Source organism: Dunckerocampus dactyliophorus, chromosome 17 (assembly GCF_027744805.1).
Source record: "Dunckerocampus dactyliophorus isolate RoL2022-P2 chromosome 17, RoL_Ddac_1.1, whole genome shotgun sequence".
Lineage (NCBI taxonomy): Eukaryota > Metazoa > Chordata > Actinopteri > Syngnathiformes > Syngnathidae > Dunckerocampus > Dunckerocampus dactyliophorus.
Window position 1 is genome coordinate 5,907,587 of NC_072835.1, and position 110,435 is coordinate 6,018,021.

Below are 110,435 nucleotides of genomic sequence, written 5' to 3' on the forward strand. Positions count from 1 at the left end.
CCCGCTCCCCCTACCTGCAGCACTGCAGGGAAGCGTTACTACAGCTATTACCGCTGCAGGCGTGTGCTTTTCTGGCATTGACATGGGTGATGTTCTTGACCAAAGTTCAGGTTGTAGTGTGTCCCCCATCACAAGCGTTTGCACCGCGTAGGCTGTCACAGTGTGGTAAGCCGTTGCAACCCTCTGTTCAGTTTAAGGATTATGTGTGGAGGGATGACTGTTGTATATGTGTACAGTCGTCCCTCATTTATCGCAGTTAGCGCAGGTACGACTCATCCAAGAGGTCACAAAAGACCCTACAACAACATCCAAAGAACTGCAGGCATCACTTTCCTCAGTTAAGGTCAGTGTTCTCTAAAAAAATAAAACTTAAAACTAAAAATAAAATAGTACTCCTTTATTATCACCCGTTCCCAAGTCATAAGTAAATGTGCAGGCAATGGCTAGTTTCAGTTTTGATTTCGGTTATGTTGACAACCGCCTGTGTCGACGTGAGTCAGCTGGTCCGAGGGCAGTCTACGTAAACGGGTTACACCGTACTTTTTGCTGATCCAAGTTGGGATTGCTCAGCCTCGGCAGATGTCTGCTTGACCATTTTGTGATACTATCAGTTATATTTTTATCATACAGTGTGTCTGGACATATAGTTATACACATATAATAATTCTATAATTAACATTTAATCATTAAAACAATGTTAAACATTTAAAGAATACAAATACACATATATATATTGAAATTAGTTAATTGAATCAAAAGACAATGAATCTCTGTGTGAAGTTTGCATGTTCTCCCCGTGCGTGCGTGGGTTTTCTCTGGGTACTCCGGTTTCCTCCCACATTCCAAAAACAAGCATGTTAGGTTAATCAGAGACTCTAAATTGTCCATAGGTATGAATGTGAGAGTGAATGGTTGATGGTCTATATGTGCCCTGCCATTGGCTGGCGACCAGTCCAGAGTCCATGTACCCTGCCTCTCGCCCAAAGTCAGCTGAGGTACTGTAGGCTCCAGGATAACTGCCACCCACGTGAGGACAAGCGGCATAGAAGATGGATGGATGGACAATTATAATTTTCATACTTATATGTATACTGTATGCATTTTTTCCTTCATGTCCAGACTTTAGGGACAGCCTGTACCTGCACCTCAGTGTGTCACAGCACTGAATTCATGTCTGGGTGAACAATGCCTCATTTGACAAAAACAGGCTATGGCACCACACCAACTGAACTCAAACCTTACTTGTTACTCTTAAAAGTGAACAAAAACAAGCACACTGCTTCTATGAAAAATGTCCCATAACTGCGCCTCATCTGTAAAGTAAATGTATCTTACAAATGCATCTTGAACCTGTCAATTATTGTGTCATTATTTGTCTTTTGGACTTGAAAACATTGACTTTTACTTGATAGACACTGTGCAGTTTCCAATATAATCAATCTAATTCTAATTAACAGTATTAATTCATTTCCGGTACAGCTATTATACAGGCTGTCCCTGAAGTCTGGATATATAATATACATTTATAGTACCCAGAAATTATACAAAAAAGTGTAATTTAATTAATATTTTTTTAACCAAAAAAGAATTAATTAATTCATTAAACTACTTAAAATTACAAAAAAATAGTAAAAGTATATCCATCCATCCATCCATTTTCTATACCGCTTCATCCTCATTAGGGTCGCGGGGGCATGCTGGAGCCTATCCCAGCTGACTTCGGGCGACAGGCGGGGTACACCCTGGACTGGTCGCCAGCCAATCGCAGGGCACATATAGACAAACAACCATTCACACTCACATTCATACCTATGGACAATTTAGAGTCGCCGATTAACCTCACCTGCATGTTTTTGGGAATGTGGGAGGAAGCCGGAGTGCCCGGAGAAAACCCACGCGCACACGGGGAGAACATGCAAACTCCACACAGAAATGCCCAGGGGAGAATCGAACCCAGGTCTTCCCGATCTCCAGGCTGTTCCTGTATTGGCCAACGTGCTAACCACCGTGCGGCCGTAAAAGTATATATACAAATATATTACAAATGTATACATTAAAATTAAAAGAGAAGACATACGGTTTTATATCATTTATTGATATGATATATATTACATTTTAAATATAATTGGATATTACAGTATATGCATTTTCGCCTGTGTGTCCAGACTTTAGGGACAGCCTGTTCAGTTGGCCAGTGGCTTACCACAGCACCCCCTACTGGTGGCCAGCATCGAGTCACTACGATGGACATCGGTGTCCCAAAACTAAAAGAGGGACTATGTTGATGGTAACCACTAATGATGGTATTCTGTATGTTTTTTATCTACTAAACCAGGAAATTATTTTAAAATAATTTTATATAATCGTTGCAATAATTTTGTCTTGTGTTTTTTTTTCTACGTATCAAACGTTGCCTGTGTGTATAAATGTTGGACAAAATTTGAAAAAGCAGGTTATTAACTCACGTGACTCAGGACCACGAAGAGACGAAAGATAAAATCGTACAAGTCCACAAAATGCTGAAAACTTTTCAGTCCAGCTTCGCTATGACAGTTGACGAGCAGCTCAGTTTTGAGCCAGTCACTTTCACTTTCTCTTGGTCAATTTACCAGCACGTTTCTGGCAGAGCGTGCTCGAGATATTAAATACGTCATTGTTATTCGGCCCCGCCTCCTTCAGAAAAAGGGGCGTGGCTCTAGCTTCAATTCTGTCACGTAGCAGCCACGCTAGATGCCCATATAAGGATTTTATAATATAATATACCTGTATATGTTCAAATAAAATAAAATAAAATAAAATAAAATAAAATAAAATAAAATAAAATAAAATCCAATGCTATCAAATATAATAAAATAAAATAAAATACAACGCAATACAATCAAATTAAATACAATAAAATTAAATGAAATAAATACAAGTATTTAATACTTTTGATAAGACAAAATGTCATCTTATGTCTATAAATAATAAATAAAAGTATATAATATTTTTAAATAAGAAAAAAAAATGTCACCTTACGTCTAGTGAAGAAAAAGCACCAAATCATTTACTTTGATAAAAGAAGAAGGATTTCACCTTTTACTAACTTATATTGGTGGGAACCAGCAATGTAATGTAAATAAAACACTCCCTGAGATGTAGTTTAAGTGTACGTTGCACCACTACACGTACATTCTAACCGTAATCCAGGGGTGAGAAAACGTTTTGACTCGCTTGAATGATTTGTCTTATTATGGCTGTGAAAGTGTCATACAACCTGCTGTATTTGCTTGGCCTGCTTTTTTCAGAAGCACTTTAAACATCTGGATGTTGCATTAGTGCATGCTAAAAAATGGCTGTGACAATCCAACTCATAAAACAGAATTCAATTTTGTAGTTTTTACTGAATAAGACACATTATTTTGGTTACATGAACAAAGCATGTGGTATTTACAATATGAATGATGCACTGTAAAGCATTGAATATACTGAGTATGTGAACTTCCCTCCTTGCTTTACCTCCTCCACATATTTTGCAATCAAGCAAAAACACAGCGAAACAAAAAAACAGTAAAAAAATACCCTTATGTTTAATAAAATAAAATTTGTCTTCAATTTTTTCCTCTTTGCCACACAATCGCTTGAGTTAATAATGCTGTAAAGGTGCATTTTGTCATTTAGTTTATGTTTTACACTACAACAAGTGGTGTAAATATACATGTTTTAATCTACAACAGGGTGTCCAAACTGCGGCCCGGGAATCCGGGTCACAAGGGCAGCAGTCTCGGTAGGGAAGCCCAGACTTCCCGGTCCCCGGCCACCTCTTCCATTTCCAACAGGAAGACACCGAGGCGTTCCCTGGTCAGCTCTGTAACATAATCCCTCCAGTGTGTCCTCGGGCTGCCCTGACCACCACCCTGGTCTGCCAATCCAGAGGTAGTGTTCCCGACTTCCATGTATTGTTGAAGAGACGTGTCATCCAAGACAGTCCCTCGACATCCAGAGCTTTGGGAAATTCAGGGTGAAACTCGTCCACCCCCGGAGCTTTGCAGCTGGGGAGCGTTTTGACTAACCCAGATATCTCAGCCGTGGTGATGGAACTGTCCGCGTTCGTGTCCTCTGACTCTGCTTCCTCTATGGAAAATACTAAAATATTAATAATATTATTAAAAAGGTAAAATAAAACTAATGTATATAGACAAGTAACTTTTATAGATAGAAATATTTACAATATTTAAGAAATGTAATACATAAAATATAAAAAATGTTTAAAAAAAGTATGCAATGAAAAAATTTTAAGAAATAAAAAATATATTGTTTGATTAATGTTATTAAAATATATAACATTATTTTGAAAAGCAATATACAAATAGTGTATGAAGTAATTGTTATAAATAAAATTATGTGTTATTTTAAATAATATTTAAAATATTCAACTACTATTTAAATGTCTATTAAATATGATTTTTTTAAAGTACAAAACAATAAAAAAAATAATGTATAGAATGAAATAATTTTCATCAATAAAAATGGAGTGTAATGTTATTAAATATATAATTTATCATAATATACATGAACTATGTGTCATGAGCCAGGGTGCTGCTCTGCTGCTACCTAACTGTCTGTCATTGCAGCACACCTACCGACCTGTGGGAGGAGCGCTGACACGCCTGTTTTCAAGCTGCCTTGGACTACTTATACCCTGCATTACCACTCACCTGTTGCCAGATTGTCTCTCCACGTTACCTGCCTTCGTCTTGTTGCTCTTGCATTTGCTTAGCATTCTAGCTTTTTGGTCATTCTGCCCTTACAGTGAAAACTTGTTATTTTCCGCTTGCCGTTCTTAGCAGCAGTGAATTTTTTTTGTATGGTCATTCTCTGCTAATTTTTCCAGCAGCTGTTTTTTGCTATACTCACGTTTCTCCTGTCAGACCTTTTGTCTTAGGACTTTGTTTTCATTCCTGCCCTTTTTCCTTGTGTGCAGCGCTTTTAGTTTGTACTTGTTTTGTACCTTTTCCCCTGCGGCTCGGCCCTGAGTTTTTGTTACCCTTTTTGTTGTTCCACCTTGTGTGGTCTTGTTAATAAATTTTGTTACACGGAAACTTCGAGTCTCTGCATTCTGGGATCGGCGCACTGCCACCCTGTGACACTATGACCTGGCACCCATTTGACCAGGGGTGTCCAAAGTGCAGCCATTTCTGGCCTGAGGCTTGTTTTGTGGGATATCCATCCATCTTCTGTGCCGCATGCATGTTTGTTTTTTTTTTTTGGAATGTGGGAGGAACCCGGAGTACCCGCAGAAAACCCGTACACGCATGGGGAGAACATGCAAACTCCATACAGAGATCCCCAACGGAGATTCGAATCCAGATCTTCCCGATCACCTGGCTGTGTGGCCAACATGCTAACCACGAGAGCACCGTGCGGCCCTTGTGGAATATTGTAAAATTAAACACAAACAAAAAACCCCAACAAAAATGGGAAACGATCCTTTATTGCATTGTCCTGTAAGTACTGTATGTAGTTATTCTTTAATACGTTTAACCTTTTGGCATATCTTGAATTGAACATTGAACCCAGTGTCCTAGTTTACATCAGTAGAGGGGGACCTCTAGTGGACAAACTGCAGAGTGCGCAACACAGGACCACGCAGGGTGGATAACTCGGGTGACTAATAAATCACTTTCTGTTTCTATTATTACCATGAATATTTGGCTCAATTCAAAGTGTCAAGTTGAGTTACTTTCGAATAAGCTAAATAAATAATACGCCTTTTCACCTGTATGACAAAGCTGAGATGCATTTTTTTTCTAGAAATGTATATAACATGAAATATATATACCATAGCTATTATGTGTTGCTTTACAAAATATCAAAGTGGCCCTTGCATCCTTTCATTTGTTAAGGAGCCCCGCCCTCGCTGGAGAAAGTTTGGACACCCCCGTTATAAAAAAAAAAAAGTATTTCAAAATTTCAAATAAGAGGTCTGCCTGCGTACACACGCACTGATCAACAGGGGGCAGCACACTACTCTAAAGTGCAGTAGAAGACAGAACGAAGAAGTTGAATATCTGCCTGTGTTGACAGTAACGCTTTTCGTGTTTAAAGAGTAATTTGATTTAAACGGATCACATTGTGGTTTTTCGTGTGCTTTTTGTGAATTAGGCGAGTAATGTTGAAGAAATTTTCGCTCGATATCCAGACTTTGTCCACTGCGTCTTCCAAACGATCGAGTTAGAAGTGTTTTAACCAACAGAGGAATCTGTACTTTTTTTTTATCAAGAAACCAGAAATCCAGCCAGAATGTGAGTTTGACAACTAACATTTTATAATTATTGTTCTATTGTAGACGTCTCGTCATAGCTTGTGGTAATATTAGCGAACTAACAATGTCATGCCGACGTATAAACAACATCTGCATCTCGATAGAGCTAAATACGTACAACTTAACATGTTTTGTGTAAAAAGATGAAAAGACATAATATTGCCGACACATGTCACTAATAAGGATGACTAAGTTATTTATTTGACCTAGCCGGAAGCCTGCCTTTGGCTACGTACATGACCCCGCCCACCCGGAAATACAAAACACTTAAGAATCTCTGGATAAATGAAACACATGTAATTTATACGTTCATCACGTTGCAGTGTATTTATTGCCACAAATTAATCGAGTATTATTGAGATATATATGGTTAGTTAATGTATTTTAACCTATGTAACCACAAATAAAGTATATAGTATGGTCATGTATACAGTGGCATAGACACGCCCTTCTTTTATCATGTTAGACCATTGGAAACACTATTAAGTGACACAAGAAATACTTTACAATACAAAAAAAGGGAAGGACGATGATGTAATGATAATAATTTTCTCTCAGGTTAATTATTTTGAGGTACTCTGTTATTTGTTTGTTATATTGTCTAATTACAACTTTTTTGCCATAGAGGGACCCGCAAGGGTGGGAAATTTGGAATCTGACCTTGCAAAAAAAAAAACCCAAAAAAACCAAACCACTGAAATGAGTTTTACTACTAATCTTATGTATAGTTAAGCCTGATCTTTGACATAGAGCCCCAGCCACCTAGCATGTATTTTATGCAAAATAACAAATTTTGTTTGTATTTTTCTAAGCACAAGCAGTGATATCATTGAATCAAATGGGCATCATATTTACATGTTTGGTATTTTTTTATTAGAACTCAAGTTGACTGAGAGATCTAAGCAAAAAAAGGAGAACAAATATTGATCTGAATGTTTTTATAGCAGTTTTTGCGAGTAGACTTTTTTTTGCTGTAGAGACCCAAAAGTGTGGGAAATTTAAGGGACCCCAGACGGTTAATTATTTGGAGCTACTCTGGTCAGGGTTTCTCATAGGATTTTTTTGAAGCTGTGGTGGTGGGCTGCACGGGAAGCGGACTGCCCTTGCTGTGTCGTGTCGCTGTGGCAGGATTAAAAAATATATATTTAAATTTACATTAGCCTCCTCCCCCTCCAAACACTCTGGCGTAGTTTGACATGCACCTGTCAAAAATTGTAGCGACACAGACCTGAGCTGTGATTAGTGTTTGTTTTTTTTCAAGTACATCATTTCCGTTTTTCCCTTCCCGCGAAATTGCCAAAAAGTCAGCCAAAACAAAGAAACGATGCAAATTGAGCAGCGTCTCAGCAAAGAAATATGAAATATGCAAATGGTCATTTACTGTACATGAATATGATATAAATATGATTGGTTTTGGATCAACATGTACAACTGGAATTTCAGTAGAAATTACGTGTAAATACTGAAGCTTGAAGTGAAATGCACAATAAATGTTGAACTATTGTAGAAATTCAGTCATGGAAAAAATGATTAGACCACCCTTGTTTCTTCACTTTCTTGTTCATTTTAATGCCTGATACAACTAAAGGTACATTTGTTTGGACAAATATAACAATGACAACAAAAATAGCTCATAAGAGTTACATTTTTTGGCAGTACAATGCTATAGATATTCATGGAAGAACTTAAGTGATTTTGGTTATTATCAAGAAAACCGTAGAAGTTGCTAGATATCAGCTCTTAAATTCGACTCTTATGAGCTATATTTGTTAGCATCGTTATATTTGTCCAAACAAATGTACCTTTAGTTGTATTAGGCATTACAATGGATCAATAAACTGAAGAAACAGGGGTGGTCTAATCAGTTTTTTCATGACTGTAATTTGAAATCTATTCACCGACTGAGGACTGAACCAGCAACCATCAGGTTGGGAGACGACCACCGTGAACAGAATTAGCATAGTGTTACATGTGATGTTAAATGTAAAATGAATATCCACCAATAGGGGGCGACATTGAAATTATTGAATTATAATTCAACAATCAATCCCCATGTGTACAGGTCAACATTTCTAATTGTGCCGCTTTGTCTGCTAACCACTCCCACGCTTCTCAAATGCTTCAAACCATTTCGACTTTAAAATGTTTGTCTCATTCAAACATGTAGGCTATCTATCAGGACTTCTCTAAAAATGTCCCCATTTTCCATGATTCAATAATTTTTGTGACATGTTTCCCATTGAAAATAAATGGACAATTTTGGTGGATATTCATTTTACATTTACTATTCACAACACTTGTAAGATTCGGCTTTTCATGTGCACAGCGGCATGGCTTAGGTCGTGGAGTGGTCGTCTGCCAACCTGATGGATGCTGGTTCGATCCTCAGTGGGTAAATAGATTTCAACACGTTTCTAGGATATTTCTACATTTCAATTCAGCTTCAGCATTTCAGCATTCGCCTGCAATTTCTGCTGAAATTGCTTCATCTGGGTATGTTTCAAAAAAATTAGAAACAAAATATATACATGCATATAATATTAATAAATATGCACTTTTTCTTTTTTAATTTATTTTGTATTCATCCCATTGAATAATTGTATATTGTACAGTGGAACCTCGGTTAGAGTCCGCCCTGGTTAGCGTGTTTCACATGTTTCAATCACGTCTTCAATGAAGGTAAAAGCAGCCTTAAATGTTAATTTATCCCTTTTATTCATCATTATTTACATGCATTTAGAATTTAGCTTGATGCATATACATTCTTTCTTGAAATTGTTTGGTTTAGAGTACATTTTGGTTAGAGTCAGACCTTCTGGACGCTAACCAAGGTTCCACTGTATGTGCATACTGTATGATACAGGACATGTCTCGTGTGTTTTCCAGCTTGTCCATTGGCATTTCAAGTGGCTCTTGTTGAGGCGGACTGACTGAAGTGAAACCCAGTAGGCCCAGCTGAGAGCAATCCAGGCAGGACACAAGATGCCTCTGTTCTTCAGAAAGAAGAAACCTAGTGATGACTCCCAGAAGAGACTTGAATATCAGCTGTGTCGGGTATGACGCGTTGTAATTAGTGTGTGTTAGCATGTTGGTTTGTCTACAATCAATGCCTCTAACCTGTTTGGCAAGGAGACACTGTGCAGAAATGTACGCTTTGCTCCACATGGATGTGGCTATACACTTAGCACACGCATGCTTGTTTTATTTCAAATTCATGGTGGTGGCTGTTTCCACACCGAAGTGACACCGTAATCCCTCGCCACTTGCACTTTGCACTTTCGCGGCTTCACTTTTCTCACTGTTTTCAAAAATATATTAATTACCGTAATAAATCATGTTTTTTCATGGTTAAACACACAACCTATTATTAGTGATATGCATATTAAATAGGCATACTGTATTTAAGCAGTTTTTACATAGTTTTTGCCTAAATTAACTATTTTTTTACGCAACTTAATTTTCCAAAAATTACAACTTGTTTTTTTTGTTTTTGTTTCTCATAATATTACAACTTTTAATACTGAGCTTTTTTTAATATATTAACACTGTGCTACTAAAATGACATTATTTTTCCCCATAATATTAGTAAAGGGCCGCATGGTGACCTAGTGGTTAGCATGTTGGCCACACAGTCAGGAGATCGGGGTTTGAATCTCCGTTGGGCATCTGTGTGTGGAGTTTGTGAATGGTTGTTTGTCTATATGCGCCCTGCGATTGGCTGGCGACCAGTCCAGGGTGTACCCCGCCTCTCGCCCGAAGTCAGCTGGCATAGGCTCCAGCATACCCACGACCCTAATGAGGATAAGTGGCATAGAAAATCGATGGATGGAATATTGGTAATACTTTATAATAGTTCATTTTTTATATATATAATAGTTTTAGTTTAGAGCCATTTATGCTTTGTTTTGCTATAGTTATTTGGCTTATTTTGGTGCTGGTCTTGTCACAAGTGGGAGTCGCCACTTGTAAAAGGGGCGGAACCCAACGCAAGGAAGCAGACCAAAAATAGATACAAAAGGTATTTAATAACGTAAAGTGTCCTGAGCGGGAAAAGTACAACACAAGGGAAAGTCACAAACCAAAAGTAGAAAACACAAAACGCTGCCAGCAGAAGGCTGACAGGAATAACTAGAATGCAACTGAGAAATACTACAGGCAAACCTGAGCTGGAACAATAACTAGTGTAACAGGAAATAGTACTGAGCAGAGGGAACAAGGGTGAGCCAGAAAGCGGGGAACAGGTAAGGAGCCGGACGAAGCGGAACAGGTAGCAAGGAGTACAATCTGGCACTGGTCCTGAGTTGTTGCTGAGTATAAGAAGGGTGCCTGATGAGATTGCCTGCAGGTGTGTGCTGGGGACTCCACCCACACCGGCTGAAGCTGCACACAGAGCACACACAAGCAGGCGACAGCAGAGCGACAAACACCATCGTAACAGGTCTTATAGTTTTATTGGAGGAATTATATTTTGTTGGGGTATGGAGGCACACTATTTAAGTGCGGAAGTGACAGGGCACGGGTTGGGGTGACAGGAGGTCGCTATTATATACCGCTCGTACCAAACAGACTCACCTGGACAATCAGCTCCACTCATGCTCGCTGAACCAGACCTCCATATTGGTCATACATACAACCTGATGACATGCCGTACACCATCACTCTATAAGCAACTCATTCATTCATTCATTCATCATTGTGCAATAAACGGGACTATACCTCATCATCTCTCCGGACTTTGTTTATGACATGTTATGACCTGGATCCCCCGCACCGAGAAGCGACTAAAATGGTAGGACTAGATGGTCTACAATAGGACTACAATATCTTAGTCTTGGAAAATTGTAAATTGGCGCCTTTTTTTCTCATTAGAATATGACTTTGTCCTCTTAATATTTTTACTTTATTTTTGTGAAATTACAGCTGTTTTTCCATTTCTATCCGTCCATCCATTTTCTATACCGCTTCATCCTCATTAGGGTCGCGGGGGCATGCTGGAGCCTATCCCAGCTGACTTCGGGTGACAGGCGGGGTACACCCTGGAATGGTCGCCAGCCAATGGCAGGGCACATATAGACAAACAACCATTCACACTCACATTCATACCTATGGACAATTTAGAGTCACCAATTAACCTAACCTGCATGTTTTGGGAATGTGGGAGGAAGCCGGAGTACCCGGAGAAAACTCACGCGCACACGGGGAGAACATGCAAACTCCACACAGAAATGCCGAACCCAGGTCTTCCCTATCTCCAGGCTGTTCCTGTGTTGGCCAACATGCTAACCACTAGACCACCGTGCGGCCATTTTTCCATTTCTGCTATTTAAGAAAAAAATAAATTCCTACTATTTAAACTTTCTTCTTGTACATTTGCTTCTTACTTTATTCCCATAATATTCTAACTTTTTATGCAATGTAATTTTCAGAAAATTACAACTTTATTTTGTTTTGTTTCTCATAATGTTATGACTTTTTAAATAACATCCATTTGCTTTAACATTTCAACTTTATGCTACGAAAATGTTATTTTTTCTCCCAATATTTTGACTTTATTTTTGCAAAGTTAATGCAGATTTTTTTTATTTTATTTTTGCTGTTGTATTTTTTAAGGTAAATTATACAGTCAAACCTGTCTACTGTATAACGACCACTAAAGGGAAACGGCAAAAGTGGCCGCTATAGGCCGTTATAGACAGGTTGGCGGCCATTTTGAATTTGTGCGTGCACATATTAACATGTCTGATGACATGATTAGAAGCTTGTTGTGTTTGCAGATACATATAATTATACTGTTGACCAGTAGAGGGTACTGTGGGACTGCGGATAAAAGTTGTAACGAACAACTAGGCTTGTTATTCTACACCACCTACCGAACAAAGCTGTGCTACTATATATACAGCAGAGTGTCATTACAGCTTTAGTTCATCGGGAAGTGACGGTGGGCGTCACGAGCAGGAGAGCTAGGCTCAGTGCTAGCTGTGAGTTTCGAGAGAGTTGGGAAGTGTGTTTATGTTGGCGTGGATGTAAAGTCCTGCAGTGTTCTCCGCTGTTAATAAAGCCATTAAAGTGCATCGGCGACGTGAGTCTCTCCTTCCCCACAACAAGCGGCATTACAGTATTGACCAGTGCACATTGTCTCACACCAGGAAATAAACGGTGTCACTGTCTGCAACAAGCTCCAAAGAAGACGGCTTTTTTTTATGTGGAACAACTGACAGTTTGTGTGGATCTTGTGAATGATTGTCACTGAGCTAGGACTCAGTAATTGAAGTCTACACACGACGGCTTCATTGATTAAAAAAACGAAACTTTTTTGTTCATGAAGCTTCTGCTTGAGTCGGTATTTTGGCCGCTATATGCGGTCAGATATTGACCAAGGGATACAAAATGGGTGGCCGCTGACTGCGTTAGACAGGTGACCGCTATACACAGGGTCTGTAACACGTAAATTTTCTGCGGGGGATTTTTCAGTGGCCGCTATAGGCAGGTGGCCGTTATATACAGGTGGCCGCTAAGACAGGTTTGACTGTATTCATAGGATGTGCCGCAGGTCAATAAAAAAACAGTCGTGGGCCGCAAATGGCCCCTGGGGCTGCACTTTGGACACCCCTGCTGTACACCCATCCATTTTCAAACACTTATGTCACGTCTTGTCTTTGGCATAGTGGCGATGACCCCAGTATGCAGAAAGCAGGCACGAATTGCAGGAAAAACTTATCTTTTAATGGTGGCTGCAGCGCAGCGGCAGGAACTCAAAAAGAACAAAGCTTTGCAGTAGCGTGTCAAGCTTACATGACACAGACACCGACACAAACGAACGAAATGCAACAACCCAGAAAGATGCACGCACCTGAACTAAATAGGACAACTCAAATTAGCAACAGGTGCAAGACATAAAGAGGAAAGCAAAGCAGGCGGACACAAACCAGGCAAAACAGGAAGTACTACCAAAATAAGAGCATAGAACAGGAACTAAGGCATAAAAGTGTAAACACACTAAACTGTCACGCAGGCTAACACATAGATCGTGACAGTACCCCCTCCTCAAGGACGGATCCTAGACGTCCGAAAAGTCCAAAGTCACAACAAAAGAAAAAAGGAGGGATGGGTGGTGGGAGGACCGGTGGTGGGTCAGCGGCACGACCCCTCCGGCAGACGGCCAGGATGGTGAGCCTGGCAGAGGAGTTGGGACCCATCCGGTGGTCGGCTAGAACGGCAGGTCCGGCGGAGTGAGTGGCGGAACCTCTCCGGAGGACGGCCAGGATGGTGAGCCTGGCAAAGGAGTTGGGACCCCTCCGGCGGTCGGCTAGAATGGCAGGTCCGGCGGAGTGAGTGGCGGAACCTCTCCGGAGGGCGGCCAGGATGGTGAGCCTGGCGGAGCTGGCAGGAGAGCTGAGCAGTGGCAGGGACTTCAGCAGAGGACAACTGGCACGTGGGAGATGCCAGAATAGGAACGAGAGTTGGGGCACGGTGGCGTGTTGGAGACGCCAGGACAGGAACTCCAGGCGAAGCCGGCTGACGTGTGGGAAACGCCAGGACAGGAACTGAAGGCGGAACATATGCAGGAGTCTCGTCCTCTGGACTCGAAGGAGGAGGAATAGGCGAAGCGGGCTGCTGTTCCTGGCTTGCTGCCACGAGCCCTGCAGCTTGACTTCCAGGTAGAGGACTAAGCTGTGCGTCTTGGCTAGCAGGAGGAACAAGCTGTGAGTCTTTTCATGATGCAGTGAGCTCCGCATCTTGACTACCAGGTGGAAGAATCTTTGCGTTCAAGCTTGCATGCGGGGAAGTGGGCCCTGCGTTTAGTCTTGCAGGAGCAGGAGCGAGCAGTGTGTCTTGGCTAGCAGCAGCAGGAGAGAGTTGTGCGTCTTGGCTAGCAGACGGAGTGGGCTGTGAGTCTCTTATCAACGCAGTGAGCCCCGCCTCTTGACTTACAGGTGGAGGACTGAGATTTGCGTTCATGCTTGAATGTGGACAAGTGGGCCCTGCGTCCAGTGTTGCAGGAACAGAAGTGAGCAGTGTGTCTTGGCTAGCAGACGGAGGAGCTAGCTGTGCGTGCTGGCTAGCAGACGGAGGAGCTAGCTGTGCGTCCTGGCTTGCAGACGGAGGAGCTAGCTGTGCGTCCTGGCTTGCAGACGGAGGAGCTAGCTGTGCATCTAACTCACAGCTGCTAGTACTAGCCCCCCCTTCCGAAGGCGGATCCCAGACGCCGTTCACTGCCATCGGCGGAACCAGGGAAGGGAGGAGGGGGGCTTGGAGGTGGGTCAGGAGTTCCACCTGCTCTGACCTCCCGAACGGAACTGCAGGTGGCCTCAGGCGTGGTCTTGGAACGGGCTTGAAATGCCGCGGGGTGGGCACGGGGGGGTTATGAGTTTCGAGGCAGCCAGGTGTGGCCTCTGGGGTAGTCTGTGACTTCAAGCAGCACGGCACGGACACCGGGAGGGACTGAAGCTTGAAGCTGTGTGGTGTGGGCTCCAGCGGCGTCTGTGACTTCACACCGCGTGGAGTGGGCACAGGGTGAGTCTGACACTCTTTGAGCCGAGGTGCAGGGGTGGGAGGAGAACTGACCTCTTGACGTTGCCTGGGAAGCAACTTGGAAACAACGGAGGGCAGTTGGAGCTCGGAGCTTCGGGACGCGGGAATCTGAGGGAGACTGACCTCCTCTTGGCGTTGCGTGGGAAGCGGAGAAACGGAGGAGGGGGGCAGCCAGAGCTCGTCGTGCTGACGCTGAGCGGGGACCGTAATGGGCTGAGCCATCAGCCGGCACTCAGCAACATTACAAAGAGGGAGTTGCACCTCTGCTTGGCGTGGCGAGGAGGAGTTGCGTGGCTTCACCCTTTTACGCCGTGAACCTCTCGCTGGAGCCGGTCCAAACATGCCTTGGCGTCGCGGATGGTCAGATGTGCCTTTGGTGGGTCCCGGGTAAACCCACGCCATAGGAATAAGCGTGCCGTCCGGTCCCCACACCATGTCCTCCAGCTCCTCTGGAGAGAACATTGTGCACTCCTCTTCCATAGCCTTTAGGATCTGCCAGGTCCAGAAATCGCTCTCTGCGAGGTCATCTTCTTCTGGTTGTTGCATTCTGTCACGTCTTGTCTTTGGCATAGTGGCGATGACCCCAGTATGCAGAAAGCAGGCACGAATTGCAGGAAAAACTTATCTTTTAATGGTGGCTGCAGCGCAGCGGCAGGAACTCAAAAAGAACAAAGCTTTGCAGTAGCGTGTCAAGCTTACATGACACAGACACCGACACAAACGAACGAAATGCAACAACCCAGAAAGATGCACGCACCTGAACTAAATAGGACAACTCAAATTAGCAACAGGTGCAAGACATAAAGAGGAAAGCAAAGCAGGCGGACACAAACCAGGCAAAACAGGAAGTACTACCAAAATAAGAGCATAGAACAGGAACTAAGGCATAAAAGTGTAAACACACTAAACTGTCACGCAGGCTAACACATAGATCGTGACAACTTATCCAGGTCTCCTGTGAAGGTTAATTTTTTTCTTACGAACGCTTTTTTAGACACTGACTTTATGTATCTGAAGTTTTTACGTTTTAATTTTATGACGTGAATTTATGTTCTTTTATGTGAAATTATGCTGAAATTGTAATTTAATAAATACGTGTAAACAAAATGCATCTTTTAAAATTCAGAGTGTTAACATTTGATGTTTCAGTTGGTAAAAAAAAAAAAAAAAGTCAATGCAACTCAATTAGATGTTTCAAACCTCAGAAATACACCAGTAAATTAAGACTGAAGCAATTGTGATCGATCATGTGTCAGAGCCAACAAATCAGGTGTAAAGCACACAGTCACGTGACACGAGTCCGACAAAAACCATAAGTGTGTCTGTGATATTTTTTTACACGGAATTATTATAAACTGTATCTTAAAACACCATACTTTAAGTAAATGATTTTTTAAAACATTTTAATACATAATATAATTTTTAAAGTCTGCCGTAGTGTTCTTTGTGTTGGCAATGCTTCTGTTGCATGAAATTGAAAAATGTAGTAATTCATGTGAAAGCTCATAACTGTCATTCTTCAGTCGAAGGAGGCGGGTGCTGATGACATCCTGGATATCTCAGCTTGTGAACTCTCAGAGGTGAGAATATTTATTATTATTGTTATTATATTATGGTATATATTATTTATTATGTTTAATATATGAAAGTGTGCTGATGTAGATTGACGTACTACTGTAATCCTTTGCCACTTCGCACTCACCGTTTTTCATATATTTATTAATAAATGATGCTGTTTCGTGGTTGAATATGGCCTATTATTAGTCAAAACATACACATGTTTAAGCAAATGTTACTTTTTTTTTTGCCTAAATTAAGCATTTTCAAGCACAAAAATTGGTTAAATAAAGTAAAATACAAATATAAGGCATTCAGAAGATGCAGGCAGACGTGATGATACGTAGTATTTTACACTGGTCAATAGGTGTCAGTAATGTTACATTGATGAGACAATAGCCAGAAAGTACTGTACAGAACAGAACAGGAAGTTAAAAAAAGAACAACTAGGAACTGGCCCAATGATAATGTGTGAGTTTGTATTGTCTTATTTTCTCTTATTATGTCTACTATATTGGTTTATGCGGGTGTAACGGTGACTATTGGGTGTTATTTCATGCCAAGAGGGCTCTAATAATGTTGAAATCCGTATTTAGATGGTTGTAAACAGGTTTTGTACGAAAATATTCAATTTGTAAAGAAGGAATCCTACCTTGCGGAAATGCACATATGGTGCATGACTGCGGCCGCACGGTGGTCAAATGGTTAGCATGTTGGCCACACAGTCAGGGGACCTGTGTTTGAATCTCTGCTTGGGCATTTCTGTGTAGAGTTTGCTTGTTCTCCCAGTGCGTGCGTGGGTTTTCTCCGGGTGCTTCGGTTTCCTCCCACATTCCAAAAACATGCATGTTAGATTAATTGGCGACTCTAAATTGTCCATAGGTATGAATGTGAGGGTGAAGATTGTCTTTATGTGCCCTGCGACTGGCTGGCGACCAGTCCACCTCTAGCCTGAAGTCAGCTGGGATGGGCTCCAGCATACCCCCGCGACCCTAATTAAGAAAAGCGGCATAGAAAATGGATGGATGAAGGGTGCATAAGTCCATGGTCTGGTCTAGAACCAGTTAACCACGATAAACAATGGATTACTTGTACCGTATCATAATCATCCACACATGCAGACGTGCGGTGCAGTGTGAGCCAGTATGGATGTTAATACCTTCTCCGGTGTGTATTCTGCTCTTACACAGGTTCCTTTAAGTGCCTTTTCCATTTGCAAGGTTGTACAGAAGAAGGTAAGAATAACACAGCTGAAGAGATTATACACAATGTATTTCCTATGGCAGGTTTGTTACACTTGAATACCTTTTGTATGTACTATGATGTATAAGATGGAGCAGTCAGAAATTGTGTTGCTCACCTTCCAGGTCCTCATCATACACAACAACAAGCTGAGATCACTGCTTCCCAAAGGAGGTGACATCGGCTCTCTCATCACACTAAAGGTAAAGTTAGCTGGACACACAAAACTATCTGTTCATGTTTTTAACATGGAGATGAAAGATGAATGAATGCATAAATACAGAAGTAAAAAGCTAACATAAACATTGTGTAATGGATAAATAAATGCAGGCTATACTGTAGACCAGGGGTCACCAACGTGGTGCCCGCGGGCACCAGGTAGCCCCCCCACGACCACATGAGGTGCCGCAAGCCTGCTTTTCATTCAGGTTTTCAGTTAATAATGAAAGAAGAGTAGAAAGAAATGCAATCTAAAATAGAAAATGTGAGTTGTGGACACCAGCATTTTGTTAATGTTCTTGTAAAACAAGCATATTCGCTTTGTTTGGGTTTAAAATAAGCTCTGAAAATAAATGTTACAAAAATGAGTAGCTCTAGCCATTTTCATTTTGTAAAAGTAGCTCACACAAGGAAAAATGTTGGTGACCACTGGTGTAGACTAAACCCGGAGCACTAGACTCGGGTTGTTCAAACATTTTCCAACAAGAGGCACATGCAGAAACATTGCAGGAAGGTGTGTGTCCCATTACATCTGGCGTAAAAGCAACGCCGCTTCATAGAACATCATACCAACAGTGAAATATGGTGGTGGTAGTGTGATGGTTTGGGGCTGTTTTGCTGCTTCAGGACCTGGAAGACATGAATTCTGCTGTGGAGGGCCACTTTGGCATTCTTCACATTTAACAAATACAATATTATAGTATTTAGGTTAATTGGCGACTCTAAATTGTCCATAGGTATGAATGTGAGTGTGAATGGTTGTTTGTCTACAGTATATGTGCCCTACGATTGGCTGGCGACCAGTCCACAGTGTACCTTGCCTCTCGCCCAAAGTCAGCTGTGATAGGCTCCAGCATCCGTGACCGCTACGCTAGTGAGGACAAGCGGCATAAAAAATGGATTGATGGAATATTATAGTATGTCACAAAAGTCAGTACACCCCTTATATTTCTGCAAATATTTGATGAAATCTTTTCAAGGGACAACGCTAAAGAAACAACACTTTTATACAATGTAGAGTAGTCAGTGTACAGCTTGGATAACAGTGAAAGTTTACTATTCCCTCGAAATAAGTCAATGCACAACCATTAATCTCTAAACAGATATTTTGTAAAGCAACACATGTAGATATGATAAAAAGTTATATATATTACAACAAGCTTTCTTCTTAAGTAGTCTTTGTACATTTATTTTTGTAATACTTTGACTTTATTCTAGGGATGCTCCGATCGATTGGCCACCAATCAGTATCGCCTGATTTTTGTGAAAAATCATATGATCGGCATATGCCGATAAATGCCTTTCAACGCCGATCACCTGTGTCTAGCACTATTTCGGCCCGCAGCGATCCTTTCATGCAGTTTAGTGTCTTGCCCTAACTACGTAGGTGTCGTCCTCCCACTCCCATTCAAAACAAAAACAATCTTGTTTGTCGTGTGGAACTTAACTGCTAACACAAGCTATGAAAACTATCTTGCGGGGTAGCACGTTAAAAAGCTTTAATACGGAATTTGAAGAAAAAACACTTCACATAGTATGATGAGTTTTGGAAATTCATGAATTGATCATCAGTCAAACAGCAGCTAACGCAGTCATGTGGACAACACTCGCCCGTATGTGTGTGTCAGAATAAAGGCTAAGCTAATAACCCAAAAAATAATTGAATTTATCGGACAAAATGGCCAGCCTTTCTCAGCGGTGGAAGGCATCGGGTTCGCCGAGTGCTCCCTCACTTACCTGGAAGTCCGGCTAGCGCTCCACCATTGCAATCTCACATCCACAGTCTCGCTCCCTCTGTAAGATTTACAAGTGATATATGTTCTCTTAAAAAAGTAAGGTGAAGTATGGATCCTTTTTTCATATCATACGAACAGTAGCCCCCCCATTACTAATTAATTACTAATTTTATTAGTAATTACCTATTCTTCGGGCCACCTGGCAGTTAAGGGACCTTGGAATTGTCCTTACTTTTCCCCTTTCTACGGCACCCCTGGTCAATAGCACTGATCATAAATAAATTGAAAACTCTATAATTAATTCATGTGATCGGTATCGGCCGATTTCAGTCCTGGATGATCGGAATCGGCAGCATAAAACCCTGAATCGAGCGTCCCTACTTTATTCCAAAATATTTTGACTTTATCCTATAACATAAGTTTTCCCCAACCTGATTCTCTAAAAACTACAACTTTATTTTGTTTTGTTTGTTTCTCATACTATTACGTCTTTTGAAAAACAAACATATTTTTCATTTAATATTTCAGCTTCATGCTACTAAAATAACATTATTTTTCCTCATAATAGTAAAACTGTGACTTTTTTCTCTTAATAAATTGACTTTATTCAATTCTGCTTGTTTTTTTATTTTTAGAATGTGCCGTGAGCCAATAAAAAACAGCTGTGGGCCGCACTTCAGACACCTCTGTGTTAAGTTGGACTACATTACTGTAGTGTTACAAGGTCTCAGGAGTGAATGAGGAGTGGGTGTGGTAAATCTAGGGTTATTGCTCTCACACGCTCTCATGCTGGAAGTTCAACATGGCACATCATGGCAAAGAACTCTCAGGCTGACTCTCAGGCAGACTGAATCACAGTGGAGCGTCCCCACACAGTCACACAGAGCCTGATGCTCCTTTGTAACTTAATTCTGACCTGAACACATCAACAGCAGTACAATTCCAGCACCATATACTGTATACACCTCCAACTCACACACATCTCTCTCCATTCATCCTGGGAACAACACTTCTTCATTCTCATTACAAGAACGCGAGATGCATTCAGGGACACTCCGAACATCGCTAAAACAGCTTTATAATACGTATGTGTGTGTGTGTGTTAAAAAACCCCCAACAGAAATGGAAAAACAGCTGTAATTTTATGACAATAAAGTCAAAATATGAAGAGAAAAAGTCATATTGTAATGAGAAAAAGTTGCGACAATAAACTCGTAATATTATGAGGACTAATCATGTCATTTTAGTAGCACAGACTTGAAATATTAAAGAAAAAAATGTTATTTTTTTAAAAGTCATAATATTATGAGAAACAAACATAACAAAATGAAGTTGACATTTTTGGAAAATTAGACTGAGGTAAAAGTTATGTTATGAGAATAAAGTAAAGTAAAGGGGGGGGACAGCAAAGAGTGAAGCAGTCCACCACAAATAGATTGCAGTCCCATGGGGAACACTGTTCTGTGTTGATGTTTTTGGCTTTTATATGCAATAAGTCTTTCCAATAGCATGCAAACAGGTTCCTTCTCTTGCTTCCTCTCAAGGTTTTGGATTTGCATGAAAATCGGCTTAGTTCACTCCCAGAAGACATCGGGAAGCTGGCCTCACTGCAGGTAGAAAGTCAGCAGCAACTGCGGAATTTGACGTGTGTTTGTGTTTCCTCGTTGTTTTTTCTATGTTGCCAATTTCTGTCTTTTCAGGTTTTAAATGTGGAGAAGAATCGTTTGAAATTCCTTCCAGACTCCATTGGGGACCTGAGGCACCTACAGACACTCAATGTGAAAGGTCCAGTGCTTACTGGGTGATTGAATGAATATGTTTGTGTGTGTGCTTTGACTTCTTTGGTTTTCCCCTCATTCTGTAGGCAACTGTCTCAGTGAGCTGCCGTCGTCAGTGAGTTCTCTGTGCAGCTTGCGTACCCTGGACGTGAGCGACAACCTCATCATCCAGCTTCCCAAAACCTTTGCTTATATACGCACGCTGGAGGTACTTTATGTGTTTGCCTTCAAAATTAAAATAACACTACTCCTTAAAAACAATTGCCTGACTCATCTCTGGATGTACTGTATGTGTGACAGAGCTTCACACTAGATGCAGCCACAATGACCTATCCTCCTGCATCTATGTGCATGGAAGGCACAGAGAGCATCCAGAACTTCTTGTGTGCTGGTGAGGATTTACTTCAACGCCATAAAATATCTTTAATTTCTTATCATTTTCTTAAGCTGATTGCAGCTATGAAGTTCACATGCCAAGAACGCAGTTTCTCTTAAATGTCATACTGTGGGCAGTCAGGATGGTGAAAATCTGCGAGCAACTGATACAGCCATAAAAATGTATTGACAACCTATTTTTGACAACCGGTTCGCTCCTCCCCCACCGAACTCTCCTGCTAGCTGAATGTTGACATTCTTCTCTAATGTGGATCAACATTTGCAATAAAAGTGACAGATTAGATTCAGCTCCAGAACTCTCACCTTCTTTCTTCAATTGCCTTTGGTCACTGGCGAGGGAAGCTAACAAGCTAAATCAAAGGTGTCCAAAGTGCGACTGTTTTTTTAATTGGCCCGCGGCACATTCTGAAAATATGATTTAACCTGAAAACTAAAAAAAAAACAAAAACAAGCAAAAATGGAAAAATCAGATGTAATTTTACAGGAATTAAATTGAAATATTAAGAGAAAAAATCTGGAATCTAACAAGAAAATGTCATAATTTTACAAGAATAACATAATATTATTAGGGAAAATTTTAGTACCATAAAGTGGAAAAGAAAAAAAAAAAAATCTTCAAAGTTGTAATTATAGAAGAAGCACACAAAACAACAAATAACGTCTTTTGGAAAAGTAGGTTGTGGAAAAAGTTAGAATGTTATGACAATAAAGTCAAAATATTAGCGGAATAAAGCCATAATTACGAGAAAAAATAGTTAGGAAATAATAGGGGTTTTTTTCAACAGCAATTTATATGAAGAGAAAAAAAAGTTGTATTTTAACGAGAAAAAAGATCGCAATTTTACGAGGATAAACTCATAATTTTAGTTGCATAGAGTTTAAATATTAAACAAAAACTATGTTATTAAAAAGTTGTAATATTATGAGAAACAGACAAAACAAAATAAAGTTGTCATTTAAAAAAAAAAGTTAAAATATTATTGGAATAAAGTCATAATTTTACGAAAATTGAATTGTAATTATTTAAGAATAAAGTTGAAATATTTGGAAAAGAAAAAAACAGCAGCAAAAATGGGGAAAAATAGGTGTTCATACTAGTTGATACTAATAATAGGCTTTTTCACCTGTATCACAAAGCTCAGATGAAGTTTTTTCTTGAAATACAGTATATATAACTGTACTGTATATATAACAGTACAGTATATATAACAGTATGTATACATAATATATAATAGCATATCTACACATGTTGCTTTACAAAATGTCAAAGTGGCCCTTGTATCCTTTCATTTTTCACTATGTGGCCCTCACTGGAGAAAAATTGCATTAAACGAATCACCGAAGCAACACAATAGAAGTCAAAATTTTTTTCTAATGAAATTAGTCGATGAATCGTTGCGGCTCTAAAAAAAAACATAAAAAGACAATGAAAAAGGCTTGCATGCAATGAGTTGATGTCAAGCTTGACGTGATGCATGACTGCGACCCAAACAGCTTCAATGTGACGGCAGATTTTTCTGGAAATTGTGTGTGGAATTCCACGTTGTATGTCCTCATGTGCATTTGACGTCAGAGGTTTCACTGCATTTAAATTTGTTTTTTTTTCCAGAGCTTGGAGAAGAGTATTGCCCTCCATCCCAGTATCTCCTGCCAGTGCTGGAAAATGACGGCGGGAGACAAAACTCAGACTGTGTGGATGGCTTTGATGAGTCCTGGCAGGTAGATGCACACACACACCACGTCATACTGTAGAAAAAACGAACTTTTCATGACACTGTATTGCAATGTTTTATATGTGCACCTTATTCATTAGAACGTTTCTCACTTTATGTTACAGACTAAATTCAGTGACTATGAAAAGAGAAAGGTATGTCTTCACGCCAGAGATCGTCATGTGTTATTTTAGCTACGTTGGTGGGTGACGTAACCTGTGAACATGTACTTCCATGCATGATGCTGGAGCACAGGGGTGTCCAAACCTTTCCCATACTGAAAAAACAAAGGATGCACAGGGCCATTTTGACGTTTTTACTTTAAGTGTAAAAAAAGCAAGTTACACTACCAATCAAAAGTTTAGACACACCTTCTCATTCAACAGCATAGGCAAGTGTCCCAAAACTTTTGACTGGCAATGTAACGTCAGCGGTTTTGTCATTATGCTTTTGTTTTCTCATTGTTACTTTTCATTTTTTTTGGTTTTGTTGTATTTTTTTAGAATGTGCCGCGGCCCAATAAATAAAAAAAAAAAAAAGAAAGAGGCTGCAACTGGCCCCCGAGCCTCACTTTGGACAACCCTGCTTTAGTACAGTCATTTCTCATTTATTGCGTTAATTATTCCAGACCAGAATGGTGATAAGTGAATTTATGCAAAGTAGGATTCCTTATTTATGAATGTAATATTTTCACTATTTTCCGTTAGAGCATACAAAACCTGTTTACGAACTTCTAAATACAGTTTTGAACATTATTAGAGCCCTCTAGACATGAAATAGCACCCCTATAGTCACCTTTACACTTCTATTACCCAATATAGTAGACATAATAAGACAGGGGTGTCCAGACTTTTTCCAGCGACATATGCTAAGAAGTTACATGTACTTGTATATTTCAAAGACGTAACTGCATCTCAGCCTTTTTTTCATTTCCAAATATTTCAACTTTTTTCTAGTACCATTTTTGTTTATTCCCATAATATTAGAACTTTTTACCCAACCTAGTTCTCCAAAAATTATTATTTTGTTTTGTTTGTTTCTCGTAATATTACAACTTATATTACAGCGACATTATTTTTCCTTATATTATTAGAAGTTTATTCTCATCTTAATATCTTGACTTTATTCATGTAAAATTGATATAGATTTTTCCATTTATGTTTTTTTGTTTTGTTTTTTTCTTGTTAAATTATATTTTTAGAATGTTTATTTAATTGTCCAACTAATTCAACTTTGTTCTTGTAGATTTTCGTCTTGTAATTACGACTTAATTCCCCTAATATTTTGACTTAATTTCCGCAACATTATAACTTTTTCCGCAACGTAATTTTCTAAAAATGACAACCTTTTGATTGTGTTTTATGTTTCTCATCATATTAAAACTTTAAAAAAACGTGTTTTTTCTTTAATATTTCAATTCTATGCTACTAAAATGATGTTATATTTCTTCATAATATTACATTGTTATTCTTTTTCCATTAGATTTTTTTTCTCTTAATATTTTGACTTTATTCTAAAATTTTTAAAATTATGCTGATTGTTCTATTTATGCTCTTGTTGTTTGTTGTTATAGTGTTCTTGTTAAATTATATTTTTAGAACGTGCCGGGGGCCAATAAAAAAAAAACATGCGCGGGCCGCAAAACTTTGGACAGAACTGTGACATAATACGGACTCACACGTTAGCATTGGGAAAGCTCCTTGTTGTTGTTATTTTACTTCCTGTTTCTGTACCAGTACTTCCTGCAGTGGCTATTGTGTCATCAAGGTAACATTACTGACACCTAGTGACCAGTGCAGAATACTACGTGTCATCATCATCTCTTAGAATGCGTCTTCTGAGTGCCTCGTCTTTGTACCGTAAATTGTGGTGTTCAAGCCGCTACTTTTTTCTTAAACTTTTCTTAAACCCTGCGGCTTATACAGCGGTGCGGCTAAATTCTAATCTCGTGACATCTCCTTTACTTCAGAATTACTACTGATTGTTTAAATATTGTGCCGCTCGCGAGCCAGTGAGAAAGCGAAAGCTTTTTCTTTGGCAGGAGCAAATCACGAGCTATCAGTGCACTCAAACAAGCTTGTCAACCCACTGGAAGTCAGTGGAGGTCAGCATACATAGGTATACCCAGTTTAACAACATAACACTCTGACTCATGATGTCATCTTTCACAGACACTTTACTGACAGCACTAAATTCAGCACACGACAACTTCATACTCAAAACGTGTATATACAAATATGGAAACATGTCCCAATGTGACTTTAAAATAAAGAAAAAGCCAACATTTTAAAGGTTTCCCATAATGCATTGCACCTGAGCAACGTATTCATTGGGCCGCTGCAATGACGTCACCTTTCCTCCGTCACCGTTTCCCTGTCTTTGGTTCTCTGGCTTCGTTTCGTGGACGGAAGCAGCATTGCAGCCATTTTCTACAAGTAGCTCTCCTCCAATCAAATGGTTTTCTCACCCGAAATGTATGAGAATTTCTCTTGGCGATCAATAAAGTATCTGTCTATCTATTTTTTTCATATAAAACTATATTTAACTAACGTTCGAGTGTTATTTGCCATGTGATGAGTTTAATGTTGTTTTAAGATGAAACCGTGAGTCAGACTGCTATATTGAGTAATGACCTCCTGTAATTTCCAATGGATTGACAAGCTCTTTGTGAGTTTTTCATAGCTCATGATTGGCTCCTGTCAAATAGAGAGCTGTGGAGTTGTGCACGCCACAATATGCCACTTTATGACGTGGATACGTGCGGCTTATACACCAGACATTACGGTATTTACTTCATTTAGCCATTGTTATGCTTGAAAATGTGAAAATTTGTTTAAAAAGGCCTATTTTTGACTAATAATTGGCCGTGTTCAAACCCAAAACAGCAGTTGTTTATAAATATATTTGGAAAAAACGTGATAGAGTGAAGCGTCGAAATGTGTTGAGGACATGTTTTGTTGTCTTTTCATAGTTTCGTGTTTAGAAACGCTCAGGTTCAGTCCTAATGGTATGGTGTTCCTTCTCCTTCAGTTGCAGAAACAGGAGGAAAAGCTGGCATTGGAGCGTCACAGAGAAGAGAAGCAAAACGAGCACACCCAGCTTCTCCTCATGAACAACTCTCGTAAAGTAAACATCCTCAACTCAGTTCGTCAGGTACGTGCTTCCCTCGTTTTATTGGAGTCTCATCGGCCATCCTTGGAATATAAGAGTTTGCACAGCTATCAGAGTATAAAGTGAAGTAAAAAGGTGCTCACCTCCTCACCGGCGTGTAGGAGCAGGAGCGTCTGGAGCAGGGGGTCAACATGCAACAGCGAGCCCAGGAGACGGAGCGGCTCCTGCTGTTAGAAAAAGTGAGACAAGCAGAAGACAACATCAGCAGTCGCATTGGCAACATGCTGTTGGATGACAACAGGTGGGACGCGAAGGCAACTTCCTGACAGCTCAGATGTTTGGTCCTGCTTTACAAATGTTTTCATCTCTGCAGGCAGAAAAAGAGCGCAGAGTTTCTCCAAGCCATGGAGGAAGATCGGTGAGTGGGGAGATAACATTTGAGATCTGATGTAGAAATGTTTGTAATCCACTCAGATTGTTTCCCCTAGATTTGGTTTGAATTAATTTTATTTGAACATGCATGCAGGTTACAATGGAATACATTTCATGAATCACTTCACAGTTCCACATGTCCAAAAGGAGTAGGAAGAAGCAAAGCTTATTTAATCCTACCGCCCATTCGTTTCACATCAATTGCAATACATTTGTTCACCTCCTGTATTCCAAATGTACTCTTTGCCAGTTTTAAATACTGTACATAGGAAAATGATAAGGCAGTATAGTAATGTGGTAAAAAAGGTTGTAGTCACTGTAAATAAATGAGCAGTTATAATAAATATCTAATAATCATTTGCTGATATTAAACATAACTAATGTGTTTTACCTGTTTTATCCCCCCCCCCCCCCCCCATGCAGTCCCACACCAATGCAGACAGCACCTTTAAATGACCAGCACCTTTTTTCGCATCATGTAATTGTATGTGTATTACATGTGACTTTAGGGACACCCTATAGACACCACATCATTTGTTTTTTTAGCTCTTTGAAAGTGTGATTTTTGGTGCAGGATCCGAATGGAACATTTGACTGCCATCACGCAGGAAGAAGCTAACTCTCTGAGGAAGCGAGAGGTGGCCGGTACGTAGCTCACGTTCCATTGCATCTTGTGACAGAAACAATGGGAAACAGATGATACTGTACCATGTTTACATTGGTACTACATTAAAAGTACAGTAACTTGGTAGCTAGCTTAACGGGTAGACCGCTTGGAATGGTAACGCAGGTGGACTTCTGATTAGGGGGAGCAAACACCAGGACAATGAAGGCTTTTTATTATTTTCATTCCTTGTCCTTTCTTTGTGTATCATTCATAGCGGCCATGCAGAAGATGCTGTCAGACAGCTGTGCTGTGAGTCTCCTCCAAGAGGCTAGTGACTATCGCAGAAAGAACCTGGTCTCTGAGACCTACAGAAGGTTTCAAATGCACTAACTTGATGATCCTTTTTGGTTAAAGTGCTAGGAAAATGTCTGGTGATCGTTTCTTCCTTTTCTGTCACAGTATGGAGAATCTAGAGAAGAAGTTTGATAAGATGCTGTCTCTCCAGGTTCTAGACAAATCTAAAGCCATTTCTCACATTTTACAGGAGGTACTGTATATATTTTCTATATATATATTTATATATACATTAATGGAAACATTTTTTAGAATACCCTTGTTTCTTCAGTTTATTGATCCTGATACAACTAAAAGTGCATTTGTTTGGACCGATATAATGATGCTAACAAACATAGCTCATACGAGTTTAATTCAGAGCTGATATGTAGCAACTTCCATGGTTTGCTTGATGATAACCAAAATCACTTAATTTCTTTGTCCAAACAAAGGTACCTTTAGTTGTATCAGGTATTGAAATGAACAAGAAACTGAAGAAACAATATAATTATATATATAATATGATGGATACATATATTGATTTTGTAAAAGGTATTTAAAAAAGATGTTTCATAATGTATTTAAAGACAGATATTTGTGTAAGCTTTGTATTTACAATATTTAAAACATATTATTATTATCATATACACCTTTTTGCTCTTTTTTTTTCCCATTGTTGCTGGGGTTGCTCAAAATTTTTCCCATACAAAAAGGAAATTTTCATGCCTTTTTTTAAACTTGTATTTTATTAAAATCACTAGCATTTGTTTAAACAAATCGCACTAAGAATTTTGCGGCTTCACTCTATCGCGGTTATTCAAAAATATATTTATTAACAAATCATGCTGTTTTGTGGTTGAATACGGACGATTGTTAGTAAAAAAAAATGCATATTTAAATTGATTTTACGGTTTTTTTTTTTTTTTGCCTAAATGAAGCATTGGCGATGATATGTAGTATTCTACGTTGACATTGTTCCAATGAAAGTGCATTGTCATGTCTTCTGTTTGTGCAACAGGAGGAGATGCAGAAAGCAGCATTCCAGGCACTGCAGTTACAGAAAGATTCCGTGCACGGTTACATACGCAGCCAGGTGTGTATGCATGCAAGGTTGCTGCAAGGGAAGAAAAATAGGACTTTGTGGCCCACAAAAACTCATATGCTGCTAAATTCTCGGCCCCCCTTTTGCATAGTTTGTGTATCAGATTTTGTGTGAACTAGTTTCTCTGCTAGACTGATGTTGCTTGTCCACTCTTCCAGATCAAGCTCATCGAGGGAGAATTAATGCAGCTGACAAAACTGGAAGTTAAAAGACGCAATCTGGATGCTGAGAACCTGCAGGTGGGTAAATGACACCCACCCTCATTGTTTTTTTTTTTTTTACCTTAGTTACAGTGTAACATGGATCGCCACTTTGTGCTTCGAATTTTCAGTTTTCACTCCTTCAGGGTATTTTCACAAATATACAAATTAATAAATCATGTTGTTTCGTGGCTGAATATGGCCTATTATTAGCCTGAAAATATAAGCTAAAGTTATGTGTTTTTTTTTCCCAAATTAAGCATTTTCAAACCTAAAAATGGCTCAAGGAAGTAAAATACAAATTTATGGTATAGAGAAGAAGGAGAAGCGGTATAGAAGATGGATGGATGGATGGTATTGAGAAGACGTATTAGAAGACGTGATGATATGTATTTGACACTGGTCACTAGGTATCAGTAATGTTACTGTAATTTTGGGTGAGACACACAAGCGCTTGATCGCGGGAACAACAGGCTTTTATTGCAGGTTTGAATGGTCTCATTCATAGAGATCACTGGATATGACTTCTGTTTATGTCTTTAATGGCTTATTTTCTCTTATTATTATGTCTAATACTGTATATTGGGTAATAGGAGTGTAAAGGTGACTTTAGGGGTGTTATTTCAGGCCTCAGGGGCTCTAATAATGTTAAAAAATGTATACAGTGTTCCCTCATTTATGGCGGGGGATAGGTTCCCAAAATAGGCCGCAATAAGTGACATCCGCGAAGTAGCCAACTTACAATGATTTTAAGGATGTAAAACCCATTTTATCACATTTCTCTCTTGTTTAAACAAAGAAGTTCAAACCTTTGTTTGAGTTTTAATGATCAACCTACAGTTAGGAAACAAGAAATTATTAAGTCACTCACTCGCATTTTTTCTCTTGTGACTTTTCGTGCTGGCGCCGTTCAACTGCACTGTAGCATTTTTGTATCCTTATTAAAACATTTTGCTGCAGTCCTTCTCCTTCAAACTGAAGATTCATTTAGCTAGCAAACAAGCAAGCTAGCGATGACACAGGAGACATACAGGGTGACACAAAGGAGATTAATTGACAATGGTCTACAGCCAATCAGGACGCAGACAACAATGGGAGGTGCAGACAAATGAGTGAGGGAAGAGAGACACACTCAACTTCCCACAATGCAATTCTTGTTAAAGGGCCAGGCTAGAGCAAACATACTTCAGATTTACGTCACTTCCTGTTGATCGGAAAGGAGGTTGGTGGTAAGAGCTCCGCTTTTGCTACTTTTTGGGAATATTTTTTGGAGTATTCCTGACCACATCTTGTGATCACAAGTCTAGAGCAGTGTGCTGCCATCTCTGCCTTCAGTTCGGACTAGCGAGAGGATTGAACTCACCAAAACAAACAAACCATAAGTGCCGACAGATGTTACAAGGCGTGCTAACTAGCTAGCCGCGGCTTTGAACAGCGGATGTTCACAAAGCCGGAGTTTTAAAATATCTTGTAGTCTTGAAGAGATATCTCTGGCTGGATTCGCTGTAACAACGAATATTATAAGGCACGCTAACAGTATAACCGACACAAGGTGTTGCTTAGCAACAGCAACAATGCCAAAGAGAGATGAGAAGAGAAGAGGATCTGATGTCAGGTCGGGTCGAACTACCCCGGAGTCGATTATAGACATGGAGTCCCCTAAGAAAGAAGGTGCGGCATTTATACCGGCGCCGCCGCAGAGGCAGGCCGTAGGGCACTTTTAACATTCTGAAGCACCAGCTGTCCAAGCACGCAGAATCACTGGAGAAATTGATGACGCAGTCGCCAATGCAGTTAAAGCATATGATGGAAAAGCAAGAAAGAGCCATAGAACTAGTAATATTGAAACTACAGAGGCTGGATGATCTGGAAGAAAACATCGGATCTATGAAACAGGAGGTTCAAAACTTGAGGAATGACGTTCAAAGGATACAGGATAGTAATGCTGCATTGAGTGCTGCTCCCAAACAAGGTAAGGAAGAAAAAAAAATAATTGAATGTTTCCTCAAACTACAGTGTGGGCCGAGGGTCAAACAGGATATGTGCACGTTAATCATGTGTCAAAAAAATAGTGCCAAAAACTTCTGCGTTATACGTTGGAGGAGGAGTGGCAGTGTACGTTGACAAACTGAACTACAGAATGGTAAAGAACATGTCATTTGCTATTGATAACATTTTGGAATGCATAAATATTAAAATCTGTAAAGAAAAAAGCAAAAATATAGTAATAAGTTGTTTGTATAGAACTCAAGCATTGAAATGTTCGAGGAGTGGATTAAAACAACCTTCACAGACATCAGTCAAAAAACAATTTTCATATGTGGAGACCTTAATATTGATCTTCAGAATCCACACAAAAACAAGGTAATAGATGACGTCATAGACACAATATATCGCTTCAGTCTATATCTTAAAATCACCAGAACAAGAAGAAGAACAGACTACTGTGCTACTCTAACTGATAATAAATTCACCAATGACTTAGACAACAACACAACTAGTGGTCTGCTAATCTTCCTGTGTTTACAATTTACAAGGAATACAACAAAAAAGAAAGATGGAGGACAAAAAGACTTTCCAAAGACTACATACAGAGGACGGTGTTGACGCTTTTAAGAAAGATCTGGAAGAACAAAGACGGGAGAGTGTGTACAGTGCAAATGATGTGGATGAAGCAAATGAACACTTTCTGAACATTTACATAAAGCTTTATGATTAGAACTGTCCCTTGAGGGTCCTATATATAGGGTCCTATATTTTGCCGTTGTAATTTTCTTAAATGTAACGTTAAAATATCGCCTTGTCTCGTTCTTGTGATCCCAATATCGTATCGTCTTTTGAGGTGAGTATACCATGACGCTGCTAATTCCCAAACAAGCACTGCACACGTTAACAAAGGTGGTAGATCACATGGTTTTAAGATTGTGTAAAATTGTTATTGCCTTAAAGAGATTATACAGTGGTCATATTTGATCCAAATACTGCAAAAAATCAGTGACTATAATTTTTTTTTTTATGTGATTCCTTTGTTGCATTTTTTTGCTATTATAGTAACACTGACTTTAGCTCAGACTTATAAAGAGCTATGGGAGTGAAAAAGAAACATTTGGTTTGATTTCAGCATTAGTGTATACATATTTTTTTGGGAATGAACCTAGAAATGACTGCATGGTAATGGTCATTGTCAACCCGCTTGTGTGTGTGCACGTGCAGGAGGTGCTGGTGGAACAGCGCACGGCTCTTGGTGATTTGCTGCAGCAGCTACTGAAACAGAAGCACCAGAGAGAGCAAGAACTGCAGCAAGTACTGGTGAGCGAACAGAACTTGTTTGTACAGACCGTCATTGTAGTTCCAGAGGAGAACATGCTGTCTTACCAGCTCATTACAATGTATGCTAACTGACTACCGGAAGAAGATACATATACATACAGTGTAACCTCGGTTAGCGGTTAGAAGTCATGTAAATCCAATTAATCTATTCAAGACAACCAAAAAACTTTATTTATAAAGCCGGTTTTCTTGCATATAAAATACAGTTACAAAACCAAAATATCCTAATGGCCCCCGCATCATCTGATGGGAGTCAGCTTTACCGTTAATCACATGATTCAAGGGACAGTACAGGTTAAAAAGTTACCATGAACAGACAAAAGTGGGGACCAACCCAAGTAACCCATGTAACAAACATCAACCAGTAGCTGTCACATGACGTCTGTCAGCTGACGTGAAGTCCCCTACTGATTTGCTGTGGTGCTCTGTGACAATGATGAAATCCCAGCAAGTGCAGGAAACCAGAGGCTTCTCTTGTCCGAATTCAGGATAAAATAACCCAGCTGTGAGATACATACGTACACCTTGAGTAATAGACACCATTGAATTTACAGCTGCTAGTTCCATGTAAAAATGTGTATGTGTGTGTGTATATATATATATATATATATATATATATATATATATATAAAAGAAGCCAATTATTGACGGCGCCTAGGTTGCCCTGAACTCCATAGGAAAAAATGTTTTTTTTCTATGTACTTGTTTGCTAACTTATTATTTTATGACAAATTATTAAGTGTTCTCATTTGATGAAATTTTGGTTGTTTTGCCTTGATTTCGGCTATATTGTAATCTTGATGATTCATTCAGTTAAGTGTTTATTTGTAATGTTTGCTTGACAATGCTAACCATGCTACGTAGTCTGATTGGAATGCTATAGAATCAGAATTAGATTATATGACGCTTATTTTGGGAATTACTTTTTTTAGGCGTTTTAGTCAAAAAATCCCAACTTGCTTAGGGTTTAATGTGATGATTCATATCAAAAATGAGTGTGAGGCAATGTTTTTATAATTGTCTTTCATTTGGCGTGTCTTATGAGTGTATACAAGTCATCTGTATACAAGTCCTCTTGCCTCGTCCTTATCTCTCGGAGGTCCAGTGGTTTAATGGTATCACTTTGGGACTTCTAGGTGGAGATGGAGCTCAAGTCGGAATCCAACCAGCAGAACTACTGGATGATTCAGTACCAGAGACTGCTGGATGCGAAGCCCTTGTCACTACGCATGCAGGTACGCCGCACCACAGAGCACATCCTGCTTGCCAAGACATCTGGAAGCAAAGTATACGGATGTGTGCCCACTGCAGGAAGCCGGCGTGGAAAAGGAGTTGGTGAATCTGCTGTGTAAACTGTCTGCGCAGCATTATCTGCCCATCATGGCTCACCATTGTGTAACAGCGGAGGCCCTTCGCCACATGAACTCCTCTGACCTCAAGAAGGTGCGTATACACCCAATTTAAATGTTTTCTTTCCACCTGATGTGTGACATACTGGCCTCATCACAGGAAGTTTCAGTACGTCTTTGCTGCTGCTTTATCACCTGAAGTTGCCAGCTTTACAATATCTATCATTTTTATACCCAATCATTCATATTTTAAAGAGACAAACTATTAAATAATGTATATATCATGTATATAAGCTATTTTTTAACCATTGAAATTGCACCATTTACTGTGGTGTAAGCAAATAAACTTCATGTGTAAAGATTCGTTTTGATAACGATCATGATTCGTGGTTGCCGATACGATTCAATCACGATATTGGTTCATTTAGAACGATACGATCCGAAACGATTCAATAACTTTTTAGACAAAAATTCATCCAGTCTGACTATGAAATAAATACCTGGATACTGGATAGTGCAGGTGAAGTGTCCTAGATTCCCCTTGTTTTTTGTCAGGAAATCAGGTATAAATTAATTTTGGATATAAACAAACAAGTAAACAACCATTAATGGCAAAGTCTGTGATTAATTGTATCTGATAAAACATGACTTGAACTTTAATTTGATACCTCACTGCTCTACCCCAAGTATTAAAGAAGTTAGAGCAAATTTCATAGCGGGTAAGAGTGCCTTTGGTTCTCATTGCTTTAACATTGAGTCAAGACAAAGGCTGTGATCGACCCATGGACCTTGGCAAGCACAGCCGTACTACAATATATGCCATAACTTAGGCTGTGAAATTTGTTTTAAAAGTCGACAGAGTAGCCATTTACACTTTTTTGATCATCAAAAAGTCTAGGGAAGAAAATCAAGTGTCATTTCAAGTAGACCTCACTACACACGCCTCACTAAAAAATTGCATGTATACAGTAATTCCGGGGCAAAATTAACATGTTTCGCACCATCAGATTTTAACGATATAGTGAATTAATAACTTCATACCTTTTATCCTGCCCTGAAGCTCCGATCCATGAGTTTGGAAGACTTAAATTTGGATTTAGCTTTCAAAGCACTCGTATGACTCGATGAGGTCTAACGCTATATAAATAGTAAGTATAAGTATATAACTGTAAATCCAGTGTAAAGCATGGCGATGAAATCACAGGCAGACTGAATTGAGTGCAGCGTCCGAGGTGTAGGGCGTCTAGTCATTATTTACAGGATAAAAACTCACAAACTTGTGCTCTTTGGGGAGGACGTGTCGGCTCCGCTTATTCCATGTGCCAAGCACACCTAACCACAATAGTCGCCTTTACATGACGTCATCCGTGCGCCCCACTCAACAGGCATCAACTTACACCAAATCAAACTGTTAGACGAGTAACGTTTAACGTCTTTACCATTAAAAGTACCAAAAAAACCCACACATCCGTATAAAAGCCTGCCGCGCTTAAATCCAATGCTTTATTTCCTCGTATCGATTCAATCGATCAACCTTTTAAACAATGTTAAATCGATATACGGAAACTTGCTGACCACAGATCGATGTAGTAGGATCATAGGAACATAAATTGATGTATTGATGAATTGTTACACCCCTAACAAAATACCTTTATAAAGCAAAGCAGATAAACTAACATTTACATACTTTCTTTTTTTTTTTTTTTTTTTAAATAAGCTCTTAGGAACCCAAAGTGGTCCGACTCATAAAAGTTTTAAAAGCAAGTGCGATATGATTTTTTTTTTAACTTTCAACACTTCTGATCTTTTCAACATCTTCAGATCTATCCATAGATATACTTTTTTTCAATGTTTTTTAGGGCTGTCAAAAATAGCGTGTCAATGGCGGTAACTTATTTACAAGGGATTCATTCTTTCATCCATTTTCTATGCCACTTGTCCTCACTCGGGTCACGGTATGCTGGAGCCTATCCAAGCTGACTTTGGGCGAAACTGAAAGGTGGATTAGGCTACCTGTAGATTTGTCCTAACCAAACATGGCATCACTACTGTAAAAGAAAATATAAAAGTAACAAAAATGGACAACAGTCCTGTTTCTAGATATGGACGTTTATTTTTTTCAAACAAACAAAACTGTAGAGTTTGAAGTCCTTATCCAGCCACTGCGCTATCACACGTCCATAAATCAGTAGTCATCTTCAACGATGGCAAAGGGCTGATCATCCAGTGTGTCTAGCTTTGTGGCCGCTGTGTTGCCCGCCTCTGTGTTGTGTTCTGGTGGGTTATGAAGAAGGGAGTCTTGGTGGTCTTCGATGTCTTTTATTTATGCGTGAAACATACAATACATGAGCTGTGTGCTCCTCCATGCATTTCCTGGTTCTCCTCATCCACATCAGAAACACGTGTGTAGGGAGTACTCAGCAGAATACAGCACATGGCACACACTACAGTACTTCAACTTTGTCAAATAAACAACAAAATGTACAGCTGGTGCAACAATGACATCATACCTCCGTGAAACATACAATACATGAGCTGTGTGCTCATGCTCATGATTAATCTGATTTTTATTTTTATTATTTGACAGCCCTAGATTTTTTGTTTCATATCTTTTGTTGAAGGAATCCCTGTTTTTCATGGAAAAAACACAAAATATTCAATGATTTCCAAAAACGAGCTGCAGAGTTGAATATTTGAGATGAGGTAATTACAGCCTTGAGTATGTCTGTAATTCATAACAAAACAAATTTTAATGTAGTATTATTTTTGGAGTTTTTTAAAGTTAAAAAAATAACACTCAAGCTCGTAGGGTTACAAAATGGTCACACATCTTTTCAACAACTTCAGATTGATCCCGAGATATAACGTTTGTTTTTGTTTTTTAATGTATTTTAATGTTGTATGCTCATTTTGTCAAAGGAAAGTCCAGCTTTTTAAAAAGACACAATATTTTCCAAAAATGAGTTGCAAAGTGGAATAATTACATCTTTGAATACTTCAATAATTCATAACAACACTGATGTTGATCTTTAGACCAAAAAACAAACAAAAAAAATCACACTCTTGCTCTCAGGGACCCAAAATGGCCCCACTCATAATCGTGTTAAAAATAAGAAATATATGATTTAAAAACTTTTTTTTTTTTAACTTTCAATGCTTCATCTCTTTTTAACAACTTCAGATATTTTTTTAATGTTTTTTTTTAATGTTTTATGCTTTGTTTGCATGTAATGTCTGTCTCTCCACGGTCACAATGGTTACAATGTAACATCTGTTCTCTCATGTGCAGAGGAGCGATGGCTTCCATTCACTGACACGTCTTCATTTTCGAGTATTTTATTGCATTTTATTCTGAAAGTTTGTGAAATGAAACTGTGGCGGGGTGATTGCAATACACTCGGCCAAACGCGCATGCACCCCAAATGCAACAGCCGATGCTGTCTGATGCTTTTCATCTTGTCATTTTTTGTAGCTTGGCATTATTGAAATTGGCATCCAGAAAGCTCTTCTGAAATGGGCGAGGGAACACAAGCCTGAAGGTAAACCCTACACACACATACACACACCTGTGTTATACACCTCGATTCAGGACAGTAGATCAGAGCTTAGTAAAGTACTGCAAGGAGATTTATTATGATATATTTCTTTTCATAGTTTAACATTCAAAAGTAAATCTGTACCTGCATTTTTTTTTAATTGTTGACAATCCTAACATACTGTCATTGTTTATAAACTTATGCCAAGTATAATCATTTATTATCTGGTAGAATTAAATACACTCTGCTTCTACCTACTCCTTTTTGGCTGTGTTGAATTGTGCTTGTGTAAATATTTGATGTTCCTAAATGCAACTTGTAAGCAGCAGTCAGTTTCCCAAACATTCATCATGAGTGGCGGCCCACCATGAATAATTTTGGACCCCCACAGATATTTTTGACAGTACCTGTCATTACAACTCGGCATTGTAACTCTGCTAACACACCTCACATGCACCACATAATGCATTCACCACCTGTCATACACATTTTGCCCAAAGAGACGCCTGAAAAAGCGACTTAGTCACACCTGACTTGTTTGCGCATTATACCACATGTGTACAATAATGTGTGCATTGTTTTTGTCTCCATTTTTAAGGAGGATGTGGATGAGAGGCTAAAACGCATAGAAAAATATGGTTTTGAAAAAGATTCATATTCGCGCAGACCTGGCCTCAAAGTACTCATGCGATGTGCGCCACGGTCAATTATGCAAATAAATGATGTAATCTGCCTCCCAACACCCCAGATACATTGTACTCCTGTGGCTTTTTGCCTAAATGACACATTTTCAAGCATAGAAATGGCTAAATGAAGTTAAATACAAATATAAGGCATTCAAAGATGTTGTGATGAAATGTAGTATTGTACACTGGTCACTAGATGTCAGTAATGTTCCTTTTAATGTTGGGTGAGACACACAAGCACCAAACTTGATCGCCGGAACAACAGGCTTTTATTGCAGGTTTGAATGATCTCACAACAGGCACAATAATCTCTAATAAAAATGGTCTAATAAAAACACCAGATGCTGGTTTTCATAGCTAAAAGGGGGTAAAGTTTCACATTAAAATGTATTACAGCACTGCAATGTGTTTTCTGTCTGTTTCGTATCTCCTTCTCTCCAAGGTGCTTGTAAGGTGCTGGAGCAGAGCGAGGAGGCTGAAGTCACTCCCTCAGAGCCGTCCTCGTACCCCTCTCCAATTCCCAGCACCTCTCACGTGCTGACCCCGAGCCCACCACTGACTCCTGGTACCCCCATTACCCCATCGGCCCCCAGCCCTGTGGAGGGACCAGGGAGCTCAGAGTGTGTGGTCTGCATGGAGACTGCGGTAAGAATCAAGGCGACACTTGTTTGAGTAGCTGCTGTTTTGTGCTCAGAAGTACACTCCGAAACAAAATGGTAAGATTGGGAGAAAATCACTGCTGGTAATTACAGCGGATCCTCACATATTTGCGATTTAGCATTCACCCCCCCCTGCAAATGTGCATATTTTTTTTGTAAAAATACCTCTTTCTTCATTTTTCTTTCACTGAAAATTGGCCACATCTGTACATTTGACAAGCATTATCCACTAGGGTTGTCTAATATTATATCAGCCACAGATAATTATTGGCCTGATATTGGCACAAAAATGTGATATCAGCCAACATCGGTATCATTTTTTTCCCCTACATTGTAAGCCGATAAAAAAACTTTTAGCGCCAAATGCTGCAAAATTGCAACATTGCTGAATCATGTAGTTAATACTGTGCCGCTCACAAGCCTGTAACTCTTGATTTAGCAAGCAGAGTAACAACAGAGATCACATTGAACTTGCCAGCTCCATAGAAATTGTGGGGGCAAGGGACGTGGGGCGTGGGGGCTACCATTCCACATACTGGTCTTACTCACGGTGTCTTTAAAGAAAGAGCTAAAAAAACATCACACAGCAACATAATAGGTGGATAACGCCAGACTAGACACTACCAACTGATAATGCTGAATAATCAACAACCCTAAACGAGCCCTAAAGGTGTAACTTAGCAGCCATTTACAACAACAGTACAGTAAAGCACGCTGGGAAATAGCAAGTGCTGTCAAAACCGACGCATCGAGCGCTGAGCCTTACATCAATGTCGGCGCCATATTGGATGTGGCAAGCTTGCGCTGTAAGTGAATACAAATAAATGTACTTACTTTCATAAAGCGCTTGTACTTTCACATATTTTATATTTTTTTTATATATACATATACCGTTATATATATATATATATATAAAATATTAGTGAATATATATCTCTTTTTAATGTAATTTATTTATTATCATATCTAATATGTTTTATTGTGTAATTATTTATAGTATGTATGTGTTTTAGTTACATTTTTACAATTATTTAGTTGCAATTATTTTTAATTAGTCATTATAATGAATTACAGAAATTATATTTAATGCATGTATTATATATAACTATATATTTATGATTAGATTATGATTTAGCATTGCTTATGTTATATATTATTCATTATTGTAATATTATGTTTTGGTTATATTTATTATTTTTTATTATTACATATAATATATTATTCCATTCCATTTTCCTCCGTTTATCCGGGTCCTTGTGAATATATATATTCATTAATAGTTCATTTTATTAATTCATCCTTAATTAAATTAAACAATGTATAATACTTGTATACTGTTTGTGTACTGTACATTATATGTCCAGATTTGCATGCAGCGGCACCGGCTGGGAATCAATCCGGTGCCGACTGGAAAGCAGTTGCATTTACCGTTGCACTGTGGTTGAAATCAAGCAACAAAAAAAGCAAAATGAATGATGAATGTATGGAAACGTCTGACCACAACTTTACAATGCAGGACAAATGAGATATTGTATTTTTTCCTCTCCAGGCCCAGGTCATCTTTCTGCCATGCGGCCATGTCTGCTGCTGTCAGGTCTGTAGCGACGCCGTGCAGAACTGCCCCCTGTGTCGGAGCAACTCATCCCAGCGCATACGCATATACCGTAGCTAGAAACCACACGCGCCACTCTTATTCCTGCATGATTACCATGCTGCTGTGTAGATGTGCTTTGCAAAAATGCTGATCATCTCTCCTGCATTAACCAAAAACCATGTTCTAATATATACAGTGGAACCCGTTTATGTCGACGACACACTTACTCATTAGCGGTTGTCAACATAAGCAAAACTATCCGTTCCTTGCACATTTATTTGTGACATTATCCATAGACGTAAGGAGAATGGAGAGAATAAAGGATTTTAGTTTGTGGGCTTGGTTTTCCTCCATTTGTGCATATTTGGATTTAGATTCATGTGTTTTCATATTATGTGGTTATTATTATTACCCTCTTTTCCAAATAGGGCCACATAGTAAAATGAAAGGATACAAAGGCCATTTTGATAAACGGCATCTCGGTTTTGTGATGCAGGTGAAAAAGCGTAATGAACTTCAGTCTTTTCTCTTTGTTTTTTGTTTTTTGACAGTCTTTGTTTTTCCCCCGTTTTTGCTGTTGCTATTTAAATTTTCCAAATATTCCAACTTTCTTCTTAAACAATATTGCGTAAATTTCCTTTTTGTAATATTTGACTTAATTTCGATAATATTACTTAATATTATGTATTAATATTAGAATTAATTATTTGTAATATTATTTATTATTAATAATGCTATTATTATTAATATTATTCCATAATATTAACTTTTTCTCCAACCTAATTTTCCCAAAATGACGGCTTTATTTTGTTTTGTTTGTTTCTCATATTGCGACTTTAAACAAATAAAATTTTTCTTTAATATTCAACTCTGTTACTGAATTGACATTCATTATTTCTGTCTGATAATATTACAAGTTTATGTTTGTAAAATTGCGACTTTTATCGTTGGAATATGACTTTTTTCTCTTAATATTTTTTTACCTTATTTTTTGTAAAATTGCAGATGTTTTTCCCATTTCTGCTGCTTTTTAAAAATTTTTAAAACTATTTCAACTTACTTCTTGGAAATGTTCTTCTCATGATTTTATGACTTTAGTCTCATAATATAACTTTTTCCCCAACCTAATTTTTCAAAAATGACAACTTTTTGTTTTGTTCATAATATTATGACTCTAAAAATTACATATATATTTTTTCTTTAATATTTCAAAGTTATACTACTAAATGATGCTATTTTTCTTCATGATATTCCAAAGTTATTCTTGTAAAATTACTGCTGGTTTTTACATTTTTGCAGTTTTTTTCATTTAAAAAATTTGAATTGTGTTTTTGCAATGTGCAGCAGGCCAATAAAAAAACAGCCGCCGACCGCAAATGGCCTTCGGGTCGCACTTTGGGCACCCCTGCTCTTATCTAACAGCTGCTATGGTAATTTCACTCTATTTCTTCACAACGACGACAAAGCTTGCGCACATCTTTCTTCCAGTGGCTAACAATATAAAACAATGAAATTTTGCACTGAACAGGAAGTGACTGTGTGCACGTTTTCATGCTGTGTAACTAGACCAGGGGTCGGCAGCCTGCGGCAACCGGAGCTGCATGCGGCTGTTCAGCCTACTTGTTGCGACTCCCTTTGCTGAGCTCAGTGATTTTTTTTTTTAAGCACTGAAGTAGGGTTAATATGCATTTTCGAAAAGAATGTGAAATATTGGACTCACTGCAAGTCTGTGAATGGAGCTAGACTGCGTTCTTGGCTGCTGATTGGATGAGCAAGGGAAGGGGAGGTAGGCTAGTGTATGCAGCGAGTCTCACTGCAGAGGAAAAAAGGTGAGGGAGTTTGAAGTTGAGTCTGAAGTCTGATTCAGAAAATGAAAGAATGCCTCCCATATGGAAAGACAGTCAAGGATAGGATCAATAGAATGGTTATTGATGACAAGACAACTCAGCGCAGGCATAAACGCTATCGAGAAAACACCCACATGCAGAAATGTGAACTCTGATGAGCTTTTATGTTAAAGTGGTTACGATTGAATGATTTCAGAAAAAAAAAAAAAAAAAAAAAAAAAAAAAAAAATGAATGATTTCAGAGTAGGCCTACACATGCACGCTGCACTTTTGTTTGTTGAATTTTCTTGTTGTAACAGGTAACATTTTTTAAAAATATGACAACTTTGATAAGTTTATAAGCTGTGGAATATTTTGCTATTTTTTTAAGAAGAGGCAAAATGGCTCTTCTGATGCTAAAGGTTGCTGACCCCTGAACTAGACGGTAGTCACGCTGCTTAAGGTGGAGTTACATCCTGACGTACGTGCTGGCATCGTGCAAAAATGGGTAAAATCGCAAGAGACACGCACTTGGCCCGCCCCAAAGCCCGTAGGAAGAAAATCGGGATGCAAATAATTTTCTGCTTGCACACAGAAAAACCTTGCATGCTGCCGGGTCGCAAGGGCAAGGCAGCGGAGGAGTGCGTGACCCTTGCGTGTCACAAGTTTAAATATACATTTCCCGGCCACAGCAGCGGCTCCTCCCGCAGCGGGCGATTCCTCCACTCCTCATACTCTGGTTCTCCCGACCTTTGTGGAATGACGCCCACACACGTACGTCAGCCTTCCATGAAGCGCACCTAGCACACACGAGTTGCACGCCGCAACCTAAAAGCTACCAATTTGGCAAGCGGCAAGCACGTGGGTGTCACGACTCACTTGCTTCATAAGCATAGCACACTTGCAACCCCTCTGATACCCTACTTCCTCTACGTGCTTACCTCGGCCAACAAATTTCCCAAAAATTGAGGGGCCAGTGCGCGTGTTAACACGTACGTCGGGATGTAACTCTCGCTTAAGCGATAACCATGAAATTAATAATACTACAACACATTTTTCATAGAAACAACGGTGTTATTTTAGTGTGTTGGTGTCAACTTAAGCAGGTACTGGACCAGGATTTGATGAGTTGGTCCACAGGGACAGTGTGTCGATATAAACGGGTTCACTGCAATTATGCAAATTCATTGAGCAGCACTCTATAGCTCGTTTTGTTTCATTCATGAAAATTTCAGTATTTAAACTAGTTTTGAAATGACATCACTCTATCATGTTTGAAATGGACTTGTTTTTGTATTTTTTACCTTTGTTCACATTCTTAGGGGCATCCATGTACATTTCACTCTTATGCGACAATAAGGGAATGTCATATTTCAAGTTGACTTTCCAGGGTTGTGGAGCTGTGGTCCAGCTCTACACTCTCTGCAGGGTCCTTGAGGTAGCATGGGAGTTTGCCCAACCAGTTTGCATGTTTTTTGTGGAGTTGGTAAAGGCATTGTTCCTGGAGGGGTCCTGTCGGGGTTGCCCTGGGAGTATGGGGTATCGGATGCTCCCTGTATGACCGGTGTCAGAGCTTGGTCCACATTGCTGGCAATAAGGCGGTCTTGTTTTCAGTGAGGATCGGACCCCGTCGTCACCGATTCTGTTCATACCCTTTGTGGACAAAATTTGTAAGTGCAACCAGGCCAGTTGAGGGGATCCGGTTTGGTGGCTGCAGGATTGGGTCTCTCTGTGGTCCAGCAGCCTTCATCGGGCCGTGGTCGGAGTTCATGGGTCTCGCCCGTATAAGGTCGGGGATGAGAACCTGCCCCAAGTGGAGGAGTTTAAGCACCTTGGGGTCTTGTTCACCAGTGAGGGAAGGATGGATCGCAACATTGTGCGGCGTCTGCAGTGATGTGGACTCTGCATTTGTCCGTTGCGGTGAAGAGGGAGCCGAGCCAAAAGTCAAAGCTCTCACTTTACCAGTGGATCTATGTTCCGACCCTCACCGATAGTCATGAGCTTTGGGTAATAACCGAAAGCACAAGATCGCAGGTACAGTCGGCCGAAATGAGTTTCCTTCATTTGGTAGCTGGACTGTCTTAGAGAGAGGGTAAGGAGCTCTGTCATCCGGGTGAAACTCGGAGTACAGCCGCTGCTCCTCCACATTAAGAGGAGCCAGATGAGGTGGCTCGCACATCTGCTCACGATGCCTCCAGGACGCCTCCCTTTGGAGGTCTTCAGGGCACATCCGACTCCTAGGAGGCCTCGGGGAAGACCCAGGACACGCTGGAGAGACTGTGTGTCTCAACTGGCCTGGGAACGCCTCTTGATCCGAGCTGGACGAAGTAGCCGGGGAGAGGGAAGTCTGGGCTTCCCTGCTTAGGTTGATAACCCTGGCAACCCAACCCTCGGTAAGCAGATAAAAATGGGTGCCAGTTGGCTTTTCTAAACGTGCTCAATTTGGGACTTATTTATACACGATTATTAGTGTGTAATGGTGAATCGTATAATTCTATTTGGAAAAGGTAACTTATAGACATGAACTGTGTGTACTTCTGTTGTCTGCTATTGCTGGAAATGAATGTCAGAGTGAATATTTATATTATTAACTAACCATCATACACATTTGGAAATAAAACTGAGACCTTACGATGGCTTTTAAGCTTACGGCTGTTAAGTGCTTAAGCGTGTTACAGTATATTATATATTATATTGTCCTCCTGAAGAAAATTTAAGTCCTTTCACCAACTGTGGTGGAGAATTGCGTGACCCACCAGCCTTCTCCATTTGTTTTCTTTGACCACTATGCTGTATCTGTGTATTTACTGTATACTCTGTTTAACTAACAACACCTGTTTGTGGCCACCACTCATGCATTTCTAAGTGCTCTTACATACACAACACATGATATTTCGGTGTAATACAAAACACACGTCACCTTCTTGTACTCAATGTGTGATCAATGTAAATATTAATGTTGCATGGGAAATGTATACTGAAATATACATTTGGAGAAGTTGACGCTGATGCGTAACATAAATAAAATATGAAGATGGCTTGTGGAGTTTTCTTATAAACAACAAAGGCTGCGTGGTTTGCACTGTAATCATTATACCTAAGTATACATGCAAGTAAACAAATGTAATGTAAAAATGAAATAAACACTGGAAAACCAATTATATAAAATAAATACAGTATATAGTGTGGTACATACAATGTTTACTCTGTTTAACTTGGGGTTTCGGTATATTTGGTATAATTGAAACATATATATTAGCTTTTTTTTTCTTTAAATAATATTGGATTAAAAGATATTTGCACAGACAGAATTAAGAAAATGTATTTTTAGTATTTTATGTTTTATCATCGGGATGACTAATGTGTGACTATTTTCTTGTTTAAAGTAGCCGAGAGCCATAATTAAGTAAAAGTAAAGATACCTTCCAAGAAAATGACCTGAGTAAAGATGCTGCCGTTGTCCGTGTAGCATGTGACCCAGCCGTCACTTCCTGTTTATGCTGTTTTACACAAAGAACCAATCAACACATTCTTTTTCTTCTTCTTTGGATGGACTGGTGCGTGGCGTCATAGTACTCCTAGCAGCCATTGGCAGCCTAAGCGAAGGGAACAGTAATGACTAGCGACGATGCTCGTCGGAAACGTATAGGAGTGAAAGTATATTTTCTTTTGAAAATATAGTAATGTAACACAAATAGCAAAGTACACACATTAGAAAAAATAAAAAAATAGAAATCCCGCAAAGTAGAATACTGTACATATCAAGCTGTTGTAGAAAGTAAAATCTCAAAACGTCTGATTTTTTTCTTGATCTTTGAACGTGCCGTCAGTTCACTGGCCAATCACGGTGCGATTGGCCGTAAAGGATTGCCGTAAAGTGTGACGAACATGTCCCGATGGAAGACGTCTGAGCGTCGCCGACAAGTAGTTTACCTGCGTTTTAAGACATTGTCGTCATTGTTGATGGTGACAGGAACTGTAAGTGGTAATCTTGAATGCTTTATATATTAATGGTAATAATAATAATGAGGGAGAATAAATATGTGAACGTGCACTGTTATTCATGCAGTTGCTAGCCTGCTTAGTCGCTATAGCAAAAGTCATGCCATGGTCAGAAGGGAGAAACGTCTTACATTTCAAGAACATTACTCTTCCTTGTGCCACAACCAATTGTGTTTATACCTAGACGATTAAATGATACATAGTAAGCCTTCTTTTTAGACAGCAGGCTGGAAAGTTGCAACAGTAACAGGAAGGACACTTGCACAATCAAGCATTGTATAATTGCACTGCCTTTACAAATGCTGTAACATTGTTACAGAACATGTATATACGTAGTATATTATTAAATTCAGGAAGTTTGTAATGCCTTATAACACGTGTGGGTGATTTAAAAAAAAAAAAAAAAAAAAACATTCATGATGTGTCCTGGGCTCCATGTAAGTTTAGAGATAATGTCCACATCATTGCACATCTAATATCTCGATTTGCTGCTGGAGTATCCAGCATGCCTTTCGGGCGCTTGGTAAATGATGTAAAATAAAGTTACGTATTTGCTGTGAGTGCTTATTCGTCGGTACCCACATAGAAAAGTAGCTCGTTGTTGTGTGTTCACTTACCTGTTAGTGTTTATTTAGTTTTTGGTTCAAACTGTTGAGTAAGACTGTCGTTCTGTCTGTTGGCAAGCTACCTGTTTGCTATCGCTTGCAAAATGGAAGAGCAAAGTTACGATGCCGTCTACTGGATGGGGTTTTAATGACGAACCATTCAAACTGTCCTATTATAATGTGACTGTCTCAAATATCAAATCCTTCTGTGGAGCTCCATATTATTTGTGTCAGACAGCCACAAATAAATATATGGGAAACCCTGTCGTCAACATATTACTATTTGTCTCTTTCAGGCGCAATGTCAATCCCTGCTTTGCTCATCCTGTATGGGAGCCAGACCGGGACAGCCCAGGACACAGCGCAGAGGATTTTGAGGCAGGCGCTGAGAAGACAACTGCAAGTGCGGGCATTGCCTCTGGATGACTACAATGTGGTGGGTTTTGTTTTACAATTATAGACCAAGTGGGGGTTTCATCCTACTAGCGTTGATGCCATTGTGAATGTATGTCTTCTCATGTGACAGGCCAACTTGATCTCAGAGTCTCTGGTTGTGTTTGTCTGCTCAACCACGGGGCAAGGAGACCCCCCCGACAACATGAAGGTAAAATTCATATGGAATGAGTCTCCATGTGTTCTGTCCTAGCCAGTTCTCCTTCTTGCTGACTCATTGCTGCCCTCTCTGAGAGGTTCAGTACTGCTATGCCTCCGCACCTTCCCACAGGACTGAAATCTATTTGTGGTGGGAGTGCTAGATGACGTTGTTGTCTAACAAGCATAATTGACCATGATGCATGTGCGTTTCATTTTTCAGCTCATTTTGGGTGCGTATTGTCACGCTGTAAGCAAATGCAGTGCAATGCCAGCCAACCAGTGTTAAGAAGCACAGTGATGTGCCTTCTGCTGTACGGACTTGGAAACAAGCTACATTGGCAGACAGTCCTGTTATAAAGTGTTTATGAACAGGTGTCGACTAATCTGTTCGTGCCATTCCAAATGTATTTGTGGCGAAATGAATGTGCAGTCATCCCTCGCCATATCACGGTTCGAATTTCGTGGCTTCACGCTATCGCGTTTTTTCAAACATATTTTCATTAATAATCAGAGTTCAACCCTGCTCATGTTTCTGTTTCCAAAGAATTTCTGGAGGTTTCTCTTTAAGAAAACTTTGCCGGTTGGGTCTCTGTGTCGGCTGGACTGTGCCGTACTGGGCCTGGGGGACTCGTCTTACCCGAAGTAAGTCTCGGCTGCTGTTTTTCACAATGCACTTTCGCACACACACACACACACACACACACACACACACACGCTCTCTCTCTATCAAGTATCCCCTGTCTTTGTGTGGAGGTTCAATTTTGTGGCTAAGAAGCTCCATAAGCGCCTCGTGCAGCTGGGCGCCACGGTGCTGCTGCCTGTCGGCCTCGCTGATGACCAGCATGACCTGGGGTGAGTACAACAGTGAGTGTATTATGGGATGCTTTGTGAACAAGGACAGGAAATAAAGGAAATAGGAAATACAGACAATGTAATGAACAATATGACGAGAGCATGTAATAGGGTGTTGTTGTATTGAAATGTATTTCAATTTAAAGTTGAAACTGTATAATAACAACAGTCATAAAAGTAATACATAATAAAAATAAATCTGTCATCAATAAGATAATATTATAAAAAACAAACAAAACAACAAATAAAGATGTAATAGTTCGAAAAGTCTGTTGCGGAAAATGTATAATGTTAACAGAATAAAGTCAAAATATTATGGCAAGACAGTCATTGCGGTTTGATGATCGGTCCCTCGCTCTATTGTGGTTTTTCACAATATTGTGGTTGACTATGGTGCTATTAGTCAAAACGTATTGAAACACAAAGGTATATGTAGTATTATGGCCACTAGGCATCAGTAAGGTTCCATTATTGTAACGTGACAGACTGCATCTCCTTAACAAAGCATGTAGTCAGCCATGGCATGTTTGACATGACGGAGTGAAATAAAGTTATCCTCCCATTCTGTGTGGAAGTGGTAAGTTTTTGGCTTTTTAGTCATTCTTCCTCACTCTGTTTTAAAGCATTTCTTAAGTTTAAAAAATAAATAAATTGGAGGCTAATTAGTTAGCTTTTTAGCTTACTGATGATTAAAGCCATGGCCATCTATTGTGTCCCTGCAGTGATCCCGTAGCCTGCGCAGTGTGATGTAAGCAAAGATAAAAGGAGTGTAAAAGTGACTATTGGGGTCTTATATTTCAGAACAAACTTGTAATATTATGAGGAAGAATAATGTCATTTTAGTAGCATGGAGTTAAAATATTAAAGATTTTTTTTAATTATTTTTTTTTAAAAGGCATAATATGAAAAACACAAAACAAAGTTGTCATTTTTGGAAGAGTAGGTTTGGGGAAAAAGTTCTAATCTTATGGGAATAAAGCGATAATATCATGAGAATAAAGTCAGAATATTATGAAAAGAAAATGGAGAAGATTATTTAAGAGGAATGTGAAAGTATTTGGAAAATTAAAAAAAAGAACACTAATAATATGCTTTGTCATCTATATCACAAAGATGAGATGCAGTGTTTTTCTTGACATACACTACCCGTCATAAAGAACACCCCAAAAAGAAAAACCCACATTTTTAAGTGTTAAGATGGTCCATCTCTCTTCCATTGTTAATTCCCTTTTTTCTTGCAATTTTTGTAGCAACAAATGACTTTCTCCAGCACAGTGCTGTTCACAAGGGCATAGGACCACAGTGTGTACGGAGCACTGTCTTTATGCAGACAGAGGACGTACCCCAGAACTTGGAAGACCTGTAGGAATGAGTTGCACCAACTGGCAAGGCTTGATCAGCCTCCATTTCTGCAGAACAGCTTTAAATTGTTGACCCGTTTTGTGGTTCCTGAAACAGGCCGTTTTGTATAATCCTCAAATGTACATTATTTGTCAGTTTTGGGTAACCTTACCTTTTCTTTTAACCACTGGCATGTGATCACTAATGTACCTTTCAAGCTATTCATTGGAATTGAACGACTTGAATTTCAATAAATAACTGGAAATATTGGGGTGTCCTAGCATACGCTAACATTAGCAAGGTGCGGAAGCGATGGTTTTTGAGGCGAACGCCACAGCCGACATCCACAATGTGGGAACATTTCGGTTTTAAACAGAATGAACGCGGTGAGCGCATGAACACCGACGACCGACACAGACAGTTTTCTCAACTGGGAAAACAAACCTACCGATGTAGGTGCCTCGGACAGCGGCGCCTTCGTGCCCACAGTAACGCGTTTGGTTGGCAAATATAAACAAAACAGTGCAGAATGGTGCGCTCTCACAAACAGTGTCGCTGGCTACATTGCAAAAACATACATGCAGGCAACGTCTGTGTCAAGCTAATGTCTCACACAGGTGTATTGTACACTATACTTGAGTACCATCTAGTGGTTCAAATGTGAATTACACCTCATGACTGATTGAAAAAATGGTCTCAAAAATTTTTTTCCGATTAAATCGATTATCGCCGAAAATTTGTAGCACAATTTGTTACCGTGACAGGCCTAAACGTTGGTGACCCCTGAATTAAAAGATCACAAATCTCTTCTTCTTTTTACTAAACACAAATGGCTTCTTATAGGCTATGATGACTCTCTGCCTTCTTTGTCTTTATGCCAGTGAGTTACAATAACGATTCTTTTTGTAAATCAGGCCTGATGCTGTGATTGATGTGTGGCTGACATCGTTTTGGCAAAGCTTGGCTGCGCTGCACCCGTGCTTTGCAGACGTGACCCCGTTGAGGGAAGATGAGGCGTGAGTATCCCCTCCATTCAACACATCAAATCCAATTGTCTGTTTTTTTTTAAATTATTTTTTAATTTGCGTCGGACTGATTTCTCACCAGCCTTCCCCCGACGTACACGTTTCATTTTCTGGACGGTGTGGAAGACAAGACGGAGGACTGTCAGAGAATTCCGGCACAACAGCCCGCTCCCTCCCAGTGGTGTCCCTTCCCTGCCAAGCTGCTGTCCAACCGGAGAGTAACTGACCTGCAGCACTTCCAAGATGTGAGGCACATTGACTTTGACATCACTGGATCCAACATACAGTACGTCCTCTTTGTCAGCACATCGCGCCGTAGTTGGGAATTGTCTTCCCTGTTGCTCAATATTCGTCAATTGAATTTCATTCCTTTCATGTTTTTTTGTCATATTTCCACATGTTTAGCAGGAATAAAACCCATAGAAGATTCAAGATTCAAGATTCAAGATTCAAGAGAGTTTTATTGTCATGTGCATGGTAAAACAGCAGTTATACCATGCAATGAAAATCTTATTCTGTTCATTCTCCCAAGGAAAAGAAAGAAAAACACAAGAAAGAATAAGAACATAAGAAACATAAACACATATACATAAATACCAAGAAATTAAGCAACAACAACAGAAGAGACATTAATGCAAGTAAATAATACAAATAAATAAATAAATAAATAAAGTGCTATGAGTGTGTGTTGCGTGTGGCGTGTCTGAGTGCTTCATTGAGAAGCCTGATGGCCTGTGGGTAAAAGCTGTTTGCCAGCCTTGTGGTCCTGGACTTCAAACTCCTGTAGCGTCTGCCTGACGGTAGGAGTGTGAATAATGAGTGTTGTGGATGTGTGCTGTCCTTGATGAGGTTGTGTGTTCTGCGTAGGACTCTAGATGTATAAATGTCTTGCAGTGAGGGGAGGGCTGCCCCAACAATGTTCTGTGAGGTCTTGATCACCCGCTGGAGTGCCTTCCTATCACGTGTTGTACAGTTACCGTACCAAACAGTGATGGAGGCGGTAAGGACACTTTCGATGGTGCATCTGTAGAAGCAACTCAGGATTGTGGTGGACATGCCAAATTTCCTCAGTCTTCTCAGGAAGTACAGTCTCCTTTGGGACTTCTTCAGAATTTGTTGGGTGTTGTGAGACCAGGTGAGGTCCTCGCTGATGTGTGTGCCAAGGAACTTGAAGGTTTCCACCCTCTCCACCTCAGTCTCATCAATAAACAGGGGTCTATGTGGCTCCTTTTCCCTTGTTCTTGGGTCGATGATCATCTCTTTAGTCTTATCTGTATTGAGAAGGAGATTGTTATCACGACACCAAGCTATGAGGTCCGCCACCTCTCTTCTGTATGATGTTTCAACACCACCAGTGATCAGTCCGATGACTGTAGTGTCATCCGCAAATTTAATGATGCTGGTGTTGTTCTGGGAGGCCACGCAATCGTAGGTGAAGAGCGTGTAGAGGAGTGGACTCAGCACACACCCCTGTGGGGTCCCAGTGCTCACAATTCTTGAGCTGGATGTGCGGTTGTGGACTCTGACTGACTGGGGTCTGCCTGTGAGAAAGTTAAACACCCAGTTACAGAGGGAGGGAGACAGGCCAAGTGTGAGGAGCTTATTTGTGAGTTTGTGGGGGCAGACTGTATTAAAAGCAGAGCTATAGTCTATAAATAGCATTCTGACGTATGTGTCCTGGCCCTGTAGGTGAGAAAGGGCTGTGTGGATGGCAGTGTTGACTGCATCATCCGTGGACCGGTTCTGGCGATATGCAAACTGTAGAGGGTCCACAGTTGCCGCCGGGATGCTCTTTTTGATGTGGGTCATGACTATTCTTTCAAAGCACTTCATAACAATAGGAGTGAGTGCTATAGGGCGATAGTCATTCAAGCAGGTCACGTTGCTCTTCTTGGGTACGGGCACTATGGTGGTGGACTTAAAGCAGGTCGGTACAGATGCTTGTGCAAGCGACAGGTTAAATATGTCAGCAAGCACATCAGCTAGCTCTGATGAGCAAACCCGAAGTGCACGTCCTGAGATGTTGTCTGGGCCTGCTGCTTTTCGTGGGTTTGTTTTGTTTAGAACCCTGCGCACATCAGCTGATGTCACCATGAGAGGTGCGTCCTGTGTGCTCCCCAGGTTCAGCCACCCTCTCTGCTCATCAGAAGTTTGGGTGTCAAAGCGGGCATAGAACTCGTTCAGCTCATCTGGAAGTGTGGTTTGGCTGGACGTGGCTACGCTACTCTGCTGTCGATAGTCTGTGATGTGCTGGAGCCCCGCCCACATGCGCCGAGGGTCTGAGGTGGAATAGTAGCCCTCCAGCTTCTGTCTGTACTGTCTTTTGGCCTCCCGTATGGACCTCCTCAGGTCATATCTGGCCTTTTTGTAGTCATCAGCGGTGCCCATGACAAATGCAGTCGAACGAGCACGTAGCTTAGCCCTTACATCACAGTTCATCCACTGTTTTTGGTTAGGGTATTTTCTGTAATACTTGGTGGTGGTAACAGTCTCTATACATGTGCTAATGTAGCCAGTAACAGCAGAAGCATATTCATCCAAATCAACAGTACAATCTTCCCTCCCCGCTGCAGTTTTAAACACATCCCAGTTTGTGCAGCCAAAGCAGTCCTGAAGTACTTGATCAGTTTCTTCATTCCATACTTTAACTGCTGTACTTACAGGGGGAGCTTTTTTGAGAAGTTGTCTGTACGTTGGATAAAGGAATATAGAGATGTGGTCAGCCTTTCCAAAGTGGGGTCTTTAGAATTTAGAAGACTAAAACTTATAATAATTAAAGAAAGCATCCATGTAATTCTTTTCTGGGTCTGAACATGACCTCTTTTGAACCTTTGATCGGATTGTAGATCACACCCACTTATTTATTTATTGGCATGTTGCTCTCTTAATGCTCTTGTTTGCGTTATTCCCAACTAGACAAGGCAATTTGTGTGGAAATCGAGTGTGAGAGCTGAAGAGCAAAACTAAAATTCTGTATGGAAAATGCGGAATTACAGGAAAAGTGGGAATTTTGGGAACGTGGAAATTTGTGAGCCTGAATGTTTTGATGCTGGCGTGGTTGTAATGGGTTGAGAAATGTGCGAAAATAACATTCATTTCAATCTAGTTGTTTGTGACAGAAACGGGTCAGCTTTTTGAAGTGAACCTACCTACAGTATGAAAATGGATAAAAAAAAAATTATGCTAATGTTAAAATGCAAGCTTGCTAACACGTAGCATAATATGTACCAGGAAGGCTAAATGTCCCGAATGAGTTGAGAACTTTGCCTTAGGAACGGTCTAAATCGGTTGAGAAACGTGGAAGTAGCTAGAACTCTTTACCTCAAAGGCATTTTGGATTCCGGAGGAAAAATGTGGGAATTTTTATGCCGTGGCTAATAGCATTAATGTCCTGACTTTGTTGAATGAGTTGATGTTGGAATGAGGTGAATCGGTTGAGAAATGTGGAAGTAGTAGTAGGTAATAACAGTTTTACGGAAAAGTGTGAATTTTGGGAACATTTAGAATTTTTTTTCAATATAAATATAGGCAGCCTGAATGTGTTGAATAGTTTAATGTAGGAATGGATTGAATTGGTTGAGAAATGTGGCAGTAGTAGCAGGTAATAATAAGTAGTTGTAGGGAAAAGGGCAAATTTGGGGAAAATTTTGTATCACCCCCAAAATGTTATCAGTTCAAGGAGGACTACAGCTCACAGTGGTAAGTGAGGCGACCACAACCAGTAACAAAGCGTAGTGCAAAATGATAAACAGTATCCAATGCCCGAAGACATTTTAACGAGGCACGAGACAAGATATTTCCGAGCTCTGAGAGAGAAACAGGATTTCTTCCGATAATACAGTAAAATCCATAGCATGCTTTTTCAAAATGCGTTTATACTGTACCTTCAAGTCAAATGCTTCTTGTAAAGGTCTTCCTTCGAAGCAGTCATCAGTGAAATGTTCGCTGCAAAACAACAGAACTTTTTGGCATGACTACTATTTTGATGAAAAATATACAGAAACAAGCCGTCAGTCTTTGTTCTCTGCGCTTATTCTTCCATTGTTGTCTTAAACCTTCCTCTTCTGGAAAAGAAAACAAACTTACAGTATCACTTGGATATTGTGGACATCCAGCAGCAACACAACCGTTTGGCATGACTACTATTTTATCATGGTTGGCACCAAGGATGCCTAGAGCTGATCTTGAGGATCGGGATCGGCTGCCGAGCCGCTGTATTTGTGACGATCGGATAATATCGGCTTCTGCCATGAGATCGGTCCATTCCAGTTGCCGTATCACGTTCGTAACTCTGAGCCACACTCCAACATGGTAGGTGCAGTAAAGCGTGTAGGGAGCTTGCACAGGAAGTGCCGCTCTGGTTGCTTCTAATAGGGACCGCACAAACACTACTAAACATGTCGAAACAGCGACAAAAAACCTTGTGTGAAATTCCTCCGTTACCGAGCGTGAATGGAAGCTAGCGGGGTTCGCTTAGTTTAGTTAGTGCAGCTGTGTGTGTGCGTGTGTGTGTGTGCGTGTGTGCGCACAAATCAGCCTGAATGAGTATATTTTCACCGTGTTGTGTTTTACTGCGTTAATATAAGGACAATTTCACAATGCCCGCTGATGACGTGCAGGTTCTGAGTGAAAAAAGACGAGAGGCACGTTTGTTGTTGCTCGTATCAACTGTCAATTGCCATTCTCAACACACACAACACATTCTGGCCTTCAAAATAAGAGCATCTTTGTCACATTTGTCTAATTGTGTAAACAAAATAAGGGTGTCATTAAAATATCTTACATTAATAACGTGATTGGAATGACATCTTTGGCGCCATCTTCCTTAACCACAAGCGCGGGCATCACAGTTTGTTGAAGATTTTGCAGCAATGTGTGCTGAGGCTGACATCCCATTGGAAAAGTTAGCTAAGCTACATCCATTTCTCAATTACTGGACAAAATGGGCCAATGATGTGTTGCATCAATGAATGGAAGGATTTTTGCATTATTCACTAACCCAAAGAGCACACACTCTATGGTGGTAAAATAAATGAAAAAGATTTAAAAAAAAACTGAGTTTAAAAAAATTAAAACAGAAAAACAGAATTTGGGGAAAAAAATAAAATGGATTTCATAGTCATTTCACTAATATAAAAAAAGTAATATATTCTAAGTCACACCACAAATTGATCTACAGTACAACCATGTCAAATGATTACTCCTACCCTAAAAGTATTTTGCACCCCCATTTTTTTCAGTTTCATCTTTTATTGGATCTTTTATTGGATTAGGGACCTGACCCACAGAGGTTTGTTACAAAAACCAAACAATACTGTTGGTCATGCTGTGTAATTAAAAAAAAAAAAGTAATACTTTGACTGCATTATTTTGAATGCTTTGAAGAGCTATTTTCATAACCATATTCAGTTCCACAAATTCATTTTTGTAACAAAAGCTTATTAATATTTAAAAAACAAACAACCAAAAAAAAAACGATCAGATCGGAAGCCAAAAAATGTGGATCGGGACATCCCTACTTGGCACCATCAACTATAAATGTCATTTTTGCAAATTTACCAGTCGCTTTCAGGAACGGAACAATGTAGAACAGGGGTCACCAACGTGGTGCCCGCGGGCACCAGGTAGCCCCCCCACGACCACATGAGGTGCCCGCAAGCCTGCTTTTCATTCAGGTTTTCATTCAGGTTTTAATAATGAAAGAAGAGTAGAAAGAAATGCATTCTGAAATACAAAATGTGAGTTGTGGACACCAGCATTTTGTTCATGTTCTGGTAAAACAAGCATATTCGCTTTGTTTGGGTTTAAAATAAGCTCTGAAAATAAATGTTACAAGCTCTTGGCCATTTTCATTTTGTAAAAGTAGCTCTCACAAGGACAAACGTTGGTGACCCCTGCCAGTGTCGAAGATAATTACAAGCAATATGTAACATATTTAAGCAAAGTTGATGAATCATGTCAGGGACTCTTTAAATGTGAAAATTAGATTTATTTGAGAGGGAATTCTTTGGCTGGAAAATGTGGAAAACCAGGATTTTTTGGAGCGTGAACAGGAGTTTGGTGTCGGAATGGTTTGAGTGGGTGGAGAAACGGAAGTAGTAGCAGTGATAGTCAAGATGAATGGCAGTTTGTCTTCTGGAACATGTGGGATTTTGGGGAACGTGGGACCCTGTGATGTCAGCCTCTCAAAAAAATAAAAAAATAAAATTTCCTCATTCATTCATGAAAGCAGACCTATTATTTCTGTGTTTTAGGCAAAACAGATTTTCACACACATCGGCTTTTGACATTTTTGGACATTTTTGCTTCTTTTCTGACATGTTGCAGACCAAACTGCTGACTGCTTACGTTTGGTTCGTCTAGGCAGGGGTGTCCAAACTTTTTCCAGCGAGGGCCACATACTGAAAAATGATGCAAGGGCCACTTTGATATTTTGTAACGCATTGAGATATGCTAAGTATATGTAGCTCAAGAAAAAACTGCATTTCACCTTTGTAATACATCTGTAATATAGGTGAAATGCGACTAAAAATGACGTTTTTTTCTTTCATAATACGAGTTTATTCTTGTAAAATTGGCACTCCTGTTCTTCATTCGAATGTGACTAATATTTTGACTTTATTCCTGTAAAATTACAGCTGTTTTTTTCCATTTCTGCTGATTTTTGAAATGTTACAACTGTTTCATTTCAGCTTTCCTCTTGTAAATTTTCTTCTCGCAATTCTAACTTTATAGCTTTTAAAAAAATTGTGTATTTTTTCTTTATTTCAACATTGTTACTGAAATGATATTTTTAAGTTTATTCTCATATTTTTTCAAATTACAAATCGATTTTTTTCCCTCGTAATATTTTGACTTTACTTTGGTAAAATTTCTGCTGTTGATTTTTTTTTTTTTTTAATATTTCAACTTCTTTTCTCCTGATATTTTGACTTTATTCCCATGTTATAAATTTTCCCCCAACCTAAGTTTCCAAAAATTGCAACTTTATTTATTGTTTTTGACTTTTAAAAAATCATATTTAATATTTCAACGTCATGCTGCTAATATGACATTTTTCCTCATACTATTACTTAAAACACGATAGTTATGAAATTATGATTAAATAATTATGATTATTTTTTCCTTGCTAGATTACAACTCTTCTCTTAATATTTTATTTTATTTATATATATATATATATATATATAATTTTTTTTCTTCCCCATTTTTGTTGCTGCTGTTGTTGTTTTTTTGTTTTTTTTAAGTTTCCTTGTTAAATAACATTTTTAACCTGGCGGCAGGCTGATTAAAATCACAGCCGCGGGCCGCAAATGGCCGCCGGGCCGTACTTCGGACACCCCTGATCTAGGGCCTAACTGGTTACTCAGTTAATCGAAACAACAAGCTTAAGATGAACCGACTAAGAAAATAATCCTTAGTTGCAGCCCTAGTCAGAATTCTTATGATGACTGGGAATTTTGTGTTGTGAAAAATGTGGAATTTGGGGAAAATAAAGATTTTTTGGGGTGTGTCAGTACATAGCCTGTATGTTCTGAATGAGCTGAACATTTGGATGTGGGAATGGTTTGAGTGGGTTTAGCAATGTGGACGTAAAACAACAGAGCAGAATAATCATAATAAATTGGTGCGGAACATAATAACGTATGTGTGACTGCTCTTCAGCTTTTCACTATAATAATAATAAGAAGAAGAAGAGAAGAAGAATTCATGCGTTCCTATGAATGACCTCAATCTCCATGACCATCTAGCCAACCGCAGCTGAAGCAAACACCTCCACTGGGTTTATAAAACCACTTTGTCACGTCCGATTGTTGTGAAGTGCAAAAATAAAAGCTGACGTTTGATTGTGAGTTAGTGTTTCAGAGAGTGCTGCACATGCGACACGCTGTATTGGCCTACCTCATTACTCAAAGCACAGTTTTTGTGTAGTTTTACTGCAGGTGACGTGGTGATGATGCGCCCCTGCAACGCACCAGAGGACGTCGAGCAATTCTGTCAATTGTTGAGATTAGATCCAGAGGCCAGATTCACTCTTGCAACCACATCAGGCTGTGCAGGTAGGCGTGATCTTTCACTCTACTCACGTGACCGGTACTGATCACGGTAATGGCTAAGATCATTTCAAACATGCTCACTAAACTTAGACGGAAGTACGTCACACGTTTACACAATTCAACATGTCTGAAAGGGAGTAGGAAGAAGCGGAGCCTATTTAATCCTACCCCTTCTCTGTGTTTTAGCAATTAGTGATGGTTTGTTCACTTCCTGTGTTTAATATCTACCAATTTTATTTTTTTTAAAAAAGGATAAAAACATGTGACACTTAAATGAATAGACTTTTGTAGGGTTTATTTAGTAATAAAAGTATAAACAAAGGAGTAAATACTGACAGAAACATTGTATAATAAATAAGTTGAGGATATATGATAAACAATAACTTCATTAAATAATCAACAATAACAGCAGCAATAACAACAAACAAACATTCTCCCAAAAGCCTAGACAGGCAAAAATGCATATTATTATTATTGTAATACAATTATAACAATATATGTATATATGCACCATCGGTCGAAAGTTTTACAACACCCCAATTTTTCCTGTTGTTATTTATTGAAATTCAAGTCGTTCAAGTCCAACAAATAGCTTGAAATGGTACAAAGGTTAGAGGTGAAGTGCCAGAGGTAAGTTAAAAAAAAAAAAAAAAAAAAAAAATCATTATACAAACAGGCCTGTTTCGGGGACCACAAAATGGGTCAGCAATATAAAGCTCTTCTACAGAAATGGAGGTTGATCAAGCCTTGCCAGTTGGTGCAACTCATTCCTACAGGTGGTCCAAGTTCTGGAGCACTTACTACCTCCTCTGTCTGCATAAAACTGTGTTCAGAATCTATACAGTATGTACTATTTTTAATGTACAGTACTACATCGCATAACATAAACCTCCTTTTACATAAATTCCACTGAACATAAAGAATTTATGTAAAGTTTTTGCTTTGTATTTGTCAGGGAAGTCCTTGCAGATAACCAAGACAAGTACTGGACTGTATAACTACTCAAAGGAACAGACTCACATCAGCCAAGATTGTCTTTTTACTCGCGAGGAGAACAGAAGGGACGCACCAGAGTTGCCATCCCAAACCGCTCTGAATACTTTCTCTGAGCTCTCGCTTTTATTTGGGTATATTCCCTATCTACAAGGTTGTGCAACTCTCAGGGATGGGCTGAGCAACGCAGCTGCACAACTGTACTTGTCTTTTCCTATGTGTATGCGTCTCTGTGGCAGTTATCAGTAATACATGTGTGGTATGAAGCACATTTCAGCACAGCCTCGAAGGACATCGGTTAGTATGCGACTGCATCCTTGGAGTCAGCAGACAAGGTGGCGCCAGGAGTCGCCATCTTCTCTGTTGCTAGGTCACCGCTGCATTCCTAAAACAGACATTCCCACAGGGCAACACACTTGAACACTATTATGATATAGGAGTGATAATTATATTGCTGGTTAATTTATGTCCAGTTCCAACAGTGTTTAGTACATTTTCATAACAAACCCTTCACACTGATAGAAACAATTTCTTTCACAGTATTACAGAAGAAATTCCATATAACAAAGCGTCAAGTCAGTGCAAGTCTTTTTTTTTTTCAATCAACTTTATTAATGCCTCAAGTCGGTGCAACAACACTAACACTAACACTTGGTGACGCCTTCTGACGCATCACGCTCTCATTGGCAGATTTTCGGGGCACCGCCTACGCTCTCATCTCATTGGCTGATAATCGGGGCACCGCTTACGCTCTCATCTCATTGGCTGATTATCGGGGCACCACCTACGCTCTCATCTCATTGGCTGAGTTATACAGCACGTATGTGAGTTTGTGAGAGACAGGCTTGTCCCTTCAACCTCCTTCCTCTTCGTAGTCCTCCAAAACCAACTTAAACAATTAAGTTAAGTTACAAATTAAAATTTTGCACGCAGCATTATCGTGTAGTGCGTGTGCGTTTGTCTGTGAGACCAGCTGACTCTTAGACTCTTTGAGTCGCGTTTCGACTCAGGCTAGTCCTCCTCCTCCTTCCTGCCTCCACTTGCGCTCCTGATCAAGACATCTCGTGAACGGTTGGATTGTTTTTGTTTTTCAGTTTTATTCATTTACAGTAATCTTATTTATTACCTTATTTTATAATGGAATGTTACTCTACTATGTTTATGCTAACGTTTTCTTATATTTTCCCACCGTATTTGGTGGACTTTGAATATTTTGAAGTGCCAAAGGGGTGAGTTTGGGAAGATCTTGGAACGGATTAGGCTATTTACATTTTACGCTTCGTATAACATAAAATCCCTATAACATAAAGGTTCTCGGAACTGATTATTTACGTTGTAGGGGCGTCTACTGTATTTATAATTGTATTTATTTTTATCATGAAATATTATAATTTGTGCTGTTAATCGATTAAAAGATTTAATCAAGTTAATCACGACGCCTGTGATTAATCATGATTAATCACACATTTACCTATTGAAGTACTACAGTTGGCTTGAATTTAGTTTTGAGATGAACGTAGCACAGGTATGGTGTTTTAGGAAATAAATATTTAACAAACCAGCATTTTAAAACTTGAACAACTATGCAACAGCAATGCACGTGCGCAACACACGGCAAGTGCTCGTATGGCAGAGTCCCGGCCGCTGCCGTCATATTTGGAGCACTATCCTACACCTAGAGCAAATGAGTGCAACCGCCAGCGATCGCCGATCAGAAGTGCTGTTACCTCGGGGATGTTATGGTTGCTTCCTGCTGTCCAGTGGTCTCCTGTCAGTACAACAAACGTAGCTTTGGCCAGCTGGGCCAACTTTGTTGCCTTTTCATACACTTCATGGATTCTAGTGACGACAGTTCCCCTTGAAGGTCTGCAGTCTCTGGCAACCCATTTAGCAGCAGCATTTTTAACAAAAGTATTGTAATAATGTTTTTATTTTTATCTGATCATAATATATTACATTTATTTTTAATGAATTATCAATTAAATTCAGCTTTTTGGCATAATGTATGTATACTACATGTGCATATTATTTTATGCCCAGACTTTAGGGATACCCTTCATGATGAATAAATAAATACAGAATATACTGTACAGTAGGTAATGCTGAATAAATAAAATATGAATAAATGAGTGATCTATAGACAGATTGTTACACATTCTGTTCTTTTCTCTTCCTATGAGATGTAAACACAAGTGGGAATATGTCAAACGCGTGGTGTGAATGAATGATGAGCGATAGATAGACACTTTATTCATCGCCTCGAGAAATTCACAATAAACTAGGATAGGATTAACTAAACGGTTTCTTCCTGCTCCTTTTCAGACATTTTAGGTGTTTGAAAGAAATACACCGTGACCAATTAACACTTAACAGTTGTATAATGTAGCAATCACCATAGAAAAAAGATTTCATTGGAGCTGTGTGTGCTGAATGTGACGTAGCTCAACCTGTCTTGTGTGCTCAGTCCCCAGCAGGCTTCGTCATCCCTGCACCGTGCGCTACCTGGTGGAGAGCTACCTGGACATTGCGGCCGTGCCTCGACGCTCCTTCTTTGAGCTGCTCTCCACCTTCTCCACCAACGAGCTGGAGCATGAGAAGCTGGTGGAGTTCAGCTCAGCGGAAGGCCAGGAGGAGCTGCACAGCTACTGCAACCGACCACGCCGCACTGTGCTGGAGGTGTGAGCTCAGGGTTCCAAAGTTCATCGTTATGATCATCAATATATATATTTTAAATTACTAAGAGTAATATGTTGTTGTACACTTAACACTTTAAATAACACTTGGCGTGTCCTATACACGCAATTGCCCAGCTCAATTTCGCAGCTTCACTCTTAACATGGTTTAAAAAAATATATATATATATATTAATAAATCATGCGGTTTTGTGGTTAAATACGGCCTATTATTTGTAATTTTAAAAAAATGCATGTTTAAGCAAATTTTACATATTTCTTTGCCTAAATTCAGCATAAAACTGACTAATTCATGTAACATACAAATATTCAGAAAACACATTCAAAGATGTGGTATGTAATATTCTACACTGGTCACTAGGTGTCAGTAATGTTACTGTAATGTTGGGTGAGACACACAAGCACCAGACTTGATCGCCTGAACAGCAGGCTTTTATTGCAGGTTTGAATGATCTCACAACAGGCACAATAATCCCTAACACGGGCTACTGTTGTAACCCACGCCAAGCTAAAACTCAACTCTGAACCTCCAACATTGCTTCCTGTCACCCCCCCACTAAGCTCCCCTAACACTGGAACACATCTAGAGCAACACACATGAGGACGAGTCTTATTTATGTCTTTTACAGTGTCTTTTTTTTTTATATGTGCCTTGCCATTGGCTGGCAACCAGTCCAGGGTGTACCCCGCCTCTCGCCCAAAGTCAGCTGGGATAGGCTCCAGCATACCCCCGCAACCCTAATGAGGATTAAGCGGCATAGAAAAAGAATGAATGAATCATATTTTCTCTTATGTCTACTATATTGGGTAATAGAGTGTAAAGGTGACTATAGGAGTGTTATTTCATGTCTAGAGGGCTCCAATAATGTAAAAATAACATATTTAGAAGGTCGTGAATAGGTCTTCTATGCTTTAACTACGAAAATATTCCATCTACTGTATAGGAAACATTTTGGAGTGGTTGTCGCGTGACAGTCATGTGACCACGCCAGGATACGGTTTCCCCAAAATGGCAGTGTGTTACGTAAACAAGCGAACTAATTTCCAAAAGCGTATTTTTCGGCATTGATGCTTATTTTAAAAGTGTGTACCGTAAAGCACCGTATATAAACCGCACTTTTTTTCCACTGGTAAGCAAAAAATATGGGTGCGGTTTATACACGATGACAGGTCTGTGACCAGACGCAGAAATTGACGAGAAGTCCATTTTGAATAGCCGTCTGTGGGTCAGACAGTTGCTCTGACTTTAGCGCCCTCTGCTGTACAGTTGCTGAAAATGCTTGTGTATGCAACTAACTAATCTGACGGCTGTCTGTATTTTCACACAGTGAAACGATCTCTACATACACTGAAGCTAACCTAAGCTTCCAATGTCAAATACAATACAATAAATTCACACTGAAGCAATGCAGTAAAATAATAATAGAGAAAAAAAAAAGCAGTGAAAGATAAGATATCAAAACATCTCTGAAAATTGCAAATTTCTTTATTTTGATTTTTTATTATTATTATTATTATTCATCTGTGCTTAGCCATAATATTAAAGATGTAGATGCCGAAGTTCAGATTTCTTCTTTATTCTTCTTTTTGAAATTGCTTAGTACCTTTACGCATGTTGATTTGAGATGAAAGAGTTGGCAAGCATTTATGAACTAAAATTTTTTTTTCCCCACCGTGAGTCTGAAAATGGGGGTGCGGTTAATACACGGGTGCGGTTTATACACGGTGCTTTACGGTAAATGTGACATTCGTGTAACATCACACAACCATGACATCAATTAGTGCTGTTGTTTAAAAAAAAAAAGGTTGTGGTTTCCTGTGGGTTAAGCTCACAAGATATAGCAGTCAAACTCTACAGTGAGTACAACATTATTAATAATTTAAACATGAAAAAATACAGTGGACCTTAATTAATGAATGTCATTTTCAACCAAATCCCAGCAATAAATGTAAGCTTCATTTTAAATGTCCAATTTCCACATGTCTTCATTATTTTTTGTTATTAAACATGCCAAAAGCACTCCAAGATGTGCTAAGCTGTTGACTATATTTCCATAATTCTTATTATTAGTGTGATATCTTGTTCAAACATTCAATATTTCAGCCCTTTCTCTCTTCAATGTGGACCTGACGTTCCTTCATGTTGAATTTGATCCTTGTATGTTCAAAAGTCATATTATTACATGATTACATGTTTTTTGTCACCTGATTGTCTGGGGCAGCTTTTGATTTATGCAAATACCTTTTTTTATGTCAAGTGGTCTTGCTGCTTTGCTGCAGGTGTTGGCCGACTTCCCCCACACGACAGCACAACTCCGAGTGGACTACCTGCTGGATCTGATCCCTGAGATCCAACCACGCTCCTTTTCCATCGCCTCCTCTCTTCAGGTAGTTCACCTCAACGCTTCAGAAATATGAACCCTCTTCACGACCATGTCTGGCAAATTTCTTCCCTCTCGACAGGCTCACCCTAACAGGCTGCAGGTCCTGGTAGCTGTGGTCCGATATAAAACCAAAATGTTTCAACCACGAAGAGGTCTCTGCTCCAACTGGTTAGCCTCCCTCGACCCCACAAAAGGTCATTCCCGTCTTTTAACTCCTTTCTCAGCTTCTCCACATTTCCTCCTCAAGTTATTTCTCATTTCCTTGACGGGAAGACAAGTAAAAGCAGACCTGATGTGATCCTTCGTTGTCCTACAGGAGATGTTTATGTGCCTCTCTGGGTGAAGAAGGGAACTCTGAAGTTTCCCAGGGAGAAGGACACCCCCGTGATCATGGTGGGACCGGGAACAGGAGTGGCGCCCTTCAGGTCAGCTTTACAAGAGAGGACTGTTGAGGGTAAGAACGGTGAGTACTTGACCTCTGAAGACTGATCCGTCTCTGAGCGTGATGTCATGTAGGTGTCCCCCCTGTCGTCTCACTGTCCAGCCAACGTCCTCTTCTTTGGCTGTCGATCCGAGTCCAAAGACTTCTACTTCAGGAACGAGTGGGAGGAGATGATGAGAGTTGGACAGCTGATGCTCTTCTCTGCCTTCTCGCGAGACCAGGTCGTCCCATGACTCGAAACGATTTATAACAACTTCCTTTCTTTCCTGTCCCACGTTACTGAACCTCCACAGCCATTGGCTCCCATGAAATGTGCAGCTAGAGACTGCACCTATGTAGAATAACACACCAGTGATACTCAACAACTGCACCGTGATCGTTCAAATGATCCCATTTCACTTCATTGGTCCCAAAGTCATCATTTATTTACTACAAATAATGTACAGAATATTTGTAGGTAGAACAATGAAACTCTCCCATTAGATGGCAGGCAGTGTATCATAAAAATTGATTATTTATTGATTTAATTATTTATTTAGATATTTTCTAAATAAAAATGATCAATTCAATAATTTGATTGATAGTGATTAATGAATTTAATATTTTAAAATAATACTAATTTAAATTAAATTATTAAAAGTAAAATATTTAATCATTTAAAAGTAAACCATATAAATTAAAATATGAAAATTTATCAATTCTATTTGTATTATATGTATTAAATATATAAATGTTAATTTACAGTACAATATTTTAGTTTGGTGTGCCGTGACATTTTGATGTAAAATATGTTCAATAAAGATGGGGAAGCACTGAAATACACATAATATACAAATAGTAAAAATTATAATTAATACAAAATATCACAATATGTGTAAACATATATTTCAATTATTCCATTCAAAATAACATGTATTGATACTATTTATTTATATTAAATACAATAAATGTTCTCATTCATACAACGTATTTGTTTGGTGCGCTGTGAGATTTAGATGTAAATATGTGCCTTGGCGCGACAGAGATTGAGAAACACTGATGTACACATATAAATATACAAAAAAGTAGTACAGTATATTTACAAAAAAATATACATAATCGTAATTTATACAGTAATATACATAATGAATCATTTAATATTATAATCATTTAAAAACAAAAAATATCACTTAAACAGTTTAATCCATTTAAAATGTATATTATTAAATCATATTATACATACAAAAATTTGTTGTTTGTTATACAATCTTTTTGTTTGCTCTACTGTGAGATTTTTATGTCAAATATGTGCATTGGTTAAAAAAAGGATGAGAAACACTGATATGCACATAAATATACAAAGAAAATTGCATTGATAATCTTTTTTGTATGCCACTTATCCTAGCATTATCTACATAAAAAAATATTATAAACATAATATAAAGTAAAAGATTGAATCCAAATAAATCTTTTTAAAGATCACAATATAAATTAAAATATATAGTGCAATTAAATATGTATTTCATTTTATTTACTTATATATTAAATGAAGAATTGTATTTTGTATTTGTTGTATTGTATTTTCATAACGGTATTTTTGCCTATGCGTCCAGACTGTATGTGTGTATGTCTGTGTGTTTTTTGCCAACTGCGTGTTTGTGTCATTTCAGGAAGAAAAGGTGTATGTACAACAGCGTGTGAGGGAGAATGCTGCACTCATTTGGGACCTTATTGTAAATAAAGGCGCTTACTTTTACATAGCAGGGTGAGTTCTCCGCAAACCTGTGGATTTCCATATCACTGAACACTGATGACGTGTTTTTTTTTTGTTTTTTTACATCTGTGTAGGAATGCTAAGCAGATGCCGACTGCCGTGCGTGACGCACTGATGGCGGCCTTCGAGCAGGAGGGAGGGCTGTCCTCTGATGACGCCGAGCAGATGCTAACAGCCATGGAGACGTGCGGACGATTCCAGAGTGAGACCTGGTCCTGATCCGATGGCGTCAAGACCGACACAGTCCACATTCCATGTGTGGTGGATGCAGGTGAATGCTCTGACGTTCCCTTGTGAAGCCATCATATCACGTCTATGCACTCTAAAGATTTGAAAGCTTTAAAGGAATATTTCAAATCTGACACTGCATCAATAATACATTTTTTTTTTAAGTACCCAAAACTCTAGTAAGTACCTACCAGCTGTGCCCTGTGTCATAATTTGCAGTAGTAGACTACTGCAGCATCGTGAGGATGAACTTACTGTTTACTAGAGTTAGATGTAGTACCTGCACAGAGACAAAAGGCTCCCGGTGTGCTTTTTATTGAGCAGATAGCGCCTCCTTTTTATGTCCTTGAAAAACATTCAGCACTGTCTAAAATGCACAAGGTGACATTCAAGCATTGGCTACAAACAGGAAGCTGAATTATAAAAGTCCTCATCTTCCATGTCTGCAGACATGTTTCGGTTTGTGACGTCACGGTTTAAAAAAAGAAACAAAAAAGCACGTAAATGTGTTGAAAATAAATAAAGCCTGGAAAAATACTGTCAGATGAGACAACGTAAGGATGCAGGGAACACCCCACCATGCATCAACATGACGGTTGACTCCAAACGTCCCACAGCATATTAGAAAGACGTGTCTTATCGGAGGGCCAGGGTGTGGACATGGTAAATCTCCTTTGGGAAGTTGACTTGTTGTTCCTCGTAGACAATGCTCAGGCCCGCCCTGCCCACCAGACTGCGAACTATTTCCAGGTCTCGACACACGCTGCTGTCCACCTCGTCCGGGACCACACCCTCATAAGACACGTTGTCCTTGATGACGATGAGGCCGTTGGGCCGCAAGGCTTTGTGGCAGCGGCGCAGGAATTCCACCAGGTGGTTGTCAGTCAGGTGACCTGTGAAGGACACAAACGTCTCACACATGGACGAAATACATAACAATGCTCACTTTTTATTAACAGTCAGAAAGAAAGAATAGCATGTGTCCCTTCATAAAATAATAAAATATCATTTTCAAAATACTAATTTAGAGAAATGGTAAATATCCATCTTCTTCCGCTTATCTAAGGTCGGGTCACGGGGGCAGCAGCCTAAGCAGGGAAGCACAGACTTCCCTTTCCCCAGCTACTTCGTCCAGCTCCTCCCGGCGGATCCCAGGCCAGTTGAGAGACATAGTCTCTCCAACATGTCCTGGGTCTTCCGCGAGGCCTCCTACATTAAGAGGAATGAATGATACTATACTTTTTACTTGTATTATTTTTGTAATTACAATGTACATACGCACAAACGTGAGATGATATGTACTGATCACGGTGTTCATTAGTGGTGAAGGGGTGGCATGTGTGCCAAGGAAGAAGCGTTTGAATCTGCAGGTTCAGATAATGCCGCAGATATGGGAATTTTCTTTATTTGAAGTCACTGGGTCCAAGCCAGGGAGTGCCACACCAGATCTAGCAGAATGAGCTATGATTAAATAAATGCTGTGTGTGGCAGTGATGTGTTAGACACGATAAGGATGGGTGCTGCTCACCTGAAGCCACTGTAGTTGGCATTGCATGATTCAGTGCAGTGCCATACATTATACTGTATTTATCAACATTGCGGAATTCATATATTGCTGACAGAAGGCATGGGCCGGTTACAGGTTTCAATGTGTTAACATGAATATCATAACCTAATATGCCGCAAATGTCATCGTTTAATTTCTTGTAGTGTAACCAAACACGTATTTACACTACACGTTGGAGCTTCAAAACGTATAGTAAATCACAAAATACACTAATATAACATAATTAAGTGAAAACATTGAAGATTCCTTCAAAGGGATGCACATTTAGAAGATTTACTCTATTTTCAACATGTTTCCTTGTTGTACATATGCGCAGTAGTGGTAGAAGTCAATGGAGGCGAACGTGTCGTCATTCCACCGGTACTTCCCTGCTGTCGTCATAGTTGTCAGTCGACATTAACTCACGTCGAGGGTCACCAAAGGTGGAGATGGCATTCAGAAGAAGACAGAAGCTGAGGATGGTCATGGTATAAAACGTTTACTCTCCACTGAACAAGCATCAACTACTTAGTCCACATCACATGACATGGTGATGAAAACAAATGAATAGAAACTCTAAAACGCTTGTGGACAAGCTATGACCTGCACATTCACAACGCTATGAAATAATGACGGAACATTACAGGGTTTTTAAAATTATTATTTATGTTGTGACCTTTTTTGAGCCACTGATTGGTAAGAAAATATTTATGGTCTTGTCACGTGAGTTGCAGGAAGAACCACTGCAGACTGCATTTTTAAAATCTATTTAGAAATAATTCCGCAATTTTGCATTTATTTTAAATACCACTTCCATCATGTTCTATTATATCGTTTAAAAATAACAGTAACAGAAAATAACATTTATTTTCAATAAAGATATTTCAAAATAACATCTATTTATAATATATGATGCTTTAATTATTATACTGTGAAGCTGTGATATTTTTGCCCAAGGTTTTCATACCATCAGGATCTCATACCGGCCCATGCCTTGCTGACAGTGTGTCATGTGTACGTACGTGTCTGATGTCTAACCAATCAGCTAGACTCACCAATAACCCATTGTATCCAGATGACGTCATAGCGTCCACCCTCTGGTACAAAGTCCTGCAGGCCCAGACAGAAGTAGTTGCCCACTCTCTTACCATCCTCTCCCAGGTACGTCTTAGCTTTGTCGAGGAACTCCTGCGTTACGTCCACCAGGTCCACCGTCTTGAAGAGTGGCAGCAGCAAACGTTTGGAGATCCTCCCGATGCCGGCGCCGCAGTCTAGAGCGCAACCCGCAGTTGTCTTTCCCTCGCCTTCCTGCAGCAGCAACAAGCACTGAATGAGCTGCGACACGAACTATTGGCATCTTTTCTGTATTTTGCTAAACCACACAAGACACAGGTGTCTTGTCTCTAATTGGTTTTGATGACACATGCACGGTGTCCCCTAAAGCCTGGACGTATAACATACACATCATATACTGTACATACATTATACAAAAATGTTTAATCGTTCAGTGATAATAATACATATTACTTACTTTAGAAATATTTAAATATATTATTAAATATTATATTAAACTACTAAAACAAAAAAATAAGATCAATACATGTACAAATTTTAAAAATTATTTTCAATTTAAATAATTTTTAGTAAGAATATAATATATGCATTTTGTCTGTGTGCCTAAAGTCTATAAATATACACGTTATACAAAAAAAGTGACAATCTAAAGAAAAAAAACTTTCCAATTAAGCAAAAACTAATATTTAAAATATATGTATATATATACATACACACATATACATGTATAAAGTATTTTAAATTAAATTATTTTTTAAATTAAATTTAAATTATTTTATTTCAATTCTGCATATATTTAAAATGTATATTTGCATTTTGCCTATGTGTATCTAAAGTCTGGAAATATACACATAATACACATACTGTACATTATACAAAAAAAGTTAGATTTAATTTTGTAATAAAGAAAAAAATTACCCAAGTATTTTAAGATTAATGAAAAAAAAATATTTACTTAAATTAAAATTTTATTTAAATTTTTGCACATATTCAATTGTATAATATATGCATTTGTGTGTCCCGACTTTAGTCCTAAATTCTGGGCATAATACTGTATACACATTAACTCATTCAATACCAAAGATGAAGTTATACGTTTAAACCCCAACACCCGATCCCAACAACGTATTTGTACGTCTTTAACGTTATTTTTGCGCGAGAGGCAAAAACAGGTGATGACGCAACTCTCCACTAATGCATTTCAGTTCAGAGCAATTTGAAGCCATAAAAACGGCCACAAGGTGGCAGAAGTGCATTTGATAAGAGCTCGGCAGAGAACATGTAAGTGGGAAGAAATCAATTTTTTTAAAAATCACACGTGACAGGAAGTGAGAGAGTGGAGGAGTGTAGCGTGCAGAAGGTTAGGCATTGTAGGGAAATTTTAACGCAAGCACGTGCACACAGTTCAGTTCAGAGAAAAGTGTATGACGTGTATGGTGAGGGGTTTTACAGTCTTAAAACATATAATAATTGTAAACAAAGTTGGCTACTTGGCGGATTTCACTGCAGGCTATTTTGGGAACCTATCCCCCGCGATAAACGGAGGAACCCGCCTCCACCCACTGGGACAAAGAGATTGAATGACTGACAGGAGGGCTCACTCACTCCACTCATTCCGCTACAGAACCAACGCGCCCAGGTGTTGAGACAGATGCACAGAGTGAACCCTCTTGTCAGCCAGGCTGTTTGGTAGAGGGGGAGGAAAACAAACACGTCAGTGGATCCAGGCCGGCAAAATTATCGACTTTGTTTTTATTTATCGCCGATTTATTGATTATTATGGCAAGCCTAGTCATTGTTGGAACCCTCACCCACGATTACACTAGTATGCAAAACTGCACTGGACGTCAATGTTTTGTCAGAGTGACATGTTCTCACGCCGAGGAACTTGCGAAGGAAGGCCTTGGATCCATTGATATCGATGCTGGAGATGTTTCCGTAGCCTCCCAGCATGCCGTCGACCGTAGGTGGAACCTCCTTCCAGTAGCCCTCAGCATTGGAGTAGAAGCTTGGCTCTCCTGATATGTCCCCCATCCTGCTGGAACACAACAATCACAGGCTTCAAGGTACCATTCTTCACCACTTGCGAAAATAGCAATCACAGGTGGCAAACAAAGTAACCCCTCCTATTCACCTTTACATTTTTTCTCCCCGTTCAGGTTGTGGTTGTTTGGGGGATTTTTAGAATGTGCTGCAGGCAACAAATAGCCCACTGTCCACACTTTGGCCATCAGTGATTTAAAGTGACAGGTGCGCACTATGCTATGCTAGTAAACACACATACCACTGGACTTACTTTAAAAAGCACACAGGTGACCGAACCTTGACAGCTTAAAAACATACTTACCCACCTTGCATATAAAGTGACGATGAGCACTTTGAACTTCGAACCACACTTACTAGTATGTCTAGTTGCTATGACAGACCGTCAATGGAATAGCAACCGAGCTAGTTAGGCGATTAGTTAGCTAGTTAAACTCCTTCCATAAACACACTTGAAAAGATATTTCAATAAGATATTTACGGGACCAAAAAGGAAATGTAGCTTCTTACCTCTTTGAGCTCCAAGCCCCTGACCCTATTTAAGTCACGTTCAACCGTCCCGGTGTCAGGAGGACCACTGTCTATTTAGGAGCATAGCTGACATGTGTGCAGTACGTCATTTCCTTATTTGGTTCCTGTTCAACCAAGGGGTAGGCACGCCCCCTTCTGGCTACATGTAGTTACTGCACGTTTCCAATGGACCTACCTTGGTATGCCTTTTATTGAGTGGATTCTGCCAGTGAGCAACTTTTTCTGTAGGATTTAAAATTCATTTTTTAAAAAGTGTTATTGATAATTAGTATTATTATGTCTCAAATCTGCATTGTAGCAATCTCCAAAGTCCAGTCTTGAAAGCCTTATGACAGACATTCAACTGCCCCAGCAACATCACAGACACATGTAATAAACATATGCTATACAATAATAAATACATACAAAATAATAAATAAGAAGACAAAAATAATGATAATTAAATAATTGAAATGAACTAAATGTTATTAAGCATCTCAATGAATTAGAATATCTTAGAAAGTTCATTTATTTCAGTAATTCAGTTAAAAATGTGAAAGTCTTCACTACACAGAGTGAAATATTTCAAGAATGTATTGTTTCATTTCTCAGTCACTTCGATGGTTATAGCTGTCAGCTAATAAAAACCCCAAATTCTGTATCTCTTTTTTTTAATAGTCAAAACGTTAAAGATTGTAATCTACTCTTCTGCGCTCTCATCAGCAAATTAACTGCAACAACTTCAAACTTTAAAAAGCCTTTAATTGGTCTTTTAGTCTTAGCTGAACTCCTAGAATCAAAAGAATAACTTTTGTATGTTATTGTGATGTATTGAGATGCACCTGGTCAGTATATCGTAATACGAATACGAAGATAGACTAGAATTCCTTTTATTGTCACTTGTACAATGAGATTTAATGCAGCGCCTTCTCCTGTGCAGACATAACATGAAACCATATATATTTACAACATAGAATAAAATAAATAACTGTGGAAGAAAGATAAAAGAATACAATTAATTCAAAAAAATAAAAATAGATTAATTAAAAAAAGAACATGTGTATGTTGTTTATCTATATAAATACAATTATAAACTTCAATATTATGGGTTTTCTTTTTTATAATTGTAAAATATATGCATTTTTTAAAAACTATATTAGAACTAATTAAGCAAAAAAAGAAGAAAATATGTATTCATATTATATTATTTATATTATATATATTGCATTACAACATTTCAATGTATTTTTTTAAATAATTGTATAATCATCATGATGAGAATTAGGGGGTTTCCCAGAGTTCGACCGTTGGCTGATCTTCCGTCCTTCAATCGTGTGTTGACGTTCGCTGACCTCACCGCTAGATGGCAGTACGGAGCTTTATAGAGAAATCATGATGGAAAAGTCTTGACTGCAACCATTTCACTTCCGCTAACCTCACTTACCGCTGGAGATGGCAAAATATGACCAAAAAAACCTCTTGGCATTACATTAACAATGTTTGTATTAGACAAAATAAACTGAAAAACGTCAATCATGTGGGCTGTGTCTCAAAAGGAATGCTTCTGTCGGTACACTTGACCAAGTACACAGTACTGTGTACACTGGGTGCTAGTACAGTGTAGTGCTGTCCCAAATACATTACTGTCGTCACCAGTGGGCTTCACTCTATCCTGGTTATTAATAATATATTAATCAATAAATCATTGAATATGGCCTGTTATTTGTCAAAAATAGGCATATTTAACAAATCTTATGTATTTTTTTGCCTAATTTAAGGAATTTGAAGCATAAAAATTGCCAAAAGACGTGAAATCCAAATATAAGGCATTCAGAATACGCATTCAAAGATGTGGTATTAATATGTAGCATTCCACACTGGTCACTAGGTGTCAATAATGTTACATTACTGACAACATCTACACCGCAGGAAGTACTATACAAAATAGGAATTAAAAAAAAGGAAATCTAACATCCATGCATCCATTTTCTATGCCGCTTGTCCTCCTAGGGTACGGGGGTATTCTGGAGCCTCCCATGGTGACATGTGTGACTCTATTTTATGTCTTAAATGGCTTATTTTCTCTTATTATGTCTACGATATTGGGTAATACGAGTTGTAAAGGTGACTATAGGGGATCATTTCATGTCCAGAGGGCTCTAATAATGTTAAAAACCATATTTAGAAGGTTGTAAACTGGTTTTCTATGCTCTATCTATGAAAATGTTTGATTTGTAAATAAGGACTGCCACAAATAGATTTGTCACTGCCTGTGACCTATTATACACATTATGATGGGACTCTTTGAGTGTGTAGCTTGTCGTTCCAACTCCGTACATAAGATGGCATCGTAACTCATCGTAGCTTTTGAACACACCTCATACACACCTGGTCTGCCAGAGAATAAGAAGGCGTAGCAGGAGGGATGGATGTTGGCGACTTTGTGAATTTGTCGTTATAGTTTTAGCCTGTATTCAGACCCCTCTAGGTTATTTTTATCCAAAACAGCAACAAATGTAGCGGCTTTTTCTGTTCTTGTTGGACGCTCGTTGGAGACCCCAACGTGAAAGCACGTATCGCTCTTCTCAACGAGCAGCGGGTCCTGCTGTCGTGTGTTGTGCTGACTGTACAGTTAAAGCGGTAGCGCAGGGTTGTGTGCAAACGTGCGCAAAGAATAAAGATGGCTCCAATGTAAGCCCACACATGGAAAAAACACAAAAAGAAGCGTCCAAAGAGAGTTCATTTGTAGTTCTAAGCATATTTCTTTTGCTTTTCACTCTTTTTGCTCACTTTTTGTCTCCAACAGCGTCAATAAAAAGGACATGCATCATGGCCAATTATGCATATGGGACGATGATGTCATATACCAGCCCCTCCCCCGCAAACCATTGCCACAGATAGATTAGAGTCTTGTAGGGAACACTGGAAAGGGCTCCTTCAAACTAGCTACACCTCTAATAGCCTCCCAGCCAGCCATCCCACTTCTTACACCACTCAGCTGTGTGCGACTAACAAATACAGTAATCAATCATTACGATTTTGCAGCTTCATTAATTACTAAATCATGCCTTATAAGTCCAAAATTTGCATATTTAAGCACATTTTACATATTTTTTGCTTAAACTCAGCATTTTCAAGCATAAAAATGGTTAAAAGAACAAATGTTCAACTATAAGGCATTCAGAAGACGCACTCAGACGCTGTGGTGCTATGTAGTATTCTACACTGGTCACTAGGTGTCAGTAAAGTTACTGTAATGTTGGGTGAGACACACAAGCACCAGTTTTGCTCATCGGAATAACAGGCTTTTATTGCAGGTTTGAATCATCTCACAGTAGGCACAATAATCCCTAACACAGGCTACTGTTTTTAGCCGTAACCCACGCCAATATAAAACTCAACTCTGAACCCCCGATGTCACTTCCTGTCTGGCCCCGAACTCCGCTCCCCTTGCACCAGAACACATTTATGGCAACACACACAAGCACAAAGTCTTATTTGCGTCTTAAATGGTGTATTTTCTCTTTTGTCTTCGAGTACTATGAGTGTAAATGTGACTACAGGGGTGTTATTTCATGTCTGGAGAGCTCTAAAAATGTTAAAAACAGTATCTAGAAGGTGGTAAACAGGTTTCCTCTGCTCTAAAAAGGTAAATATTCCATTTATAAAGAAGGAATCCTACTTTGCGGATATTCACGGTCGTGTCTGCAACCAGTTAACCGTGATAAACGAGGGATTACCGTACAGCGGAACCTCGGCTAGCATACGTCCTGGTTAAGGTGTTTTTCGGTTAACGTACCAAGTTTATGCCACAAGTTTAGCTTCGTTTTGTGTACATTTTCTGGTTAGCATACAATATAGCGCACATCTTAAATGCACTGCGCGAGTCCAACTGTGTTCTTAATGTATTTTTTATTCACAAAACGTCCTTGTTAGCAGCCCGTTAGCTTACTAATACAGTACATGGAAACAGGAACTGAAAGTCAGCTCCATTGTTCTGTAGTTCTTTGTAGATTTTTGCTAACGAACACAGTCACAGTTACGCCACAAATCTCAAAAATGTTAACACAAAACGTCTTTTATAATTCTAGTTTTACATGCATAAAACAATTCTAAATGCATAAAAATGACAAATGAAAGAGATAAATGAACATTTAGCTTTTATCTTCCCTGAAGATGTGAAGATCAGCACGGACACCACCTTCATGTTTTGCTATGAGTTATTTCTTGAGTTCACTGGTGTTTCTCATCTTCTTTATCAAAATGCGGGCACTTGCAACTTTTTCCTCGGCTCTATTTGGGTTATTGTGCAGCCGTGATCAAAACAAAAGCAGAGATTTGAGGTGAGAAACACTGCTGAATTCAAGAAATGACTCCTAGCAAAACAGGAAGGTGGTGTTGAATTGTTTTCTGCATGTAAAACTACAACAACGTGTTTTGTGTTAACATTTTTCACTTTCTGGAGCGGATTAATTGGATTTACATGATTTCTTATCGTAATAGCTGATTAGAGTGGTTGGATGCTTAGAGTCGGACCTTCTGGAACAGATTAACGACGTTAACCAAGGTTCCACTGTATATTATATGTACAATAGCTGGAACATGAAAAGAAAATGTTTTATTTGCACTGTATTATAGCGGGAAAATCTGATCCAAATCCAAACAAAATGTTCAACCAGCATCCTGGACCAAAGTGCATTCAACCTTCGAGGTTGAACTGCAGTCCCTTTATAGCTCAGGTCCAAGAATCCCAGGAGATGGATGGACCAGTGTGGACACAGGTGGCTGGAGAAAGGAAGATGGAGGGGAAAAAGACAAAGAGACAGACAAATATTCACTTCTGTTCAAACTTTGCTGTTCTATCTGAGCTTTATTGGAAAAACGTCCACAGTGAGTCCAGCACTGAAATTAGATATTGATCCCTGTACGCCCTCCCCGCCCTCCCCCCTTTCTCCACCTATACTTTTCAGACCGTACACCTCCCTTTCTGGGGATTCCTTCTATTTCATTTAGTCCCTCTTGCTCTGTCACTCTTGGGAATTCTTCTCTACCGGGATTTTGCGCCTAAATGCACCCGTGTTTCCATCACGCATGTCGTCCAGGACACGAGGAGCGCTCCAAGGAATTAATAAACGATACAGAAAAGGGATGGATCGCATAGACCCGGGGTGTCCAAAGTGCCATTTGCGACCCGCGGATGTTTTTTTTATTGGCCCGCCCCACATTCTACAAATATAATTTAACAAGGAACAAAAAATAACAGCAAAAAAAAAGAGAATAAAGTCAAACTATTAACAGAAAATCTCAATCTAACGAGAAAAAGTCATCATTTTACGAGAATAATGTCATGAGGAAGGCTAATGTCATTTTAGGAGCACAAAGTTGAAATGTTAAAGAAAGAAGACATTTTTTTAAGTTGTAATTTTTAATTTTATGAGAAACAAAACAAAGTTGTAATTTTTGGAAAATTTATAATGTTACGAGAATGAAAATCCCAAAATAGAAACATGATGGGAGTAAAGACATAATTAAGAAAAGAAGCTGGAAAAAAAAACAAAAACACGACAGCAGACATGGAAAAAAAAACAGCTGTAATTTTACGAGAATAAAGTCATAACATTGGGAGAAAAAAAGTAGTATTCTAATAAGAAAAAGCCAATTTCACGAGCATAAACTCATAATATTATGAGGGGAGAAAATAGCATTTTAGTAGTGCAGAGTTGTATTGATTTTAAAAAGTCGTAGTATTATGTGAAACAAACAAAACAAAATAAAGGTCTAATTTTTGGGAAATTAGGTTGGGAAAAAAGTCATAATATTATAACAATAAAGTCAAAATGTCATGTGAATAAAGTCCTAATGTTACAAAAAGAACATTTCTGAAGATTATTGAAGAACGTGGGAAAATTAAAAAAAAAACAACAAAAATAGGGAAAAAAAAGACCACAATTCATACCAATAATACACTTTATCACCTGTATCACATTTTTCTTGAAATATATATCAATTCTTAGCATATCTGCATGTGTTGCTTTCCAAAATATCTAAGTGGCCCTTGCATCCTTTCCTTTTTTCAGTGTGTGGCCCTCGTAGGAAAAAGTTTGTACACCCCTGGCATAGACGCTATTTATTCAAATGGAAAAGCGTCATTTGTAACAGCGGACCTTGACAGACAGCATCAGCTCGTCTTGTTGCTGGAAAACATGGATAGTCTTAGGGATGTCCCGATCCGGTATCATAATCATAATATAGGATATCGGTCTGATATCAGCAAAAAAAATTGGTTTATATGGGCCTGCATCTAAAATGTATGATACAAGCTAGGGTGACCATATTTTGATGACCTAAACCAGGACGCACGCCGTGCCGTGGCAATGAGATACTTAAACGATACTAGAAGATGCCTTCTGGTTTCAGTACATTTCAAGTATGCTCCTATGTATGGGTAGAAAATACATTAAATAAAAATCATATTTAATTTTTATATATTTTATATTTATTAACACTTTAAATGTGTTTTATTTATTTAAAAAGTAAATAAATAAATAAATAAAAATAAAAATAAATGTGTTTTATACTTTTAGTAAATATACATTTAATGTACATATTAAAATAATAATAATAATAAAATAAAATAAAAACCAAATAACCAAAGACACAAACTCACATGAGCTTCTCAGAGGTTACTTGACATGTTATTAGGAGTGCTCCGATCCATCGGACGCCAATTTCCGTAAAAAACATGTGATCGACATGTGCCGATAGGTAAATGCCTTTCACAGCCGATCACAAACAACGATTGCCATGCGGCAGCACGTGTGCTGTGGTTGCCAACACGCGTACTGATCCGACAAGGGGCGCACTTTGTCCCGTATTGCCGTGGCAATCCAAACTAGTGTGTAAAGCCAGCTTGACACAGGCTGCACCAATCCATGCCGGCGTGTTTGATCACTCCCTTACCGACCCTGTTGCTGTTCCACTTTTCTTATATAGTTATGTGATAAGCTAAAGTTATCTGCCTATTTTCTTGTCGTCAGACTCCAAATGTGACTTTGAACCACAGTGACACTTTGTTTTTAAAACAAACAAGCAATGCGGTGAGTTCAGAGCTCGTTTTTGTCCCACGGGGACACTACAAGTGGATATCACGTTCATACCAACTTTTTCAAGTGTCACAGAACAATTTTGCTCTCCTGTTGTCATGATATTAATTATGTCTTGTCCTCCAAACACTATTTGTGTGGTTATTTAATGAACATAAACACGTGTGTCTCTGGTAGTTTTTTTATGATAAGTGTTGAACTCAGACGACAAATGAGCACAAAATAGCATGAAGACCATGGCCACACTGTTTGAGTGGAGATGTGCTTGGTAAATAACGTAGTGTACAGTTTAAATGTTGCCAGTCATAAATCAAACGCAAGTGAAAGTTGGAGAGAAAGTATTCTCTTTTAACTTAAGCAGGACAGATGTCTATTTAATAAACGTCTTTATTTCTATTATTTTACTGTGTTCATTTTCTTATCTTGAATTAAAAAATAAATTATAGAACAATTTATTTCCCATGTATTCGTATCACTCCAAAACATTTGCGTCAAATAGTACAAAAATGGTTTCACAAAAATAAAGGCAAAAAAAAACAAACAAAAAAATCTACCCAAAAGTTTATTTTTTAATAATTGTCAATTAGCCAGGGGTCTTTGGAATTGTCTAACGGCAGCACCAGCCAGTAGCATTCATACATAAATTTAAAAATGTACAGTTAACCCATGTGGTCGGTATCAGATGATCTCACTCGATGATCAGTATCGGAATCTGCAGCATAAAACCCTGATCGGAGCATCTCTAGTTATTATGCCTAAAATAACATCTCCTTGACGTTTCAATGGTGCAAAAATAAGTTTAAAATCTCTGGAATGAAATAATGATGTCTCTTCTGTATTAGAAAATGAAAGTATTACTGGACAAGTTACTAAAAAAGTAATATTAGTTCATTGCATGGCCCAATGGAAAACAATGAAAACCAGGACACACACAGGACGTGAAAAGAGGACATGTCCTGGGAAAACAGGCTGTTTGGTCACCATAAGCACCTGAGGGAGGTCCTCAAAACCTGTGGTGACCCCAACTGGTCATTTGTAAAAAGTGCATCTTGTTCCAGAAAGAACAACAGCAAGGTGGATGAGGAAGAAAACAGTAGCAGATGAAGTAACAGGTCACACTTTACAATTAAGTACACAAAATAAAGTACTTACTGAGGAACTAATGAGGAAATAATGACTAAGACACATCAATTTAGACTAGTTACTGAGGAACTAATGAAGAATTTACAAGGAACTAATGACTAAGGCACATCAATTTAGACTAGTTACTGAGGAACTAAAGAAGAACTAATGAGGAACTAATGACAAAGGTACATACATTTAGACTAGTGACTGAGAAAATAATGAAGCACTAATGAGGAACTAATGAAGAACTTACGAGGAACTAATGACCAAGGCACATCAATTTAGACCACTTACTGAGCAACTAAAGAAGAACTAATGAGGAACTAATGACTAAGGCACATCAATTTAGACTAGTTACTGAGGAACTAATGAAGAACTTACAAGGAACTAATGACAAAAGCACATAAATGTGGACTACTTACTGAGCAACTAATGAAGAACTAATGAGGAACTAATGGCAGAGGCTTCCCTCCAACTGTCATTGGCACCACAAAAGAGCAAAATCGTTGTTGTCTGGGCATGCCTCCTCCTTGAGAGAACAAATACTGTGGCTCCTGCCACATCCTCCCTGACTAGCGTTGTCTTATCTAGTCAGAGTGGAGTGGTCCTATCTAGTCACTCAGCATGAACTGATGAATGCTGCTTGGATGAGAGGCCCAACGTCTTTTAAGACAACCTGAACGGTCCAGTTGGCATCATTTTAATCCCTGAGAATAGAGAAGATTGAGAGAAAAATATAATCTAACGAGAAAAATGTGTAATTTTACGAGAATAATGTAATATGATGAGGACATTTTAGTAGCATAAAGTTGAAATATTAAAGACAAAAGATGTGTTTTTTTTGAAGTTGTAATACTATGACAAGCAAACGAAACAAACAATAAAGTTGTAATTGCTGGAAAATTAGGTTGGGGAAAAAGTTGTAATGTTACGAGAATAAAGTCAAAATATTATGGGATTAAAGTCATAATTACGAAAAGAAAATTTACGAGGAGAAAGTTGAAATACTTGGAACCCCCCCGCCCCCAGCAACATCAGAAATAGAAAAAAAGGCTGTAATTTTCCAAGTATAAAGTCAAAATATTAAGAGAAAAAAGTCATATTCAAATGACAAAAAAAGTCATGAATAAACTTAATAAAATAATGACAATGTCAATAATGTCAGAATGAAGTTGAAATATCAGAAGAAAAAAATTTGTTCTAAGAAAAGTCGTAATATTAAGGGAAACAAACAAAACGAAATAAAGTTGTCATTTTTGGAAAAATAGCTTGTGGAAAAAGTTGTATTACTATGGAAATAAAGTCCAAATATTATGGGAATTAGGTAATAATATTATGAAAAGAAAATTTACGAAAATTATTTAAGAAGAAAGTTTAAATATTTGGAAAATAAATTTAAAAAAAACAGCAAAAATGGGCTAAAAAGAGCAAAGTGCTCTTACTAATAATACTCTTTTTCACCTATATCACAAAGCTAAAATGATCTTTTTCCCCTTGAACTGCATATAACTTGTTAGCATATCTACTGCATGTGCTGCTTTACAACAAATCAAAGCGGCCCTTGCATCCTTTGGTTTTTCATATATGGCCCTTGCTGGAAAAAGTTTGGACACCCCAAGTTAATAGTGACAACTAGTTTTAATTTACACTTAAGGTGAATTTTTTTCCCGATTGTGGGGGGCCAGCCCGGTCTGGGTACTCACCACCAATAAATAAACAGATAGATACTTAAAAACTTAAAAACAAACAAAGCAAGACAGGAGAGTAAAGAAAAATAAGAAAATAGAATAAGAATAAATAAATAAATACAGAGCGGTATCTAAGTCACGGTGTAGCCTCAAGCCTGGTCGTCATTTCCTGTATATCCAATACTGGCAGAAAAACGAGATTCAGGTTCACATCGATGTCGAGTTTTCAGCCGATAATGATATTTGTATCCCCCACAGTAATAAGCTTGCTAATTCAGTAGATTTATTTCCAAGTTTCACCTTTGGATCGTTAATATGCAATTTGCTGCGATGATGGGAGTAAGGCGTCTTCCTTTGATACTTCTAATCTAGTATCACACCACAGGATGAATCCTAGCGTTCATGCAGCACAATGAGCGGTGGTAGACGTGTAAAATGAGCCCAATTCATATGAATCACCAGTTTCATACTTTGTTCTTGTACGGATGTTTGTGCCGTGTAGAAATGCGCTTCTTTCCAAATTCTATCGTTGCCAGCATTATTTAATTGCATTGACAATATCGGTGTATCATACATCGGTAAAGATTTTGAGCATCTTCAGTCGCTAGCGGTAGAGCAGGGGTGTCACGGGGGCCAATTATCACCCTTGGCACATTCTAAAATACAATTAAACAGGAACCATTTTTAAACAAATGGAAAAATAGCAGTGATTTTCACAAGAATAAAGACAAAATATTTGGAGAATAAAGTCATCATATTAAGAGGAAAACTTAACATGAAGTTTAAATATTAAAGGCTCAAATATGTATTTTTTTAAAAGTTGTAATATTACGACAAACAAACAAAACAAAGAATAAAAGTTGCAACTTTTGAAAAATTAGCTTGGGTAAAAGTTATAATATTCTGGTAATAAAGTCGGAATATTATGAGAATAAAGTCATAATATTACAAGGTAAAAGGTACAAGAAGAAACTTGTAACTGTTTGTAAAACAAACAAAAAAAAGGGCAAAAAAGCGTCATGTGAGAAGAAAACACTCAGACTAATAATACACTTTGTCATCGATAACACAAAGCTGAGATGCAGGCTGTTTTTTTTCCTTTAAACGTAAGAAACGTCTCTACATGCCTACAGGAGTTGGTTTAAAACATGTACAAGTGGCCCCCGCATCCTTGGGCTTTCAGTGTGCAGCCCTCGCTGGAAAAAGTTTGGACACGCCTGCGCTAGAGACTAGCGAGCTAGAGAAGGCGTGTCTACATAATCTACACTGGTATATATGAACTAATACTATTGAGCATAGCATAGCATAGCATAGCATATGAACTTGACAGGTAAAAGTCACTGGTTCCCAACATCAAGTATTCTGTGGTGATTTCATAAAAGAATACATTCCAGAATGCATATTGAACGGCCGCTGCTTGACAAGAAGAAAAGTAAGCTTTACTCCCCCTCATGTCTTTTTTCTCTCCTCCTATCTCCCTCTGGCTCACCTTCACTCATCACCTCATCTATTTCTCTCCTGCTGTTGCTAGGCAACAGACAGGAAGGGCATCTCTTGGAGGCAAGAAAACCACAGGAAGGGCTTGCAAGAAAACTGCATGAAATATTCCATGGCCGTCTGAAGACTGTTTCTTCTTTCATCCCCATCACAGTTTTATTAACTTTACGTGTTTATTCCGATAGAAACATGATTCCTCAAGAGATGGTGAGATGTCGTCAGCATGTTGTGGTGAGTAAATGACATGCGCCGTACCGATCATTTGACGACTAGATAGCATTATCGCAGTTTTTTTTGTTGTATTTGTGACATCACCGTTCTTTTTTCAGTACGGTTTTCTAAAATGCGTCAAACACAGAAACGATCCAAAACCAAAAACACAGAGATTCATAGACAGTGGTGTGAAAAAGTGTTTGCCCCCTTTTTAATTTCTTATTTTTTTGCGTGTTTGCCACACTTAAATGTTTCAGATCATCGAACCAATTTAAATATTAGTCAATGACAACACAACTGAACACAAAATGCAGTTTTTAAATGAAACTTTTTATTAGTAAGGGAGAAAAAAAATCCAGACCTTCATGGCCCTGTGTGGAAAAGTGATTGCCCCCTCACCCCCACCCTTCAGAAAGAAAGTAGTTGAGATCTATCAGTCTGGAAAAGGTTATAAAGACATTTCTAAAGCTTTGGGACTCCAGCAAACCACAGTGAGAGCCATTATCCACAAATGGTGAAAACATGGAAAAGTGGTGAACCTTCATGGGAGTGGCCGGCCAACCAAAATTACCCCAGGAGCACAGTGATGACTCATCAAATGGGTCACAAAAGACCCCACAACATCATCCAAAGAACTGCAGGCCTAACTTGCCTCAGTTAAGGTCAGTGCTCATGACTCCACCATAAGAAAGACGCTGGGCAAAAACATGGCAGAGTTCCAAGACCAAAACCACTGCTGAACAAAAAGAACATTAAGACTTGTCTCAATTTTGCCAGAAAACATCTTGATGATCCCCAAGACCTTTAGGAAAATACTTTAAATTTGAACTTTTTGGAAGATGTGTGTCCCATTACATCTGGCATAAAAGTAACACTGCATTTCAGAAAACGAACATCATACCAACAGTAAAATATGGTGGTGGTAGTGTGATGGTCTGGGGCTGTTTTGCTGCTTCAGGACTTGGAAGATAAATGGAACCATGAATTCTGCTGTCTACCAAAAAATCCTGAAGGAGAATGTCCAGCCATCTGTTGGTGACCTCAAGCTGAAACCAACTTGGGTTCTGCAGCAGGACAATGATCCAAAACACACCAGCAAGTCCACCTCTGAATGGCTGAAGAAAAACAAAATGAAGACTTTGGAGTGGCCTAGTCAAAGTCCTGACCTGAATCCTATTGAGATGCTGTGGCATGATCTTAAAAAGGTGCTTCATGCTGGAAAACCCTCCAATGTGGCTGAATGACAACAATTCTGCAAAGATGAGTGGGCCAAAATTCCTCCACAGCACCGTAAGAGACTCATTGCAAGTTATCACAAACACTTGATTGCAGTTGTTGCTGCTAAGGGGGGCCCAACCAGGCACTTTTTCACACAGGGTCATGTAGGTCTGGATTTTTTTTCTCCCTTAATAATAAAAAGTTTCATTTAAAAACTGCATTTTGTGTTCACTTGTGTTGTCATTGACTAATATTTACATTTGCTTGATGAACTGAAACATTTAAGTGTGACAAACATGCACTAAGAAATCAGGAACAAACACTTTATCACACCACCGTACATACAGTACAGTACAGTACAGTACAGTATAGTACAGCACAGTACAGTACAGTACAGTACAGCACAGCACAGCACAGTACAGTACAGTACAGTACAGTACAGTATAGTACAGCACAGTACAGTACAGTACAGTACAGCACAGCACAGTACAGTACAGTACAGTACAGTACAGCACAGTACAGTACAGTACAGTACAGTACACATTCATTCTGTTCAGTAAATAACACAAATTCATTTCATCAAAGTCTACCTTATTTTATACTCAGCTCAGAGCTCGTCAATGCATTGTACACTGTTGTGATCAGCCCCACCCACCTCTCTTGCTCACCATCATGGCAGACGCCATGCTCCATAGCGTACTACAAACAAACATGCATTTGCGGCCGAATCGACAGTCCTATTTATTTACTGTACATCCCTTGTTGGGAACTATTTTTCTTCCGCGTGGGTACAGTAAGTGCGTGATGTGTAAGCGCAGCGGCACATGGCTCAAAGACATGTGTGGATTGTGAATTTTGGTCTGTACCATATTAGCAAGCTCATGGGATGCTAACAAGGACGTTTTGCGATAACAATACACTAAAAAACAGTTGGACTCACACAGTGCATTAATAACAAGACAAGACGTGCGCCATATTGTACGCTAACCAGAAAATGTACGCATACGCTAACTGAGGTTTCACTGTACTATCGACAGGAGTGTCCAAAGTGTGGGTCATTTGCGCCTCGTAGCTTGTTTTTCATTGGCCTGCAGCACATTGTAGAAATAAATCAAACAAAAAAAAATAGCACAAAAGGCAAAATGTAAAGAGAAGAAGCTGAAATGTTGATACTAATAATAACACAAAGATTTGTTTTTAAATATATCCATCCATATCCATGAGAGTTGAAGAGATGTGCAGCCCGTCCCTCCACCTCGTCTCAGTATGTGTTTATGTGCCTGCAACAGTTCTGATTGGCTAAGGGAGAGCATACGCATTGTGTTGTGCATCCTTAGTGGCTGAGGGAGAACCCGCCCATTGTGTTCTGTGTCCTGATTGGCTGTAGACCACTGCCACTCAATCTCCTTCATGCCGTTTCCTTTTGTGGTCAGTCGGCGCTAGCAAACTAGCTAACTGTGCTCTAATTAGCTGCTCTAACCTCCAATAAAAAGAAGAAGGTCAGAGGTGTGAAATATGTGAGTCACTTACTAATTTCTTGTGTCCAACCTAGTAGGTTTATCATTAAAATTAAAACAAAATTTGAACTTTGAGAGTGTTTAAACAAGCGAGAAATGTGATAAAATGTTCATGTCTGTCTGAGTATGAAGTGTATGAAGTGTATGGTGAAGGGTTTTACACCTTAAAGCAAATATAATCATTGTAAAAGAATGAAGTTGGCTACTTTGCAGGTTTCACTTATTGCAGGCTATTTTGGGAACCTATCCCCAGCAATAAATGAGGGAACACTCTACATTGAAAATAATATTAAGAATACATAATAATTATGTTTTTATCATATTATAATATTAAAATGATATCACATTCAAAATAATAAAAGTATTTTTTTGGCTTTTTCCAAAATGTAAAAATACATCAAATATATCGAAGTGGCCGCCCGCATCTTTTGATTTTCAGTATGCCGCCCTGGATGGAAAAGGTTAGGACACCCCTGACTTAGGGTGAAGGAGATGTGTTTCCAGCAAATTTGAAAAACTGCCTATTTTCCGAGAAAAAAATAAAAAAATGAAAACATTTTTTTGACCAAAAATGTGCGAATTTGCTGAATCGTGAATGTGCTTCATGTGAAAAAGAACAGCCACGCCCGAAAAAAGGTTTTAAGGTGACGTGTGAAAGGCAAACACAAACGTACGCAAAAACGCTAAAAACTACCCCAGAATTGAATGAATTCATTTTTTACAATATGCCCAGGGCCAATAAAAGACGAAGGTGGCCCCCGGCCCCCACTTTGGAAATCCCAGCCCTACTGTGCTTCAAGTTGATGTATAACTTTGTAATAGTAAACGTGTTCATCCAAATGAATTAGAATGGGTTGTGTTGTGAGTCTTGCTAAGTGAAGAGAAGGTCCAAGTGTGGATTATCTTCCGTCAGTAATGTGCTTTATTTCCATGGAAGTCAATTTCAGCCTTATCTCCCCGCAGCTCCTTTTCTCCCTGTTTCACTCTGCTTTTGATTCTTCTTCTTCCTCGTGGCAAAGCACAGCAGCAGCATTTCCGTCTCCTCTGTGTCACCTCCACTCCTCGCCACCCTCCCCCCGCCTGCCTCCATCTCCCGCCGCTACCATCCTCCCTCGCCTTTGCGCTTGCAGATGAAACGGGCAGCCTGCCAGTTTTTCATATTTCTTGGCAGCAAAATGGCTCGCCAGCTTCCTAGGGGTGGGGTAGTGGGAGGGGCCGGGGCTGGCAAAAGGTTACATTTGCACAATGTGTGTGTGTGTGTGTGTGTGTATAAAAAAATGGCAAAAGAAGAAGGACGGGAAAGAGAAAGAGAGGGAAATCTGGGCCGGCTCAGCTAAATGACTTCAGCGTTGAAGGGGGAAAAAAGCCTCCTGGGGGAATATTCAGTATGCAAGAGTATCGAGTTGCATGCCATTACAATGATGTCTGTCCCTCGTTCTCTTTTAGTCTGCCTCCTTTGGAATGTTCAACACACACACACACACACACACACACACACACACACACCTTCCCTCCCTTTCTCTCTGCTTCTCTGTGCAAACGTCCTCTGACAGGCGATACTTGGATGTGGTAGGTGGGTTCATAGTATAAATGTGTGTGTTGGATCATGTGACTACCTAGTGAGCTATGAGGACTGCCAGAATGCGGACAGTTAGGCAGAAACAAAATAAGAGTAAAAAAAAAAAAGTCATGAGATGGTACATAAAACTGTGGTCAGACGTTTATTGGTTGATTTTCTGACACGGAAACTGTTTTTTATTCTAGTCCACAAATGTTCAAGGAGGCTTCAGGTCGGGGCTTTGGGAGCTTAAGCTTTGGCCTTAAACTACCTGAGCACTGGGGTCAGCGTGGCTGCTTTTGTGTTGCCACGGTAACTGTGACGCCACGCTTCGCTTCAAATTTCGCAGCTTCACTCTATCACGGTTTTTCAAAAATGATGAATGAATAAATCGTGCTTGTTTCTTGGTTGAACACACCCTGTAATAGTCCAAAAATGCATATCTAAGAAAATGTTATGTAATGAAACATTTTCAAGCATAAAAATGGCTAAATGAAGTCAAATACAAATATAAGGCGCATTCAAAGACGTTGCGATGGAATGTAGTATTCTACACTGGTCACCAGATGTCAGTAACGTTACTGTAATCTTGGGTGAGACACACAAGCAACAGACCTGATTGCCGGAATTCGCGGGAAATTGTTGCAGCCGTAACCCATGCCAAGCTAAAACTCAACTTTGAACCCCCGATGTCACTTTCTGTCCACCCCCTGCTCAGCTCCCCTCGCACCGGAACACATTTACAGCAACACACACACAAGCACAAGTCTTATTTACGTCCACCTGACATGCTTCATTAACCTAGCTTGAATATGTTACATATTGTTTGTCATTTAAAAAAAATCATGTTCTACATTGTTAGATTTTTGAAAGCAAATGGCAAATTGAAAACATTACATTTACAGTTTAAGGCGCCACCCATGACGAACTAGCTCTCGCTGTTCAGTCTCATTTCTGGAAGTGACGCCATCGGGGTATATCACTCAGGTAGACAAACACAGCGGCGTACGAGACGGAGGATGTTTATAGTGATTATAGCAACAATTTGAGGGATGTGTCAATAGGTTTTGAGGGGGAAGAATCATTTGGAGATGAAACAGAGAACTTGCAGAACACCGACTTAAGCCTTAAGACATGAAGATGAAGACTGGTCACCTTCAAAACACAGAATGTAAAGTGTAAATTACTCTGGAGTTGTTTATCCTTCAATTATTGTTTTAAATCGGCTTCTTAATGAGTGCAAAGGGGTTTTATAGCCTTTTTATTGTATATTATGCCACCGCCGCCACCGACCACAGTGTTGCTGTCAAAAGATGTTTATATAAACGTCACGTTCCACGTGCCCTTGCTTGGTGCCCCTCTCTCCCTTTTGTTTGTTTTGTGCCCAGATCCCATGTTCCTGGCTGGAGGCGGGGCTGCTGAACGCACCTGAGCTTGATTGCCTACGCCCACTACTTAGGCTGACTGCTGACAGCTGGGGAACGCCGGGTTATTCCTCTCGCCTCCATGCTTCACCTGTGCTGCTACCCCAGACCTGTGTTGTTTCAGTGTTACCTGAGCGTTCAGCAGCACCTGCCTCCAGCCGGCACTGTGTTGTGTTTTTTCTCCACGGTGTACCTTTTTGTTGGCACCATCGCCTTGTGTTTAGTTTTTGTGGAACACAATCAATTCTGTAAAGCCCGACCTGCCTCCTGCCTCTGCGTCCGGGATCCAGAGCCACGCCACATCTCCGCCATGACAACAACATGTATCATAGTGGAATATTGCTCAGAAGACATGATGTAATCATGACTTACTCTGTGCCAACTTTGACGTAGTGGTCTTGTTTTTTTCATGTGTCCCGGAATAGCACCCTTTTTCAAAATGCGTTTCTACTGTACTTCCAACCCAAATGCTTCTTATGAAGGTGTTCCTTCAAAGCAGTCGTCAGTAAAATGATCACTACAAAGAACAGGACTCGAGGTGGGTGTCCACCTGCCTGTCTCTCGTTTCGCTGCACTTGCTTTGTCCATTGTCGTTCCAAAACCTTCCTCTTTTGGATAAGAAAACAAACTTACAGTATCACTCAGATATCGTCAACATCCAGCAACAATACGACATTTTGGCGTGACGACTATTTTGACGACAAATATACTGAACCAAGACGACGATCTACTGTACCTCAAGAAGTGTTTGTTTACTCTGCTTTAGCTGACAGGTGTCACCCTGATGACGTCACTTCCGGAAATGAGACTGAGGCGCAAGCTAGTTCATCATGGGCGGCGCCATGAACTATAGATGTAATTTTTGCGAATTTACCGTTTGCGTTAAAAAATCGAACAATGTAGAACAGGGGTCTCAAACCCGCCACCCGTGGGCCATTTGCGGCCCACCAAATCGTATCTTGCGGCCCGCGACTGGACATCAAAGAGTAGTGTAACTGCAGCCCGCAACATCCGGGCAAGCTCAGTGTTACTTCCATACTTCCAGGGGCAAGTAATCACCAACACTGAACTAACAGTGGTGGTATCACATGGATGTATTGTGAATTGTATCGTATCGTGAGGTGCCCTGAGATTCCCAGCCCTACGCCCAATACTTGATGTGGCCCAGACTCACCCAGACTCTACCCCAGTGGCCCCCAGTGAAATTGAGTTTGAGACCCCTGATGTAGAACGTAATTGCACCCATAATTGCACTACGTTTATGTCTTTATGCTTCACTGATCATGTTTTTTCTTCAGTGCTGAGATTTTGCACTTTGTTTGGCGGTGTTTGAATGCACCGTAGTTGTGTAATGTGACTCTGAATCCAGTGTTCATGGATCATCTTCCATTACCGTTCATTAGTGGTGAGCAGCTACACATTTTATACTTGAAATGTGTTCAATTGTGTGAGGAATATTTAGGAATTAAACCTGGTTTCTGTGATGAGCAAACAATGGTAATTGAAGAGAGAAGGGGAGGGTTCTGGAGCTGAATCTAACGTAATAATTACAACACTCACTTTTAGTACAAATGTTGAGGCAAAATCGGAGAACATCAAGCTAGCAGGAAGCTTTGCAGGGGGAGGTGTGAGCCGGGTGTGAAAAATAGACATTCTTATCGGCATATCAATTACTCATGGATTTTCACCATTCACTGGTAGGAATGTAAGTGGTTTTAGCGTTGTTATATGTATATGTATATATACATATACATATATGCATATTTAAGCAAAGCGGCGTTCTTATTTTGAAAGTAGTACACTAGGTCCCCAACTTACGAACACCCGACTAGCGAACAATCGCCGATACAAACACAAGCCGACTGGTTTATATTTTATTTTATTTTGCCTTGTAGTGCTTAGGCTGCTCAATCAGTACAGTGTATTTAAACTGCTACTGTACATGCTTGACCAGTAGAGGGCACTGTGACACTGCTAATGGGACCAACAGATGCTGGAGAGCTTCCGATAAATATAAAGCTAAGTTTTAGCTTAATGATACAACCCGGACAGAGCGTGTGATTAAAGTTTATGAAGAGTTAATAGGCCTGCTTAATTCTACACCACCCACAGAACACTACCTCTTTTAGAAGAGTCTAACGACGACGACCATTTGTACTTTTTTCAATATCTCCTCCTCCTCCTCCAACAAAACGACATATGCTCGACCACTCCTCTTCAAAGGTAAATAACATTTATCATTACATATTATTATATCACTTTTATTATTGTTTTTTTCATGAATTATCCTGGTACTGCATTCAAACTCATATTTACATACATACACATATACTGTATATGTATACACGTACATGTAGTACCTATATCATTGGTAATATTACCTTTTACCCTACTTAAGAACAATTCGACATAAGAACGGTCGTCTGGAACCAATTGTGTTGGTTAGTTGGGGAGTGTATTTTACATTGGCCACTAAGTGGTGGTATGGGCCAGACGTGATCACCACAAGCACAAATAATCATAACATAATAATCATAATAATAATACAGGCTACTCTTGGGGACATAACCAATGGCAAGTCCGATGTCACTTCCTGTCCTCCATCTGTCCGCCTGCCACTAAGGCCCGCTAGGGAACACATTTACTGTGACACACGATTGACGTTTGAAATGGCTTATTTACTCTGATTATGTCTCCTACAGTACATCGGCTGATACATGTAGGAGTGTAAAGCCATTTAAAGTCACCATTACAATACATTGATGAGACAATAGCCACTGCAGGAAATCCATCGTCCAGACAAAACACAGCAAGGAACTGCTAACGTGTGAGTCTGTTATTTTATATCTTATTTATGTCTGAAATGCCTTATTTTCTCTGATTATGTCTACTCTATTGGGCAATAGGAGTGTAAAGGTGACTGTAGGGGTGCTATTTCATGTCTAGAGGGCTCTAATCATGTTAAAAAAAAACGTATTTAGAAAATTGTAAGCAGGTTTTCTATGCCATAACTACGAAAATATTCCATGTATTAATATTGGATCCGACTTTGCGGAAATTCACTCATCTGGTCTGGAACCAATTAACAGAGATGAACAAGGGACGACTGTACCGCTCTAGCGCTCAAACTCGCTGAAGAACTTCAGTTACTCTTATCCGGTTGTCCCGTCCTGTTAGAACACCCGATTTTGTTCAGGTTTCAGCCATCTTGATGTTGATTTGAGGTGAACGTGAAGGATCTGGCAGTCGTCCTCCTGCTTCATTCTTCCATATGTTCTCTTCCTGTTCTTTATTTTGTGGGGGGGGTTTCCTTCCACTCGCTGTTCTGTGTGTTTTCTCACCAGATCACCAGACTTCTGGTGTGGGACGGGGCAATGAGACACACCTGCTTCGTACCAGAACTACTCCTTGTTCCTGAATGTACCACCATTGGTTTATTTTAGTCCATGTTCCCATAATGTTGGTTCTCACTTGTTCCATCCTCCTGAGTTCCTTGTTGCTCCGTCCTGGCTTATCCTAGTGGGTATAAGAGTCCATTTTTCTTTTTTGTTTAGTTTTTTTGTTTGGTAGTTGTTGGTATCTTATAGCACGGTGCCATGTTTGTGTTTTTGCTTTAGTTGTGTAGTTCTCTGCTAGACTCTCGTTTGTTTAGTTGTTCTTAGTCGTGGATTATTCTGCTGAAAGTGGGCATGTCCTGTATTTCAGACTTTTTTGCTCACATTTGTCTCGCTGTCTCTGCATTTGGGGTCCAACATTTACATTTACACCACAAGTAAGATTCAAAATCATCAAAACAGGTATGTTGGCCTTGATTTTGGTATTTTGCATGTGGTTCCTGGTTGAAATGAAACATTGGATGCTTTTGAGTGTATTTGCCCATTGAACTGTGTTATAAATGCATGTTCTTTTTATTTTATTTTGTTTTTTTACAGTTTCTTAAGTAAACATTGCTGAGTTTTCACATTTCCTGATGAAATACAGGGAAGAAACCTAAGATGAGGCTGCCGCCAGCGTCGCTTATCGACTTATCATGCAAACCCTGCCGACTGAGTTGGATCGTGGCGCCTGCAAGTTTCTCTTCTGTTGCGGAGACATTTATTACACACCATGACATTCCACAGCCCGTGTACGTTTGACATCATTATTCTTGCTAATACACACAATGTCATACGCGGAGGCGCTGCAGTACTCGCCTCCTCTTGAAGGGGTGGGGGCGTGCATGAGCTGGAAGGTGCTTGTCACTGCCGTCCTTCCATAGAGAGGAAACAGCAGCAGCACCGGCTGTTTAGCAGCACCTCAAACGCATGAAAGATATTTTTATGCTGCGCTGAATGAATGAATGCATTTGACTGCCAAGATGGAGGATTATATATCCAAGCTCACCAGGAGGTGATCAGACTTTTACATCAACGTATCAGAACTTTTCCTGGAGAAGAATCGCATGTACTTCATTTACAGATAAAAGGTAACACCACAAATAGTTTACCATGAATAAATAAATTAAAATGGGACTAGGAAATACAGTAATCCTTGTTTATCACAGTGAATTGGTGCCGCAAAGTAGTAGTCCTTATTTATAATAGAATATTATCGTAGTTTGAGCACAGAAAACCAGTTTACGACCTTCCAAATATGGCTTTTAAGATTATTAGAGCCCTCTAGACCTGAAATAGCACCCCTACAGTCGCCTTTACACCCCAATTACCCAATATAGTAGACATAATAAGACAAAATAAGACTTGTGCTCGTGTGTGTCGCTCTAAATATGTTCCGGTGGTAGGAGAGCAGAGTGTGGGGCGGACAGGAAGTGACGTCAGCGGCTCAGAGTTGAGTTTTAGCTCATTCAAACCTGCAATAAAGTCCTGATGTTCTGGCGATCAAGTCTGGTGCTTGTGTGTCTCACCCAACATGACAGTAACATTACTGACACCTAGTGACCAGTACTAGTACAATACTACATATCTTTGCAACGCTGTGAATGCCTCATATTTGTATTTTACTTCATTTAGCCATTTTTATGCTTGAAAATGTTTCATTTAGGTAAACAATAAGTAACATTTGATTAAATATGCATCATTTTTACTAATAATAGACTGTATTCAACAACAAAACAGCATGAATACATATTTTATATATTATATACTTCATGAGAGAGTGAAGATGCGAAATTTAAAGTGGCAAGGGATATATTTGAGTACCTATTTGAGCCTGTAGGTATAAAAATACAGTGTTTAAACATTTCAACTATGCCTTCAAAATAACAGCCACCTCTGCTGGATAATTCAGTTCTTTCCCTCTATTTCCTGCACACACACACACACGCACGCACACACACACACACCCCCTCTCCCGCCCCCTCCCCGCTTTGCTGTGCTGCTTCTATAATTCAAATTCTGTCACGCTTGTTCCAGACTGCTGGCTCCAGCAGTCTCTCTTGCTCGCTCCCTCCCTTGGAGAAGAAAAAGCGTCGGAAAAAGCAGGGAGGGGACAAAGCTGACAGAAGGAGAACAGCAACCGTGGAACAGCCCATTGTGCAATTCCATTCGTGTAATAACACCAAACTGCAGCATATATACCTCCTCCTTTGCGCGTTTGAGTTTCCCACTCGTTATAAATGAAAAAGTCACGTTGAAAGGCAGATGCACCAGGAGAGTTGAACCGCCATGATGTGCCAAAACCGTTCTAGTCATAACGACTGACTGATTACTTACACGTTACTTTACACTCTTTGCGTTCCACATCAGGAGGAAGAAAATCGCACCAAATTCAGGAATATTTATTTGTATTCTGTATATTCTCAACAATAACCGGGAATAGCAAATACAGTTAATCTGATAAAAGCTTTACCTTCGGCTAAAACGTGACATGATACGTGTGTAATATCCTTCTAGTGGTGATAATTTACCTTTTATACCCTATAGCCCCCAGTACAGGGGGCAGTGTGCTTGCATTCGTGTTGCTATGGTAACAACCACGTCACCACAAGAACCGCAGCTAAAAGTTCAACCAAACCAGTTTCGGAAAAGCAGGAGACAATTCAAAGCACTTAAATTGCTTAAATCAGGGGTGTCCACATTTTTTCCAGCGAGGGCAACATCGGGAAAAATGAAAGGATGCAACTTTGCCACTTTGATATTTTGTAAAGCAACATGCAGATGTGCTAAGAAGTGAACTCCTGTATTAATCAAGTTTCATAATACAGGTGAAAAAGCATATTATTAGTATCAACGTCGCTCTTTTTTCACGTTTGCTGTTTTTTTCAGAATATTTCATCTCTCATCTTTAATAATCTTCGTAAATTTTCTTCCCATAATATTGTAACTTTTTCCCCGACCATGTTTTCCAAAACAGCTGCTCAACTTTCTTTTGTTTTGTTCTTCTCATAACTTTCATAAAATACAGTATTTTTCTGTACTATTTCAAATCTATGCTACTAAGATGACATTATTTCTCCTCATAACATTAGGACTTTTTTCCTGTTTGATATGACTTTTTGCTCTTCCTATTTTGACTTCAGCCTCGTAAAAGGACAGCTCTTTCTTCCATTTCTGCTTTTTTCCCACCTATTTATGACTTGGCATAATATTTTGATTTTAGTAACATGATAAGTTTGATATTTCATCTTTATGCTACGAAAATGACATTATTTTTCTTCGTAATATTATGTTATTCTCTTTAGATTACAACTATTTTTCTTCATAGTTTGACTTTATTTTTGTAAAATGACTGCTGATTTTGACATCTTTGCTGCTGCTGTTTTTTTTACATTTGACATTTTCTTGTTAAATTATATTTCTAGAATGTACCACAAGCCGCACTTTGGACACCACTGGCTAAACTGAACCAACGAGGAAAACAAGCGAAGAGAGCAGCATATATCCTGCATACAGATGTCCTGAATCATTCTATAAAACAAAATACTTATAGATCTAATTAAGCAGAATTTGAAAGCTAATACTTCACCCTTATATAAAATATGCATATTTAAGCAAATGTTACATCTTTTTTGCCAAAATGAAGCATTTTCAAGCGTAAAAATGGCTGCAATTGGCTGGCAACCAGTCCAGGGTGACCCCGCCTGTCGCCCGAAGTCAGCTGGGATAGGCTCCAGCATACACCCACGACCCTAATGAGGAGAAAATAAGATGGATGGATGGATGGATGAAATAAAATACAAATAAAAGGCATTCAAAGACGTTGCAAACATATGTAGTATTGTACTAGTACTGGTCACTAGGTGTCAGTAATGTTACTGTAATGTTGGGTGAGACACACAAGCACCAGACTTGATGGCCGGAACAACAGGCTTTTACTCCAGGTTTTAATGATCTCACAACAGGCACAATAATCCCTTACATGTGCTACTGTTGTGGCCGTAACGCACACCAAGCTAAAACTCAACTCTGAACCCCCGACGTCACTTGCTGTCCACTGGCACCGAAGCACATTTACAGCAACACACACAAGCACCAGTCTTATTTATGTCTTATTTTGTCCTATGTCTACTATATTGGGTAATAGGAGTGTAATGGTGACTATAGGGGTGTTATTTCATGTCTAGAGGGCTCTAATAATGCTAATAAGCGAATTTAGAAGGTCGTAAACAGGTTTTGTATGGTCTAACTGCAAAAATACGTTATTTAAAAATTCACTTGTCACGGTCAGGTCGATAGTTAATATTTTTTGACATAGTTAATAGTTCAGATTTTTTTGCGACGCGAGTATTACTTTTTCGAACGCATATTGCTTTGAGAAGCCAAACTCCTTACTTAAATGTCCCCAGCAACTAAGCGGAACTGCGTTCTTCATTACCAAAATCCAACCACAACTGCACTTAGGAGACCAAGTGGGGGTAAATTGCTGCTATTGGACTACGCTGCTGATGGGGATGTCATACGACTTCATGTCAAAAAATCCAAACTATCCCTTTAACGGACATAAACAAGGAATTAGGGCTGTCAAAACTAGCGAGTTAACGGCGGTAACTAATTTATTTCATTAATTACGTACGTATGGCAAGCCACAGCTCACTGTTATGACGACAGACGTGTAGTTCCCCACAGACTCTGACACTCTTTTATAACTTGAATCTAACCTGAACACATCAACAGGGGTGCAATTCCAACAATGTGTCTGTATTTCCTACTCACAAACGCGTCTTTTGTCCCTTCGTCGTCGGAACAACACTTCCTCATTGTCACTACACGGCCGCGAGATGCATTCAGGGACACTGCGAACGTCACAGGAACGTTTTAATTATGCGTCTAAATAAACAGAAAGACAAAGAAAGAAGATATTCTTATCATTCACTTTTTAACTCTAAATACGGAAGTACAATTTGCCGCATTTAAGTATGCTCGGGAATCCCAAATAATGCACTCAAAATAGTAATTCAACTTAAATGGCGTTGTGTATTTGAACGCAACCCCTCATTGCTCATAAAGCGTGAGATTCTCGTCACTCACTTCGTATCTCTACAGTTTGCTACATTTAAATATGCTGGAAAATACACTGAAAACAAGTACATTTACCTTAAATGATGTGATGTCTTTGAACGCAAACCGTCATTGCTCATAATAACATGGTTTAAATAAAGTGCGATTCAAATGTTATGCTACTATTAAGAAACTAGTGTTAAGATGTGTGGTATCTTTTAGCTCGATTGAAATTTTCAGTTCATTTAGAGCTGTTAATACATACAAATATACACTTTCTTTTTGTAAAACAGTAAAAATATTATTTTAGACATTTTTATTTTAGACATATTTTAGGGATATTTTAGACATTGGTTCAAATATTCAAGATTCAAGAGAGTTTTATTGTCATGTGCATGGTAAAACAGGCAGTTATACTATGCAAAGAAAATCTTATTCTGTTCATTCTCCCAAGAAAAGAAAGAAAACAGAAGAAAAAATAAGAACATAAGAAACATAAACACATAAACATATATACCAATAAATTAAGCAACAACAACAGAAGAGACATTAATACAAATAAATAACACAAATAAATATTATGTGGGCTTGGACTTTGTGAGTTATTTAGACTATTTTATTGTGTATATGTTTTTACAATGATGATGACTGTGTCATCATTGATAACTGGCGAGGAGCAACGGAATCGCAGCCATTTTGTGACGTGGCTATGTTGTGCATTTCCAGTCGTGCCAGAGGAGGGGAAGTGTCCCAAGCATGCGCATGGATCAGAACATCGAGAGCTTGCGCCAAACAAGCCGGACTTTTGGTGTCCAGTTGGGGTGAGCAAACGTCCTGTTTTCCCACGACATGTCCCGTTTTCACGTCCCGTCCTGGCCGCCCTGTGCGGGATTTTTATAGAAAGTGATGAAAATGTCCTGGTTTTCATTGTTTCTCATTAGGGCACTCTGCTGCCATCCCTGAGAGGCGGCCATGTGGGCGCCTTTTTGAGTTAGTGTTACCAAACTCAAACAGTTTGACACTGACACTTGCTGAATTGAAGTCTTTTAAAATTGGGGACAGTTCAAATTTTTCTTGAGAATAGAAACTTATTTGACCTCAAGGTCCTGTATCGTTTCTGTTTTCAGTCTTTTTTGTGCTGGTTTTTGAATGTTCTTACTTTGGTGTCTTTGGTCGTAGATAGCATGTCGTAATGTTCCAATGTGCTGTCCATCCAGAGGAGGCATACATAAGTGTACATGTATTGATATGATAAGGAATCTACGACAAAGCTTCCAGTATCATATAAGTATCTCATTGCCGGGCTGAATGTCCTGGTTTTCACTCATCAAAATATGTTCTGTGGAAAAAAAACAAGAGACAAAAACACCATACAGAGTTTTATGTTCTACGTTTGTCTATTTGCTGAAACAATTAGCTTTCATCAGGCATTCTTTATGGAAATACTGAGTGTATGTTGGGGCTAAGTACCTGTGATTGTTGTTTTTAATTTTTTTAATTAATTAAAAATATATATTGTATGTTTTTATTTTATTTTTGAAAAAGACGAAAGTGATTAATTTCATTGTTGTAATTATTTATTTTACTATTTTATCTGTATTAATTTTATTCAACATACAGTATATTTTTATTTTACTTTTTTTTAAACAAAAAGTACTTGCGATTTTTTTTTCATTTCCATTACTATTTTATTTTTATTCATTTTTATAATATACTGTATATTTGAATTTTACTTTTTTAAAAAAGTACTTCTGATTGTTTTTTCATTTTTATTTATTTATTGTTATTATGTATTCAATTTATTAATTTTATTTTATTTTGTTATTATTTTATGGTTAATTGTTATTATTATTAATATACTGTATATTTTTATTTTATTAAAAAAGTACCTGTGATTGTTTTTTCATTTTAATTTTTTTATATTGATTTTATTGTTAATTATTTATTTATTAGTTTTATATATACTGTATAGTTTTATTTTATTTAAAAAATAAAACTAGAAAAAGTGCCTGCGATATTTTTTTTTAATTTGTCATTATTTAAAATGTATTATTTTATTATTTTATTTTACAAAAAAAAAGTGGCTGTGATTTCTTTTTTAATTTTGGGTTCTTTAAAAATGATAATTTTAGTATATATTTTTAATATGTACACTGTATATTTTTACTTCTAAAAAAAGTGCCTGGGATTGATGGGCCAAAGGAAACGAGAACCGTTAAAACCGTTTGTAAACATGCGAGTGCGGCCAAGCAGCAGTTATTTGGACGCAGAAGGCGAGCAAGAGTGGGAGAGATGTGAGTAGAATGTTTGCTGGCTTTCTTTCTGTGGCTCCCCTCCCTCGCTCCCTCCCTTTCCAACCCAGCTCGCTGGAGACGCACAGAAAAAGACAACCCGAGGAAAAAAATGGAGGCAGAAAAACGCAAAGCTCCACAAAGCCGTGTATGCGCTCGCCATCGCCGGCTCGCGGTGCGCCACGCATGCCAGTCGTCTGTTACTCAGCTGCATTGCCATGGCGACCGGGGTCTGACTAATCATTTGCGCAATGACCCCTATTCTCCCTGGGGAAGATGGAGGGATGGAGGAGCAAAGGGGGAGGAGTGTGGAATGTAAGCAGAGGGAGGGAGTGTGAGATGCTGCAACGCGACTACTCTCGCTGTTAGCAAAGACCTTGTGTAGCGCGGACAAATTACTAAACTAAACTAAAATAAACTAGTTGAAACCTGACAACTTTTATGCGGCAGTAAAAGGACACACAGTCAAGGGAAATAAGTATTTGATCCCTGTTGATGTTGTAAGTTTACCACCTTACAAACACGTGAACCGTCCACAGTCCATCACTTTTATGCTACCGTGTTTTCCAGTAATAAATCGCTCCGGAGTATAAATCGCATCAGACAAAAAACGTCAAGCACTATTCTTTCCCTTGCTGGTGGTATTCTGATCCTCCAGTAGATGTCACTGTTGTCTCTGTTACTAACCTGCTCTACCTTCTTATTTGGTGATTCGTTTTACGCGGCAGCGCTATCTAGCAGCCTCCAATTGTAAACAGCAGGTAACTTAGTACAAACTAATGATGGGACTCGATTCATTTTCCTGACTGAAGTTCTTATTGAAGCGGATCGGGTACTCGATTCACGAGAGTCACCCGTCACAGAGCACACGCGCATAAACTCGCACATGCTCAGCAAGTTGTAAATTGGGTACTCTATGTTTTGTGTAAACAACATAAATCGGTCGTGGTAGCAGGGGTGAGTAGGTGAACGAGTTAATGGAAACGAGTACCCGTGATGCCCGAATCAGTAAAAGACTCTTGAGTTTTCAACGACTCGTTCATGACTCAAACATCTCTTGTCCAAACGCCATTTTGAGAGCAACACTGAGTTCACATCCACATGCTAGTGATGTGTGATACCGCTGATTTAATTTCCGATCCGATACTGAATAAAATTCTGGTTGGTATCCGCGATACCGAGCCAATACAAATACTTTGAACAAATTCACCTAATGTGTCTGGTCAATTTTAAAGAGTAGTGTATTTCATATCATGAGATAGTATAGAATATACAAGATATTTAATTAATTTATTAATAAAGAAATATTAAAATACATTTAAATACCAAAATTAAATACATGTAAATAAATTAAACATTTAATATTTCATTATTTAATTGTTTATTTTAAACCTTGAAGTAAATCGAGGTAGCGGGGGTGATTTACAATATAGCCAAGCTAATATACAACAACAGAAAAAAGGTGGGAAACAGGACAGAATAATATAAAATATGCCAAAATGGTATTTTAAACAATAAAAAAGGAAAGTAAAATAATAAAAGCCATTCAAATAAATGATTGATTATTTAGAACTACAGTAAGAATGGAAACTTTAATCACAAATCACGAATGCAAACGCACCTCTCCTCCTCAAGACATCATCTATAAGTGTCTAAATCGGTTGGGAATTGACCTTTGACTGCTGTAACTTTATGTTTAAAGGTCTTATCAGTACAGTACCGTGTTCCCTCGCTCTATCGCAGGTCACCTTTCACTTTTTTTTTTTATTACAGCATATGAACGCTGTTACAGGCCGAGCCTGGCCCTTTAAAACGAATTGCACTGTGGGAAGTTGAGTGTCTCTCTTCCCTCGCTCGGCTGTCTACGCCTCTGAGTCCATGGTTCTCGCCTGGAAAAGGGTGGAGTGCCATCTCCAGGTCGGGGATGAGATCCTGCCCCAAGTGGAGGGGTTTGGGTACCTCGGGGTCTTGTTCACGAGTGAGGGAAGGATGAACGCGAGATTAACGAGCGAATTGGTGCAGCGAGCCAGTGATGCGGACTCTACTGTACATCGGTCCGTTGTGGTGAAGAGAGAGCTGAGCCGAAAGGCAAAGCTCTAAATTTACCAGTCGATCTACGTTCCTACCCTCACCTGTGGTCATGAGCTTTGGGTAGTGACCGAAAGGACGAGATCGCGGCCGAAATGAGTTTTCTCCGTAGGGTGGCTGGGCTCTCCATTAAAGATGAAGTGAGAAGCACTGTCATCCGGGAGAGACTCACTACTCCTCCGCATTGAGAGGAGCCAGATGAGGTGGCTTGGGCATCTGGTCAGGATGCCTCCCAGATGCCTCCCTGGGGAGGTGTTCAGGGAAAGTCCAACTGGTAGAAGGCCTCGGGGAAGACCCAGGACACGTTCAAGAGACTATGTTTCCCAACTGGCCTGGGAACGCCTCGGGATCCGCCGGGAGGAACTGGACAACGTGGCCAGGGAGAGGAAAATCTGGGCCTCCCTGCCTAGGCTGCTGCCCCCACGACCCGATCTCGGATAAGTGGTAGAAGATGGATGGATGGTCTTTATCTGCCAACATAGCTGCTCGGTGCAGGAAAGGGCAGAGCCGTCTGTACTTCCTCAGAAGGCTGGCGTCCTTCAATGTATTCAAGAAGCTGCCACAGATCTTCTACTAGACTGTGCCAGCTAGTGCCCTCCTGTATGCAGTTGTGTGCTGGGGGAGCACCTCAAGAAGAAGGACGCCACACGCCTGAACAAACTGGTGTAGAAGGAAGTCTCAATCATTGGCACTGAGCTGGACAGCCTGACATCTGTGGCTCCTTTCCATGGACAACCAGCATCATCAGTAGCAGATTACTATCATTGTCCTGTTCCACCGAAACTGAGCAGATCATTCCTCCCCCACGCCATGCGACTTTTCAACAGAGCGGAGGGGTTTTATTGTTATTATTATTGTTATTATTTATTATGTATTATTGCACTACAAATTTGACGTGATCTGTTCTGTATTCATCCATGCTGCTTATCCTCATTTGGGTTGCGGGGGTATGCTGGAGCCTATCCCAGCTGACTTATGCGCGAGAGGCGGGGTACACTAGTCGCCAGCCAGTGGCAGGGCACATATAGACAAACAAGCATTCACACTCACATTCATACCTATGGACAATTTAGAGTCGCCAATTAACCTAACATGCATGTTTTTGGAATGTGGGAGGAAACCGGAACCCACGCACACACGGGGAGAACATGCAAACTCCACACAGAGATGCCCAACGAAGATTCGAACCCAGATCTTCCCGATCTCCTGACTATGTGGCCAACATGCTAACCATTGGCCACCGTGCGGCCGTCTGTATTCATTTATTTATTTAGTTATTCTGTAACACTTTACAATAAGGTACACCAAATTACAGTAGTTAATGAGGAACGAACCTACCAAACTCTAACCCTAACCACTACTCATTTGTTAGTCATTAGTTTTTCATTAGTTCCCTAGTAAATACTCTAAATGTATGTGCCTTAGTTCCTCAGTAACTACTATACTCATTAGTTCCTCATTAGTTCTTCATTAGTTCCTCAGTAACTAGTCTAAATGTATGTGCCTTAGTCATTAGTTCCTCATTAGTTGTATGTTTAGTTCTATTTTTGTGTATTTTTTTAGTTCTATTTTTGTGTACCTTATTGTAAAGTGTCACCATTTATTGTTATTCTATTATCTTATTTTTCTTATCTCTCATGTCTTGCCTTGGTTGTTTTATTTGGTGATTTAATTGATTAAGTTCATTCTGACATTTCTTCAGAGCTGCTGGAAATGTGAATTTCTCTTGGAGATTAATAAAATCTCTATCCATCTATCGATAAAATGTGTTTTGTGTTAACAATTTTTGATCCCCAAGCAAAACATCGCTAGGAGACTGGCTTGGCCACTCCAGGATCTTCATGGGCTTCTTCTTGACCCACTCCTTTGCTGCCTTCATTCATTGTCATACTGTCAGCCCTCCCGTTTTCCCTGGGAAACTCCCGTATTTTGCCCTTCTTTGATGGCACACCTCCCATTTTAATAATGTCTTGTATTTTAGCTTTCATAAAAAAAAAAACATTTCCAGCAGCACAGGTTTCTGTGTGCTCTCCAGCGTTGGCGTAACGCACCCTGTAGGCCTTCAAAATAAAAGCATGCCAAAATAATGCGGTTGCACCGTGGTAGGAAAGAACAGAATTTCCCTTATTTTCTAAAAAATGTCCCATCATGGCTCCGTTTGGATGGAGTTTTGACTTACCTCCGATGCTGCAGATGCTGAGCGCTTGTACAGTATAAGCGTGTGCTATCTGAGGATTTTAGTTTTATACTGTTTGCAAACAGTTGAAAACCTGTTCACTTTGTGTGCAGTATTCTTTTTTTAAAATTCCTTTTAGCAGCGAAGGCCACCCTGTATAGTGGTAATGATGAATACAGTAATATGAATGAATACAGTTTCAGTGGCAGATTACTATCACTGCCCTGCTCCACTGATAGAATGAGCAGATCATTCCTCCTCCACGCCATGCAACCTTTCAACACAACAGCGGGGGAGTGGTAGAAACACACACAGGACTGGTCTTATTAACTTATTATGTGTTATTATCATTATTATTATGTATTATTATTAAAATTGAAGTGATCTGTTACGTATTCATTTATTTATTCTTATTTTAGTTTCATATTTTTCTTAACTTCACCGATAATAATGGCTATATGAAGTAAAATACAAATGTAAGGCATTCAGAAGATGCATTCAAAGACATTGTGATGATATGTAGTATTCTACACTGGTCACTAGGTGTCAGTAATGTTACTGTAATGTTGGTGAGACACACAAGCACCAGACTTGATCGCCGGAACAACAGGCTTTTATTGCAAGGTTTGAATGATCTCACGACAGGAACAATAATCCCTAATGCAGGCTACTGTTGCAGCCGTAACCCACAGCAAGCTAAAACTCAACTCTGACCCCCCCGACGTCACCTCCTGCCCACCCCTCACTCCGCTCCCCCGAGCATTGGAACACATTTACAGCAACACACACAATCATCAGTCTTATTTATGTCTTAAATGTAATAATAATTTTCTTATTATGTCTATTATATTGGGTAATAGAGTGTAAAGGAGACTATAGGGGTGTTATTTCATGTCTAGAGGGCTCTAATGTTAAAACCCATATTGAGAAGGTTGTAAACATGCTCTAACTACGGAAATATTCAATTTATAAGTAAGGAATCCTACTTCTTGGAAATTAAATTTATCCCGGTCGGGTCTGGAACCAATGAACCGCCATAAACAAGCGACTACTTCCTAACGATTCTTCATTCCGACGCCTTTAAGAGGAAAGGTCATAAAAGTTTGCATGGTTTATTTAAATGAGAGTGCTTACCAGAGTTCTTTTTGGATGAAATGTCTGAACTTCTCAATGAATTGTTTAATGATATTAACTTTTTTAAAATCAATTTTACTATGAATTTCTTCCAAGGCTATTTTCAACCAGTATATAAATATCCATTCCATAAACCATTCAACTTGAATCTAAATTTTACGAAGTTTCTTTTTACAGGAATACACTTTCACAAAAGATGTTTACTTTTGAAAAGCAGTACACTTTGTTTGCGGCCTCAATATTGGTGTAAGCTATTTTTTTTATGACACCCTTATATTGTGAACACAGGAAAACAGGCTATGGCCGACGGCGTCTTATTTTGAAGGCCATTAGTGTGTTGTGTGAGTTGAGAATGTCCCTTGACTGTTGCTAACAGAGACAGACTGCACATGAATAAACTTGCCCAGCTGCCGAGCTGTAGCTGCTGTCCTTTATTTACACCCAACTTCCACATCAGCGAGCATCCTGAAAACCTGGATTAGGTTGGCATGACGGACGTCATTTATTGTTTGACTTCCCTGATTCTGATTGCTTAGAGGAAGTCCGATGTAGCGCAGCAAAGACAAAGTACTCTGTTTTTTCGACTCCATCATTACGGATGCTCCGATCGATCGGCCACCGGTCAGTATCGGCCCATTTCCGTGAAAACTCTCGTGATTGGGATATGCCGATAAATGCCTGTCAACGCTGATCTCAAAAACCGATCACCTGTGGATAGTACTATTGCATTCCGCAGTGATCCGTGTTTGCAGTGTAGTGTCTTGTCTTGTTAACGTCTTGGGCAGCGTCGTCCTCCCATTTTCCTTCACAGTGCGCTGGCACTGGGGTAAGCACGTTCAAAAGCTTTAATTTAATACGCCATTTGAAGAACAAACAATTGACAGTTCGCTATGGTGACAATACTCTCGCGTTGTTTATAAGACACGAGCAACCGATTGCTTCTCTCCCGATACCCGGTGCATGTCTCCACAATCGATTAATCTAAGGATTTATGGCTGAGTATTATCGATACAGGAGGTTTCCTCCGGGCATCGAAATCGTTCCCCGCTCAAACCGGATATTCGGTCCTTTAGCGTTCACATCCTTAGACAAAATAATTAATTTTCGGAAATCCCATTACATCTGGCGTAAAAGTAACGCTGTATTTCAGAAAAAGAACATCATACCAACAGTAAAATGTGGTGGTGGTAGTGTGATGGTCTGGGGCTGTTTTGCTGCTTCAGGACCTGGAAGACTTGCTGTGATAAATGGAACCATGAATTCTGCTGTCTACCAAAAAATCCTGAAGGAGAATGTCCGGCCATCTGTTGGTGACCTCAAGCTGAAACCAAGTTGGGTTCTGCAGCAGGACAATGATCCAAAACACACCAGCAAGTCCACCTCTGAATGGCTGAAGAAAAACAAATGAAGACTTTGGAGTGGCCTAGTCCAAGTCCTGACCTGAATCCTATTGAGATGCTGTGGCATGACCTTAAAAAGGCTCTTAATGCTGGAAAATCCTCCAATGTGGCTGAATGACAACAATTCTGCAAAGATGAGTGGGACAGAATTCCTCCACAGCGCTGGAAGAGACTCATTGCAAGTTATCACAAATGCTTGATTGCAGTTGTTGCTGCTAAGGGGGGCCCAACCACTTATTAGGTTTAGGAGGCAATCACTTTTTCACACAGGGCCAAAAACAAAAGAGAAATCAGGAAAGGGGCAAACACTGATTCACACCAGTGTATATAACTTCTACATCAGGACTCCCATTGCTTGTGTTCATGGATCTTCTGACCTTGTCATTCATTAGTACATTAGTGTACATTACATTATTATTATTATTATTATTATTATTTATTATTAGTGTACATTAGTACATTATTACATTAGATGTTCTATTCTGTGTTTAAATGTGTGAGGCGTGATTAGGCATTAAACCTGGGTTGTGTCAGACTCACGAGTGAGCAACTGAAGAGAGAAGGGAAGGGTTCTGGAGCTGAATCTAATCTGATAATGTCAACACTCACTTTTATTGCAAATGTCGATCCGAAATCACGCTAGAAGGAGGGTTTGGGGGGGAGGGGCAAGCTGTGTGTTATAAAATACATTTTAATGGGTGTATCTATTACTTTTGGGTTTTTGGCGTTCTCTGGCAGTCCATCAAAATGTACTTATTTGGACCCCAAGACCATGTGACCATGTAAATGCAGTGAGAAACATGCTGTATGAACCAGAAACAGGACGGTGCTGCAATGTGTCTCCAGCACCTTCATAATCCTCCATCTTGTGAGGGGTGATTTTCCATCACGGAGGTTACTCATCTTTGCAAAAAAAAAAAAAAAAAGAGGAACATCTACCTCCTCTAAGACAAATTAAAAAAACAACCTGCGCCTGCATCCCACTCTGCATCACGTTGTTAATTCAACCACTCCAATTAGTTAGCAAGCTGGAGACGCTCCGTTCCAGGGGAGCGGCCATGTTCTCCTCCTTTCATCCTGCATGGAAAGAAGGTTTGGCTCTGCAGGCTATGAAGTCACTTTCTACTCTGGGGGAGAATTTAGCAGCGGTAAGAAAATACTAATCACGCTGCAGAAAACTAGAGCTGTACTGGCCTCTACAGGTTTAGCGCAGGTTATTGCACTCATTTGGCAAACGTTTGAAGCTGTGGTCGATCTGGAGGAGACCGCTGCAATGCTGCCTTCAGGCTCTGTGGTGCTGATGCTCATGTTATTGCTCCCCATCTTCCCAGCACAGTCACCAAGTAGGCTACTAGTTTATGTTCCAAGTTCAGTTATCAGTTATCGAGGCCACGAGACATGGAGCTGGTCCACCAGCACAATCGTCTCACATTCAACAGTTTTCCCGCTCTGTTTCTGCTTGTGTTTCTTTCTTTGCAGATGAATGACGGAGAGAAAGACAGATGCGTGCACTGCCGTACTTACACTCACAGCCTTTTGAGTGCATATGTGAGTCCACTCTGGAAAGTATGCCCGGATGTTGCACTCAAAATGGTGAGTGTGCAGTGATGGATACCCTTGTAGCAGAAGGGGAGGGAGGGCGTCAACTCTACCTCATTTGAAGCAGGGGGTCCACGCAATACAGAATAAGTAGCTATAAAACGGGGGGGGGGGGGGGGGGGGGGGGGGCGCCTCGGGGGCTGGGCAATATTTGATGTGATGATCCAGAAGTTGGCGGTATTTCTGTACTGTCATCATTTTAAAATTTTTAATTAATTAATGATTGTTGAAAATAATTATAATCAATTTAACATTACAAAATGTGATACATAAAAATATAAATATATCACAATTGATTAATTGTTATTTTTTTTAAATTTAAAACGTTTAAAAGAAAATGTATTTATTATATTTATTCCATAAAAAAATTCTAAATTATGTTTTTCATTTAACTCTAATTTTAATATTTTTTTAAATGTAACTAATAATGAATTAATAAATGATTATTTTAAAAAGAATTCAAATCAAATAATTTGACATTACAAAATGTGATCAATAGGTAATATATAAAATATAGAAATAAAATATATTGAAAGAACTACACTTAAATTAAATGAAGATTGTTTGTTGGTTTGCAAAAAATAAATACAATCATGAATTAAAATAAAAGGAAATTACAATTGAAAACATTGAATGGTTATAAATATATGACATGCTAATATAAATGTGACTATGTCTTGCACCTGGCTTGGGAATGCCTCCGTGTCCCCCAGGTGGAACCCTCAAGTCTGGGGTTCTGGACTGAGACTGCTGCCCCCAGGGACTCTGACCTGAATAAGCCCAAGAAAATGCATGGATGGACTAGAAATAGAAAGATATTTAAATGTATTAAATTGTATATTATATATAGTGTATATGTTGACTTTAAAATAATTGTAAAAACAATATACAGTATGCATTTTTCCTTTATGTCCGGACTTTAGAGACACTGTACCACAAAATCAATCAGATTTAGAGTTTGCCATACTGCAGGGGTGTCCACACTTTTTCCAGCGAGGGCCACATAGTGAAAAGTGAAAGGCTGCAAGGGCATCACATGTATAGATACGCTAAGAGGTTCTATATATTTCAAGAAAAAACAGCATCTCAGCTTTGTGATATCAGTGAAAAAGCCTATTATTAGCATCAACTTCACTTTTTGCTCTTTTTTTCCCCGTTTTTGCTGTTTTTTTTTTAAATTGCCAAATTTTTCAACTTTTCTCTTCAATAATCTTTGTAAATGTTATTCCCATAATATTACAACTTTTCCCCACCCTAATTTTCCAAAAAGTCCGTTATTTAGTTTTTGTTAAAAAGCAAACATACAGTATGTTTTCTTGAATATTTCAACTCTATCCTACTAAAATGATATAATTTTTCCTCATAATATTACGACTTTATTCTCATAAAATTGCGACTTTTTTCCCGCTAGCATGCAAGTGTTTTCTCGTAAATGTTGACTTTATTCACGTAAAATGTCAGCGGTTTTTCCATTTCTGCTGTGTTTTTTTTTTAAATGTTCCATCTACTTCAGCTTTCTTCTTGTAAATTGTCTTCTCTTAATATTATGACTTTATTCACATAATATTTGGACGTTGTTTCGCGAA

At 39.3% G+C, this 110,435-nt stretch overlaps 4 protein-coding genes across 8 annotated transcripts in view; 2 read left to right on the top strand and 2 right to left on the bottom strand.

Annotated features, from left to right (window-relative positions):
- Positions 1-2,610, bottom strand: part of lmo4a (LIM domain only 4a) — a 14,149-nt gene extending 11,539 nt beyond the window's left edge. The window contains exon 1 of the mRNA XM_054757141.1: positions 2,466-2,610. The gene's annotated coding sequence lies outside the window, so the exon portion shown is untranslated. The remainder of the gene's footprint in view (positions 1-2,465) is intronic.
- Positions 2,611-6,029: 3,419 nt separating this feature from the next.
- lrsam1 (leucine rich repeat and sterile alpha motif containing 1) lies at positions 6,030-45,408 on the top strand. Of its 2 annotated transcripts, none has more exons than XM_054757313.1 (25): positions 6,030-6,284; positions 9,191-9,358; positions 16,360-16,416; positions 17,584-17,679; positions 17,761-17,838; positions 21,135-21,203; positions 21,291-21,375; positions 21,455-21,576; positions 21,669-21,759; positions 23,374-23,483; positions 23,602-23,631; positions 26,507-26,629; positions 26,749-26,888; positions 26,961-27,005; positions 27,594-27,664; positions 27,901-28,000; positions 28,086-28,173; positions 28,978-29,052; positions 29,220-29,300; positions 32,475-32,570; positions 33,728-33,826; positions 33,903-34,034; positions 37,413-37,479; positions 38,605-38,807; positions 40,371-45,408. In XM_054757313.1, the coding sequence occupies exons 2-25, from the start codon at positions 9,287-9,289 to the stop codon at positions 40,491-40,493; spliced, it is 2,253 nt and encodes a 750-aa protein (XP_054613288.1). In that variant the 5' UTR covers positions 6,030-6,284; positions 9,191-9,286; the 3' UTR covers positions 40,494-45,408. The 2 variants fall into 2 exon arrangements, with proteins under 2 accessions (XP_054613288.1, XP_054613289.1); XM_054757314.1 differs by having other exon boundaries at positions 17,584-17,628; positions 40,371-45,407.
- Positions 45,409-46,113: 705 nt separating this feature from the next.
- On the top strand, positions 46,114-96,938 carry ndor1 (NADPH dependent diflavin oxidoreductase 1). 2 transcript variants are annotated; one of them, XR_008566492.1, is made up of 16 exons: positions 46,114-46,219; positions 47,145-47,284; positions 47,375-47,452; positions 47,987-48,084; positions 48,196-48,294; positions 50,550-50,651; positions 50,743-50,946; positions 58,593-58,720; positions 62,175-62,386; positions 64,684-64,791; positions 64,867-64,981; positions 65,104-65,250; positions 65,332-65,450; positions 66,879-66,973; positions 67,057-67,253; positions 96,526-96,938. XR_008566492.1 is itself a non-coding variant. In XM_054756716.1 (15 exons), the coding sequence occupies exons 2-15, from the start codon at positions 47,150-47,152 to the stop codon at positions 67,199-67,201; spliced, it is 1,785 nt and encodes a 594-aa protein (XP_054612691.1). In that variant the 5' UTR covers positions 46,114-46,219; positions 47,145-47,149; the 3' UTR covers positions 67,202-73,387. The 2 variants fall into 2 exon arrangements, 1 of the variants encoding a protein (XP_054612691.1); XM_054756716.1 differs by lacking the exon at positions 96,526-96,938 and having other exon boundaries at positions 67,057-73,387.
- ntmt1 (N-terminal Xaa-Pro-Lys N-methyltransferase 1) lies at positions 66,784-72,565 on the bottom strand. 3 transcript variants are annotated; one of them, XM_054756719.1, is made up of 4 exons: positions 72,384-72,565; positions 71,709-71,868; positions 69,905-70,064; positions 66,784-68,103 (listed from the first exon to the last, which is right to left on the bottom strand). In XM_054756719.1, exons 2-4 carry the CDS (start codon positions 71,862-71,864, stop codon positions 67,847-67,849), a joined length of 573 nt encoding a protein of 190 aa, XP_054612694.1. In that variant the 5' UTR covers positions 71,865-71,868; positions 72,384-72,565; the 3' UTR covers positions 66,784-67,846. The 3 variants fall into 3 exon arrangements, with proteins under 3 accessions (XP_054612694.1, XP_054612693.1, XP_054612692.1); XM_054756718.1 differs by having other exon boundaries at positions 69,812-70,064; positions 71,709-71,865; positions 72,384-72,560; XM_054756717.1 differs by having other exon boundaries at positions 69,812-70,064; positions 72,384-72,554.
- Positions 96,939-110,435: the final 13,497 nt, after the last annotated feature.

Bases quoted from the DNA above. Each gene is read 5' to 3' on its own strand.
- ntmt1 (XM_054756718.1), bottom strand. From the start codon at position 71,864: ATGGGGGACATATCAGGAGAGCCAAGCTTCTACTCCAATGCTGAGGGC. The intron at 70,065-71,708 runs GTGAGAACATGT...TTGCTGCTGCAG, and splicing joins TCCTTCGCAAGTTCCTCGGC to GAAGGCGAGGGAAAGACAAC. The intron at 68,104-69,811 runs GTGAGTCTAGCT...TGTCCTTCACAG, and splicing joins CTGGATACAATGGGTTATTG to GTCACCTGACTGACAACCAC.
- lrsam1 (XM_054757313.1), top strand. From the start codon at position 9,287: ATGCCTCTGTTCTTCAGAAAGAAGAAACCTAGTGATGACTCCCAGAAG. The intron at 9,359-16,359 runs GTATGACGCGTT...GTCATTCTTCAG, and splicing joins TTGAATATCAGCTGTGTCGG to TCGAAGGAGGCGGGTGCTGA. The intron at 28,001-28,085 runs GTTTCAAATGCA...TTTCTGTCACAG, and splicing joins GTCTCTGAGACCTACAGAAG to TATGGAGAATCTAGAGAAGA.
- ndor1 (XM_054756716.1), top strand. From the start codon at position 47,150: ATGTCAATCCCTGCTTTGCTCATCCTGTATGGGAGCCAGACCGGGACA. The intron at 58,721-62,174 runs GTAGGCGTGATC...TTGTGTGCTCAG, and splicing joins AACCACATCAGGCTGTGCAG to TCCCCAGCAGGCTTCGTCAT. The intron at 65,451-66,878 runs GTCGTCCCATGA...GTGTCATTTCAG, and splicing joins CTGCCTTCTCGCGAGACCAG to GAAGAAAAGGTGTATGTACA.